At 35.3% G+C, this 144,179-nt stretch overlaps 3 protein-coding genes across 16 annotated transcripts in view; all 3 read right to left on the bottom strand.

The window, feature by feature from the left end:
- Nucleotides 1-12,191: 12,191 nt before the first annotated feature.
- Nucleotides 12,192-14,625, bottom strand: LOC110463588 (C1q-related factor-like). The gene is made up of 2 exons (XM_021518312.1): nucleotides 14,116-14,625; nucleotides 12,192-12,753 (listed from the first exon to the last, which is right to left on the bottom strand). Exons 1-2 carry the CDS (start codon nucleotides 14,414-14,416, stop codon nucleotides 12,311-12,313), a joined length of 744 nt encoding a protein of 247 aa, XP_021373987.1. The 5' UTR covers nucleotides 14,417-14,625; the 3' UTR covers nucleotides 12,192-12,310.
- Nucleotides 14,626-15,916: 1,291 nt separating this feature from the next.
- On the bottom strand, nucleotides 15,917-66,224 carry LOC110463587 (protein kinase C-binding protein NELL2-like). The gene is made up of 16 exons (XM_021518311.1): nucleotides 63,761-66,224; nucleotides 31,209-31,355; nucleotides 30,304-30,809; nucleotides 30,054-30,131; nucleotides 28,509-28,626; nucleotides 27,822-27,989; nucleotides 26,548-26,643; nucleotides 26,232-26,327; nucleotides 25,311-25,403; nucleotides 24,979-25,074; nucleotides 23,281-23,376; nucleotides 20,127-20,222; nucleotides 19,522-19,617; nucleotides 19,311-19,404; nucleotides 16,937-17,053; nucleotides 15,917-16,530 (listed from the first exon to the last, which is right to left on the bottom strand). The coding sequence occupies exons 1-16, from the start codon at nucleotides 64,233-64,235 to the stop codon at nucleotides 16,473-16,475; spliced, it is 2,430 nt and encodes an 809-aa protein (XP_021373986.1). The 5' UTR covers nucleotides 64,236-66,224; the 3' UTR covers nucleotides 15,917-16,472.
- A 29,159-nt stretch (nucleotides 66,225-95,383) lies between these two features.
- The window catches only part of LOC110463560 (CLIP-associating protein 1-like), a 143,213-nt gene continuing 94,417 nt past the window's right edge, over nucleotides 95,384-144,179 (bottom strand). For 3 of the 14 annotated variants that reach the window (XM_021518229.1, XM_021518225.1, XM_021518239.1), the window contains 27 exons: nucleotides 144,132-144,179; nucleotides 132,056-132,145; nucleotides 130,149-130,313; nucleotides 129,778-129,837; nucleotides 129,299-129,363; nucleotides 128,934-128,957; nucleotides 128,064-128,177; nucleotides 126,583-126,636; nucleotides 125,521-125,589; nucleotides 123,159-123,262; nucleotides 121,892-121,955; nucleotides 121,300-121,463; nucleotides 120,986-121,064; nucleotides 119,753-119,758; nucleotides 116,579-116,722; nucleotides 116,192-116,278; nucleotides 115,653-115,774; nucleotides 115,018-115,264; nucleotides 114,360-114,432; nucleotides 111,033-111,077; nucleotides 108,625-108,685; nucleotides 108,144-108,270; nucleotides 107,721-107,849; nucleotides 107,015-107,152; nucleotides 106,630-106,698; nucleotides 106,233-106,349; nucleotides 95,384-102,012 (listed from right to left, as the gene is read on the bottom strand). The exon at nucleotides 144,132-144,179 is cut by the window's right edge and continues 228 nt beyond it. In XM_021518229.1, coding sequence (XP_021373904.1) covers nucleotides 101,926-102,012; nucleotides 106,233-106,349; nucleotides 106,630-106,698; nucleotides 107,015-107,152; nucleotides 107,721-107,849; nucleotides 108,144-108,270; nucleotides 108,625-108,685; nucleotides 111,033-111,077; nucleotides 114,360-114,432; nucleotides 115,018-115,264; nucleotides 115,653-115,774; nucleotides 116,192-116,278; nucleotides 116,579-116,722; nucleotides 119,753-119,758; nucleotides 120,986-121,064; nucleotides 121,300-121,463; nucleotides 121,892-121,955; nucleotides 123,159-123,262; nucleotides 125,521-125,589; nucleotides 126,583-126,636; nucleotides 128,064-128,177; nucleotides 128,934-128,957; nucleotides 129,299-129,363; nucleotides 129,778-129,837; nucleotides 130,149-130,313; nucleotides 132,056-132,145; nucleotides 144,132-144,179 — 2,552 coding nt within the window. In that variant the 3' untranslated portion in view covers nucleotides 95,384-101,925. Of the gene's footprint in view, nucleotides 102,013-106,232; nucleotides 106,350-106,629; nucleotides 106,699-107,014; nucleotides 107,153-107,720; nucleotides 107,850-108,143; nucleotides 108,271-108,624; nucleotides 108,686-111,032; nucleotides 111,078-112,834; nucleotides 112,859-114,359; nucleotides 114,433-115,017; nucleotides 115,265-115,652; nucleotides 115,775-116,191; nucleotides 116,279-116,578; nucleotides 116,723-119,752; nucleotides 119,759-120,985; nucleotides 121,065-121,299; nucleotides 121,464-121,891; nucleotides 121,956-123,158; nucleotides 123,263-125,520; nucleotides 125,590-126,582; nucleotides 126,637-128,063; nucleotides 128,178-128,933; nucleotides 128,958-129,298; nucleotides 129,364-129,777; nucleotides 129,838-130,148; nucleotides 130,314-132,055; nucleotides 132,146-144,131 lie in introns of all 14 variants that reach the window. The other 11 variants (XM_021518237.1, XM_021518236.1, XM_021518227.1 and 8 more) reach the window with 10 other exon arrangements.

Raw genomic sequence — 144,179 nt, forward strand, 5'->3', positions numbered from 1 at the left:
AAATAATATATGTTGAATTGTGACAGTTTTTTGAAAAATAAACAGAAAAAATAATTTCATTCTCAATTAATTTTTGTCTTTGTTGATATAAGGAATCTTTTATTTATGCCGTACTTAATTTAGCTTTTCTCTCCGTCATTTCTAAATCCATAAAACTACTATACAGCTAATGTATATTTGAAATTTTCGCCCAGTCAAACTTTTGCCATTCACCAATTAAATCAATTTTCGCCCGGTGTTAATTTCGCCCCCCACATTAAATGAATATGTATATTATGCTTTCTAATGATATTTGCGGAATGATAAATTCGCAATCAGTACGATGGGCGAAAAAGGCGAAAGTTAAACTGCGGCGAAAATTTCCACGCATACAGTCTTCCATGTAACCTGTCACTTTCAGTAAAATGACCATGCTGTAGCTGATTGCTATATGGAGATATGCGATGAATGGATGACAATGTGTGAAAGCTGTTTGTAGCGCTTGCTGACTATTTCTAATCAGGGTTGTCTGCGTCTTGGTGGGATAAAACAAACGATTTCTGGACGATATCTTAAAATTCATGTTCTTTATTCTAAAGACACTTCAACTGCACTCTCTATCAATTCATAACTCACAGGGCCATCCATGTCTTTAAATAAATATACACGTCAATCTAATACACAACCCGTTTGAACCATGACCTCTATCACTCGCCAATTACACTCACTGTCAAGAACAGTGGCGACTTCCTGAAGTTATCTGTAACTACGCATTACTTTAGAGTATCAGATGATGTGGATATTCTCTCATCTATTATCTCGCACCCTGAATTCGAGGTTCTGTTAAAATCGTTGATAATAATACAAATAGTAGCATTTTAAGGTAGCGTACAAATAACAAGAATACGTTTTGAAAGAGCAGAAAAAATAGGGTACACCCAAGGTGTGCTCAAAATTATAAAATTTCGACAAATTTGTTTCGTAATTGTTTATTTTCGTGAGATGATGGCAGATAGCTCCTCCGTTGAGAAAAATGACACTTTAGCGAAGTCACTTTTGACACCAAAATGACGTCATGTTTCAGAATGTAAGCCAGTTTCTACTCATCATTTTTACCTGAACTATTTGCTTTTGGCCAATTACATAACCAGACTGAAGAAAAAATATAGTTCTAATACCATCTGGTCATGTGACCACTTTCGTGACGTCAATAGTTTGATTTTTACAATAAATATTACGGGGGCCTTTATTATGCATTTTCATTGCTGAAAACCAACACATATCAAACTTGTATCAATAGAAATGCATGGTAAACGACCTTAACGGTATTTGCTTAAACATTCAGATTTAAAATCAAGAAAGCATTATAAAGCATAAAAAATATTATCAAATAAAAACAATGTTATAACCGTATACACGCATTATGTTTTAAACAAAACGTCTTTCGCCCTCTGAAAATAAGCACTAAGAAAAGAAAATATTAATAATTCAACACAAATTGACATAATTAATAGCACAAATGTCAAACAGACACAGCCGAGAAAATCCGTTATGCAAATTTTCTATTGTGAACAGTTATTACAAAATATCTTGAGCTTTTTGGAAATGCTAGAAAATTTACGCCGTCGCCAACAAACTGAAAACAAGTCCAGATATGTGTAGTTCTGTTTTGAAATTATAAGTTATGTTGGTAGACATTCTACATCTTTGTTTCTTACAAATACTGCATATTATAACAATCTATAGCAAAGAGAAATCACAACAGACGTTTCTCCAAATTACAGGGAGTTTAGTAGGTGTAATTAAACCGAATATTACACATTGTCAATAATACAACAATTATCTGTGTCAAATGAAGAGAGTTGTCAGGAAAGGGGGTCCCGAGGTCTCAAATTGCATTAGTATCCATGGGGAAATTTGAAACATTTCCATAGCTCCATAGCGACTCATAGCATCTACTTTATAGAAGATTTTTTATCAACTAGTATCGTCAATTTGCCTCAGCTTTTGTTTTTTGGACGAAATTCTGTCCGTCAGGGATCGGTGATATGGTTCATCCCATGTTAGATGCCCTGGTTTCACTTCACGAATGGCCTGGTTTTGCTGTTTGGGTGCCCAGATTTTCACTTTACGAATGCCCTGGTTTCACTGTTTGGATAGCCTGGTTCCACTGTATGGATGCCGTAGTTTCACTGTATGAATGCCCATATTTCTCTTTACGAATGCCATGGTTTTACTGTATGGATGACGTGTTTTCACTTTTTGAATGCTATGGTTTCACTCTATCAATGCTCTGGTTTCACTATCTGTGTGTATTGACTTGTTGGCATATAACAGCATCTCGGTAAATTTGATCGGATATTAAGTTTACCTCCCCGTCGATACTAACGCCTTCTAGACGTGAAGTCACTGATATTTTCCTGTCGTCACAACGGTAGAGAGGAACACGATTTGATGAAAACGAAAACAACAGTTATAATGACATGTAGGCATTACATTTTGAAGAGATAATGAGTTTACATTGCAATGAAGCAGTCACACTCTTTTAGAAACTTCATTAAGCAGCAATATGGCAACCATGGCAGGAAAGATATAATTTTTTGGAGAGGAGGAATACGAATCGAGGATGCCGCCTGTGCCCGTGTTGATCATTAACCGTAGCTGACCGACCAACTGGTTTATTAAAGAGGGTGAAAACTGACCGGAAACACACAGACATATCACAGTGCATGTCAGAACAAACAACACATGATGACTGGAACACATTTCCTGTTGATGGTTACGATTCCGGGAATCAATGTTGTGGTAACAACGTGGATTACTGTTTTAAGTGAAATGCTAAAAAGACGTAAAGTCTTTTTCTGGAGAACGACGTTCTGAACACAAAATCAGATGGTAAATGCAATTATTTGTCCTAGCAATAAGCTATGTATTATACGATGTTATAGGAAACAAAGCATATCACTTGTAATTGTTTGTTCTAAGAAAAATGTTCATTATAGTTAACGATATATCAGTTCAAAGAGCCTGATCACTTCCAGCGAGTCCAAGTAGCAATGTGATGAAAACCGTTGGTACTGTGTCCTGTAAAATATCATTTTTAAGTGTTGAATGTAAAGAAACCTTACATTAACTTAATTCTTAGAAATGATATTTTAAATGCAATATTATTACATTAAAACTTCAATTTAATGCCCCTCATTTATATCACAGGACACCTCTGTATAATGCCCCTCGTTTATATCACAGGACACCTCTGTATAATGCCACTTGTTTCATGGTAAACTTGATCACGCGTTTATGTCATAGGAAAACTCTGCATAATGCCCTCGTATATATCAAAGGAAAACTCTGTATAATGCCCTCGTTTATATCAAAGGAAAACTGTGTATAGTGCCCTCGTTTATATCAAAGGAAACTATAATGCCACTTGTTTCTTGGTCATCATGATCACGACAACGTTTCCCTCTCTTTTCTAACGGTTACCTTTTTTATATTTCCATATAACAACATTAAATGAAATCATTCTTTCGGGTCAGCGTTGTGATATTACTGAGCAGTGGCTATCCAACCAGAATGCATTTTATACGTACATTATGTAGACATGATTGCTACCTCTCTGATTTTCTAAATTAGTTAATTGTAGACGAAATAATCAACATAAATTTACTGTAATAGTGCAGCCATCCCGAAGAAATGAAGAAGTTTTTTTAAAGAAAATAGTTCTCTTTATAGTACTTCTCGGCGTTACTTTTATCCAACTTTTTTTTTTGAGCGGCGTGCGCTTAATTTAACTGTATATTGAGTTTGGTTTTTTTAGTTTCATTTTTATTAGGGCTTTTTTGTGTAAGTGTAGGAAATAAAACGTTAAAACTTGTTATAAATTGGGAAATCAAATTAAATGTGTGTAAACTGTAGTAAAAAATAGAGATCGTTTTAAAAAAAAATGAAATTGTCATGACAAAATGTTCTTTATTTTGTTTTTAGAAATAACAGTTAGGATAACAAAATCCATGCTTTAGTGGGAACAGTTCCGCCAATTTTGGTGATGGCAGAGTAGAGTCCTATGCCAAATGAAAGGTAACTGATAATTCTGTTCTATATTTCATTGATGTCTATTTTTTTCAGTCAATTTTCATCAAGTCAATTGTAACGCTGATGAAAAATGGACACGTCAAAAATCTATACAAAGCGTATCTGTATTAAACTGTACTAAATCAATATCTGTTAAACTGTCTATAGATATATAAATTTTGAATCAATGGTTTGATCGAAATTGTTTTCCCATCATTTACACAACAAAAAAACCCTTGCAAGTAAAGCACAAGGATAAAAAATGTCTGTACAAAATTATCGGTCTTATCCGGAAACATATTCCAAGTAACATGGAGGCAATTATATTTTTAACTGAAATAATCACTAGAAATGCAAAGAAAGTAAGCATCTTTTTAAAACATTTATTTGGAAAAGTAGAAAAGCAAAATATGGCCATTTCGTCCGTTTAGATATCATCAGAGGCACTAAAAGTGAAAAGAATAAAAAAAGGTTTAGCGTGTTCCGAAACATATGTAGAAGGGTGCGTATATAAACCGTTACAAGGCTACATTTACAAATGTTGGTTTTACAGATTAATACTTAACTGAAAATTCACGTAAAAATGCAATAATAAAAATAAAATGTGAAACTTGGTAAGATTGCTGCTTTGTTGCTGGAAAGAATAGTTAAGATGATGGATTTGATACTCTAACGATTTAGACAGTTCATATTTAAGATAGTTTTGTAACGTGTTCCTTGTAAAACCATTCTATTACATCTACTAGACATTACTTGATTTTCGCCTTACATCGAATGGATACCCTTTTTACCGTTTTTGTGTCCCTGGATTTCAGCACCTTGTGTGTGTATAAAATCAGCAGAACATTTCTAGCTTTATATAACTAAGTGATTGATATTGTTTTAAATCGAAAATTGAATCATTGTCCGTGTATAAAACGACAAAATTGAGGACATGATACTTTCGTTTTGTTTTCTTATTGTTTCAATGGACATAATTGCAAGAAATTCATATACCTTTATTACTAATGTTAATATTCATTGTATAGAGTATTTTATATAATGTTACAATTTTGTGACTTTCTTCTAATAACAAAATGGAAATATTTAACTTTATAATTATTTGTAAGATAATTTAGCATATATATCTATCAACAAAATGCAAGTTTCGAAATATGTCACCTTGCAGAACTCTATCCTAGAACCAACATCTAAAACTGCCAAACGCTGTCTTCAAAAAGAAATCAAAAGTTGTGCTTTTTGACATGAGCAATTTGATTTTCAAGAAACATATTACTTCTGATAAATGTAAATTCTCTACCTAGAAATCTTATTAACAGTCTGAAATACGTACCTTTCCCGATTGTCTCTGTTTGCGGTTAATTATGCCGGTAAGGTGTCAACGGTATATTTTGGAAGCGTCCGAGACAGTGACAATACACGAAATGACTTTTTCACCATGAAGGTAAACGTCTTCGAAATAGGTTGTAGAAATCAATGATCTGTTACAACAAGGTAAGTATGATATATGGATGTCAGACACATCGGTGCCACACAAGGATATCAATGATATATGTCCTTGCCTTTAGGTTACTTGTATACGGGTATACATCTAATGGACCTTTGGTATGTATGGAGAGGTAGGAACGAAAACTGACTGATGAATTGTAGACAGAGAGAAACAAATAGAAATTTGTAATTTGATAAAATTGTAAGAACACTCACCTTTCACCAGTTTTCAATTTCCTGTTTGCACACGAAGAGAAATTGGGCCATCTGTCATAACATGATTCTTCGAGTTCTCAGTTTTCGGCCTTCTGCGCTAATATCTGGACCAACGAGAGTGTGATTAACATAACTTTCAACTTGTTTCATGGTTAAAATTTTATTCATTTATAAATTTAAAAACATGTACCACAACATCAACATAATATAATCACTCTAACTTGGTGGGAAAAGACAACCGAGGGAAGTATAGCATTGCCACACACTAAAAATTAGAGACACGAGATGTGGCATCTATTAGGATTCTTTTCGACATGTCCAGTAAAATAAGAAGGTCTCCAACAACCTAAGACAGAATGAAAAAAATCCTCAATAAAAAACTACAATGAAATTTCATAGGTTAGACTAGTATCATCATTTAGACCGCAAAAACATTTATCCAGAAAACCTGGATGCTAACAGGTTCTGGAGTTAGCAAATGAACTATGACAGATTTATATTCGTGAGAAACTAGCAAGTTTCCTCTGTGGAAAGGAAAACTAAAAGTAGTGATAAAAAGTCACGTTTCTGATAGAACCTTTTTAGTTGCGTGACCATGGGTAAACGTGAAGATGTAAAGCTGAATGATTTTCCTTAGTTTTAAAGGAATATCAGATTTACGTAATTCTTGATATATTAGTGTAATTCAAGAGGACGAATATCAATGTATCTATAATGGAAAACATTTATGGCCTAAAATATCGATAAACTGCTGAAAAATTCCTCCAATAAATTCAAGAGAATTACCGCCGACCAAATATTGATCTTGTGGAAAATACAATAATAACTAAAATTACAGAGAAAGAAGCAGCTTATCTATATAAGAGTATTTCAATGAAGAAAACCAAACGAAATTTCACTGCACAACATGTCCTTAGAGATAAATTAATGGTACTGATTATTATTAAAAGAGAGAATTTCTGTGTCTAATGTGTTCTGACACAAATAAAAAAGTAATGCAGTGAAAAGCAAAAGTGCACAACAGACCTTCATAACGTTACAAACAACAATTATTGGAGACAGTTGAAAATTTATTCTGAATGATTCAGTATTTCATGGAAAGTTTGCCTGAATAAATTCCAGCTACAAGGAAATGGCCAACCTCGGGTACTGAATGACAAAACCACATGGTGACGACAAGGTGGTTTATTACTATAAATATGAATGATACAATTTTATCATTTGGTTATTTGGATTGCCTGTAGTAAAATGTTAAAAAAAACAATAACTGTAGATAAAGTGTAAAATGTCAATATAAACTACTGTATTTTGCCCATTTTATTATTTAATGCAAATACATAGACGAGAAACATTTTACTGATTTGTATAGTGATAGAAACAGAATAACGTCCTTGATCATATTGTAACTTTAGTCTTGATTGCCACTAGGCAAACTATGTATACGTGCATCTTAACCCTGATCAGACTGTACGGAAACGTAAATACAAATGTATATATTTTGGTCTATTTATACACACATAAATTTATATTTTTATGTTTATGAGTATACATTACAATTAGCTATCAGGGAAATTAAATACATGAACTTTCAAAAAGGTATATTTGTACGTACAATGGGATCTTTGTCTAGTAATGGTACCGAAGCGCAAACTAGACAGAGTGTTTCTAGACAAAAGGTTTCATTGTCCTGATCGTATTAAAACAACAAACTCTATCGTATTTAAACTCAAAAACATATCTAACAATTAAATAACTACATACATATATACACTACTATAAGATATATCGAGTTCGTGTCTGAATTGAAATGGAAGTTCCTACTATAAATAGCTAAAAGCGTAGACATATAAATAAAATGATTTTTAAATAATGCATGACATATGCATGAAAAAAAATGAACATTTGAATTTGGTCAAAATTGCAGCGCCAGTAATGTTAGTGTCCCACAGATTCACTGATAAGGGCTAAAATAATCCCCCCTCGATTTAATCACCAATGCTAAGGTTGCGAGAACTGTTACAGGCACTAGGGGATTGGTTTGAGTCTCCTCTGTAGCGGAAGAGCTTGGCACGAATATCAGCCGCTGCAGATTTTTGACCAAATTGCTAATCAGTCCTGGTGGAAACTGACCGGAAACACACACGCACATCACAGCGCATGTCAACGCAAACAACAGAAGATGATGACAATGGACCATTTCGTATTGGTGGTGATATGTCTTGTAGATTTGTATGGTGTAAGAACAATGTAGAATGAAGGTTTCTTATTGAATAATTAGTGGGACAAATATACTAAAGCATCCGACTGCGTAATTCACACCGAGGTTTTGTACTCAGCAAAAAACGACGACTGTAAAAACCTATCACATTCGTATTAAACAATGGAAAGCGCATCCAAATGTAACACCTTTGCTAAAACAGCCACTGTCATACCGTTCATGTTCTTATCTGACAGTTCAAACGATAATATCTATAATAATGCCTGCCCCGAGCTCCGATACTGTGGAAAAGCGTCGCAATCTACTAAGGATTTGTGTGTAACGGTGTCAATGTTTCGCCTTGATTATTTCTGTGGTGTTCTTTGTCACACATGCAGTTTAATTTCTCCAAGTTATTGATGTCGACCTCATTTACTAGATCAGGTACAGCGTTAATTGTTATGGTCTCACATACACAGTTGTTTCCCTGTTACGTGCCGTATCATACATCCATCATTGGCATCTCGCAAGATAAGTTATCTTCAATGACTCCGCATAAAGATGTCATACTTTTTTTTGTTGCTGTCAGGATATGAATTCTGTAAGAAAAAATATTTCTGTATCATTGAAATTATCCTTTTCTCTTATTATCGTTTGCCAGGTATATTCGTTCAAAAATAGAATATTTATTTTGAGAATGACGGATTATTTTGAAAACTTCATGATGAAAAAAATAATAATCTTTGTCATCTTTTCAACACAAAGAATTATACCGAAATAAGAAAATAATTATTTCAAGATTAAATAAAGGAAAATCGTTCTTGGATTAGAAAAAAAACACACCGACATATCTTTATTGTGTCAAATGAAACCTACTTGGTTTTAAGGTGTTAAACAAAGACAACTAATAGCGTATTATGATGCAATAAATAAAATGTATCTGGTTTTAGTATGTTCAACAAAGTAAACTTACCAGAAACCTGTTAATATTATGCTTCCGGATCATTTCCCCGATTTGTTTCATTTTCTTTTTTTCAAAGAAATGTCACTTCAACAGTTTTTACGCTACCACCGACAACAGATTCAGTGATAATGTTTCTGTTTATTTTTTCTGATTCACCTTTCCATGAAAACGTTCTAAATTAAGTTTTTGTTTTTTGTTTTAATTATTATAGTCTGTGTACATGTAAGATATAAAACGAAGACTGGATTTTTACAATAATTAGGATTTCTCAGATGTATTCTACCACTAAGAGTAAGGATTTTTCTGTACATGATAAGCCAAATTTGTATCATATTGTTATAGTAATTGTTTGTTGCAACCTAAAACTGTGTGTCGTCTACGTATTGAGGCAGTACTTTCAAATTGTTTAAAAATATATATATTTTTATCTTTTCCTTTTTTTTAAAATTAATAATGGTGAACGTTTTCCAATTTAATGTTAAAACATATAGGAGGACTTGCGGGACGTACTTTGTAACATACAATATATTTACTAGCAGAAATAATACCTTTTGAGCTTTTAAATTATTTCATTGAAAATATCATCACCTTCGCAAAATTCTTATGAAACCGAATCCCCTATATAGATATCTTTTGAATAGAATAATTTGATTTCGTTGGGTTTTTATATGTTTTGAAACTTTTTTTCTCACCTTGTTTTCGTATTTAAAATCTTTTTTTTTCCATTTGGTTTCGATTTGATATAATGAATGCATGAATTATTTTTCAACTTACGCAACTTAAACAATCTGCAAAATGTATGTTCAAATCTAACATATTTCATCTATAAAATACTGAAATGGGCCTATTGTGATTTTGACTAAATAGTTTATAATGCCAAAATTTCTGTCTGAAAAATACGTACCTTTCCACTACAACGCCTCTCTCCAAATAATGCCACCTTATCTCACGGAACGCAAGTCCTATAAGAACCAAATATTTTTAAAGCAGTGAAACTCTTACGGAAAACTTGCCCGGATGAGTTACCTATGCCCTCATCCAGATAAACACCAGGTAAATTTTGACACTTCAATGTCAGACATGCTGGTACCTAATACACCTGTGTTTATATAACTAAAACACAGGTATACTCTAAATGAACTTTAGGTACGAATACTAATAAGTTTATGTATTAATAAAAGTTTACGACCTGTGCACTTTTGACCATGCGTGTGTCATGTTCGATACGGCGATCAATTGAAATGTAGACTCAATTGGCTATTTTGCTATAATAATTTTGTAGTTGGAGCGAATTAGTGACAACTTGTGAGATGTAGTAGGTAAACAAAAACGGAGGTGTAGGTTTTGTGAGGAACAGTTAGAGGATGGTTGATGGTAGTAAAAAGGGGACTTTACAAGACGTTGTGTTGTAGAATACCGTAGGGTGTACTAAGAAATGAACTGAAAAGAAAGAAAACGGAGAAAAATGTGTGAAAGATAGTGATGAACAGCGAGGACATTGAGGAGAGGGTAAGTGAGGAGGATACGGAGAAACAATAACCTGTGATAGTTGTGGAGGAGGTGAATTAAGGTGTATTTTAGAGGAGAAATGTTTTGGGAAGCGTGGGATTTCTTTTTTTAATGAGATGGATATGGAGGAGAGCTTAATCAAAAGGATGGAGAGGAGAGGTCAAATGTAAATTGTGAGGAAAAAAAAGGGTTTAGTGAGAAGGATGGAGAGGCGTGGTGAAGTGATAATTCGAGAGGGTTTAGTGATAGAATGGGGATGGAAAATTTGGTGATAAGGATGGACAAATGTGCTTTAGTGAGAAGAGTGGAGATACGTGGGTTTAGTAAGAAATATTTAGAGGTGATTGTTCGTGAGAAGGAATGATTTGTGAAAACAATGAGGCAAGAGAAAGCCTGTCATTTTTTTGTAATAAATATGTCTTATTACATTTTAATTTTTGCATAGATATAGATTTGATACAATTTTCAAGTTTCATTTAAAAAGTGAAAAATAATTCTATTAGACTAATGACGTCAATACACATTAAATACACCTAATCTTGTCTAAGTTAAACCAACAGCCATAACCCGAGGTAGTTGTTGACAGGGTTCATTCAAGTGTATCTCAATTAGCTGTAGCCTTCAAGGCGTTCAGAAAACGTCGATGCTTGGAGTAAATACACATATAGTTAGGTACCATCAAAGTCATATTGTAGGTGGGGTTTTAGGATACATTTTAAACATTTAATCTAAATATCTGTTTGCTGTTCATCAAACACCTTTATACTGAAAAAGTTTATGATATATATATATTCATAATAATTCACACGTCGAGACCGATATATGCAGAATATGTTCTAGTATGTCGAATGCAACACACAAGCAATCCCCATTTTCGAATAAGTAACTTATGGCCATAACTATTTCTGTAATCCGGTACGTTTGTTATCAATGAGTATTTGTATCACGACTTACCAAATTATCGGAGGTTCAAAGAGACAGTCCCTTAATAGATTATCATACTTTATCTCAAAGTTAACTATACACATCTTTATTGGCTTTGTGATGATATTCTCAGCTAAATCCTGGTGTCCAAGAACCACTTACCGATAAATATATCACCAATTAAATTATTGTACAAACTGAAAATAGTATAATTTTCACCATATTAAAATTATATTGAAAAAACCAAATCTTTTGCCCTTTTCCATCTTGAGAAAAAAAAATACATATCTTATAAATGTGAATCTGAGTATCATTGCACGAATAATATTTGAATTAATTGAACTTCAATAATGGTCACTTTTACATTACTCAACGTCCAAAAGCATATCAATTAATATATTATTTTTAATGCTATACTGGAAAGCCTGTTTGCCTTAAACTTTTCATTGTTGCACCGATATCACTCTGAAGTTGTACGTTTGAAAAACAAGTGGCCAACGTAACAATCTCCGATTCTTTGTTTCCATTTGCTGCAACTACGCGAGTCCTGATGGATCATGGCCTTTTTTGCACCCATAAAGGTTGTTCCAGACAAATAGCGTTGCATTATTGCTGTAGCCGACACTACGGTTCGAGATTCGATGTTACTGAGCAAAGTGTTCTTTACGTGGTAGCAACCATGTATCGATTCATGCGATAAATACAATTAAACAGTTTTTAGAAAAATATAAGGTAGAAGGTAGCTTACATCCTGAAATAGGATACATGTTTTTGGAACCTCAACGGACAGCGGTGAAGTAACTGAAGGGGAATCGAACAAACTAAAAACAATATTCTGGCTGAGTTATGTTTATTAACAGAACAGATATAACTAAATCCAAAGAAAAAAAATATGGTTCAAAAAGAAAACGGCTGATGCAGCAAATCGACCAGTCATTCGGAATTCCTTGATTTCAACATTAACCGCTGCCAAAGCTGATCCATTCACCAACTTCAATGAGGAATCCGGAGAAACTGGTGAACTGGTCGTCTATTGAAGCGCTCTGTTGATCGAAGTAACCATCAGATCTGACAAACACAGTATCCCCAATCGCCAGGTTCACGATAACCGAAGTTGACGCCGACGCTCGGGAGCGCATAGGTTCCGCCAAAACCCACGCTATTTCCTGTCCGTTTTTGACGATTTCCGCACCGAAGCTGTGTCCATCCTCTACCTGTATGGTGACGTGGAAGACGTAAGTACCCGGCACGTGACACGTGAAGACACCGGTCAGGGGATCGTAGCCGTTTCCGTCGTTTGTGAGGACGTTGTCCATGATAATTTTCTCGTCACGATTGAACTTCGACATACGGTTACTGAGGCTTGCGGAAAAGGCAAACTTGGCTTCAGAAGTCGATCTCACTGAAATGTAAAAGAAGAAGGCGTCTCCGATATTTCGTCTTTATCATAGTTACTATGATATTAGGGCCTGGACATAGCTACCGTCACCTTTGAAAAGCAACTAATCTTAAGTCTGATCCAAATTCCTTGACTCATGTTGAATCACTCAAGGATTGAGACAAGGCGACTTCCCAGCCATAACTCAAATAAAACGTTCCTATCTTACTCATTTATTCGTTAAGTGGATAAACATTACTCCCTTGTGGTTGATAAATTGAAGTGAAAACAGAATATTTTTGCGACCCCCTCAAAAAGAGGTCTCAATCAATCGCAACGAAATATGAAACAGTCTAATAACCCAATGAGACATTCGCATAGGTAACGTGTCTCTTGCCTGTATAAATGTAGGTGAAGCGACACAAAACAAGCTTTTCGTGTTTTTTTCTCACGTCTACGTTGAATTATAATGCCACATACATATGCAAACATCTTCGGAGTGTGGCTAAAAACAATTGTATCACAATGTCTATATGCGTTACGGTTTATTATGGTATACAATCTTAAAGAGGACGTTAGCCGATTTAATTATTTATACCAATGTATCAGGAGAGGAAAAAATGCACGGCCAGACCGGGGTTCGAATCCGGGACCCTCCGAACTCTAGAGGGACGCTCTGCCAATAAAATGCATTTGATGAAACAGGTGACCTCGGAATATTTCACATCCGATCAGAGAATCTAATATCGATCGAAAGGCGAGTACGATATCAAGGATTTTATCCGACCATCCAAGCAAATGTGTTTTGGTTATTTTACATTATTATAGCTTATTATATAACAAATTAAATACCTTTCCCTAAATCAAACAGAAATCCGAACTAAAGTATGGTCCATACTACATTGCAGAAGGATACATGTACATGTCTATTCCATTGATTATATAATGTACTAGCGGCTTTCAATACAAAATTGAACCTTTGTGTGCGATGCGACATCATCTATAATATTAATGCTTTCTCTAAAACTATTATCAGGTGGTTAAACTATTTTGTTCCATAGATTAAAATGTATACAGTAAAATTGTATTAAGCGTTAACCTCTAGGTAGCACCCATTTCATTATGCCCGAAAGCTGATATGAGTCGAGGGTTCATTGGGCGTGGGACATCGGAAGAAGAACATAGCAAAGTAATGACATTTTATAATATACTACACGCTGTCAATATATTTATTTAAGCAATGTACTGGAATCTTTAATAATAACATATAAAAAACATGCCATTTGACATTTTGTTAAGAATCTACATAAATGAAGTCCGATTTTGTCGTGACGCGAATACATTTAGTAATTTGTCTAATGCTTGCTTCGGATAGGGAAATCTGACCTGATTTAGAGGATGAGGTCTCCAGCTGACGAGCTAAGTCCTGGTACTTCTGTTGTAACGTAGATAATTCCGATTGGACGTTGGCCATTTCATTTTCAAGGTGAGACTTGTGTTGTCTTGCCGATGCCTCGACTTCCTGAAGACGGCGATCACTGTCATCACGGTCGCGTACCAAGCCTCCCACCACGTTCTCCAGGTGCATCAGCCTTTGGATGACGTCATCAGATGATTCGGTGCCATGCGATGAAATCGTGGATATCAAAGTAAATATCACAATACAAAGACATTTATGGTAAATCATCTTTAGGTTTGCCAAGAAAACAACAAACACGTCACTTTCTGTCCAATAAAATCACCTTGGGAACGTTATTGAAACTGACTATGACAACACTACTGTCTAAGTTTTGGCTGTTGTGGATATTGCAGTATAATAAGTGTCCAAATTGCACGACAGACAGTTGGCCTTGGTGTTCCGGACGTGATTAGAGGATAAGACACACGAGTCTTGCACTGTTGTTATCTCTTTCAGTGCATTGACGATCACGTGTCTATATAATGTTACAAGCCAGGTTAGATAACGGTAGACAATAACAGTTTTCTTCATGAATACATAATTAGAGTATTGTCTAATTAAAAAAACATTACCGGAAATGCACTATTTAATATTACTTATCTATAAGATTTTGATTTACGCAAAAGGAAGCATACAGTATTGTTGTGTATAAAGATAATTTAAAATAAGATTCTTATATAAATTAGGGAAGTGGAGATAACGTGATTGATAAAGCTGCCGGCTTTATCGCCTAGACGATTTAGTGACCTGTATCGTTAGTTCAAAGCAATGGCATGGCTCGAGTAAAACAGTGTCTTCCTTCGTAATTTATGTTTCTATTTTATCCGCCATTATTGAAGCAAAGGGTGTTTACCCATTTTGTTCCGAAAGTTAATTAAATGAATTACGTTCGTAACTTTACTGTGTGGAATACAGACAGAATATTTTTCTATACATATATGATATATCAGAAATGTTCAGCGTGATACAAACGGTAATATTGCTTCGAGAAGCACATTCAAAATATACACAGCCGTGTTGTCAAGCGTGACGTCATTAGAACCAGGCGTCAATATTACGTTACTTATTCCCGCACTTTTTTGATGCAGCGTTATTTTCGTCGTTAGACTTTAAAAATGGAATAGATAGAAATAGAAAAAAATGTTTTCACATTGAACAAAATATATATTGCACGAGTAGGGCAAAATTACTGATATGTTTTCACATGTGCGAAGCACGAGTACCAATATCGGTATATTCTGCCTCACGTGTGGCATTCGACGGTTAATATCCTCTGTATATTATATGTGTACACCTTTATCGATCTATGTTAAAGTAAGTAATTGATATCATTGGTAATTAATGATAACATTTTCTCGCTAAATGTAATAAATTGGTTAATTTATGAGATTTCAGCTATAAGTTTATGACTTTTATAATCTTGTCGATATTGTGTTTCTTGTTTTGTGTTGTAGTGTAATATGCTACTCTCAAATCGATCCCAGAACTATGTGTTTCTTTGATTTGTTTATGTATCACAGAAATCAAATAAATTGGAAAGATGGTTTATATTACCGATAACTTTCCGAACATCGGTACCTCTGTACGTTTTGATACAGCCACAAAAAAAAAGCAGAAAGAAGAAATTGAAATGGACAAACCGTTCTGTAATAGTTAAACCTCATATTTGCTTAAGTAAGTTCAAATAAACAAGTCAAGTCCGAAAAATAAACGCAACACAACTGTTTATAAATAAACATGTAATTTAATTATTAGTTCCAACATGATATGTGGATCGATAGATGAAAGACATGATGTATTATGTTAGTTGGCTGATCATCCAATCAGATACAGCGGTCTCCGCTAGTCATCCAATTAGATACAGCGGTCTCCGCTAGTCATCCAATCAGATACAGCGGTGTTGGTAAGTCATCAAAACAAGTACAGCGGTCTGCGTTTAAGTACAAAAAGACCAATAAGATACAATGGTCAGGACGCAAGGCGTATTCAGCCAATCCCATGCACTTTTTTTTACAAAGTTTAACATGATTGGCTAATCTTATACAGTGGCATGCGAAGATCGGCGTAGTAGACCAATAAGATGTTGAGGAACGACGTTTGATATCATCATTTCCCAATCAGATACGACAAAACTTCGGTCCACCTTTGGTATTATCGTCCAACCCAGTACAGTGGTACATCGTTTGGTGTGATCAGCCAATCAGATATGATGGCAGGTTGTTGTTTTGTTAACTCGGCCAATCAGATATGGCGATAGGTTGACAGTTTATATCATACTCAGCCATCATATACAACGGTATGACGTTCTGTATAATGTTTTGGACTGTGTCACGTATCTCAGCCTACACGTGAAAAAAGAAAGAAAAAATTAGATGACTTTGAAGACGCAACAATCCAAAAAATCTTTTAGTAAATGATTATGCGTTCAAAATATTTTTTAAATTAAGATAATTTATCTAAGACTGAAATAGCATTGATGTATTACCAGTATTAAAAAGACTTTCGTCTCCTTTAGTAAAGTTATGAAAGCCCAATAAATACTAACGATAATTTAACGGAAATATTTAATCTTAATTTTTTAATATGAAGTATAAAAGTAAAACTAGATGTGTAGAGATTAAACATTACTATCCCAAGGCAACAAATGCAAAAGCAATTATTAGTCCATCTTCAGATATTTCTCAAAAGTTTCATTTTGAAATTTGCTTGAATGACTGATAACGCTCTTTTATAGATAAAAAGACTTACCGAGTTTGAACACAGGTCTTCCAGCGCCAGGGACCGCACTGTGTGGCGTATTCCTCCCTCTGGAGTCTCCGATATGTCTTCTGATAGGGAACCACGTATTTCTCATATTTACAACCTCTGGAATTAAAAACAATTAGCATAAAAAAAAAAACTTTTGCTAGGCGAAGTGTGTTTTAGAAATCACAATTTGGTATGTAAATGGTCTGATATTAGGGTTTTTTAATATATTTTTTATCAGCAGAAGAAATATCTTGATATAAATATTTACCGACTCTGTAGTCATACAGCATAATTGTGTTTACAACATTTGACCACTTTACGGCATGTTTTGCCGTAAAGTGTCACCCGGGTTTTTGCCAATAGTGAAAATATGGTATAGTGTAAGGTATATTGTCATTATTGTGTATTATTGTATGATTGACTTATTGCAGAGGATAAGGCATTTGTTCTTGTTTTAAAAGTTATAGAAGTGTGGCGAAAGTTTTGTTATTTTATAACGAGGGTTGTATTTCTGTGATATCTTGTTGCCCTATCGTTCTATGCATCTGAGATATCGACAAAAGATCGAGAATTATTCTTAAAATAATTCTAGAATTTTTATTGATATTGCACGTGCTTTGTACGATAGTGCTTCATGGATATTACAAAAAGAACAAAAATAAAAAAAAAACATGAGATAACCACTTCATTCAAAACAAGATGATCTCTAACTGATTTAAACATAATGAGAATCATATGTGTTAAAATTTAATTTAATTTAATTAAAACCACAAAAATTCAAGTTCCCCGGGTAAGTCCCGATATAAAGGAAATTTATAGATTGTATGTATTATAAATGTGTTGATGTGGAGGTGTCAGAATAAACAGTATTTGTGATGTAATGACATTCAATATTTTCAATTCAAAGTTTTGAGAATGATGTAGACCAATATTTCTTACGAGTTATTCCCCTTGGACTATATCATAACCAATATAATAATACCGTCTACAGAATATTTAGCAAAATGGATATTCTTTCATGAACAAATGAGAACATCCAAAATAATTCATAGATTTCATTTTCGTATTTCCACAAGTGAATTTATGCGGAATTGTCTGTATGATGAATAATATTTTCGCTTGTTAAATATATAAACTATGATTGTTTATTTATAATACCTACAATCATCATCATCATCATCATTATTATCATCATCAGTTTACCCACACAGAGGAGTTTCGTAACGGATGCATCATAAACGGTAAACGGTATTTATTTGAGCACATGCACAAGAACATGTACATCTTAAGGTACTGAACACTTAAGATGCTTGAACACTTATGGTGCTTGAACACTTAAAGTGCTGAACACTTAAGGTGCTGAACACTTTCAATATACTATATGTCAATAATATGTCGGAATTGTACTTCGCGTCCGTTAAAATATCAGTAAAGTCCCCTATACCTGTCAGATATTTCTGATATTTAACAATAAAAAATAATGAATTATCTCTTTATACGAGACACGACACTATAGCGAGTCGGCCTAATGTTATCCGCCGTTATATTGTAAAGATATACACACCATATTCAAAATATGTTTAGTAGTACATTTCAATCTAAAATAGACTACGTAATAAGCGATTAATGTGTCCCATTATCTGTGTCAGTTTGATTAATGACCAATCATAAGTTTATCTCTGCTGTGCAGTGATCGATAGATCAATACATTTATCGATGTGCAATCATGCAGCTGTTGGTATTGTGATCTCCGGTGGTGACGTAGTATCGTGTATGGGGGGAGTGACCTCTAACCCTTGAACTCACGCATGTCTACGCGATATTTAGTCTACTTTAACAGATGTGCACTAATTATAATACAAATTGTGTATGCATTGTTCCGTTTAGCGTTCCGCTAATGCTTAACGAATACAAAGAATTATACCTTCATATTATTAACGAGATTTAAAAACTTACATATAGTTGACAGCGAGAATATTTGGTGAATAGAACTTTTACTGTTGCTAACTGCATAAATAGTGCATTATCAGAATGTATATGAACAGTGACCGATAAACACATTCAATTTAATTTCTGCCACTGGTGCAATGACACTGCGTACTGTGTCATTAGTGGGTGTTCACCTGGTAAATACTATGGTAATTGACTTTTACAAACACTCATTTACCGAGCAACTTATTCACTAAGATTTCATCATGAATTCGGGGAACAATGTCTTGCATTAATTTTATCGTTTGCTTAAATGTGTCGTCTCAAATTGTCGCGATACATTTTAATTCGGTATCGTTGAACCTCTTGAATTAATGATAATGCTGAACTCGTGAGTTTCATCATTTGACTCTTGAAATGTAAGTTATTAATAGTATTTACATACATTCTCTCACACGTCAGCCCTCCGTAACCTTTCGGACATCTACACTTGTTACGTCTGCACTTGCCGCCATTTTGACAGGGCTGGGCACATTTACCTGAAACAAATTAATATAAAAATATTTAAATGAAATTTGTTTTCATAGAGTTTTTTTTTTTTTAAATATAGAAGTCGAAATGGTCTTTACACTATGCGTATGACCAATCAACCTTACCCCGTTGGCACCATTTCCCTGAATATCCTGGCAGGCATTCACATTTATTGTGACCAATACATTTCCCGCCATTTTTACACGATCGTCTGCAGGTAACTGAAATAATGAAAACACATATTTGGTATGTATATTATGTGTGTTAACAGTTATATTTAAGTGAGATACACTTTAGTTATTTAGTTCAATTAAATATACAAAAGATAATGTTAACATTTTCATCACGATTTAGAGTTACAATAGAACCTTTGGCAGTCGTGATATCAATCGAGACCTCACGTTATGGTGTATCGAAGTCCATATACAGTATTTACATCATATTCACGTGTTTAGACCATGCAAATGCAGTTAGATCAAAGTGATGACACTAATAACTTCCAAACATAGCAACAAGATGTTCTAAAAATCAAAATGCAAAATAATCTATCCACTCGGAACACCTCGGTCACTTACATAATTTTCAGAATCATGCAGTCTGATCTCTCCAACAAATACATATAATCGCAAAACATACTGAAATGTCGCGCTAAATTCCGTATAGAATGCGTTATAAATACCGAGGGATTCCGAGTGTAGTAATGAATTGAATAAACATCTAAAAAACTTACATTCCTGACAATATGACCCGTAATATCCTGGCCTACACCTACATACATATGGATAGATACAAACACCGCTATTCTGGCATGGCGGGGTACACACAGCTGCAACAAAATCAAACAGCGCCATTAGGGTCTGAACATGCTCAATTGTATAAGGTATGCTTTTAAGTTGATTTAGTATAATAAAGAATTTTTGAAGTTTCGGCTTTCTCAGTCATTACATTTCTCATAACATAGCACAGCTGGGAGAAAGGAAACGAGTTTTAGTAGAAATCTTAGCTGTAGGAAGAAAATAAATATTTACAACAATCTAACTTAAACTGCCTTGTTTCGAATTCCTTTTGAAAAGTATGCAGCAAAACTGCGATACTCATTGCAAATCAATAGTATGCCCCTTATAAAGAATTTTCCTAAGAACTCTTAACTATATTAAATTTTTCCTATAATGAAATAATTTTGTTTATGTCTCCTGGAAAATACAGCAAACATACTGAATCGCTAACATGTCTATAACTTGCATACAGCAAAGCTCTGTCGACTGCTGCTCTTTCAAACGTAGAGAATCTGGCGATAATTCCATCGTGATTAAAAGCAGCAGATAACTAAGCACAAACCGGCGACCGATTCGAATTTTGAAGACGCCGATAACGGTCGAATAAGCAGACTTCAATCACACATGCAAAATTATTTATAACATATTTAATTTTGCGAATAGTTTTATTTTTGATAATCCTATGCCTTGTCGATATGATTGTTTTATATCACGTTTCAACCTATTCTGGAAATGAACAGTTAATTTGAAATGATAATAAGAAATAAACAGAACAGAAACGATGAAGTAAAGTAATGTTTAGAAATCAATATGATACGGATTCAATTAAAGACAATGACATAATAATAGCCATGGAAATGTGCTTGTTGGAAAGTGTGCTGAGCGGTGATATATATGATATACTGAACTTGGCTATACTTTTTATATAATCATCATGTGAAATTATATCAAAACACGAAAGCTCTAAATTGGCAATTCTTCTGCTCTAATTCCATTCCATTTACCATGCAACATGCTTCCATTACATCGCCAATCATGCATTACAACGCTTTAGTCGTGTAGCTATTCCCCCAGTCTTGTTATGCATTCTAAGATAAGACCACATCAATGTGACTTTTTTTTCAATTATTTTGCCTTTAATTCAAAACAGTTTTTATATGACACCAAATTATATCTTTATAAAACCGACTGAGACTTGTACAGTTGGGAGCAAACATAACTTAGTAGCCTTGTGCACTAGAGTAAACGAAAAAAGTGAGCTAGTGCACTAGAGCAAACGAGAAAAGTGAGCTGGTGCACTAGAGAAAACGAGAAAAGTGAGCAAGTGCACTAAAGTAAACGTGAAAAGTGAGCTTGTGCGCTAAAGTAAACGAGAAAAGGGAGCTTGTGCACGAGAGTAAACGAGAAAAATGAGATAGTGCACTAGAGTAAATGAGAAAAGTGAGCTAGGGCACTAGAGTAAACAAGAAAAGTGAGCCTGTGCACTAGAGTAAACTAGAAAAATGAGCTAGTGCTCTAGAGTAAACGAAAAAAGTGAGCGAGTGCACTAGAGCAAACGAGAAAAGTGAGCTAGCGCTCTAGAGTAAATGAGAAAAGCGAGCTAGTGCACTAGAGCAAACGAAAAAAGTGAGCTAGTGCATTTGAGTAAGCGAGAAATGTGAGCTTGTGCTCTAGAGAAAACAAGAAAAGTGAGCTTGTGCTTTAGAGAAAACAAGAAAAGTGAGCCTGTGCACTAGAGTAAACAAGGAGAGTGAGCTAGTGCACTACAGTAAATGAGGAAAGTGAGCTAGTGCACTTGAGTAAACGAGAAAAGTGAGTTTGTGCACTAGAGTAAACTAGAAAAATGAGCTAGTGCACTAGAATAAACGAGAAAAGTGAGCAAGTGCACTAAAGTAAACGTGAAAAGTGAGCTTGTGCGCTAAAGTAAACGAGAAAAGGGAGCTTGTGCACTAGAGGAAACGAGAAAAATGAGCTAGCGCACTAGAGCAAACGGAAAAAGTGAACTAGTGCACTAGAGCAAACGAAAAAAGTGAGCGCGTGCACTAGAGTAAACAAGGAGAGTGAGCTAGTGCACTACAGTAAACAAGAAAAGTGGGCTAGTACACAAGAGTAAACGAGAAAAATGAGATAGTGCACTAGAGTAAACAAGGAGAGTGAGCTAGTGCACTACAGTAAACAAGAAAAGTGAGCTTGTGATCTAGAGTAGACAAGATAAGTGAGCTAGTACACAAGAGTAAGCGAGAAAAGTGAGCTTGGGGACTAGAGGAAACGAGAAAAGTGAGCTGGTGCACTAAAGTAAACGTGAAAAGTGAGCTTGTGCGCTAAAGTAAACGAGAAAAGAGAGCTTGTGCACTAGAGCAAACGAGAAAAATGAGCTAGGGCACTAGAGTAAACAAGGAGAGTGAGCTAGTGCACTATAGTAAGCGAGAAAAGTGAGCTTGGGGACTAGAGGAAACGAGAAAAGTGAGCTGGTGCACTAAAGTAAACGTGAAAAGTGAGCTTGTGCTCTTGAGTAAACAAGAAAAGTGAGCTAGTGCACAAGAGTAAACGAGAAAAGTGCGCTTGTGCACTAGAGCAAACGAGAAAAATGAGCTAGTGCTCTAGAGCAAATGAGAAAAGTGAGCTTGTGATCTAGAGTAGACAAGATAAGTGAGCTAGTACACAAGAGTAAGCGAGAAAAGTGAGTTTGTGCACTAGAGTAAACAAGGAGAGTGAGCTAGTGCACTATAGTAAGCGAGAAAAGTGAGCTTGTGATCTAGAGTAGACAAGATAAGTGAGCTAGTACACAAGAGTAAGCGAGAAAAGTGAGCTAGAGCATTAGAGTAAACGAGAAAAGTGAGCTTGTGCACTAGAGTAAACACTATTGGAGTTCACATCCTTGTGCACTGAAGTTAGCTACTGTATCTGTATACCCCCGTGGTCAGTGAGCATCCGAGAGCCGAGTGTACCCTTTTATCATGTTGTTTTGATGTTTGTAAACAACTGAGAATAGCGGATAACCTTTCTAATTGTTATCTTATCGTTCGTAAACAAATGAGAACAAAGCCTCTTACTCTTTTGTAGTTGTTGTTGTTTTAATGTTGGTAAATAACGGAAAAAAGAACCTACCCTTTTGACATCTTCTACCCTTGTATCCTCGTGGACATGAACACTTATTTGGTGCTACGCATTTCCCTCCGTTGTAGCAACCTTTTCGACATATTGCTACAAATAAATCGCAAATATAGTTAGTCAATACATTCAAAATTCTACAAACATCTTCATCACAATTCTTGTTGTGACAATGTTGGACATATAGGATATATTAGAATATTTACTATCGTATGGCATTGCCACTATATAACCATAGAAACTTCAGTTGGCATTCATATAGGCTATGAATGCCATGTTCCAATTGTTGACGTTATCAATATTATGACGTCATAATGGTTACGTTGAACACCACACACCCTCCCTGGGCGATATCTATTCTATGAATTCAAGAAGAAGCATATATGATACATACAGTATTTGAACTAAATGCTAAATAATAACATGAAGCACTAGCGCGCTTCATTGGATTTGTCCAGTTGGCATTCATACTGCCTATGAATGCCAACTGAAAGCTAAAATTAAAGCTAAAATTGTTATGATATAGATGACATATGTATATATTGATACTCAGCATGTCGAACAACTGTTCGGGAAAATGCGAAGGTATGCAGTATCTTATAAATATAAAATTAATATAAATTGAGTTTACGTGTTAACCTTTTGTATGAAATGTGTCTTTGGGAATTGATTAGTTTTGATAGGAAGTACGAACGGATCAAAATGTTTGTGGATTGTATGTCGCAAAAAATGTGTTCATTTGAATACAATAAGGCATTGTATATCATTTAAAAATCGATTAATTAACCATTATAAATATTTTGAAAGTGCAAAGGTCATGTCTGTCTCTTGGCATTTCTCCATATTGTAAGTCAGATTGACATTAATTATGCTTTAAATACAATACATTAATCATGTCTGCAATATTTTGTATTCGTGAATGCATTGCTTCAGTTAAATGGATTTAAGAAGAGTTCAAGGTCTTCTAATATGTAAGAAGAGGTCAAGTGACCATTTTCTATCGTGTTTCCTAACTTATACTACGTCTTCCTTTCAAATCTTAAATCAACCATCAACCAACGAAAAAAAGATAAACACGATCATGAGTTTGGAACTTCTTTCCACCACATTGTTTACGATATTTTCGCATCGTCGACCAGTTAATTTGCGTAGGAATCTGTTTGTGGTGACAAATTTTCTAATTTAAATGAACATATATGTTTACAGTCCTATATGAAAGAAATTGTGCTTATAACACTTTGAATAATTGAATATTGTTCGATTGTAATTATATCCGAGCGTTCGTAAAGATAAATGATTGTTAAATTTAAGCAATCATTCATAATGGAGGAGCATGAAGTCAATGGGCGCCAATCTTCAAACCGGCACGTAGCCAATAACATTGACGGAATTTGTTAATCAACCGGACGAGTAACACTATTGCTTAACGAGTAACTTAACAGCTTGGGAGTTGACAATCGTAAGTAATTCTTGTATGAATAACACATCAGAACCTATCTGCTTCAAATTCAATTAACCGGAACACCACACGTGAAAATGATAATTAAGACATGAACATTTTTTGGGGGGAAATTTCAATATTAACAGATGACGGGATTCTGTAGCTTTTATTTTTCAAATCTGTCCTAGACAGACTGAGTAAATGTTGGTTCCCATGTTTATAACAAAGAGAATGTAGTATGGAATAGTACTCACGTTTAGAACAATCTTTGCCCGTGTACCCCTTCCGACATTTACACGTGTTGTGACGTACACAACGGCCGCCGTTGTGACACACTTTGGTACAAAATGCTAAAAGGAAATATAAAGCTCTTCAACATTGTTGTTATAGAGATAATTATCAAAGATTTCATGTGCAGTATTCTATTACAGAATCAAAAATGCACACGGACCATACAGGAATAAAATTCCCACAGATCAAGAGACATCTTATAAGTATATGTGTGTACAATGGCTCTTTGTAAAACGAGTTCCTGTATCTACATATAAAATCAAATCTATATTGGAGTAAATAAAGGGACACTCACGTTTACATACAGGTTGGACGTAGCCGAATGGACACGAGCACACGCCTGGTGAAACACAGCTTCCACCATTCCTACACTTCGGAGAACACACGGCTGGATATGACAAGAAAAGTTGTCTTAGCATATTTTAGCTCGATATTCTAGACAATCCATTAATACCACAGCCTATATGTAGTCTAACGCATGGATGAAGAGCGGGTTATGTCAAGGGGAAACGTTAGAGATGGATGAAGAATGGGTTGTGACAACGGGAACACCGGTATTGGAAGTAAAATTCCCCGCTTCTTATGTTTAACTGGTGAAACAGCCCTATTTTTTGTCTGTTAATCATTTATATCTTAAAAGCTTGCAAGCCTTATAAAATAAAACCAGGTTGCTTTGTTTTAACAGTATTCAACAAACGGTTCAGAGAATCGTAGTTCAAAAGTAAGCATGAAACACTTGGTGTAACAAACATCTATATGTAAAACTGTTTTTCAAGTTAAACTCCAACATGAAATTGTATACAAGGTTAAGTTATAGTCCCAACAATCTATCATCAATATATGTAACGAAGAATTCTAGTTCGTTTGTTATCTTTAAGGACTTGGATTCGTTTGCCCATATGATGTACGAAGGAGTTATATACGAAAGAAAAATATTTTCATAATTTCCTTTCTCCACTTTCGGGATTCGAGCACCAGACCTTTTGATAATAACAACCTATCTTTTTATACCAATAATAAAGATTTTATAATTGAAAAGTGACTGAAAAGTGACTCTCCGAGTTAATTTTACTATGGAAAAACGGTGGGGACCTCGAAGTATTTCACTTATTAAAGAGATTCTTTGCAATTATCATAACATATACACTTTGTGATATTTTCTTCTTAATACGAATGGTTTTCACAAAATCTGCCAAAAATGCTACTGAATATTTACCTTTTTCACACGTCCTACCAAAATACCCCTGTGGACATGAACACCGACCGGAAGTAGAACAGTTACCTCCATTTTGACAGGGACGTGGACACCGAGCTAGCAAAGCAAAACAAAAACAAAATATCAATACTTTTAAGCTGTCAATCAAAACCAATTTATCTTTAAGAATAGCTACTGTTTCTCTGATTATAAGTACAGAATAAGTATCTTATGCCATTAAGTTCATATATTAAATGTAATTAAATTCCGAACTTATTCGACTGACACCGAACTTATGCGGCTGACACCGAGATTGTCCGAATGACATTGAACGTACCCGATTGACACCGGTGCCCGTAGTAGCCTGATGGACAATGACATTGGCGGTCCTGACCACAGCTGCCACCATTCAGACACGACTCTTGGCAAAGTTCTGAAATAATGTTTACATGTTTGAAATTATTATTATAATGTGATATACATAAATTTGCAGCCATATGTATATATTATCATTATTGTTTTAATGGAGATGAGGAATTTTAAGTTTGATAACTTGTGTCTAATCACTTTTGTATCAATAAATTCATTAATTTGTTTTTGTAAACGTGATATAATGTGGACCTCTCTCTATACATACATGATATATTTATGGGGCAAAGAAGTAATTCCAACAGTGTGGACAAGTTTAGGTTGTCAAAAAGCCGTTGTCAGATTAATTTTGCAGATTTATACAGTATCTTAGCCATTTCATTTACTTATTCCTCCTGCACTCACTTATTTGATAATTACTTGCATAATTCCTGCAAACCAAAAGAGGCACATGCATTATTCCTGAAAACCAAAAGAGGCGACTAAGTGTGGACCCCCTGCTGTGACTGTTAGATCCATCGCAGTATTGAGAGACGACTAATGATACATTCCGTAGCATATTGGAGATTTTTCACATTTACCGGGCCAGATTTCCACATGCACATGTTCCACGTTTTTGATATCTCTCGTTGACTCACTTTATATGATAGTGCATCTTGCGCAAGAATAGGTCCTCTACATCAGCGTTCCTTGTCCGCGATGCTCTCAGCTTAATTGCTGCCTTCGGCTGTCTTTAGCCGAGGGGACTATTGGTTTTATATAATAGCTACATTTTCAATTATAGTATATCAATTCTATCTTCTTGTAATATGATGTATATGTAAATAAAAACTGTTCTGTTTCACTGTGTTTTGAAAAAGGAGCGGATCGCTCCGAAAATCTGACAACCTAAACTTTTCCACACTGTTGGAATTACTTCTTTGCCCCATATAATATTTTAAGTAATTCGTATCCTACGGACATACCTCCATTAGGATCCAGTGTTATATGGGATTTTACCGTCTATATTACTTCTTTGACCCATACATGATATATATATACATATATATACATAAAGCAGCATAATTATAGAAATATCTAGCTTTATAAATACAATTTTATAATAATATCTATTGCAATGAAAAACCTTCTGTTCATTTTTCATGTTCCATGCAGATATTTAGTTTTCTTCTTTATGGCGTAATGTTTCTGACATGCGAATGAGGAGAGTTGATGTAGAGGCTGTAGTCTACGTTTCCGTACCTTGACACTCCCTGATATAGCAGACACGTGACTGTGATGTCTCGGGCTGTCCACTCACACATTCCACCACGCTGATCTCGTTATTGAGGCAGTACAGTGACCGCGTCTGCATCCCAGAACCACATGTGGTGCTGCAAGACGACCAAGATGACCACTCCGTCGGCATGGCTGTGCAATAAAAACGAAATGAACGAACATGTTCAATGAGAACGAATATGTTCAATGTGAACGAACATGTTCAATGTGAACGAACATGTTCAATGTGAACGAATATGTTCAATGTGAACGAACATGTTCAATGTGAACGAATATGTTCAATGTGAACGAACATGTTCAATGAGAGCACACGAAATGGCTGAAATTAAATCGGTACACGATTCTGCTCATAGCATACTATATGTGTAAATTTCTTGACATTCAGTTGACGTGTTTTAAAGGAACCGAACACATTTGATAGCCTGGTGAATACAAATGTGTATTAACAGTCTATGGTAAAATAAAACAAATAAATCTCGAAGTTTGTTTGTACATTAGTAAACATAAAACTGTAGTTCAATATCCAGATTCTTCTGAGATGGTATCGCTTTAAAAATACAAGTTAAGTAGGCTTATTTGACAGACTTGCGAATTTCTATATTTTGAGCACACTTGTGGCTCCTAGTTCCAGGTAGCGATTATCTTACTCACTTTGTGCCGTGGCGAGTTCTTTAAGCTCGTCCTTGTCCGTGGTGGTAGTCTTCAGTACTGAAGGAGGTGTGGGTTTGGGTCTCACATCACCGTCATCTTTACTGGCCGGTTCCTGTATCTATAGAACGACAAAGTACAATTGCAGTTGACAGAACAGAACAAAAGTAATCAAATACACGATGCATTTTGTTTTATTCCGGTTCTATTTTAACACATTGAAGCGAATCTAGATATTGTTACCCAATAATCATTTGTATATTTAAGTCCCTTTGGAATCATTAGCGTAACAATTAAAGGAAAGTCAAATGAGCCATTTAAATTGATTTTAAATTATATAGTCAATTTAATTTGAATGAAGATTTCAGTTCCCCTCCTGATTGGAGTCATTGCTATATGTTCTGGAATGCTTCGTTCTGTTAACGAATGCAACGTTTACCTCCTTGCTTGCAGTAAGTTATCATCGTGGTAAATGAAGAGGTTAATAGTCTGAATAGAATTTTTGTCAAAACTATTTATTAAGTTATCTTTTTGGGTTAAAACACATACATTAACGATAGGAAGGTTTCGTAGATCTTCGATAGATAGTAAATGTTTTAGTCTAGTGTAGCTTTTACACGTCAGTAAGAAATGCCCCAGAATGATGAGAAGATTAATGATGGGATCATGGTGGCCTTGTTATTGTATACAAATATTATACTCTTTATTAATATCTAAATCATGTGTCACTTAGACTTATTTTATTTGACGGACCCTTTTTGTGTCCTGAAGTTTCATTCAAAAGTCATCATTTAAGATGTATTTTGAAAAATTTTGATAAAGAAACTACAAAAGCGATGATTTATAGAATTAATGCTTTAAGGTGCTTAAAAGTACATTAAATTCAGAATGGTTTGGACCCTATGGTGTAGGGTTAGTTAAAACTCAATTAGATCAGCTTACATTATCATACCTTTATACATCATTAAGGCCGTTGCTTGATTGATAAATGATCTAGAAATGGCCGTAAAATAATTATGCGAGGAAAGTTCAAGCTATTTATCGCCTATCTGAGTAGTTTAAGAAACCGTTTATTGAATCATAAACGACGCTAAGACATATTAAACATATGTACAGTTACTCTATTAGATCTGACCCCTTAATGTGTTTTAAATAGAAAGGCACTATTGAACTGTACTATACAAAAATACGAACTATCAGAAATAAAACGAAACGTTTCTTCCACTTGATATCCCAGCAATTTGTAAGATTGTCATTTAAATATATTAAGATGAAGCTATAAAGTACATTTTACCCCAATACAAGGGTCTGTAAGATATGCAGGAGTTCAAGGTTTCGACATGAATGACGTCAAAATTCTGTAGACTCAAATAATTCAGATCAATATCAGCATGTTATGTGACTTCTCACCATTCAATGACTAATTCTCTCAATACTGATTGTATGTTGATTTGTCACATTCCAAAAATTGACAATTAACGTTTAACTACGGCATTTATATATACTTAAACAACTAAATATGATATATTAATTCAAGTCTTGACTTACCACTTCCCCCGTTTGCAGGAAGCATTGGTGAGCGGCGGCGGTCGGGTCTGAGGATATTGTTAGCTGCTCCAGTTGACCCTGTGATCACATTACATAATTATTTTTTGCATATATGTCTAAAATAGTATCACATAATGATAATTATTTTTTTGTTTATAATCCATTTATCTTAATTTTTTGTTATTCTTTAGTAAGTATATATCTATTTTATATATGTCTTTTAATGATTAAAAATCATTGTTTTACTCACCTCAAATGGTCGTCCATATCTGGCAAAGTACGGACCTATGGAAGCCATAAGATTAACGCCAACGGAAGGGTGTTCCGAACGGCTCAAGGTTTTACTGAGGACATGGATGCAATCGATGTACATTTTGATGGAATGACCTTTGACACTAAATGCGAACTGATGCCACTCACCATTCGTTAGACTTACATCGAACGAAGGTGATTTAAATCCTGGTAAGTCATTTTGATCATAGTATTCAAGTTTCGTAACGTCTCCATATTTAATTGATAGTCTTTGTTTTCCCATTATATCACTAAGTGTGAATAAATATCCTTCACTATCTACAGGAAGTCTAGCAGTGACTATAATAGAAAAATCGATAGGAAATCCTGTTCGGAATAACGATGATAAAGGTGAGTATAAGTTGGCTCTTTGTGTGATGTTAAATGATGAAGGTCGAATGACGTCACGAGTTATGCCAACCGGAAGTGACTGAATGTTGAATATTTCCATGACGTTTCTTGTACCTGTTAACAGATAAAAAGATTACATTAAATCAAATTTTTGATTAACATATCGATTATTGAGCACAATTAAAATTGTGCACTTTTTTCATAATCCCGATGTTAAATTGTTTGATAAAGAACACAATTTTCACCTATTCCATATTCAAAAGAAATTTGCTCATATATATTTTGTTCACAAACAGAAACCAATGAGTTATTTTAATAGATTATTTTCGATAGTTGAGCAAAGTGAACATGAAATAGGAAATCAATGATTACATATATATTTTAATGCTTTCCTCCAGTGATCACACTCCTAAAATTCCTGATTTTGCAAGAACAATAGTCAATTTAAAACTTTTGTTAATATTTAATTAACCTTTTGCGATACATTTGAGCAGGAAGGGAATGTTGATATACCTTTACATGAGAATGTATTGCACTGTCGCTGATCAACCTCGTTCCCATCACACGTTCCCTCCTTTTTCTGGCACGCGCGGCGTCGCACCTGCACACCTACGTCACAGGAAGCAGTGCACGAGCTCCAGGATGACCAAAAGTCCCAACCTGCAATGCACAAACCAATTGTAGGTTTATTTTTAAAGTATCGATGAAAACTGTACGAAATAATCAGATGAATATGAAATTATGACAAGAACTGCTTTCTTTGTCAAAGGTACAAACAATCTTGTGAGAAATGCATACAAAAAATATAATTAGTAAAATAAGCTGTCTGTGATGTGTGAGTGTGCATGGTTCACAGGACCTAACAATAAACGACGGTTGCAAAATCCACCAAGTTCAATGAGTTAAAATATAGTTGAATGAGTACAGCGAAAGACTATATATTAACAACGTAGTCATACTGCTCTGTTCAGAGGTATCATTTTCACAGCCTTCACAATAGAAGCAAGATAAAATTGTGTAAAACTGAGTGGGTGAGTATGTAAGTTACCTGGATATTATATAGCTTAAGTGTTGTGTTTTTTCACCATTATCATTTTTTTCTGTTACTATTTAAGGATAAAAGTGCAATTGAAAGTTTTTAAACTCTAATACATCAGTCACAAGAACATTTACTTTCTTCAAAAATCGCCTGAGTAGCCGACATAAATACGAAACAAAAAACGAAATCGGATAAAAGTGAAACACATTAGGGCATAACAATCTACTCCAATGATAACCTTATATGGGAGAATGGTGTGCTTCTGTCTACATCAGGAGCGTTATTGAGGAAGTCAGATCTGAATCACAAAAACACTACTTCTCGATATCACAAAGGGCGTAATACTACCGAATGAAATGTGCCACCATTTACAAGTGATCTGTAAACACCCCAGTTCTAAACATCATTGTTGACGAGTGCTGTTTTGTTTCACTGCCTGTGTATCTCATTGTGCGTCAGGAGACCCTTTACATACGTTTGCAATTTAGGTTGAATGAATCGTATATGTCATGAAGTATGTAATAGAATATATCGACTATATCATCTGCCGTATCTGTAGACGGAGATATCTCAACTCCAGGGTGAGATTATGAGGTTCAGCACGACGCTTAGCTCACTGCTGAACCTACAATTAGTATACAGGGTGTTACGATTACTCTTTCTACATCACAGGGGGTGTTGATTATTTTTTCTACAGCCATTTCCAACCGTCAAAACTACATCAATTTGTACTGGTGAACCGAATGCAATACGCCATCATTAGACTGGCCACCAACCCCTAAGTTTTTATGAAGAATTTCTCGACTGCATTTTACTACTAGCTTTTCTCCCCCTAGTTGTTTAGAACTTAAGAATCAGACATCCAGGTGATCAAAATTATTAGAGTTATTTTTTTCTTAATTATTTAATATTCTAGAGACGGTGGCCAGTCTACGCCATCATCTATGTGTACCGAAATTGGTGACACGATTATATTGTACACAGAGTGATGACGTTTAATGACGCGATCCTTTTGTGATATAATTATGCTGCATAAAGTGCAAGACGTTTTAGAGTAAAAGCGAGTTTGTGAGCTGTCTTCCTCTAGGTAGATTATTACAAGCGAGTTTGTGAGCTGTCTTCCTCTAGGGAGATAATTACAAGCGAGTTTGTGAGCTGTCTTCCTCTAGGTAGATTATAACAAGCGAGTTTGTGAGCTGTCTTCCACTAGGTAGATAATTACAAGCGAGTTTGTGAGCTGTCTTCCTCTAGGTAGATAACTACAAGCGAGTTTGTGAGCTGTCTTCCTCTAGGTAGATAATTACAAACTATCTCTTCCCTAGTAAGTAGGGATTGCACGTGTAAAGTGTAGGAGATAATGTTATCGTGATCACTTATTCATCACTCTGACTTTCTGATAAATAAAGCAGTATTCCGGCGGTACATTTTGTCTACTTTACTGAACGGTTAACTTCTCCGTCTGTTTGTTCGTAAGGTATATCACTAAGACAAATTCATTTAATTTTTTTGATGTTTTTGCCAAAATTCAAAACTTCATATTTCAAAGAGCTTCATTTTAGTTTATGTGCCAAACAGCATATCACTTTTGGTTAGATAGTGGAATCAACTGATAACACCTTAAGGACGATTTATTTCTTCGGCATTAAAAAGATTTTTTTTCTGTCTGCTATCTTTATCCTTCACTTTTAGAAATGACTTTTTTATCAATTTTTCAAAACAAAAATAATCTCATACTCTCTAAGACGTATATATTTTGATATTTCTAAAATGTTGAAGATACTAAATCGCTTTACAAATACACTTAATTTATGTAATTAAGATATATACATAACTTTCCGTTCTTTTTTTCCTTCCTTAAATTAAAGAACATCTAAATTTACCTTAAATATATAACTAGTCTTGTTATCTTTGGAAATATTTTGATTTAAATGGTTTCCTAACTTGTAAAAAAGTGACATCTTCTTCATCAATTTGATATATTTTTCTAAATCATGTCATCGCCTTAATGTGTTATCTCATATCTACGATAAGGTATGTGTATCTCCCAGTAAGAAACATAGCGGTGGGTTTGATATGGATACTTCTGTCTTACTCAGCTTTACCCTAGACACATAGGAGCCAAATCCTACTACCTACCAAGATCCTTTACCCTGTCATAATTACTAAGAATGATTCACTCTGATATTAATTACAATATGTTGAGATGTTCTAAGCGGCAGTGCCTTCCGAAATTATGTTTGATATGTTGTAAGCGGTGGAACACGTGTCCGGCTCAAGACCTGTCATAGTTTTATGTGTAGTATTATGGCTATCATATGGAGTATCTACTTTATCAGATAGCAGTGTCAATGCTTATTATAGAGTATGTCATTTGTGTGTATCGTTTAAATATGAACCATGTGGCCGCTTGGTGCATACTGTGTTTGCAAACAAGACAAGTACGGAAAGAAAACAACTCAACTGAGGTCAACAACGTGTGAACTGCATGACAAACACGGATTCACACTTCTATCACGCATATATATTTATATAATGTATACATAACATTGGTATAGAGCCCTAACTAATTCTAAGGAAAATACTTTAGGCGGCGCTTAATATTCAGGGGATGACAGACATTTATTTATCAATATTTAGAGAGTCTAGGAGCAACCTTACTCAAGCAAATCATACGACGTGATACCCTGTCGTTTCGTGTCTCCATATGTGTGAGTTTGTGTGCATTTTGGAGATTGTACACGTTTCTTCTCGTTATTAGTCTTTATTTTTAACGGTTCATTTATCTAACTGTACATATTAAAACCGAAATTCCGAAACAGACTATTTCGTAATCTTTCTAAGCCGGGGGTGTTTCGCAATACGATTGAATTGTCTAGCTCATGGCCACAACCACATCCCGATGTTTGCTGGATCAGGAATTAGCATTGTGGTCAACAGATTTTCGCAAAACAAATTGTGCAATGCGACCTCCATAAAACAATGCCCTTTCATTAGATAAGATTAAAGATTTTCCGGTGAGAAATCATTTAACGTTTCCAGATATCAAAATACTGTTATCTTAAATATAAAATGTTACATTTTTGCCGCACTTCATTTGGTAAATATGTAGTTTAATAATTCCATCAGAAAACGAAATAATGCAGTTAAATAGTCATTGCCTTGACTGTATAAACATATCAATAACCAATAGCAATATGATATAAGCCTACATATTTAAGATACGTATGAAAAATATGAATATTAGAAAAGGTACAAATGTAATTTGTATATTACAAGGCCGGATACACACTGTATGATCATATCTAATATGATCAGTATGTGTGCCTGCAGAGCGATTGATTGTTACACTGACCACCATATCTGATGTGACGTACACCACAGCTATTTAAAGATTCCGACCATGTAGATAAATTAGTATGTCTATTAAATGCAACGTAATGTTATTGTAAATATAGTTTGAAAGATAAATGTTTAATTAAAGTTGAAGATCAGAAATATTAATAGTTTTGTCTCATACTGTACTATATAAATTTTGATTTATTCTCTCAATTTTTTTCTGTGAAATAGAATACTTGACAGGTGTTTGCTCGACACTATTATATCATCGATACGGTTGTTTTTTGTCTTGAACAAATCATGGCATTTTAGTGATTGGATAATGAAAATGTTGCCACTGATTTAATAAAATAAATACATAGCATGCAATCATAAACTGCAACGTTGATCGTAGCAGGTGCTGGATTGTGTAAAAAGGTATTAAAAAATGTTCTGCATATCTCGGCTATAATCGAACCTGTCCATGTCCACAATTAACATTTCGTGATGAAATCGGTCTACAGCTGGTCCACAATTGTTAAAACTGTCCGCAGATTATATAGGAAAAAAAATGCCCAAACTATAAACTGATATTTGACATGGTGCATTGTAATTGTTTTGGGGACCATTGCATTGACAGCCGACAGGAACACAATGGGATGAGCCGAAAACTAACACCGACAAAATGCATGCTAGAATTGATATTCATTATGGATTAATCTACCCAATTAATTTCCAATTCACAAGCAATGAACATCACATCGTCGGGTAAATCAGTACATAATCGCTGTGAGACTTTTAAAAGTGTGCATTTCATCACTCGGGTTAATAAGTACTACTTATGTACCGTCTGACCTCTGTTTTACGTAGATCAGACAAAGGTTAAACGAGATCAACTTTTTGCAATTTTTCGCTCTCTGGCTAAGACAAGAGAGTACCGAAATATAAATAAAGCCGTTATTTAATTTCAGGTCAGAATATGAACTAAAGAGAGACTTACAGAGTGACGCGTGAAAAAATAGGGAGATAATTAAGGGAGGAAACACAAGGAGAATATGACAAGTTATAGATGTGTCACGATGACGGCGATTATCAATACACATCTAACTGTGATAATAGGAAAAGGAGGACATGAACAATGAATATATAACAATGTTCCTTTGAAAGGAGGATACATTCAAGGGCAAAAAAACGCTGGTGACTTACTTCTATGTTCAAAAATGATTCTCTTCACTTATTTGTGAGTACACTTATTGTTGCAAACTAGTTAAAACAATATTGTGTGTGTTGGGTGCGTATCGCCATGCTACCTTACACCAACAGCAACAACGTGTCGATAAGTACCTATGGTGGTCAGCGCTAATTACAGCCAATACATTATTCGCTTACATGATTTTTGAGTTCATTTATGGTCACATTGCACATACGTTTTTTCATTTTATCCATTTATATCTAGGTGGTCCTAGAGCAGCAATAGCCATTGTCCACTTTATGCTTAATTGATGGCCGTGTAAACGAGTTTTGCTAATGTAGAACAAGTTTAGTAGTGGACCTAACACATCGTTCAAACAGAATGTATTATACGATGTAGGTGATGTGGAAACACATATTAAAAGGGTTATATTTTATAGATTAATAATCTGACCAATACCATTTATTCTATATCCAAACACATCTCCAAACGTATTAAATGTGTTTATAGTTTTACCTACATCGACGAGTATAGCGCTATACGAATAACTACAATTGTATATAAATCTGAGAGAAAATAACTTTGGGGGAAAAATAAATCTGAAATTTCATCAGGAGATAAAATGTCGTACATCAGAAAACTTTAAAGAGAAAATAGGATCCCCAAGTATTCTGAGGCCATTTAAAGGGTGAAGTATTGAAAATAATACCATAGAATAGTTTTTTACAGATTTTATTTTTATTTATTTATTTTCAAATTCTTAGCACAACAACTGTAATGTACATATTAAAAATAACGTAATCTTCAATTTGTATGCACAATACAATTTCGAAAGCGTCACGAATATCCTAACCATGTAACAGACGGTTGACTTGCATCTGACAGAAAGTGACTTAGTATCTGGTGTATGGTTTGTCTCCTATCTGGGGCGGCGTCCTCATATCAATACTGTGTTAGGTGAGTTGTTTATGTCACACCGACACTCATCACCGACTAACAAGGACTACTATTATAGCATCAGTATTTTGTTAGTTGTAAGGCCACAGTAGAGTAAAATTTGTGTTTCAACGATGGTTTCAGTGAGTGCCATTACTTTATTTACTTTACAGGCTAATAACTACCATTACTTTATTTACTTTACAGGCTAATAACAATTTAATATTCATTACATGCAAATAACTATCTACTATGATTTACATACTAATATCTGTTTAATATGAAAAATGCTTTATTTATTTTACAGGCTAATAACAATTTAATATTCATTACATGCAAATAACTATCTACTATGATTTACATCCTAATATCTATTTAATATGCTTTACATCCTAATATCTATTTAATATGCTTTACATCCTAATATCAATTTAATATACTTTACAGGCTGATAACTATTATTTTTTGCTTTACAATTTCAAATATTCTGTGTTCTGTAACACACGGTGCTTCCAATCCGAACGTCGTCAACTTATTGAGTTGTATAAACTTTAATGATGTTATTTCTGGCCAATCAAGGTAAATATCACCTATGGATCAGATGTAATTGAGTACATACCAAGATTATTTACAAAATAACTTGTAATCACATTCGTATCAAAATATTAACACGTGACTGCCAAGATTGAACTGATTGACGGCAACTTTCCCATAAGAATTCGGCAGAACTCTTCAGAGTGCAATACTCGTTGGTGATGGAAAGACAAAAGTGGTATTATTGTGGCTAATGTACATGGGTGGAGTTTTGGGAACCGCTAGAGCTATCGGATACGTAATCAAAAGAATCGTAACTTTTTGCATTGTAATATCTGTGGGAAATCTAAAAGTTACGAGTTAAAACCTACCAGCGCCTGCTTTCTGTAAAACTAACGAGACAAATACACTCGAATGATTTTGTCCTACCTTTAGACTAACCGCTGGTTTTAAATACATTATTTCTGGTATATCAAAATACTCATACTTATCAAGAGTCAGTGACAACATGAACGTAATACACATACATGTAATTTCACCTATAAAATTGATACAGCATGCCAAAGATGAATAACACTGCGTCATACATCTAGGACTTATCAGTTATGCTAAGGGCCAAAACGACGGAAATCTAATTTGCTCTAAACTACTTTAGAAACAGAAAGGGAAGGTGCGTAAAACCCCTATATTATATGAATTTCACAAACATTAGAGCAGAACTGATGGATTCAAATTAATAACGAGTAAAATGTGTATATTGTGTACCATGCTACCACTCAAACAGGTAACTGTGGTTATCAAGATTACGGCAGATATTTGGGACTAAGAAATCCACCAGCAGAGTCAACCACCTTGTATCCTGAAAAAAACAACCGCAATACACACACTTCTGATTTCACCTATAAAATGTGGTAATAGATACAATTAAACACTAATAAAAAATACAAATGATTTGTTGAGACATTTAAGGTAACGCTAACAGTTATTTTCTTGGTATCATTGTAAATATCGTATCGTTTTATGATTAGTGGCAAAATCATCAAGGTCATCTCCCCTAATTGGACTGTGTTGATACTATTTTAATTAAAATATTCGAGATAGCTAAACGCTTATAAAATGAGGCTGGGATATATATGATGCATGTACAACTGTTATAAATTATAATTAGTAATAAGTTATTCACAGGAAACTATAAAATATGTTATCGGTGAATATCTCTTTAAACTATCGTCGAGGGAAGACAGCAGGCAATATCGATCAGTCGTATAAACTGTCGAAAATTCGTCACGAAAACACTTCAAAATTAGCAAGCTGCTCAGTTGCATGCTAAGAACTAGTAAATAAAACATAGAATATGTATGTATGTGTAATTATTTTGTTTATAATTTTATGTACTCGGCCTAGCTTAAATGAAATTTATCGAAGTTGATATACAAGTACAACACAGTATCACCAGCTACTATACTTGTTTATGTATGACTACCAATAAACTGCTAAGCCAGAGATGTCACAATCTCCGCTGCAGAAACTTTATCGCCATGATGACGCAATTTTCCCACAAATATGTTCTTTGTCTTAAATCGTTGATAGCCTATACCGGTATATTTATAATTGTGGTGCCGGAAGCGTTCTTTCTTTCTAACATTTTGTTTTTGTCTCTTGTAGTTAATAGGGCTTCGTGTTTATAAGGTCCTTTTATAAACCGGATGAGTTAGCATATAATATCTGATAATTTGATATGCCCTGACATGTCTCAGTTTCAGTTTCAGTGTGATGGATATCGATGGATATTTCAAAACTTATTAACAGATGAAGCAAGATATTCAGAATCTCGAAAACGATCGCTATTTTGCACGAAATACTACACAAAATAACATACAAAGTAACAATATGTTTATCTTTATGCAGATGGTAAGAATACACTGGGACGGTCCCTACCAGTGAAAGCCCTCCACCGTCACACGCCAACAGAAGGTGTGAAGGGCTACCTAGTACCGGCTGAGAAAATATCATCCAGCCAATTTAGATAACATTCATATCATACCCAAATAACATTTCTTTTATATCTTTTTAAAATGGTGATAAAATACAGTTCATGGCACACTTAAACTCCACAAAAAAGGGAATCTTCAGAGAATGCTGATGATATCTGAGCATATTTAAACCTTTATAAACCTGTAAATGGGAGGGAAATTGAATAAGGAACATTAAAAAGAAACTTGATAATTTATCAAAAGTATGTTCTGATATTCAATTTCATCGTAGGTGAGGCACATCTTTGACCATCCTTCACACTTGTTGACATCCATCAAATTACTGGAGTTTAGTTTGTCAGTCTTGATAGAAGCTACATTATTCTTGTAAAACGTCAAGTTTAAAACCAACATATATCAAATGTTCATTTAAACGTTTATTATGTTGCTGCTCTTCAACGTGTTTTTCTGTTCTTTTTGCATAATAAAATATCAAAATAAGTTAGGTTGACTAGTTATCAAATATTTAAAATTTGTTTTATATGGAAGGACGTTTTTGAAATCATGTATGACTGCATCTATTTTTTGAAGTATATGTATGCTTTAGAATTCTTTGATTGATTTATGATTATTCATTTTTTAGCAATTCCTTTCCTTTGCTAAAATTTATGTAATAATTTGGGTAAAAATATATTCAGGTGTATTATAATATATTATAAGGCATGGACTCCGATTTGTTGTTAGATGTTTCCAAAGTTATTAAGCAGGAATTCGCTTCTGATACTGACAAGGTTACTGAAAGTTGAGTGGAATACCTGTATAGATAATTAAAAAGTATTTATGAATGCACTAGATTGATGAAAGGCATGAAATTCAGAGGAATATTTAAAGAGTTAACCCTGTGTCGATTTTAAATGTCTTGGGAAGTAAAATATAGAAACAAAGCAAAATACCATGTCAAAAGCTTTGTTTCAACTACTCCTATATGAAATGTATCATAAAGTATGTTGATGGGGACTGCTATTTATTCATGTTATTCAGTTGTTGTTTTTTCTTTTTCTTTTTTTCTTTTTTGTTGTTGTTGTTGTTGTTGTTGTTGTTGTATTAATTAATAGGAAACATCAATATGTTTAAGGAATATTTCCAGTAATGATAGCGCTAGTACTCATATGTCATACCAATCCATTAGGTCGTAAATTAATAACGGTTAGATACATGACACGAGGAACATATGTAATAGAAGAATACCATGTTTTGCATTCTTTATTACATTAAAGCAAGTAATTCTATGCCTTAGAGTTGATATCATGAAACTTTCATTTCATTGAATACCGTGATAAAACAACTTACTGAAACGAAGAAAACAGCAAATAACGTGTACGCAAACTCTGTATCAATATTGTGAAACTGTTTTAGTGTAATGTTACGTCATAAACATTCACAAACCTGGTGAAGCGATGAAAACTCTAATAACCTGTTCGCACACGAGATCCCTGTGGACGACAGTGTGATTTACGATATCCTCACTTGATTTACGACCGTCCCGACTCCTATCGATTGTTTTAGTCCGAGGCTCCATATGGAAAACATGGCAACTCGGTGTCATCTTGTTGTCATGCTTTCACCCCGATAATTTTGTAATTTCATTAAACTCATATAAAATGTCATCAATTAGTTAAAATTTGTATACAAAATTAACGCAGAAAAGATTACGTCATAAGGCAGTGATGACGTCAGTATACATGATCATGGAAAGAAAATATGCATTTTCCTAAAATAAGAACCAATGAAAAGAGAGTATCTGGTAAAGAAACCAGACCTTTTTTTTTATGAAACTCAAAAACATGCAGAACTATATATTGGGGTTGATGAAACGGTTGTTAATGTGTCAAGCGCGACCCAAAAACTGAACTTGTTGCTTAAGATAAGTGTTCAGTTTTTAGCACGAGACACATATAATATATTAAGACATGCCATACGTGTTCGTGTGTGAAGACCAGATTCTTGCTGTATTTCGTGTAGTGACACCACCATCTTGTCATAAGACTGAACTAATAAACAGATTGTATCCAACACAAGATTGTGTCATACTTCACATACGTTCAAAAAGGAATGCATATTTGTCGGATATGTGTTTTCTTCCTCGAAAAGTCTTCAAACAATAAAGCTATAAAAAAACCTCTTCCTCCGCGTCTCTTCAGGAGCATCGCCAGTGGGACGCCATGTCGAGAGGGGGGATCACTCTATCTGTTAGATCACTACAGTTAACAAATTACGCTTTCATGTCAGTTATCTAAGTTTATGCTCTCTGTGCTACGTGTGGCGGTGTTATCTCTATGGAGTGTAAATTCACATGAAGGGCACCTGTCACTTTGCATGGTAATTGGTAATAATCGACTGGGAACTCATTGCTTTCAACTGGCACGGATTGTATTGGCTAGCTACTCAATACACTGATAAGTATTAGTCGAACTTTTAAAATATGTCCTTATAAAACACATTTGTATACATGACAAGATACTTCTTGTGATTCAACATTTATCCTGATCTTGCTCCCTTATTGTCATATTACGAAAGCAGTTTTTGTGATTATAATTTCTGTTTTTTATTCCTGCAACTGTGTTATAAAACACCATTGATAAAAATTGTCTGTGATATTAGTGTTTACTGTAACTTAAACAGGTGACATCGCCGGTCAGATTTACACAGGTACAATAACACGACACCTTACACTGTAGCGCCATTTATGTCCACAACAATTTGTCAAACAAAAAAGAGAATTAGCAGTGAAAGTTGTCTCCATTTCACAGTGAGTTTATTTCTCTGCCTTGTCGATAAAATTACATTTAAATGTGTTAAAGGCGGTATTAAATCAGGTATCACCAAGCACATAGCATTCATACGACTCAGCTGGACACTGTCATTTAAAGTCAGTTAATTATACCCCGACAACACCTCCAGTCTCCCTCGCTGAAGTCGTTGAGGAGGGCTGTTATACCAACTGACAGGTCAATGTATTTAGTGGCCATTACAATCGACCTCCTTCTAGAAAACCAGCGTGATATAACAGAATAAATTCCTACCAAATAACATCTAAATCATCCTGATTATTCCAAAATTCCATTCAAAGTGACATATTGAATGACAGACTGTCTTTATAGTTGGCCACCATTATGATCAGCCCTGCTGTGATATGTTTCGATCAGGTTTAGAAATAAGTGTTGATAAAAAAAAACTTTCACTTTCTGTCATTGGTTCTATAAAAAAAGAAGTGCAAAATACTCATTCATTATCTATATTCAACAAGTTTCTTTTAAATTATTTGTATTCTTTTCTTTATTGTTCAGACTCCATTTCAAGTCATACATCCAAGCAATACCTCTCTGACAGTGAATCCTTACACAGCTATTTACCACATTTTTAATAGGAAGAGTCAAACATGAACGTTTTCTTAAATATCAGCCACAATTTTTTTCACATTAGGATTTGAGTTGTACTGAAACTTTAAACCGCTTTTTTCACATTCGTTAAAGCAATTCTTCACTCAGAAAGGAAACTTAATATATTTATTTTTTTATAGAAATTACTATCTTTTGTGTTCTGTAAACCCAAACCCACGTGCCAGTGCGTAACTGCTAAATGAAGTAAAAAAAAATTACAGTATTAAATATCATTAACATTCTCAGACTGCAGTCTGTATTCCAATTCATGATTTTTGTCAGAGTGAGTTCGTTAAACAGACGTTAAATGACAAAGCTTCACATGTCCTGTATCCACTTGACGGGGTACCAAGCGGTCCTCTACCACTGCGAGTAGTCCCCGTGACCCTTTATTTATTGCCATTTATAAGGGATTTTTTTTATCAAAAGTATGGTCATCCTTCAAACGTGAGCTGCATGGTTAAATTTGACTCCAAATAAACCATCAAATCATATTTGAATCGAAGTTAATTTCAAATGACAGGATTCTTTTTCTATGTTTATATATTGTATGTATCAATATTGGGAGTAGGTATAGAAAAAATATACGAATTGTTTATAAAAAGAAATCTTGTGTAAAGCATACTGCTTGTGGTTAATCTATTTTTAAGAACTATAATAAGAAATACATCCTCATGAGAAATTGACGATAGTGGTCACTTACCGGAAACCGAGTAAACCAAATCAACGTATAATATGTAATTACGACCAGAAACCAAGACAGATTATATGTCGTATTATTAAACCGACATTAAATCTACGACAATGTCTTCTAACGCCTGTTACCTCCGCGCGTAATACGCCCAGAACGTGCGCCTCTATATGGGACGCCCAATCTCTCGTCAATGTTACACTGTGTCGAGGGGATACATTGTATAAACAAGGCGGGTATCAGACGAGCAACATTTGTCCCCCAACCACTTCAATATCAAATTGCGTCATATTGCTATGAAGACTTTTTGGACTTCCTTTGTATCGCCTTTTAAACTGTCAGTGTTTGATTGTGTTAGCCAGTTCTGGATTGTAAAGTAACGCTGTAGCGTTGATGTATTGCCCTCAGGATTTTTTTTATGTAAATGTTCAAACTGTTTTTGGTATTAATGACATCCGAACCCGCCTATGCTTAAAATGCCCCTTTTAAATGCTACATATCCAACAAACAAACAAAAATCCATGCAAAACTATAAGAAACTGAACGCTATCCAATCAGACCTAGCATTTCCATGATATACTATCATGAAAAAAACTCACGAAATGATACCTCATCATGTCATTTTTTGTATCTATCATTATTAATACAAATTCATGTAAATTTTTCATACTCAAACATAATCATACCATACTCTACCGATTTGTAATGTATATATATCATGTGTAACCAAACTTGTTTAGCTTTGGAAAATGTCTGTGATATCGTCTCGATGACTTTTTAACATTTTTATTTTCGTTGCGGTTACAATGTTTTTCCTTGTCCCAAATACCATCTTGTTAAGGTTTTTTTATATATATATTTTTTCGTCTGTCCAAAAAATCGTCATTTTGCTTGTGTGTGTCATTTATGTTCTAATATGCCCATAACATCGTCTTGTACCTTGTTTCATAGCATTGCATCTTTCTCTACTCACTATAATATCCGTATGAAATTAAGCAGATATCCACTCCTTTTGGATGACGTATACGTACTTAGAATCTATTTACTTCTATTCAGAGGATTAGAATACATTTTTTTCACCCGAACAGTAAACTCTAAAATGATTCAAGGAATACTTTTTGTGAGTATTTCATTTGAGAGAAATTCATTTAGGATCTGTATTGATATTTTCAACCGTTAACACATACACGAGAATGGGTATTATAAATCTATCGTCCTCCTATAACCGAGCAGTCGAGTGAAAGACATTATTGCAGTGAGGGGAAGGAATTACATAAAGGGCGGTCTGTCTTTACGATAGGTAAATACGAATTTGTCAGCGCCGACTTAATATGGAGAGTTGCTTGAGGTTCTTAAGAAAATATCGTTTGTAAAGAATTGCTTCTTTTATGGCTGTATGTAACGCCTAAAATGATTGGTGCACTTATGTGTGACTTCTTTTTACCTTCGATAAAGAAGAGTGCTTATGGATCCTGTCTGCTTCATTTAACCATCATTAAAATACAAACGGTGGGCGAAATAAATATGCACTGACAAAAATTTTGTACACAATAATGTAAGTTCATTAATGTTATTAGTTTCCACAAAGAAGAATATTATATAAAGCATAACTAAGTAATGACAAAATGCTTTTTTGTAAAAAAAATATAAATATAATTAATTCAGTTTTTCGCCGTTTGAAATTTCTCGATTATTTAAATTTGTAATTATTTCAAATCTGTTTATAATAACTTGATTACTATATTCAAATTAATCAGGATTATTCTTCCTTCGGAATAAGCTTTTTTATCGTATAGAGAAAATGTTCGGGAATTATTTTATTAATTCTATCATTTCACTATTCCTGAAAATATCTACTGCCTTAAAAACAGAACCACTGGACAAATGTTAGGTATGGTATTAAGTAATGCATCATGAAAAGCGACATAGAGCGAAAGATGACCTGTACTTTCCCACGACTTTAAAAGCATCAAAGAAACTATTTCACAACAATACCACATTCACTGAAGGAAGTGTGCGCACCTACGATCATGTTTCAGTTTTTTGTATTTCTACTTCGCCATAAACATTTTGCAATGCATATAGCTCTTATATTAAATTCAAATTTTATCATAACAATTATGATTTATAAAGAAATTATTAACATTATGGGATTGCATTCATCGTTCATGAATTCAATCAAGGAGTGTAATTTTTATGTTGCCCTGGCAGAGAGGTTATAAACACGAACCTATTAATCAACATTAAGCGTCTGATTCTCTGCCCAGTTCCATTCTTTTTTCATCAGGTAAGGGACCATAAATTTAAATTTCTATTCAAAGTATCTGATGCAGAAAGATATTAAGTATTTAGAAATCATTTCTGTTATAAGATAAAATGGAGTTTAGGATAAACATGATTGTTTGAATATGATTTTAAATTCCAAACACAGTTTGCATTTTTACCTGTTTAAATTCTTAAAGGGTCTATTTACTCATCCGTACATACGCGCAGTGGTTTCCTGTTGTCCAACTGTGAGTGTATGAATACATCAAAGCTTGGTTGAGTGATGAGTGCGTCGAGAGGTAATGTGATCCACCGCTACTGACGCATCTCAATGAATTAAACTAGTTAAAAAATACGAAGGATAATTAAATTTCTCTTATCATAAATTCATCGATAAAAGTACAAGTCCAGTTTGGTAATATTTTACCCAAATGCGTTAAGCCTCTGCCAAAGAACGTTATAGAGGGTCGAAGTATGTAAAAATGTGTGAACGCCTTTTCCGACTGAATATTCATTTATTGATACTGCATTCAGATTATTGGTTGACGTAAATTTTAGAAGGCGTGTATTCACAGAAATGATAATACCCATACTTGGATTATCAGTATATTCACATACGATGTGATTTTTTTGTTTAATATAGCGATAGTAAATGATTTAAGCATGATTGGTCGACATTGTATTCAAATATAATAATCTAGATAAAAAGCCCTATCATTGTTTCTGCTTTTTGTACCATTTAGAGAAAATTCAAAATAGCAAAAATTCATTAATAGATAGGTTTTCCAGTAGTGAATACTAAAAGAAGAAAAATTGCTTCGAAAATATGCAGAACTCAGAATCAAATTATTTATAATTCGATTGAAATTATATGCATGAGATAAAAAAAAAAAAATGAATTCATTTCAACCACATACAAATGTTTATTCGATGCCTACTAGTTTAAAGCAGATGGATTTAGGGACAACGAGAAAAGCAGAAGAGTAAACAAGGGAGACAATCTGAAATAGTCCCCCTTTTGACAAATGACCCGTTCTTATAATCAATCTCTCTGTAAGTAATCGTCGTGTCCGGTAGCAACAAGATATCTAGCATTTGGAATAATTCTGGATTTAAGAAATATGGGTTCACCAAAACAAGCTGTCATCGCCTCTTGGTGTTCGATTACCGGTCATATTTGAGAGAATGTTTGATGGCTTTTGACTTTTAAAAACATGACACCGATTACCACCAGTATACCACCCATCGTCTTATCTGATCCTCTCTAAACCAAACTCTACTTTGGTGATAGATAACAAGTTCTTGTTAAACTCTGATAGAAAGACAAATCTGTGGGACTTACTGGGCGATTTACCTCCCCTGATAAACGGAGCGAATGGAAGAAGTTTGATCAGCCCTGCATGGTAATATCTTTGCAATTATAATGTTATTTTTCGTTTGAAAACGTCTGTTTTGATATCAAACAAACACATAAATGTGTAGAGTGTTTGCCGCCCGATTAGCATTTATTCATCAACTATTAATAAATTGGGAATAGCATGCATATTTCCCAACAGCATGCTAACCTAGCCCTCGCCTAACCAGCCTAACTAGTGACGCGGACTTACGGGCAGATTTACCGCCATCGAAGTAATGTTATAATAATATCCTGTCCCTAACCGGAATCCGAGATATCCGAAAATAACTCTTATCTCAATAACTATATTAATTTCTTCAATATTTGTTGGATCTTGGTCTTATATTGTCTTTGTCAAAGTAAAGTGACAGATTCAATATGCGAATCGTGTTTGATATTTCTATAATCTTGTTAGCATTCTTGAAATGTCTGTCCATGGTATGATATCCAACAGATTTCCTCTTTAGCAAAGTGAATGATAAATTTGGCTTAAGAATGTCTTTATGAATTGTTTTGTGATTTTGATACCTGTTTTCGTTTCTGTTGCATAATGTAAAGCTTCGTTCGTCTTGAACTATCAGTATTTTATAAATATATCAAAATAATACTGTAAATAATACTTTACGAGTAAATGGTTAATGCATTTCATTCTTTTACAACCCAATCATCTGTTATCATAGTTCCTTAAAGTATATGTACTCGAAGGTAATAGAAATACATTTTTTTCAAGATTTACTTGATCCTTTGTTATATTTTATAATTGTCTGCACTGTAACTAAATTTAACGAAGCAATAACAAAGTATTAAATAAATATCATATCGTAAGACCAAGATAAAATATCGATATCCTTTTAATACATATATATATATATGATACGTTTATTATTAACTGACCGAATAAAGTTGAAGACATACATTCTTTATCAGACACCAATTTCCAAGGCCAATATGTTGAGGTGTGAAACTGATAAATATATGTCTGTCCAAATAACGAGATGTTGATATCTTTAAATATCTAAGCATAAAATTAGTTTCTCTTTTCTCGTACAGACGCCTCTTGTTCGGCTATACTTTTGAATAAATCTTTCTTGAAAATATAAAATCAGAGGAGGATACATAAACGACATGAAACATGATCCAGTAACAAAACTACGCTAGTGTATATTTAAATTGTCAAACTCGGCGAAGATTCTATTCATCTATCTGCGTTGAGAAACGTACTATAAACCTTCAGACGTCCCACACTGTAGATGTCTAAGACTCTGGTTGCATCACAACCGACTTTGTATATTTTTGCAATAGATCATTGTGGGCATTGTTGATAAAGACATCGCATTCTTGCACGATGGTATGATTAATTCTATTCGAGCCAAACGTCAGAGGACCATTGTGTAAGCCCAGTAGGGGATACCATCAGTGTATATTCAAGAGTAAAGAAAAAATGAAACCATACACGGGAAATTCTACAGTTATGTATTTTTCGTTTGTTAACCGTGATACATTAGTTCTGTGACTTAAACCTATATTATATTTCGTAAAATGACGATAACCTATAAAAATGCCTGTTTGTTCTTATCGTGTCTTGTCCTGACAGATTTAGAAATACTCTTATAAACATGATAAAAACAGGATTGACAGAGGTTGTATGAAACACACAGTAGTGATAGTATTTGTTATTTGTTAACGATATAAGAAATAACATAATAAAATAAATATCAAAAGAATGGTTATGACATTTAATTATTCTGATTTACACATGTACATAACCTGACCATGCAGATGTTTGTATAAAAGTGTTGTGAATTAAAATTTATCTTGTCAAGTGAAATATAAAAAGAACTTTCATAAACTTGAAGAAAGAGATTGACAATGACACACGATATTTGACAAAAGTGTACACATTGCTAGCAATCTCACGTCTGTATTTATTCTATGCTATAGGTTCCGTTTTCTATATAACAAAACAACTAGTGCTACACGATTACTTAGATTAAATAACACTTACTTGTACATAATTAAAAACTATCGTGTCTGTAGTTTTGTTAACATCAGGATATGTTTATTGAAAGTTTTGAAAATAATGTAGTTAGTATATGAAACACATTTATCTAAAATATCCATATACACTTTCAAAGATGTATGTCTGAAATATTTGTTGGAGAATAGTTTAGGATAAGAACTTGGAGTTATGATAAAGAAGTGTTTAAGCTGCTCTTCTATTCACCTAAATGAACATGAAGGCAGGCTATTAGTGGCACTCTAGGCGATAACCCCGTCAACTACTTAGCCTTTATTTATTAAAGAGGCTCCATAAAGACTAGTTTATATAAATACGTTCTTTCTAATACATTGACGAGCATGCTTCATACTTAATTCTTAATTTACTTGACTCATAATCGCCTGTCTGCATTGTATAAACGGAATCATGATCTGTTGGTTTTGTCAATATTGGGATAATTCTTCAAACGTGTGCGAACCCCCAGCCTTTCAGGTGCGAAGTGTCTTGTTGAAATAGGAAAACAAATATGTGCAAATATTTGATAATGGTTATTTGAATTTGTAATGAAAACACAGACAGGTTTAGTCCGTATATCTGAATCTCAGTCGGACTTTTCAGAATGCCATAAAAGGGATAAAACAACATGCTCTCGACCTATCCTTCTTTTGAAATACCCATTTAAATATAACAAAATGTTTATACTGCATTTCATTCTTATACCTTCAAAACTTGCACTGCAATTTTCTTACAAATGTTTCAATTGATCTTGAAGTTTTTGTTTTATTCAATCCTTTTATAAAAACATCGTTGTTGAAAATATATGGAAGTTTGATGTACGTTGCTTAATTCTTTACAGAATAACTTTGGTTGTGATTTCTACCTAAGGTATACTTTAAACCTTCGAATTTTCAATTATGAATCAAATTCGACTTTTGGACCATGAAAAACGGAGATATGAAATCTGATTGGTTCTTTTCTAAGCTAACATGGAGAAGCACAACAAGAGTTAAGGACCATGACACCTGACACAAGTTGGAATTCGTGCTTTCTAAACTTCTTCAAAAAACGAGACTTGACCCAGTTAGTGCTGAATATACTTTGGTGTCTATTTTATGTTTTCCTATTTACGTGGTTGGCCTTTTCAAATTCATATTTATTTTACAAGGTGTTTTTTGCAGGTAATTTAACGCTAGTGTTTGCTTTTATCTATTGTAGTCCTTGGAAAACTCCAATCCTTATAAATGAAAAGATTGTCTTGCAGAGAGAAAGGTCTTGTAAATACTCGTTATTCAAACCGAATTGGGTTGCTGTATATCTTTTGAAATATCGCACACCAAGTTTTGTTCATTTGCATTTTTTTTTCTATTTTGATTTTTTGAATCTGATGTTTGCGGTAGTCTGAATGTATAAACTTGTGTTTACTTTACAGAGTAAGCCCGTGTAAAAACTCGCTACTTGAAGTCATGTAGGTCGCCTTCATTAACTGTTATTTGTCACTAATTATCGGTTTTGGCACAAGACAGCACCTCCCCTCTCAATTACGCGGTTGCATGTGTGGACAGTATGTTGAATTCCGTCTTCTAGGGGCGGTACAGAACCTTAATTCGAAAACATAGAATTTTTTATCGTCAAGTTTGAACTTTTATTCACAGGAGTAGAAACCAGATAGACATTCCTGCAATCTGTGTTAAATCGCTCAACCCCCCATTAATGACAGTCCCGCACAAAAGATACCGATAATGATAGCTCCGCACTGAAGAAGAAATTACAGACCTAGCCCCCGGCGGCAATGGGTTGCCCCATAGACCGGACTATACCTGTCAATTTGGGACCGTTTTACAGGCTAGAAGGTAGTGATTTTGTTTTATATAGATTTATTTGAGTGGTTTGCATTCAATCTGCTACGATATAAGGACCGAACGTGATCTACGTCAACTTATCTTAATAATATAGATCACTCATACTATGACAGAAGGCCAACAAAGTATACACCCCTTGAGCTTTACGGCAGTCTGTGCTAATATTTTACATTTTCTAACGTTAACATTGCATTCTGTATACAATTTCGAGCAAAGAAAATGTTCATAGAAACATAAAATTAATATTTGCTATTATTATTGAAAAGCAATATTTTTAGTGAGTCAATGAAATTGGTTTCATTTAAATTTTCATAAAAGTGTTATTTGATGATAGTAAGATGTCGCAATTATTTGTTAAAAAGGTTTACAATTACTCCACGTTAGGTCTTTATCAACGATGGTGACGGCTATACCCGATAACACTGGAGAAGATCGGCAGCGATTAGCGTATGATTTATTGCTTATCTGCTCCTGGGAATTCCATCGAGCTGGTTCGCCAGAGAAATGTTACGATACATTTATCGGTATTCCCATGTCAGAGTTTTACTACTGTCTGTGAATAAATTGATATAGCGTTTTCCTTCAATTGATTTACAGGGTTTGTATGGAAACCAAGCGTTGCCTTCCACTCACCACCTTCTAAATTTCGTGTCCATATACTGATTTATATAGCATGCGTTAATTTCCTTATAACAATTAAAAAACCCAAAAAACTCTGTAATATGATTGTGTAGTATAAACGAGTTACAGTTTTTTTTGTAGTATAGTATTGTTACGTCACAAGGAACGTTAGGATTATGTAACACATTCACAACAACAAAACTGGATGTTTCCTTTGATTTTTCTAGTCTTAATATTAACACAATGTGCAACTGTACATGTTTTGGTTTTCTATTTCTCAAACTAGAGTTCGTTCTCATGGCATCTCAATTTTTATTAAATCAAATTATGGGAGGATTCTGTATGTATAAAATGATAACGTAGTTATGTACACGATCATAGCATTTGATCTTGCCCTTGCTATTATTAGAAAACGCCACACGAGAACAATTTGTTACCCTTGAGATTACGTGTACCACTATCACAGATAGCACATCATAACAATTTAAAACCAATTTCGAAAGTGTTTTTACACTTAAAATTCTTTTATGTAACAATTTAACTGTATGGCTGTATTTTTTACGTAAAATAGCTTTCCAATAACACTTGCAAAATAGTGTACCACAAAACTGTACTATTGCGAGCCTTAAAGTGCAGACCACTACAACTCACATTAGTTGTAACTGTAACAATAATCTGGTTTGGAGAATATTTCTGCAGTATGCTATCCAATAATGTGGGCATCATGTATTTAAAAACAATTTTAATTGTTATTTCTGTGTTTCAATTGTGAAAGTAGGTCAATATTTTTGTCAGGAATAAAAATAGTGTAAAAACCTATCCATACCACACTTTTTTTGCAAGATCTCGTATAAATCGTTTTACACTAATTTCGTAGTATGTCCTGCTATTTTTGGCAGTTCATTTTTCTTCTGTTGTCGTTTGTTAGTTAAATATATAATTATTCCTTTTCGTGAATTGTTTATTTTGGATAAATAATCATTACACAATAGTATTGTAATGTGCTTCTGTAACACTGTATATAGGAACCTTTTATCCTTGAAAGATATTCATCATTCACCGAAAAAAAGGAGATTTAGGTTTCTTGTGTTCTGACATTAGCCATCAGGATGGTTTCGTTCTCCTCTTTACAAAGGGTAAAAAAAGAAATCTTGATTTCCCATAGCGTCTTGTGTGCAGACAGCCTACTGCTGCTGTGAATGTGTTGCTGGATGTTCTGTAGAGGTCTGCCCTACCACAGCCTCACCATAACTCTCCGCGTAAATTGGTTCCGTAAATCACGATTTATAGAAAGACTATCTCTGTTCTATCTGAATGCACTCGTCAGTGTAGAATAATAACAAAGTGGTTTGTCCAATCATCGATAATTCTGCGATTTCGTGTCAAATGATGGTAGAGGACAAAGAATAATTTGTCTTTGATTTCCATGATCTGATACTACTGCATATAGAATAAAACCAAGTTGGTTATAAGAAAGAATTTCATAGAAATAGTCAATATTGCAAAAAAAAAAATATCATTTCTTGAAAAAAACCTTTCAGATATAAGTTGATGCTTTAAGACTTCATGAAATCACATTACATGGATGTATACAATATATAACATTTTTCCTAAATATTCCTAGGGTATATATGATAAACATTTTGGGGTATAGTTATGAATATTAAGTTCCCTAGATGACAGAGATATTCATATATTTCCATAATTGATTTACATGAATCAACATATGAATGAAACTAGGATAAAAGATGCTCCACTACAAGTCACTCAGTTCATCAGATAAATAGATGATTTAAATATACACACATATCGTAGATTCTCCATTAAATGGTCATACATTACATTACGGGTTCAGTTTGTCTGGCTCTGTCAGGATGCTGCAGAACGTATTTACATGTCAGTCTGACGCTCAGATACTGTCTCTGTCTCACTCTCTGTTTCTTACTCTGTCTGTGTCTTTCTGTCTCTTACTGTGTGTCTCTGTTTCTTTCTGTCTCTCTGTCTCTCTTTTTCTTTCTGTCCCTCTGTCTCTCCGTTTATCTTTGTGACTGTTTCACTCTCTCTCTCCTTTTCTCTCTCTCTCACTCCCTGTCTTTTACTATTTCTTTCGGGCTCTCCCTGTCTCCTGTTGTGTGTCTGTTTCATTTTGTTTCTCCATGCCTCTTACTCTATCTGTCGGTTTCATTCTGTCTCTTTCTATCTCTTACTCTGTCTTTATGTTTCTTTCTGTCTTTCTCTGTCTCTTTCTCTGTCTGTCTGTTTCTCTCACGTGAGGGAATGACACGCGCTTTATACCAGGATCAGAATAATTATATATATAAATACATATAAATATATTCGGTAACATGTTAATCACATATAAGAAATTACATCTTTATTTTGTTACGTAAAACTATTAAAATATATACTTTTCAACACAACATCGATTTTTTTAAGTACAGCATTTTCACCCACATTTGTTTAAATATGATAATACGCTTTAAAGGCGCATTCCATCGATGTTACATTCGGTCCCCTCCTCTGCGAGGCTAATAAATGATATCTTTGTGCACTTTGTGTCGTGTACGTCTCTTTATTTACGATCTGTCGAGACATTAAGTGTTTACTCTGGAGATTTTATTATTTAAACCTTTTTAAAATCACCTGGAAAGCAGTGTGTAATTTATGTCCTCCGCAATGTTAGTACCATTTAAAAGTGTCATTTATTGATATGATAAAGAACGGTTATGTCATTAGGGTACACATAAGGACTGAGTGAAGACAGCGGTTGTTTGAACTAGTATGTTTTCATGAATATTTCTACGTAAGAAATCACAGTTATCAAACTTTATTGACTGTGCTAAGATAACAATATCACTACACTATAACTTGATAACAGCGAAACAGAAGAGAAATACACTATATATTCATAACCAATAAGACATGTAAAAAGCTTTACGTTTGTTTCAAGTCCTTCTGATATTCATATATTGTTTGTACGTTGTGACTGTTATGGCGTATTGAATAAAATAAGTTTGAATTGAATTTAAAGCATAGATTTAAAAGAACAGCTAGGGCAAGGTAATGCTCGTCACAACACAAAAACACCCCATCAAACATGAAAGTCGTCAAACGCTAACGTCGCACGTCACCCATCACAAACGTCATCCATACCCAACGTCACTCATCACCAACAGTACCCAACAAGCGTCATCCATATCCAACGTCACTCATCACCAACACTACCCAACACACGTCATCCATATCCAACGTCACTAATCACCAACACTACCCATCATCACCAATCGCCAACAACACCTTTTATCAATGTCACTCATCACCAATACTACCCATCGCAATCATCACCAATCGCCAACAACGCCTATCATCAAAGTCACTCCTCACCAACGTCACCTACCACTAAAGTCACCAATCACCAACGTCAATCTTCTCATCCTTTATCATCACCAACGTCACCAATAGTTATCATAAAGGTATCAAACAAACACAAACGGTAAAAAAGTAATTCTCGTTTTAATAAAGTTGACTAATATCTTCCTCTTTTTACCCCCTCCCCAAAGTTAGTATTTGGGAACATCGTCTAAACTAATCACATTGCCTCTCCCTGTAATAATATTCGATATAATCAGTCCACTTCTGCCTTCATTTATTAATTTAACAAAGTATGACTAACAGGGATATATAGAAAAATGCGTTGTCATGCCTAATACTACATGCCTTTTATATCTACATATTCATAATTTGCATTCCTACATTTTCATAATTTAATTTGCATGTTTTAATAATTCCATTTTTTTATAATAATTATGTGTAAATTTAAAAAAAAAATGAAACCTGTATATGACCATATCAAGATCATATTCACGAATATTACCTTGAACTAGATTACTTTGTGCTATAGTCTACACATTTTACATTCATTAACGAAGTGTCCATTGCAGCATGTTTGACTGGCCAAATAATTTGTATCATAGCATAGATATGAAATAGGAGTAAGGTTTAACTGTTATAGATAGTGAAGTCCTACACTTATAAATTCAAGACAAATTGTGAATGACATTTTTCTGAATTCTCCATTATTAACATACCATGTGCAAAAACTGTCCCACCAAGATGCTACGAAGTAAACTTGTGTTTTAGTAAAGCTGGTTTCACAAATAAGTTTCATATCATTTGTGTGAATATCAGATATATAAAAGCTGCGATAATGTCACTTTGTATTTTCAAAAACAAATTAATTTATTGAAATATTCTCTATTGTCACTATTATCTTCACATGTTTCATGAAAAATCTCACAATTGAACATTGAAAACATGTAAAGAGTAAAACAGACACAAAAATGACGCTTATAAGACAATACTTTATGACGATATGTGTATGCAACGTGAGACGAGCTATGAAAGATGTTCTATATTGAAATCATCATAATTGAAGTAAAGTTCTCTCATAGTCGAACAGTTAAAAGTGTCATTCTTTATTTTCTCATACTCCAACCCTTAAAAGTACAATTATAGACTTTCATACTTAAACCTTCCAACGTGATTTAGTATCTTATTAAAGACTTTCTCACAATCAGACATTTATAATAGTTTTACGTGTCTCACATTTAAACTGTTAATCGTATAATACAAGACATTCTAATTCAAATATTACAATTTTCGAACAAGCTAATTGCTCAGGGCCTGGCTGACCTTAGTAACATAGGGAGTTGTAGCTATTTGAGAACCATGCTATGTCTGTTGTAACCCGTTAACTAAGTTATGATTTTTGATGTCTTTTAACTGTTACGATATTTAAAATGCAACCACCAATCAGTGATTTTCATTGTATCAATATACCCGCCTACCGAACTCAAGTTTGACACACTTAAACTCTTCTATTGTGTAACAAAATAAAAATGGTGAAACTCTCTGCATGGTTCCCCATTAACTAGGAATTCTTTTATTTCGTTTAGGGTTTATGTCATTTACAACATAATTTTGATGCAGCCAATTACAATTTGTTTAAATGAGAAAAGTGCCGAAAGCTATCCTTGAATAATGTTTTTTGTGTTAATTTATAATAGACTATAACAGCAACAGTTGTTGAAGTAGAATTGCAGTTTGGTTAATAATGTCTCGATCTAACGTGGTAATCTGGTTTTGTTGAGTTAATACAAATGAACAGTTCAATTCAGAAAGGGATTTATAATTATGAATTTCCTTTTAATTTTGTTCTGCACCAAGTATGGTAGGTTGAGACTTTCGTCTTTGGGGGTAAACTATTTGAACTATTAGTAAGAAAGAGGAGTGATAAAAAAAAATCATTTTTACCAATGCGTTTTAGGACAACAATGTTTACTGAGTGACAAATGACATTACTTTTTAATCTCAAGGAAAAATTGCTAATTACTTAAACTTCTTGAACAAAGGCAAAAGAATTCCCCCAAAAATTCCTACAACTTGAGAATAATCGCTATCGAAGTGATATTTGTACTCAGACGGGAACATGTTTTGACACACACACTTACATGAAGTGCCTCTCAAAATAGTATCTAGGTCAATCTGGTAAACAAAAAAATATATAACAATGCTTTTTACCCGAAAGAATCAATCATGTCAAAACTAATCACTATATATATATATATAAAACCAGATATACCCACTACTAAGACTGTATAAGCAACTGACGATCAAATATGGAATTGCTAGACTATTTCTTCTATCACGTTATCACACAATACCTGTTTTTTAATCAAAACTCATACGCGTTAGATGAATTATCAGATCGGATAATATCATAAACGATTCCCATTTAAAAAAACACTATACCATGGAGTCATCTTTTTATCTGAAACCGTTTACCTATTTATGCCAAGTAAATCTGAAATATATTAGTACATTAATTTTATTCATTTCCCTTTTGACATAAAAAGGGAAAATGACACTGTAATGATTATGATATGATGGATATAAAACACAGTCAAAAAATTATCAAATTCTCAATTTTCGCTATTTGAGAACGAGCAAGAATTTAGATAGGCCATAAGCTACGCCTAAGGACCAAAACACAAAGGCGTTGTAATCTAACAAGGTCACTGACCTTTGAACTATTGGGATTCTTCTCGTTTGCGCTTTGTATTAAAGGATATTCCTTTCCTTTCTGTGTGTTACGAACAAGGTTTGCTTTAAGTGATTTTCCGTGATTAGCATCAATCACGACATGGCGTTTACACGGCGTGCTAACTTCGGCCTTGCTTAATTAGACACAAGTCATAAGAAACCTATTAGAAACGCCATTTAGTCATACATTTTACCCTCTGCACGAACATGGTTGGAAGCAGTTGTGTAGCGTCATCTCCATTTTATATGTATTCTGAATTTTGAAATGTTATCAGAACTCCGGAGCATCTCACTTTAGCTACGATTCTGTAGAGGTTCATGATATCAGTCAGCTTGTTGTGATGCCTCCTCATTACCTGTTGTTGTTGTTGTTGTTGTTGTTGTTGTTGTTGTTGTTGTTGGTGTTGTTGTTGTTGGTGTTGTTGTTGTTGGTGTTGTTGTTGTTGGTGTTGTTGTTGTTGGTGTTGTTGTTGTTGTGGTTGTTGTTGTTGTTGGTGTTGTTGTTGTTGTGGTTGTTGTTGTTGTTGTTGTTGTTGTTGTTGTTGTTGTTGTTTTAATACAAATCTAGCAAATTGATGAAATATTTGCCTTTATTTATTTATTCTTCATTTATTTATTTATTCTTTATTTATTTATTCTTTACTTATTTATCTATTTATTTGTTTATCTATTTATTTATTATTCTCATTTTATACTTATTACGAAAGAATATAAAAAAAAATACAAATTGTAAGAACATGTTGATGAGTTATTTAATGTAGACGTGCTAGAACAACGTCTCCGAGGGCGGGCAGTGTAAGTCAATATCGAGTCATGTTTGTCAATATGACAGTTGAGTCACACAAAAAATACCACACACAGTTTAAATATTGAATATTACAGATCATATTTCAGAGCTCAATTTCTGGACAAACTGTACCAACTAAAGCACTGAATTAGAAATCAACTACGTTATTGCATCTATCCGTGTGAATATATCACCAAATGAGAAAATAAAATTGTATACATGAATATTCGTGGAGCGTAGACTATATGGTTATATATTAACCTCGAAATGATAGTAGTTTAAGACAACGTTTCATAAAGAATTGTCAGCTTTACATCATAGCACGGTTATACTTGTATCATTGATATTTTCTCAAAACCTGATAATACACGTTTTCGGATTAAAAACCACAGACAGGAAAATACGATGCAATCTATTTTTGTCTTTTTTGGTTGAAAAATTCAATTGCAAAATGTATAATTATTTTGCGATTGAGCTGACGAAACTTTTAAAAAATGTACGAAGCTCGTGTTAGGAATTAGAGTACTTCTAATACACTCATTACAGACAGCAAACAATAGCGGACATGTATAAGTACAATGTGTAATATAATATTATCTTTAACATGTGTGGAGTACCTATTCGGAGATTGATTTATATACTCTGCAACGAATAAGAATAATATTGATTTCAATTAACTGTATGATATATACACAGAGTGGTCTTTTTCTTAACCTATAACGATCGAGTAGCTTTTCTGAGATTGATTTATCCCAAGTTAATTGATTGTATAATTTATATTCTAAATTTTATCTATCTTATATCTACCACCAGCTATGTGAGGAATTCCTGGGAGATATTGTCACACGGCGGATAAGTAGAACAGTTTAAATGTGCCATTTCAGCTATTTTGGAGATAGAAACCTTATGCTGCCTATATTAAAAATAAATCAAAACTTTATGATGAAACTCTCAATCCATCTCAAGTAAATTCTTAATATTGTAGCATTATACTTATGCATCTGTTAGTGCTGAATGTGTAACAGATTTATAAAAATAAATTATTTTAAAACATATCACTCCAACTATGTCATATGTTGGTAATACTAACAATTGTTATAAAAAGGCCCGTGCAAATGTTAGTTGCAGATGTCATGTGGTTGATGTGTTGGACTGGTTAGAACATGGAGGTTTGGATGCATTGCCACCTCGCTAAAGTACACATACGGCAGACCATCGCAGAGTCGTAATGAGGCTAAGCGGGATCACCCGCAACGGACTAATTACCAGCAGGAATACCACAGACAAAAATAGAGAGCGCTGGCAAAGTTAATATACTAAATTGATTTATATTTCATTTGACCTAATTATACGTTAAAAAATTAGACAAATTTGACAAGATATTTGAGCAAAGTATACTAATGAATAAATTGATCATATAAAGGCTGTACATTACATGATAGAGTCAATGTCCATTCATAATTTTGTAAAACTCGGAACTGTACGAGTCACTACATATGTCAATCATCTCGACTAGGTACGCTACACGAACTATTGTCAGTGTTATATAAGCGAGGGGGACATGACTGTGGCGACCTAACCTAGTCTTACCTTATCGTATGTCAATGGTGATTTAATTCTCTTAAGGGGTGGAGTGGCTATTCACAGAGTGTTTATCGTGTCACTGAAGTAAGGGTAGTACACACGTGAAATAGTCGATAGGCCATAATTGCCAGTCACACCATTTAAAACTAGTGTATTTGTATATTCATGTATATAGACATTACTTGTTTCTCAGATATCGCTTATTATAGATACATTTTAATTTGCAGAGGCGTATTTGAGGTATACAACTATAAAAATGCTACTTGAGAACAAGGTGTGATTTTTAATAAAAACAAAAAATAAGCATGTTTTATTTAATTGAGTTGTTTTGTTTTGTTCATCAGTTTGTTTTCAGGTGATATTAACTCACATCAAGGTGGCCAGCACCAGATATCTAATATCTCAAAATTCGAGAGTTTCTGTCATATTTCATTTAGTAAGATTAAATAGTTTTGTTCTCAAAATATGTGTATGTTCGAAATACAAAAGCAAAAGTGGAAATTAACAAGTCTTATAGTCATATCATTTCAGTTGCACAACTTTACCTGGTAATGCGATTAAAGACATGAAAGTACAATGAGATAACCATGCATTGATTTGTTTCCATAATTACAGTGTATATCGTCAAGAATTTCCATTATCTGGGCCGCATAATGCACTTAATTTTGTCATTAAAAATCACATGTCTATTTTATCACTAAAATATTTCACAGTGAAATATTGTAGTGTAACAATATTATATTCGACTTTTGTGATCTATCTATGTAAATTTTATTGGTAGGGTTTATATTTGTAAGTGTTATTTTGAAGGTGATTCAACTTTGTATTATTTGTAGGGTTCATCAATGTAAGTGTTACTTGTAGGGTTTATCTTTGTTAGTGTTATTTGTAGGTGATTTATAGTGCTTTCTGAGAGACAGATATTTGTTAGTGTTATTTGTTGTTGATTTATAGTGCTTTCTCAGAGACTGATATTTGCTCGTGTTATTTGTAGGTGATTTATAGTGCTTTCTCATAGACTGATATTTGCTAGTGTTATTTGTAGGTGATTTATAGTGCTTTCTCAGAGACTGATATTTGTTAGTGTTATTTGTAGGTGATTTATAGTGCTTTCTCAGAGACTGAAATTTGTTAGTGTTATTTGTAGGTGGTTTATAGTGCTTTCTCAGAGACTGATATTTGTTAGTGTTAAGTTAAAGGACTCTATGTCTGTCAGTGCTACTATGTTTTATCTTTGTTTGTATTAGTATTAACGATTAATCTTGATTAGTGGTATTTAAAGGGGATGTATCTTTGCTAGTGATATTTGTAGATTTTGTCTATCTTTATTAGTGAGTTTTGAGCTAGAATATGAATGTACTAGTATTTGTATGGGACACATTAGAGGGTGTGGTCCTTTTTTACATATATAAATGATGATTTGAATGCTCTCGTTAACATAAGTAAATATTTCTTATGGGACTCATTCACACACTTCATATAACACTATAACGATGTTAATCACTCGAAGAATTTTTCACATTACGCTTGTTGGAATGTGACTTGTAGGCAGAGGGTAAAATGATATCCTTGTAACATTTTTTTACTCTAAGATCAGGGCAACGCGAAATTCATGCCAAGTCTAAATAGTTCATAATTAATATGCATTTTATAACTAAACGGATGAGTAAATCCCAGTAATGCCACACAAAAATGTGGCCATAATCCAGAAAACACTTTTATTGACGTCTGAAACAGGTTAATGTTCCACCGGTGTTCGCAATAACACTTGGATTCCGTTATTTGTTGACTTTTGGTATGCATATACGGATAACTTTTGAGAAAGATATTTTGAAATACACTAAACCATAATGGATTAGCAGCTGAATCAAAACGATTTCAAGGGAACTTCTGAGCATTATACGAAATCCAGAAATTGATTGTAATCTAAAGTAATGCTTATGTGATCAAATTAGGTAAAAATGTTATTATCTGCATATTATAAGTTGCATATTTTCATCTGATATTCATAAAACAAGAAATGTTTCTGATGCTGTTGTCGGAGGATAATTAGCATTATATGAACAATGTCGTTTTCGTTATCAATTACTTAAGTGAAATGGAGTGTATTTGTTTTTCAAACAATTATGCCAGATGTCATGCAATATATATCGCATGTGCAACAACCCTATACACATACCATGCTGTGATAGCAGTATGTTTAAGTTCAGCACGTGCTCTTCAATAGGAGATAACCATTACTTACAATATAAGTAATAACCTACAAGTCTCCTTTGTTTGATATCAATCTCAATATCGTTTACATTATTTACATTACATTACAAGTAAAAAAATAATACGACTATGAATATTTTCTTTCGACTGAATCCTTCAGACATAAAACATGTTGATGTCATAGAGATACATGCTCTTGATATTTCCTGATATCTTATTTTCATGTCTAGTTATACGAATCTACGTAGGCTTGGGATATTATAAAATAATTAGATCGACATACGCATGTAGTAATTCTATGTTTATTTAATTAATTAAGTAATTAGGAGGAATCAAAATTAAGGCTTTTGCTATTTAAACTATTACATAGTAAAACAGCCCACATACCAGGTAACTTAATTATACAAATGGCGTTTCCCGGGCAAACAGATATCGCACAGATAGAAAATGTAAAAAGAGCCGATTTTATCTCTGCACCGAAAATCAGATAGCGCTTGAGTCACATCGTTTTACAAACACAAATATTTAGGGCGAATATACTTGAAAACTGAAACCGAAGAACTTAAAAACAAAAAAAGGAAATCTTCTCCGGGTCGTTACTTTTGGTTCCTGTAATGTTATGTTTCTATGTGCCATGTCCTATGAGGTCATAGATTTAACTTAGACCAGTTATTTAAAATCTGGATAATATCAATTGGTAGTAAACTCAATTTAAATTCGGGTTGAGTTTTGTAAATCTGGTTATTTGAAACTATTTACTCGATGTTTATTAGTGTCTATCTATTTTTAGATAATTTATTTGCAATGCATTTTTGAGATTAAACAGTGTTTATAAAAAATGCAGAATAGGTCACATTCCAAAGAATGTTTCCGGAAAATTTTAAGATTTTAAGCAAAACAGTATTTAACCTCATCGGATTACAAACCGTAAACAAACTTTAATCTAACATTCTCGTACATTGCACAGATAAACATATGTTTGGTATCAAAACTTTCATACGTGATTTATGAATAGACCTTGCCATATCTGTGAGATTATATATGAATAATGACATCCTGCTTTAAACTAACACTATTAACAACACGTGGGCCAATGATAATGATGAAATTTAACTTACCTAACTGTTGTATTACTTCATCCTCGTTTTCCTCCGTGAAATCCACAGCAGCACCGAAAATGTCATCATACTGGGCAGACAGACGCCCTCTATATACAGTTAAAAAGAAGATATAACTTTCGTTTTCATCTATATCAGCATAACACATTTTCTTATCACCAAAATTACTGATATTATATATATTCCCCAAGCTTCCGTTCGCAGCCACTTCTCGTATCTTTTCAACACCTTTATAAATCTGTAATATTTTCACTTCAGCACTGTACGTATGTGCGTCTGTCCTGACGTCTTTGAATGTTCTCATTACAAATCCGGACGCAACAGCATCGGCCAGTCCTGTCCTCTCATACACAGATAAAGGAGTCCATCCATTTAGTAAAAGTATACACGAGTCTGCACACGGTAGAACTATCATAGACCAGATCAGGTAGTTTACAACGTAAGAAAACACCCTATATTGTGTTACAAACTTCATATCAGATCTGGGACGAATCCACGGACTTTTCAGTCCCCTCGGGTTCTTTATTAACAAAATTAATTCTATCTTAACTTTAATGTCATATTTTTTTCTCAAATAAAAATGAGAAAATTTTGTTTGTAGTCTTCCAGAATGACCGCTTTTGTCATCTGTTTTTCTCAGATCGTTTGAAAAGAGGGATTCGCTGTCCTAGCATTCTTTATTGGTCTGTAATTCCAGAGTCTTAATTCTTATATCACCTTCCTCCGATAAGATCGTGACACTAAGATTGTTGTCTGCAAGCGAGGTGTTATCCTTCCGTTGCCTTTATTATGGGAATTGTGCACAACATTCAGTGAGTTATGTACCTGTATTGTCCAGTGAGAAAATCGTCAAAGAATTGTTCTTTTATTCTCTTTTCGTATGAGGAAATGTTCCAATTCTTCTCGTACAACGTCATTTAAAATTGTGTTCTCTTCCATAGGAATGCTGTGAGATAATAAAATAAATAAATATATACACATTTTGTTTTCCAACTCCATGAACATCGAACAAAACAAACACTGTGAGCGGTTGAGGTTAAAGTCTTAATACTAGACGCATACTAAAAGTCACATCTTTACATCATAAAAAATATCCAATACATATTTATCACCGTATACAGTTGAAAATGAGGTAGAAAATCAAGAAAACGTTGTAGTGCAGGAGGATGCAGATGGCAACGTTTTGTAAGAATTCAGTCCATTACGATTGCATCTAAAGTGTTGCTTCGAGTCCAATTCCCGTCACGTATAGGTTCTTCTATGACATATAACATCCTTTGGAAATGAGATAAATTCTTCCGAGAAAACAATGTTGATAGGACGTTTAGAAGGATACCACGCACGAAAACTTCACAACACTATATAACCTACAGCACTGTATCAGCGGATCTGTTGTAATGACCATACAATAGTGTTATTGATTTTGGTGTATTATGATGTATGAGTACATTCCCTGACATCCAGATAGAGTTTAAGCCAACAAAACATCAAACGTACTTAAAACATGAATCCTCAAAGAGTGTAATTCGTTTTCCTCCCAGGGGGCTTTTTCTCGCGATTGACACTTGTTTCGTTCCATATGCAGGTGTTTATTTGGTCTTGCAGATACACATGAGAGTCGAGAGTGAACATCATCAAAGAGTAATATTGTTATATTCCTTTCTTAAAATCATGTTGAAAATGGCAGTGATGGTTTGATGTGATTTTCAAATAAATCAATTATCTGAATTTCAAAATATAATTCATGCATCAAGGTACTATTTTTGCTTCATTCCAATACAAATAGTACTGATGTCGTAGCTCCGGAATTAATAACAGGTGATTTTGTATTATATTAACTAATTGTTCTTTAAAGTACATCAATAGTTAGCTATAGTCCATAGTGTATGTCTGTAGTGTTAACACAGCTACACTGTGTTCCATATCCTTGCTAAGTACATCACTACAGTGTTCATGTCTGTGACCGCGGGTGAAACACGTGCATTCATGACCACTGTTGATCCGTCAACGTTCCCATTGGAACTCCAGTCACTCTCGTCTGCTATCCGGGTGTATGTCAGTCTTCCCATGCTGTCAAATAGTTGCCGTTCTCAACACTTTACACACGCCCTCTTTTATGACGGATACACCCGAGCGGATACACAGGCTTTTGGCTGTTACTGAACTGGCCCATACTCCCTTGTGTAAGGCGTTTCTGTCGGTAAAACTTACAAAGAGCAAATTATTATTGACACAAGAATGCACATGGCTATACAGCGACAATGGAATCGTTTAGATATTCATAAGTACGACCTTTTATTACCTCCACCACCCTTCTGTATGAGATACCTCTAGAATATGATTTATATAAACACACGATGCTATAGTCTAAGCCGAAGTCAATATAGCGCTGACTTGAGTCCCCCTACGTACGAATATGCATATGTTTTGTAAACAACACTGAGTGAAACGTGTGGATTTTAAATAAAGAATTAAAACAAACATAGAACCAGTTTATTTAGATGGTACGGAATACAGGAAAAACAAAATGTCATCATATTACTGTACCTACCAGTAGGAAACGACGGGTTATAATGGAATTTAATATAGAGGTGAGGGGACATGTTAGACATCTGATGACACATATAGCAGGGATTTAAATGCCTTGTGTCAATAGGAGTGTTTAACCTGTGGATTTAAAAATTCCAGATTTAGGGAAATATTAAATATCATCATATCAACAAAACATGAGTAATAATGCACTTCTATCCCAACAACATCCTGAAAAAAAACTCTGCTATCGGTTAGTCTGGTTTTTATATGTATCACTGTAAATTCCCTTCAATGACTGGAGTCACCCTGACGGATACCACATGTGGTTCAGGAATGGCGAATACTTCCGGAGCACCTCCGGTTTGTGGCATTTCTTATAGCTTTCTCCTTTTTGTGTCAAAATGGTTCCTGTCTTGGCGCAATGCCAAAAGATGGCATGTCGCGTTAATTAGTCAACGACATCGGATGCTTCACGTCACGTAAATTCCTTATTTAACATTGAAAATAAACTCTTATATTTAAAAGTCCAAATTTCTGGAGAGAAAAAAATCATAAACATCGATGATTTTTTTGGTCTCCTCAAGAGTAGAAACGGCTATAGATGATATACTCATTAGCGTTGGGGACACCAGATGTGTCGAAAATATTAGGTATATCATGGAGCTTGTGGGGCTATGCTTACAGAGCTGTCATCCTTAGTATATGTTTCAATAGCTATGTATGTCATCATATGTCCCTGTAACAAAATGTTCATCGAAGAGAAATACCAAACAAGTGTTAGTGTCCATAAGTAAATGGTGAATATAATAGAACAAGAATTATTTCGATGACAATTTTAAGTAAATTTTCATCATAGCTATTGTTTTTTATTTCTATGTTAAGCTGACAAGGCGTTAAGTGTTATACCCAGACGTCCTGTTCTTGACTCTGAATTGATTTTTGAACGGATGGTTACGTTATTGACATACCAGCTTTTTGTGATATATGTAGAATGTAGGCCATATTTCATGTCAAAATACAAGCAGGGGAAAAAAATGGAAAAATGCAGATATGTCATTTCAACAATCATGTAATGCTTTATTAATCAACTGGTCCACAATAACGACATGGGAATCCTTCTCTACGTTTCCTTGTTATGTTTGTTTCTTATCATTACATCGACGACCTAAAATTATCAGATTGAACTACCGGTTCTAATTTTAAAACAGGTCTTTAATTTGATCAAATCAGTTTACCCTCATATCACGTTAAAAGTCACCCTATGACTTCAAATGAAATGCGGCCAATTTTTTTTTTCATTTTTTCTATGTATGTGCCTTAATATACAGTGTGTTAGTTATTGTGCACCTGCGATATTGCTCAGCAAAATTTTCAATGATACATCAATGTGTAATATTTTCACAATTGATTGAATTACTTCAATAATTGCACATGCGAATATTTGGCTCGAGCGTGCTCTCCTGGTTAAGAGTTGAGTTTGTGATAAAGATTTCCACACTTCCGGCCAGTGGTGATGAGGCACTTTGTACGTACCGACATATGTTTCGGCAATCAATCAATTAGTCTGTTAATTATGTCAACTATTCAATGAGCTCCATTGTTCCCAATCTTGTAGGATCATTGTTTATTGCATTGGCATATATACAATATTTAGTTCACTCGCATACCTAGAATTTAAAATGTAAATAATTATGATATATATCCTAATTATCATTTAAGTAATAAAATATCATTTGTGGATGTTTGCAAGGAATCCAATGACAGACGAAATGCATGGTTTTTCGCAAATGCATGACATACTATTTCATCCATGTTTTATATGGTTTCTATATATATATATCGAAATATATCAAATGTTAAATAGTTTTACCAGCAAAGAGCAATTCATATTACTCATAGACTAGGGCTGAAGGTATGAAATAAAATTGAACCAATTAATAAAAGCTTTCAAATTGAATCTTTTTCTGCTTAAGTATTAATATAATATTTTACAAAGTTTTGGAAACAAAATAACCCTTGTCCAATAAGTCATTATGAAGGAGGTGTATTTTTATGGTTAGTTTATGTTCCCGTCTGAAAAATCAATTATCATATCATAAATTGAGACAATTCTAATAATATATATGGGAAAGACATTTTCAAAACACTAGATAGGAGTTTTCAATATTATTTTGACATGTCAATTCAATATACCAATATAGGATGCAGTGTTGTGATCATTTTGGACATTGATAATTATCAGCCCCAAGTTGATAATTCATTATATGTAACAAGTACCTAGAGATTGCATAAAACAAAATATTTATTTAGATATACTAATCATCCAGTGCACACGCATAGTTATGTATGTTTGTGTCACCCTTTCCCTAAATGTCCGCTGTTAACCTGACACCAAACATAATATGGTCTATATTTACATGGTGTGCTTATCACACATAACTTATGTCTGGATTAGCTACACAATGCGATTTGGATATTTTAACCACGAAAATTCTTGGTTATAACACATATTTAGTCTAAATTCACACTTCAAAGTATAACTTTCTACTCCTGCAGTCATTTTCGCCCACAGCCAGCTCAAGAGTCGAAGCTCACAATACGAGTTAATCCGAATCGTGGACTGCCTGTCTGCTATCTGCTCTGTGTGTATTGTGAATCGGTTATAGTATAACGGCTACTTAAGAGGACACTTAGTTACTGCGATAAGCTTTCTATCGTATTATTATCCTAAACGAGTAGGAAACAGCATGTGATTGTGGCGGCCAGTTTGGCGACGCATTGTGAACTTAAAAAAATGAAAACACATGTTCTTTTCATTTTGTTGCAATTCTAGAAAAAAATGATTCCTTTTTCTAATTCCGATTGGGCTGTTTTGTTTATGCACAAAACATTTTCTATTTTGAATGATATATATTTTAGATAACGCAACACGTTAAGCGTAAGCTGTCCCGATAGCAATCCCTTCAGTCAATGTTGTGGTTAGTCCCTTTAACAGCTTTATGTTAATGAGAGGGTACCTTACCATGGTATGGTGGAGTGCACTGGTTTGTATATACCTCGCGACACATTCAAGAGTCTCGTTTATACAGAATCATAGAGATTTGTATCAAGCATATTCATCAGAGTGATTTATTATGGAGATATTCAAAAATATAGCAAGAGGAATATCTAATTACAAAGGCATATATCTGACAAGTTATACAATGTATGTCATATACAATTATGCTGATATCCAATGATATAATTTTGTTATTTATCATCATACATAAAAAATACGTTACGTAAACATAATATTACATAAACTTTGGTATAAAAACAAATATTTTTATATTTATTTAGAATATTACATTAATATGGGTATCAATCAAGCTAGTTGCAATAACATATTGTATAAAGATTAATTGGTAGTTAACTAGTATTAAAGATTCATTACTTTCACATTTTTAATTGAAACAGTCAGCCTCGGTTCAATCATTGTTAATTATGGCGATTTAACCTAGTCAGGTCTGACTAATCAGGTTCGTATACTGAGAGCGATCTGACTAATCAGGTCCGTATACTGAGAGCGATCTGACTAATCAGGTCCGTATACTGAGAGCGAACTGACTAATCAGCTCCGTATACTGAGAGCGATCCGACTAATCAGCTTCGTATACTGAGAGCGATCTGACTAATCATGTCTGTATACTGAGAGCGATCTGACTAATCAGGTCCGTATACTGAGAGCGATCTGACTAATCAGGTCCGTATACTGAGAGCGATCTGACTAATCAGGTCGGTATACTGAGAGCGAACTGACTAATCAAAAAGTTGCTTTAACAAATATTAAAATGTCTTCACAATTCACTTTGTTGAAGCTATAACGATAGAACACTTAACAACCTTGCATTGCTTTGTAACCTAACAAACCAGTAGCACGGCTACAATGCAGTGAGCAGCATTGGGCATTATCTTCCGACACTAAATGTCACCATGTGTCATCTTGCATAATATGAATGATTTTATGACATCATTTATTTACTCTAGTGCCTTTTCAAGACATTTTAATGTTTGATAAAAGCAGTTTAATTTACCCGAAAACACCTTTTGAAGAGTCTTATTTTCTTGATTCATCGTATTTGAAATATTTGGTTTGTCATTTGAATGCATCAAAAGGGTTTGCTCCTATAATTGTTATGGATTGAGTATATTCATGACATATATTCAATGAATGATTTTTCTTTTTATGAAAAATATTCATAACTTTATTACGTGTGTGTCCATGGAAGATATTAATTTTTATAAAAAATTCATTAATTTATTGACGTAACATTTTATATCAAAAATATGTATGTTAAACCTGCCCACTTTACATGTTGGGCATAGCATTAAGAACTATATGTTCAATGCAACAAGATAAAAAAAAAATCATAAAATAGAGTGCTTTTCAACAGCTAAAATAACAAAACAGCAAAGACTACTATGAATTTGTATGTGAAACCAGACACTCCATGAACTTACACGGAATGCGTCAACTTTTGTTTTAAAGCAAACACTTATAATATCAGTGAGCGATTCTTTTTTGCTTTAATACAATGTCTTTATATATTGATACTTCTATTTTCATAAATAATCACAGCCCTACGTATTCATTTTATTTATAACAAGATAAAAAGCGTTCGAAATCAATTTGGAAATAAATTTTTTTATCGTTTTCAGTACATAGCATGTCAGAATCTATAAAAGTTGTAATATGTTTGTGACATATCATCCTTCGATGACCTACACACGTAAATACAAATTACTGAATACAGATACTCACAATCTTTTATTTAGACCAAAGTATTTGATCTACTCCGATGATACAAAGGGATTAAATAAATGTAATAATTTTATTTGTGCTAATGTCAAAACTGATTTTGATACCTGAACCCGCAGCATGTCCATAGCCCCACAGGTGTGAATTGCAATTAAGGTGTTTCAACATAAACGTCAATCAGTTGCCTTATAATTGATTCATTAATTGAAATATGTTTAACTCGTTTCATTAGGCAAGCTGTAGGGACATAAAAGGTGTGTCGCTATGTTAATCCGTAAGGGATGTGTCGAGGCGTAGAATATCAACTCTATCTAACGGGCTCATTAAAACCGTCGGTTTGAGTGACAGGTATATCGGGAAATGCTCTAACCAGTAGGTAACTCTATCCGATGCACGTGCAGAATCTCTCTTAGGTAATTACTGTAGCATGCCTTGATACCTGTCAGGTAGTTCCTTCATGTGATGGACGCATAATAGACATTACCTCACAGTAGAGTAGATAGTTTAGTATCTATTTATCTGCTAGAAAGACGTACGCTACTTAAACGCTAAGATTTATCAATGAACGCCACATTGCATGATTTATTTTTGTTTTATTTTTTTCATTTCAAAACCTGAAATAAATGCAAATATGGGGCATTTCTTGATACGTTTTACTACTCGGCCTAAACGATAACATTTTATAGAAACTGAAGAAACAAAATATCATGATGAAATTTAATATAAAAAGTTTGATATCCCGATCTGGTTATTTAGATATGTCACCATTAAGTGAGATTTAGTGATGTGTAGTAAAAAAGAAACATAGAATTTTTGCTAGTTTTAACTATTTGTTCAGTGCATCTATTCATTGATAAAATTGCAAGCAAACTTGAGGCAATTGCAAGCAAAATTTGAGGCAAAACAACTTTTCAATTGTCTGCGAGTCCAAAATATTTTATACAACTTTGATTGAGTTTGGTATTTCTTTCCTTAGTGTTTCGCTTTGTACTTTTTTGTTGGATTTTTTTTCAGATTTGCTAATTTAGCATAAAACCCTAGCAATCTTTGTCCTACGTCTACATTTTCTTTTCTATTTTAGAATTTGTAAATATTTTTTACATTACTCAATATAGTTACCAACCTCATTATTTTTGAACTAACAACAATTAATAACTTCTAATTAATGATTATGGTTTGGATTTTTTAAATCATAATTGTTTCAACAAATTTGTATTTTATTTATATATTTTTAATTAATAAGTTCATTTATTTATTTCAATAAAATGTGCACATTCTAAATCAGAAGGTTGATTCTTCTTTTCTTTCCTCTAATTGTCAACTGCCTTTGTATATTTAATACTATAAGCACATATCAGTATAAGTTTGTCTCCCTATGGACACAAGATAAAAAACAAAATCTCATAAAAAATAGAACAAAATAAACTACAATGTCAACACACTACAAAGCTGGAATTGATAGTTACAAAGCAACTGAGGTAACATCATAATAAAAGAAAACACATCATTCATCGCAAAAAAGAGCAAACCAGGAAATACTGGAGGAGAGCATTCCTGCACCAAACCTCCTTTCAGCACAATGGCTGCTTTCACGTCAAATAAAACATTTACAAAATATTTTTTCTACATTAATGACTATAGAAAGGAGAAATGTTATGTATAAATTTGAAAAATGTACATTCTAATCGGATTTTTCCAAACACATAAATTGATTCTGTCTATGACAAACAAAAGGGAAAATGTTAAATGCTATAATAGCTTTTTCAAAGATAACCAATACAGAATAAATTAAACAGTATAGAAATAGCAAGGAAAAGAAAGGATATTATTTTATAAACATTGCTATTTTATCATTATAAAAATAAATTTATTATTATATCTTATATTTATTTTTATTTTTTTGCGACTTTCATTATGTTTAATTACTCTGTTATCGATATTTTGCACTATTCAGTTTATCTAATTTTGCCCGATATTTCTTTTTGAATTAAAGACAACCTTTTCATCAATAACATACCAAATTATGAGGGATAGGTGGTCTATATAATAATCGGTCAAGTAATCTACGTACGAACAGGTGTGTATTTGTAATCACTGTCGCACCTGTAGGATCACAGGTAACAAATGCCGAGCCCGACCTTGCAAAGATCGAACGCATGATGGTCTAAGTCCTAAATAATCTAATAAGTTAAGCATATCTATCTATTGGCTCGGTTTAATACAAAGTACACAAATAGCTGGTTTGTATCTATATTGCATAATATTACACAAAGTAAGGGCAGGAAACCAAATATATTTATACACAAATTATGACAAGCTTATATAATCCCTTTATTAAACAATATCCTAAGATATTTTGTTACAAGTATGAACACTTTGAAATTTGCATTGCTCTTTGATGTTTTTCATTTCTAATTCTGTTATTTTGTGATATATGCAAGTCCTCCAATGTTAAAAGTTGTATCATTATCTCATCATACCATCAACTATGGTGACGTAAAATAAAAAACAAATATATTACAAAGATAACGAAGTAAGGTATCAATGGAGTACTCAAAAAGCCGAGGATAACGTCTAATTTAGTAGATCAATTCCACATTGTTTTATTATAGATCTACGTAATGCTGATAAACAAACAATAAATTTTGTACTTTAAATACCCAATAAATCATTGATAAAAGTGTACATCATGCTTCTGTCACTAATGCTTTTATCACAATTCCTTAACTCAATCACATGGTACGATAACTGTTGATTTATTAATATTTTCATAATCATTAATATTTTCATAATCATTAAAATTTAAATAAATTATACTAGAATTTAAAATGACCCCCACTTGCTAAAAACATGAATAATTATAGCTCAAAAAATATTTTTGAAAAAAATATATGATTTCACTATTATTAAATTCAAAATAAAATCCATCCTCTGGTATTTGAAAGTTATCAGCTTAAAGGGAAAAAATCATGAAATAATCATGTTTTGCAATCGGATTTGATATATAAAACTTAAAATATTGAATTTGTGTTTATATTTCATTAAACACATAAAGCGTTACTTAACTGGATCTCGTACTACTAATTAATGTTGTGATGATTATTGATGATGGTTAAAATTAATAATATATTTTATTCGGTGTAAAATCTTGAGGCAATACAATGGTGAGTCAAATAAAAATTCTTTGATATATTTGCAAATACATATAGTTTGAATATTTGTCGATGAAAATAATTGCAAGATACCCAAAAACAAAACAACAAGAAAAATGGTTTTCCAATATGCACAAGGCTCTGTGCTGCCTGCTTATTGTAATTACGGCTATTGTTCAGGCTAACACGGACAATCAAAATGTCTTCCTTTAAGATGTAGCTCACATCATTATATAATATAACTTGTTTCCTTCCTTTTACAAACCGTAAGATAGTTTGTAATGACTACTTGACATATTTTTAAATCAACATACCTTCTTTTCATTGTTCTTTAACTTTTTCTCTGTCATCAGCTTTTATAATTTTGTCGAAGACATTTTACATGTATATTAGCAACAAAATGTAATTGCCTTTTAATAATAAATAAATCAGAAACAAATAAAAAAAAAACAACAAGCAAAACAAACACACCACAAAAAATCCAAAAGATCGATTTTCTCTGTGCATGTTTAGATCAACAGTGTTACATCATATCTTTTTATTAGATTATTAGTCAAGATTATGGTCTTAAAACTGAAGATATTTTTGTTGTTTCATGTCTGTACTTAGATCTTTACGCTGTCGTCTCTACTAGTTGACAACAATGCGTTGTTAAACTATTCACACACACAAAAAACGCCAGCAAGCAAAGACGGAAACAAAAACAATAGCAAATATAAACGTCTGAAAATTCCGTTTAAAAAAAATATCATCAAATATTTGAAAAGAGAGTTCAAAAATAAAATATTTGCAAAAAGCTTCATAAGCAAATAATCGAAGGACACAGATCATGGACAGGGATGATCTAGTCAGGGAGCAAACGACACCACAGACGTCTAGAGAACACGATTATAAATACTGTCTTGAGCTGTAGTTCAAATCGAAAAAATAAAATTTATAGCTGCAGCAAAAATTTATTTTGTCAAAAAATAACAATTCTGACTGCTTGTGTGTGTCAGTACAAAAGCAGTGTCGGGGGAATGTGTGTGTAAGTGTTATTTAACGATTTAAATGTTTGTAGCGGAGGGACAGATCTGGTTTACGACCAATAAAACACATATTCCAGTTGTCCGACAAGGCGATAGCCTGTCTACAAGGCTGTTCAAATCTATATGAAATGGACATTTTTCTATGTCCCTCCCATTTCTATAGTAACGAGCACTGGGTGATGTAATTCTAAACAGATTTTTACTGTTTTACAATGCGTGAAATATATCTTACACGACCTGTTCATTGCTAATAAGCCGGTTTTGAAACGATATTTATAAAGGAGGAACATTATGTGCTGTACTTTTGTCAAAGGTCACGATACCAAACAGGAAATACGTTCTTTCAAAATCTGAAAGCAACCTACACCTTATACAAAAAAATACTCCGTTAGTTTCAACCATTCATAATCCAAAGTTTTAATTGAAATATGAGAAACACTAAAAGATGAAAACGTTCTTGTAACCTGTTTTTTGTTTAGTAATGTATTAATGACCTTATGTTTTATGCGCTCGTCCATGAATTCGCGATTTAGAGGGTGTTACTTAGATATTGGTAGTAATTATCCACAGAAATGATATTTCCGGAATATTTAAATTCGCTCATGATTCTTCTTGCGCATTGATACGAAAATGAATATAGCAGGAAAATTAATCTTTCGTTAAATAGAATAATTATCATTACATCAAAGCATATGTCTACCTTTAATACCATAACCCCAGAGCATGCTCTATATATGTTGTTATTCAAATAGCAAAAACATGATTAAGCAAACCATTGTTTAATTTCGTATTTATACCATATTTTGGCTAAAAATGAACACAAAAGTACCTCTTCAATATTTCGTATTTGAAACGATATGAAATAACTCATAGACAACGTGAAAAATAGACTTCAGATCTCGCAAATAATTTCCAGATACGAGAATAATATTCTTGAACTTGAATACGGCCGCGAAAATGAGCAACAATCCAGTGATGATGTCGGTTTCACATTCTCACGACGTGAGTATTGGCTGTCGAACACATTGCTATGGCGACAGACTAGTGCTCTGTGCCGCCTATCAATGTACCACATAGACAAATACATGTAAATATGTGTGTCGTTCAATAGACATTACGGAGACGACGAACCATAAATAACGGGCCGAGAATGCCTGCCACGTGTAGTGTACGGCAGGGTCTGTCAAATCCCCCTCATAGACTGTCGTGCGATGTCAGCGATTCAGTTCCTGGCTTGTTGACACCTCCCCCTATGTCTTCTCGCTTCGTCTAGGATCCCTCCCCGGTTCTTGTTCTTTAGGAACGCGCTTGTGATGGATTCGAGTGGACACCTCGGCAGGGAGCGGTGTGGGGCCTCCGAGTTGCGAAGGATACTGCACTCATACAACGTTCGGGGTCGAAAACGTTGTCAAGATGTTCCTTAAAATCGAAGCGTTTATTGCCATGCATGTCCACTCACCAAGATGCTATCTCCGTGACGGGCAATGTCTACACAGGTGCCCGTAAATAAACCACGCACAACACTAACGCTTGCGCTTAACAGAAATGTGAAGAGCGCATATTTATTATATCAATGAGCTTACACATAGCGACTGCACGTTGAGCATGTCATTTGCTTGTGGGTTGTCGGCATTTTTGTATCCACTTCAAAATTCTTTGATCGTAAACCGTACACAAGGAAGTAGATATAAGCTACATAGCAACGGAATTACGAAATTCTGAGTAAATACCATGATGTTTAGTTCGGCTATTGTTTGCGGTACTGGAAGATCACAAGTAATGTGTTTGTGACACTACTTCACTCGCCATATTATTTGGATTCCATATCGCAGTAAATCATATCCATGTTACGAGATGTTTGTTTTCGCGATTTTTTTCGCGAAGAAAGGTAATCTCTTTGAAACGTACTAGCAAATTCCGGATCAGGTCGTTTATTTGTTTGTTTGTTATTTAAATTGTTTACTGAGAGATTGCGTATATATTTGTTTGATTATTAATTTGCTTATTTTTATTATCCGTCAGTTTGTTTATTTATTTAGCTTGGTTTTTATCATGAACTAATTTGTTTAATTATTATCACGGATTTTGCTTATTTCTTTATTTGATTTAATCAGGCCAGTTTGCTATTTGCTTTTTTGCATATTTGATTATTTTCTATTTGTTTGTTTTGTTTTTGTGATTTGCATTTCCTTTTCCTACATTTTATTCTTTGCTTGTGTATTTGTTTACAATATTAATTTTTTGTGTGTATACAATTGATGTTTACGTTTTTTCTGCACAGTTCCTTTGGAGACAGTGATGGGATGTCATATAATGAAGTTACTTAGAAAGTGTAAAGTACACAATATATTTCAGTGTCGTGTGTTGCGATCTTTATGCATAAAAGCACCATCACAAGCATAACACTATTAAACCATATCAAATTATAACCCGTAAAACATGTTTGTGACCGCTAGTACGACAACGGAATGCCAAGCGATGAAGAAACATTGCAATTATCAACGCAATTTCATTGTTCAATCTAACCAGTTACATTTGTGCAAATTTGTGCAAATACATTTGTGTCATCGTATATTCTATTATCTCAAACTCCTCTGTTTGTCAGCGAATCAATTTCTCGTTGACATTATGTGTGTTTATATAGCAGTTCCTTCTTTGAGGGTAAGAGAGCGAGATGTATATGCTCTCATAAGAGACGTTTAAACAAGATGCTTGCCGTCATTGGTAGTAAGTCGCTAATACTTACCTCTCAAACGAATATCAAGGAATTCTCCTATGAATTGTATCGCTGAATTATCAACGTTCTCAAAGCTGTGTTTTCGGAATTCCTTTCGAGTCGGCCCATTGTACTTCCAAATTGTTTCGCGTATCATCCATTTAAAAAAAAGCACTTTTGCTGGATTCAGTGAACAGAAGGGAAACTTGTATCGCCGTCAAGTTGTTTTATGTACGAAATATCCACTATTTCGTTATCATAAAAATTAAGTCTGCTACTGTATCTAACCAAATCTACTGCGTCATTTAGGACCAAGCAGCTAGGCCGAGTGTAAACTGCGCTGAACCGCCATATTCCACGGTGAGGGGCAAATAGGACACGGAGACAAGAAGTGTAAGGTTGTGAAATAAAATGCGCTTCAATCTTGCAATTATCTTCTTTGCGATGTCTATCTCGTCGTATGTCGCCTTTGAAGAATTTGTCATTCCAGTGACAAAATTCACTATCTCCGAGATAATCTGCGCGACATCAGATAACTGATATTGATGACGTCAGAACAGTGTGTGCACACAGTTGATGTACTACCATCACCGCCATCACACACAGTTTTGATATTTTATCGTGTATTATTTTATTAACAATATTTTCTTTTTGATATTATTTTATAGTGTCTTCCATCTGTTGATCGCGTAACAGAACAAGATTTATTTATTTCACAGCCTGAGCCATTGCCAGCTCCATGCGAGAGGTGCAGTGATCTGTTTAGACGGGGACACCTTATCGCAAATCTATATGAAATATGAATAAGAAAACTCAATTGAAATCTAGTTATTATAATTCAGGGATTGGAAGGTGGAGATGCAAGTCCATAGTCCAAGTAGAATTTAACTTTTCAATGGCATTTACTTTTGATTACAACAAACGAAGGTGAAACTGAGTAAACACGTGATATTGAAATCCCTGTTTAAAAACATCTGTTTCTAAAACAGTCTGTTATTGATACGTCAGTAAACAAACTGTAATATTCCGCAAACTTACTTGTTTCTGGACAGGAATACACGGACAAGAGATGTCGAAGAGTAACTACAGCACTTGTCTCGGGGTAGTCAGTCCAACATAGTAGAAAGCAGAAGGAAGGAAGAGAAAATGATGTGGCCCTGAATGAAGGAAGGAAAATGGAAGAGAGTAAAAAGAGGAACGAAGAATGGAGAACAGTAATGAAGGAAAGGATAAGAACACGGAAGTAAGGAGAGCAGAAGAGATTGAAGTAATGAAAGAGAACAGAGGGAGAAAGTAAAGAAAAGCAAGACACATTGACGAACGAACCTCTCTTAGTGTAAAGTGACCTAGAACTGACTCATAAATAACCGAAAATTGCAAAGTGCAAACAATAACACACATCTGCTTGTATTCGGGGTGAAAAACATCTCTACTATAATATCAATTCGAGATTCTTATATAAAAAACCTAGTTGGTAAGCTTCTCAAACGGTTCACAAATTATTATCAGTGGTTGTAGGGCCTTTGCAACCAGCCAATATCGTTCTCAACTCCCTGGGGAGCATACAGCCGGTGATGCCATTTCGGCGCTCACAGCTAGCATTCAACAATTCTAGCACTGCCCAACTACGTACTCATTTACAGCTGAGTAGATTGGAACAAGCGGAGTAAAGTATCTTGTTCAAGGATACAACACAGTGCCGTGACATGACTCGAACCCTCAACCCTTCGGTCACGAGCCCGGCGTCCTACAACTAGACTACCGTGCCTCCAAGTTCCAACACGGAAGATTCTGGTGGTGGCATAAAAAAAAGATGCGTCAGATACCAGCAGACATATCAGAGGAAATGAAAAATACCTGGCAAGACAATGACACAAACTTGACGAAAGGCTTTTCGTGGTCGAAGTTATTTACAAGAAAGAACTTCAAGCCCATTTTTTGGGAAACTGTTTCACGCGATTCGTGCGGACAGCAGAACTAAGAGGCCAGCAACATTGAGGCCTGATGATACAATAGAAAAAAGGCGCCGAGCTAGCGGAGAAGTAGTGAGCATGCTGAGCATGGACAATGGAGGGCGCAGAAGGCTAAGAGTAAAATGACCAGCAACCAAAGGGTAGAAACATCTTATAAAAGTTGGGAGTCTTCCTGGCAACGCCAGATGTAGCTTTCTTATTCAAAATAACCAGCAACCAGACAGTGTGCGGCTCATGCAACAGCAGCGGAATTAATTCTGCTACTGTTCATGTCAAATAAGTTTGATACCAAACAGCCAAAAAACGTTTCTCCCCTTTCCTCCTATTTTCATTCTACCAAACAGGAAATGTGGAGACATGATTGAGCTATATAAGTCATACATTTTTACAGAAATGTATATCCCAATCTTTATCGTACATGCACGGTGTTCTTACACCATCCGACTCCCAAACCGACATTTTTATTGCCAGTCAGCGCTGTGAAAGTGGATCCGTCATTAGTGCGATAGATAAGTGATGAGAGATTATAAAAACATGGAATGTTTATTTTCGAATTCGATTCGTTTAACGTGTATAATATAACAGACAGCATTTAAAGGTGTTCACATGTGATACACGCGCACATGAAGAATATGTTTCGTAGATATGACGTCAGGAGCGGATGACGTCATGTTTTTGTCTTGCATTCGAACCCAATAATTTCGCACTGTACTTCGGGAGTATTAAAATGTATTAATGATCTGTTGAAAATAGGTTAAACAAGAGGGGAGTCGGTCACGCGAATAAGTATCCAGAAACAGTTGAATAATGGTTACGTATCCGTTTTAATACTTTTCCTTGTTCAGATCCTTGTTTTAAGTACAACTGCTACAAAAGGTTAATGTAAAATATTTTTTGCAATATATTTTGATTTGATCTTAAAAAATTAAGTTTAGTTTACATTAAATTCAGCTTCCGTCGACCGTCACGTACGTTTTCCTGTGGAGGTAGATTAATCGGAAAAAACACATTGGTCTTTCCGTCGCTTAAAACCAAGAATATGTGTGTGTGAATTGGTAAAAAATAAATCTCAGAACATTTTATCGGCTGATTTGAATTATCTTATCTGTACACAAAAATGTGGATGGTTCTTCTTTCTGAAGCCGCCTGTAAATCACTTCTGAAATAAAAATAAAAGCAGATATAGCTATCACTGAGAGAGCTGATCAGCGATTTGTCATCTGCCTAGCACCAGTAGCTACAACATCTTACTTATAGTTTCCTTATTGCACAAACTTCTCCATAAGAAAAGCAATGAAGTTTGGGGGAAACTTAACTTGCGATTTAACGCAAATATACGTTATCTTGAAAATCTCGTTTTTTAGTAACCCACCTTGTCACCGCCAGCTTTTCATGTACCTAAAGTTAAAAATGCATTCTTTATTTTCATATTTTATTGTTGTCGTTATCTTCGTTTTCATCAATATAGAAATATAATTTATATTGTTATAAATGTCAGCCAGACATTGGAGAACACCGTGCGAAAGTCTGATGTGTGTGTTACTCAGTGTATGAGAACATGTTTATGAAGACTTAATTCTGTGTTCATTAGAGTATGAAAAAATGTACGCCTGAAATCGGTGATATTTTATCAGAAAATGAACATAAACACAAACAGAACTGGTTTAAAATTCAACAAAACAAATTAAAAATGTTTTTAATTGTTTTTTATTACAGTTAGGCAACATTTCGTTTCGTTCTATAATATCAATATTGCTTATTGAATATATTTCACAAGATTGTCATAGGTATATTGTGTTTTTTCCCAGAACCCGGTTTGATTTTGACAACATGAGTAAATGTTATCGTTATTGGTGATACATAAATTTCGAACACCACTGCTACTGTGAAACCAATTAATAATGACAAAAATATTTGTTCTGGAGCAAAATCAAATAGCTAAATTAAAAAAAAAAAAAAAGGAACAGAAATAAAATTGCGCCCTGTCACTTACTTAATGTAATACATCCGCACATCTCTTTTACCAAACTGGGTGTTTAAATATAAGTCTTCCGGGGCTTTTTGCTGTTGATGTCACAGACGAGTATGGGTGGTACCAATGCCGACCTGTTTCACATTCACAGTTCTTGAGACGCGAATACAGGATTAATGCCAACAGATTCTGCCACCAGGCAAATCCCGGCACACACAAAACAACGCTAATTGATATTTTGCTACCAGGGTTAGTTCGGCACACAGTCGACAACGCTAACGGATATTGCTACCAGGGTACCACAGAAAGGAGGAAAACAACACAAAAGAATGTCAATTTTAATGCAAGTTTCGCCATTTTAGAGGAAAAGCCGCGTCAGTTTTGATCCCAGAGATGTTTCGATGTTCATGAATGGAGATATATGTATTATGGTTTCTCTAGATCTGATAAATGGGTCAATATTGAGATGTAATTAACACTAGGAAATATGGATAATATTATTGTCCACTGCTATTGTCTCCTTTTACCAACTTGAATGCCATCCACTAAATGGCAGAGGTATCGGTAAACAGAAGACTTTGAAACACGGCGGTTTGAATATTGGCGCCGTTAAACTTTGTTCTCCTCTATAACGGACGTTCACCCAGCAGTTACCGAATATTTAGCGGTATTGTAAAGAAAATGTCGATAAAGAGCTGTAAAATTCCTCAAACTTATCATCTTGAGCAACTTACCATGTACAATGTCGATCGCTCGACAATGCCATAACAGAAAATTGTGGTTAAAAGAAGCTCGAAACTTCAAGACCAATTGTTTACTCGCATTTATTAGCACATGTTCAGTTCTAAGAAGAAAAAGTCGCTGAACCAAGTTTTCGTTTTAAACCTGGTAAAAAAATTAACGGTGTGTTATAAACATGATAAACAAGATTTGCTCCTTGTGGAATTTCTGTTTTATGTATGAAATGTGCATGTTTTACTTTTGGCCACAAAATGGCAATAAATAAAACAAAAATGATAATAAAAATAATAATAATAATAATAATATTTAAAACATGGTTCATTTGTAAATACGATTTGGTTTGAAATGTATTTGGATCACAAGCAATAGCAAGCAGTGTGGCCGGTACCGAGATCAATTCCTTCTCAAATATTAGGTAAATACCGCGCTGTTTTAAGTCATAAAGTTTACATAAACCACATGAAGAATGCATACACAGAAACAAAACTGTAGCCCACCTGAATGAAATTGTACAACACCTGAATGAGTTGTACATATTTATATTAAACGTTGATGTGCATTCCTGTAGAATTTTCTCACCCACATTGGAACTTCACAACTAAATATAAGTTTGATAATGGAGCTATTAATTTACAGGAACAAAACCCACGTGAAATATTTACCCGTGTAGGGACCCTATCTGCTCAGCATCGCCACACTGGCACGCATGCCTGGCCGATTTGTTTGGAGTTCCGCCAGACATGTGACGTCGACAACAAACTTGCTATTCTTCACGCCGAACAACAACTCTAGATCTGATTTCACCCAGTAATGCCACTTAACACGAAGTTATAAAAGTGTTCTTTTTCATTTTGAGTCAGCAGCTTTATTTCCGCATTTGTGATCTATGATCATTCGTTCTTATTGATATGAACTCACGTCTATCCATGTGCCACGGGAGGGTAAATGAAATGTCATGTCTGAGAAATCATATCGGAAACGTCACTTCCGGATAGACTGCTGAGGTAGTTAAGGTATATGCAATCAAAACATCCGGAATGGAAGAGTATGGTTTGTCGGCCTTTCATCACAGGGGTTTGACGTTGCATCAACACATATGTAAGCCTTATTTTCTCGGTATATTGTAAATATTACATAAACATATAAAGGCTACAATTTTTATTGATAAAACGTCAAATTCCTGTGCTTTCATCAAGGCAACCGAGTTTTGATTTTTTTCTCCATAATTTTGCATACAACCTGTTGTATAACCTATTGTGACGTCATATGATGATTCAAATGGCAACATACGTACAGATCATATCATGACGTCACCATGGAGAAAGAGATTAATGACGGACTTTTGTAGAACTCAAAAATGACCAGAAAAGCACACGTGTTTCGCAATGTTCGCAACAACAATATTAACTATGTGTTGAAACGGAACTGTCATTCCTTCTTATTTCGTGTGAGATTTATGAAACAAACTCGACACGATCTTTTCCTGATTATTTAATGTTTATGGCATACAATGTTATTTTATTACAAAATATATATCTGTGAGATTGCCAGATCACGATAAAAAGTGAAGTCCCTTGATTACTGCGACAGGAAGTTCGTTTAGCAAGAATTCAGTATGTGTATGACAGAATGTGTCCGGGTATGCCAGTCGTGGTCTACCGCAGTCTGGCCGGATACTCGATGTATTGGAGCACACAACACCAGTCAACTCCCGGGTAGTTTGGTGTGCCTCACTGTACCCGCTAACCGCAGATAGAGCTCTGTGTTCAGTGTATGACTTGACCAGTGTCTCTTCTCCGCTTCCCAGACCATTATTCTGTACAGCAATGAAAATGTGACTCTGGGCAAAAAGGCTGAAATTTAGATTGACAATCCCTTCTAGGAAAAACATAAAGTTTGTATAAAACAAAAAATCTGAAAATGGCTGAAATTAGATTCCACGGTGGCAGTAAAGATTTTCACGACAGGAGTATTTGCTTCTTTTTCTGTACGATGAAATATAATTATATTTGTATAAAGTAACACTATATACCCAAAATTCTCTCTAAACCACAATTTCAAGCACAGGGACATGGATCGCTTTATTTGCAATATTAAAAAATAGGGGTCTCTATACATGGATCGCATGCCCCTGTGATTTCAAGACCGCAAACTAGTGAGTGGAGGATTTTGGAAAATTTACGTAGACCGTACTCATTCCTTTCAGACTGGAAACTATATATAGTGAACACATCTGTAAAATTTAGAGCAAAAAAAATGACATCCTAGAAGGCGGTACATGTATTTGTGCCAGTGAACTTTTTATTTCAGGTAATATTTACACTTGTATTACCTGAAACGTTTTCTGTGTTCTATTTTCTTTTTTCCACAGCAAGTAATGATTGGTGACCTCTACTTAAGACTTGTGAGTCAATTCACAATTCAGATATAGGGGTTGTCACAGTGTCGAGCACAAATGACCACGGAGACGATCCGTTTGATCGGCGCATTAAACACGGAGTTTCATACGAAAATTTTGTTTAAAGAATGTTACGTAAAACATAAAAATACCATAGTTTGAGTACAAAATACCTATTTTTAAATTCTGATGGTACACTTGTCATCGATTTACCATTATCCTTACCAGAAGTTTGAATGACTATAATAATAAAATGATACTACATGGCGTTTCAATACTTTTATAACGTTTTCAGTGTATGAGTGCACCGAATCCCAGAGGGAGGGAGCTATACCACATTGATCACTAATCGTTTTCTATCTCCGCCTCATCCAATTTTTAACGGCCATTTTTAAAGGAGACAGTCGGGTTGTTTTTCGGACTGATGAAAATATCGATATAACAAAACGCTAGTGTTACGGGCATGCCGAGTAGACCTGCCACTTTGATATTATTTGTCATTTTTAATTTTTTCCTAATTCTGATCAAAGAACAGTTTGATTTTATTTCAGAAGTCAAGGAGTGGCACTAAGACGCCGTAAAAGCCGGGACAATATGGTCGCGTCAAGCGTGTAATATTAATGAATGCTGGAGAATTTGGTGAAATTTAAGCCCGTCTATAACGCGAGGTAAATAGGGTGTTATTATAAGACAGTGTAAGGCGTTATTGGGCTCCAACACCGGATAACAGCCTTCCGTGTGGGCTAGGCACCCGTCTCGTGAGTGACACCTGTTTGGTAACGACCCCTGACCTCTATGCCAATCAAGATTGATTTCATTCAGTGATGTGCAACCTATTTGATTTTGACCTTTGACTTGATAGAATTATTTCATGCCCCGTTAAAATAGATCGATTAAAGCGATAAAAGACCCGGGGTGTCATCATAGGCTAGGGTTCTGGTCTCGTGAAAACCCCCTCTACTCGCCAAGCGGCCAAAACTGGGGCCTCCGAGAACCTCTGTCAACTAGATCAAGGCGGCTCCTTACAAATGTTGACGGGCACACGGTAGGATATTTGGCCTCGGTGATCCCACCTTGAACACTTTGAAACAGGGAACCTACAGTCCCAAGGTTCAGTGATTATCTTGAATTTCCCCCGCGCGTCGGTGACTTTATAAATTAAACACCAAACGACTTTATTTGGTGTAATAAGATAGGCTACTGACTCATCCGAGAGCTATCGTGCCAGCTCCGCTCGGAGCCTTTAAACATTTCATCCCGATGCAGTCTTCTTAACGTATATATTAGATAACAAAATAATAATATGCCAAAAACAAGCTGAAGTTCACGAACAAGGGATTGTCTTGTGTCAAGTTCCGTGTCATAATTTGATAATTTTGTCAAGACAAATGAAGCTGGTCGTAACCTTTTAAGTATTTGACGACGTCCCGAAATTTAATAATCAATTATAACGATACCAGATCAAATAAAATGTTTACGTGTGAGTAACAAATTTGTTGTTTTATGTATTCCAAATATGTACAGGACAACAAATACCGCAGCTGGACTCGAACCCTAAAGAACCCAAGGTTCGACTTCAAACGAATTTGTCAGCTTTATCTTTTAATTGACAATGCACATTCCATAGATTACAAACACATTTTGGTGTTTGAAGGTGTCGCTATCAGATCCCGTGTTTTACCTCCTACTACTTCAAGCTACCAATGGATTTCAATATCCCAGAAGACAACGTCTTTGTTTTAGGTGACAGATGGTCGCGGAACGAGCATGGGAAAAACAATGATATTAACATTCTTTGGACAGTGATTTCAATTAAGAAAGGTTATCATTGGCGATCGAGACTAACAGATTTTTTCGATTGTTAACGCCAAACAGAATACTGGATCATGGTCCGACTTGCAGAAAGCAGAATGGCTAAGACTGCTATCCCCAAAAGCTGGTCGTATTGCAAAATACAGTTGTGCACTATGCGGGGATCCTTTTGGAGAGAAAGTTGGTGACGGGGCATGGCCCATCAGTCTTTAATATTTAGTCTCAAAATGTCCGATCCTTTTTTCTTACCCAATACGATCCCTATGAAAGTGAAGATATTTTTTTCTTCAAAATTCAGTTGTGTGCCAATTCGGTGAAAGTAAAAGATAAGTGTCCAATAGGGTAAAAGTCATAATTAACTATTATACTATCTATTAATTATATGTATGTATATGTATAACTTACACGTATTTGTAATTTTGTAATATATTGATCACAATGATATCATGTAATAATGACCTCTTGTTACACACTTAACGTGTGTCGGAGTGTATAAATAACTTGGAAATTATTTAAGGTTGATACAAACAGAAAACTGATTGCTAGTGTCAACAAAGAGCGACTGTTGAAAGACAATCACAGTGAACTATCAGACTTGTCGGTATCACCAGACAATATGTCAAGTTGAAATGCGAACCATGAGAGCAATTGATACAGGAAATTGAGAAGCGTCAGATTTTTTGTCAAGGTCAATTACGAAATAAATTCTGTAGTTCATGAGGTCAACTGGTGTTAACGAGATTAACTATAGTTCATATCAATTGTGGTTCATGAGACAACTGTTAAGGTAATTAGTTGATGAGGTAAACTGTGATTCATTGGTTATAGTTCATAAGGTTTACTGCAGTTTGAGGCTCACTGTACATGTACACATGAAGTAACTGGTTCATAAGGTGAACCCTTGTCCATGTTACCTGTTCATGAAGTTCACTGTATTTTAAGACCAACTGTAGATCAGAAGTCTACTGTTGCTTATGAGGCCAAATGTACTTAGTGACAGAAACTAAAATTCAACAGATTACATGTCAACTGTACACAATGCGGTCTCTTGTAGGCAATGTCCCATGCAGACAATGAGGTCTATTGTAGGCAATGTCAACTGTAGACAATGAGGTCTATTGTAGGCAAAGTGCACTGTAGACAATGAGGACTCTCGTAGGCAATGTCCACTGTAGGCAATGAGGTGTTACCTGTTCATGAAGTTCACTGTATTTTAAGACCAACTGTAGTTCAGAAGTCTACTGTTGCTTATGAGGCCAAATGTACTTAGTGACAGAAACTAAAATTCAACAGATCACATGTCAACTGTACACAATGCGGTCTCTTGTAGGCAATGTGCCATGCAGACAATGAGGTATATTGTATGCAATGTCCACTGTAGACAATAACTCTTTTGTAGGCAATGTTCACTGTAGACAATGAGGCCTATTGTAGGCAATGTCGACGGTAGATAATGAGGTTTTTTGTGGGCAATGTCCACTGTAGACAATGAGGTCTATTGTAGGCAATGTCAACGGTAGATAATGAGGTTTTTTGTAGGCAATGTCCACTGTAGACAATGAGGTCTATTGTAGGCAATGTCTACTGTAGACAATGAGATCTATTGTAGGCAATGCCAACTGTAGACAATGGGCTTATTGTAGGCAATGTCCACTGTGGACAATGAGGTCTATTGCAGGCAATGTCAACTGTAGATAATGAGGTTTCTTGTAGGCAATGTCCACGGTAGATAATGAGGTATTTTGTAGGCAATGTCCACGGTAGATAATGAGGTATTTTGTAGGCAATGTCAGACAATGAGGTCTATAGTATGAAATGTCCACTGTAGACAATGAGGTCTATTGTAGGCAATGTCCACATTAGACAATGAGGTCTATAGTAGGAAATGTCCATTGTAGACAATGAGGTCTATTGTAGGCAATGTCCACTGTAGACAATGAGGTCTATTGTAGGCAATGGCAACTGTAGACAATGAGGTCTATTGTAGGCAATGTCAACTGTAGACAATGAGGTATATTGTAGGCAATGTCCACTGTAGACAATGAGGTCTATCGTGGGCAATGTCCACTGTAGACAATGGGGATATTGTAGGCAATGTCAACTGTAGATAATGAGGTCTATAGTAGGCAATGTCCACTGTAGACAATGAGGCCTATTGTAGGCAATGTCAACTGTAGACAATGAGGTATATTGTAGGCAATGTCCACTGTAGACAATGAGGTCTATTGTAGGTATTGTCAACTATAGACAATGAGTTCTATTGTAGGCAATGTCCACTGTAGACAATGAGGTCTATTGTAGGCAATGTCCACTGTAGACAATGAGGTCTATTGTAGACAATGTCCACTGTAGACAAAGAGGTCTATCGTAGGCAATGTCCACTGTAGACAATGAGGTATATTGTAGGCAATGTCCACTGTAGACAATGAGGTCTATTGTAGGCAAAGTCCACTGTAGACAATGAGGTCTATTGTAGGCAATGTCAACTGTAGAGAATGAGGTGTATTGTAGGCAATGTCCACTGTAGACAATGAGGTATATTGTAGGCAATATCCACTGTAGACAATGAGGTCTATCGTAGGCAATGTCCACTGTAGACAATGAGGTATATTGTAGGCAATGTCAACTGTAGATAATGAGGTCTATAGTAGGAAATGTCCACTGTAGACAATGAGGTCTATTGTAGACAATGTCCAATGTAGACAAAGAGGTCTATCGTAGGCAATGTCCACGGTAGACAATGAGGTATATTGTAGGCAATGTCAACTGTAGACAATGAGGTATATTGTAGGCAATGTCCGCTGTAGACAATGAGGTCTATTGTAGGCAATGTCCGCTGTAGACAATGAGGTCTATTGTAGGCAATGTCAACTGTAGAGAATGAGGTGTATTGTAGGCAATGTCCACTGTAGACAATGAGGTCTTTTGTAGGCAATGTCCACATTAGACAATGAGGTCTATAGTAGGAAATGTCCACTGTAGACAATGAGGTCTATTGTAGGCAATGTCAACTGTAGACAATGAGATCTATTGTAGGCAATGTCAACTGTAGACAATGAGATCTATTGTAGGCAATGTCAACTGTAGACAATGAGGTATTTTGTAGGCAATGTCAACTGTAGACAATGAGGTATTTTGTAGGCAATGTCAACTGTAGACAATGAGGTATTTTGTAGGCAATGTCAACTGTAGACAATGAGGTATTTTGTAGGCAATGTCAACTGTCGACACTGAGGTATATTGTAGGCAATGTCCACTGTAGACAATGAGGTCTATTGTAGGCAATGTCAACGGTAGATAATGAGGTATTTTGTAGGCAATGTCCACTGTAGACAATGAGGTCTACTGTAGGCAATGTTAACTGTAGACAATGAGGTCTATTGCAGGCAATGTCCACTGTAGAAAATCAGGTCTATTGTAGGCAATGTCAACTGTATACAATGAGGTCTATTGTAGGCAATGTCCACTGTAGACAATAAGGCTATTGTAGGCAATGTCCACTGTAGACAATGAGGTGTATCGTAGGCAATGTCCACTGTAGACAATGAGGTGTATCGTAGGCAATGTCCACTGTAGACAATGAGGTATACTGTAGGCAATGTCCACTGTAGACAATGAGGTCTATTGAAGGCAATGTCAACTGTAGACAATGAGGTCTACTGTAGGCCATGTCAACTGTAGACAATGAGGTCTATTGCAGGGTAGACAATGAGGTCTATTGTAGGCAAAGTCCACTGTAGACAATGAGGTCTATTGTAGGCAATGTCAACTGTAGACAATGAGATCTATTGTAGGCAATGTCAACTGTAGACAATGAGGTATTTTGTAGGCAATGTCAACTGTAGACAATGAGGTCTATTGCAGGGTAGACAATGAGGTCTATTGTAGGCAAAGTCCACTGTAGACAATGAGGTATATTGTAGGCAATGTCAACTGTAGACAATGAGGTCTATTGTAGGTATTGTCAACTGTAGACAATGGGTTCTATTGTAGTTAATGTCCACTGTAGACAATGAGGTCTATTGTAGGCAATGTCCAATGTAGACAATGAGGTATATTGTAGGCAATGTCAACTGTAGACAATGAGGTATTTTGTAGGCAATGTCAACTGTAGACAATGAGGTCTATCGTAGGCAATGTCCACTGTAGACAATGAGGTCTATTGAAGGCAATGTCAACTGAAGACAATGAGGTCTACTGTAGGCAATGTCAACTGTAGACAATGAGGTCTATCGTAGGCAATGTCCACTGTAGACAATGAGGTGTATCGTAGGCAATGTCCACTGTAGACAATGAGGTGTGTCTATTGTAGGCAAAGTCAACTGTAGCAATGAGGTATATTGTAGGCAATGTCAACTGTAGATAATGTGGTCTATAGTAGGAAATGTCCACTGTAGACAATGAGGTCTATTGTATATTGTAGGCAATATCCACTGTAGACAATGAGGTCTATCGTAGGCAATGTCCACTGTAGACAATGAGGTGTATTGTAGGCAATGTCCACTGTAGACAATGAGGTATATTGTAGGCAATATCCACTGTAGACAATGAGGTCTATCGTAGGCAATGTCCACTGTAGACAATGAGGTGTGTCTATTGTAGGCAAAGTCAACTGTAGCAATGAGGTATATTGTAGGCAATGTCAACTGTAGAGTCCACTGTAGACAATGAGGTCTATTGTAGGCAATGTCTACTGTAGACAATGAGGTATATTGTCGGCAAAGTCCACTGTAGACAATGAGGTCTACTGTAGGCAATGTCCACTGTAGACAATGAGGTCTATTGAAGGCAATGTCAACTGTAGACAATGAGGTCTACTGTAGGCCATGTCAACTGTAGACAATGAGGTCTATTGCAGGGTAGACAATGAGGTCTATTGTAGGCAAAGTCCACTGTAGACAATGAGGTCTATTGTAGGCAAAGTCCACTATAGACAATGAGGTCTATTCTAGGCAATGTCCACTGTAGACAATGAGGTCTATTGTAGGCAAAGTCAACTGTAGCAATGAGGTATATTGTAGGCAATGTCAACTGTAGATAATGAGGTCTATAGTAGGAAATGTCCACTGTAGACAATGAGGTCTATTGTAGGCAAAGTCCACTGTAGACAATGAGGTCTATTGTAGGCAAAGTCCACTGTAGACAATGAGGTCTATTGTAGGCAAAGTCCACTGTAGACAATGAGGTCTATTGTAGGCAAAGTCCACTGTAGACAATGAGGTCTATTGTAGGCAAAGTCCACTGTAGACAATGAGGTCTATTGTAGGCAAAGTCCACTGTAGACAATGAGGTCTATTGTAGGCAAAGTCCACTGTAGACAATGAGGTCTATTGTAGGCAATGTCCACTGTAGACTATGAGGTCTATTGTAGGCAATGTCAACAATAGACAATGAGGTCTATTGTAGGTAATGTCAACTGTAGACAGTAAGGTCTATTGTAGGTAATTGAGGTCTATTGTAGGTATTGTCAACTGTAGACAATGGGTTCTATTGTAGGCAATGTACACTGTAGACAATGAGGTGTATTGTAGGCAATCTATCGTAGGCAATGTCAACTGTAGCTAATGAGGTATTTTGTAGGCAATGTCAACAGTAGACAATGAGGTCTACAGTTGACATTGACTACAATAGACCTCATTATCTACAGTGGACATTGCCCAATAGACCTCATTGTCTAGTTGACATTGCCTACAATAGTCCTCATAGGCTACAGTGGACATTGCCCACGATAGACCTCATTGTCCTCAGGGGACATTGCCTACAATATTCCTCATTGTCTACATTGGACATTGCCTACAATCCACCTCATTGTCTACAGTTGACCTTGCCTACAATAGACCTTATTGTCTACAGTTGACATTACCTACATTAGACCTGATTTTCTACAGTGGACATTGTCTACAATATACCTCATTGTTTACAGTGGTCATTGCCTACAATATGCCTCATTGTTTACAGTGGACATTGCCTGCAATAGACCTCATTGTCCACAGTGGACATTGCCTACGATAGACCTTACTGTCTACGGTTGACATTCCCTACAATATCCCTCATTGTTTACAGTGCACATTGCCTACGATAGACCTCGTTGTCTACAGTTGACATGGCCTACAAAATACCTCAGTGTCTACAGTTGACATTCCCTACAATATCCCTCATTGTTTACAGTGGTCATTGCCTACAATATGCCTCATTGTTTACAGTGCACATTGCCTACGATAGACCTCGTTGTCTACAGTTGACATTCCCTACAATATACCTCATAGTCTACAGTGGACATTGTCTACAATATACCTCATTGTTTACAGTGGACATTGCCTTCGATAGACCTCATTGTCCACTGTAGACTATGAGCTCTATTGTAGGCAATGTCAACAATAGACAATGAGGCCTATTGTAGGTAATGTACACTGTAAACAATGAGGTATATTGTAGGGAATGTCAACTGTAGACACTGAGGTATTTTGTAGGCCATGTCAACTGTAGACAATGGGTTCTATTGTAGGCAATGTACACTGTAGACAATGAGGGGTCTATTGTAGGTAATGTCGACTGTAGACAATGAGGTGTATTGTAGGCAATCTATCGTAGGCAATGTCAACTGTAGATAATAAGGTATTTTGTAGGCAATGTCAACGGTAGATAATGAGGTCTATTGTAGTCAATGTCCACTGTAGACTATGAGGGCTATTGTAGGCAATGTCGACTGTAGAACATGAGGTCTACTGTAGGCAATGTCAACTAGACAATGAGGTCTATTGTATGCAATGTCAACAATAGACAATGAGGCCTATTGTAGGTAATGTCGACTGTAGACAATGAGGTGTATTGTAGGCAATGTCAACGGTAGATAATGAGGTCTATAGTAGGCAATGTCCACTGTATACTATGAGGTCTATTGTAGGCAAAGGTCTATTGTAGGCAAAGTCCACTGTAGACAATGATGTCTCTTGTAGGCAATGTCAACCGTTGACAAAGAGGTCTATTGTAGGCAAAGTCCACTGTAGACAATGAGGTCTATTGTAGGCAATGTCCACTGTAGGCAATGAGGTCTATTGTAGGCAATGTCCACTGTAAACAATGAGGTATATTGTAGGGAATGTCAACTGTAGACAGTAAGGTCTATTGTAGGCAATGTCCACTGTAGACAATGAGGTATATTGTAGGCAATGTCCACTGTAGGCAATGAGGTCTATTGTAGGCAATGTCAACTATAGACAATGAGGTATATTGTAGGCAATGTCCACTGTAGGCAATGAGGTCTATTGTAGGCAATGTCCGCTGTAGACAATGAGGTATATTGTAGGCAATGTCAACTGTAGACAATGAGGTCTATTGTAGGTAATGTCAACTATAGACAATGAGGTATATTGTAGGCAATGTCCACTGTAGACAATGAGGTCTATCGTGGGCAATGTCCACTGTAGACAATGGGTATATTGTAGGCAATGTCAACTGTAGATAATGAGGTATTTTGTAGGCAATTTCCACTGTAGACAATGAGGTCTATTGTAGGCAATGTCCACTGTAAACAATGAGGTCTATCGTAGGCAATGTCCACTGTAGACAATGATGTCTCTTGTAGGCAATGTCAACTGTCAAATGTAGACAATGAGGTCTATTGTAGGCAATGTCAACTGTAGACAATAAGGTGTATTGTAGGCAATATCAACTGTATATAATGAAGTCTATTGTAGGCAATGTCAACTGTAGACAATGAGGTATATTGTAGGCGATGTCCACTTTAGACAATGAGGTCTATCGTGGGCAATGTCCACTGTAGGCAATGAGGTATATTGTAGGCAATGTCCACTGTAGACAATGAGGTATCTTGTAGGCAATGTCCACTGTAGACAATGATGTCTCTTGTAGGCAATGTCAACTGTCAAATGTAGACAATGAGGTCTATTGTAGGCAATGTCCACTGTAGACAATGATGTCTCTTGTAGGCAATGTCAACTGTCAAATGTAGACAATTAGGTCTATTGTAGGCAATGTCCTCTGTAGACAATGAGGTATATTGTAGGCAATGTCAACTGTAGACAATGAGATATATTGTAGGCAATGTCAACTAGACAATGAGATCTATTGTAGACAATGTCCACTGTAGAAAATGAGGTCTTTAGTAGGAAATGTCAACTGTAGAAAATGAGGTCTATAGTAGGAAATGTCAACTGTAGAAAATGAGGTATATTGTAGGCAATGTCCACCGTTGACAATGAGGTCTATTGTAGGCAATGTCAACTGCATTTTTTGTGTGTTCAGATCTTGTTGTTTATGCTTGTTCATGACGTCAGCTTTAGCACACGATGTCCAATTTAGTAGTAGATGTCAGCGGTAGTTCATGAAGTTCACTGTAGCTCATTAGGTCCACTGTAATTCATGACAATGCCGATAGCTGGTAATCTTTCTTGTTATTGACTTCTTGTGAATCTCAGTAAGGCTAACTTACAGGTAACCAACTATTAGCACAAATAAACACACAAAACAGGACCCCAATATTTGTTGTTTATAATCTTATTTATTGGTATGACTTATACCATGATTTTTACATGTGTAATAGCGTGTATAATACAAAAGTACATACAATAATAACATGATACACTGTTACACACATACACTATAGTTCCGTACGGAGGTGTGCACCACTGACACTTAAAGCGTGTTACACACTAGTCAAGGGAAATCTCACATTCTACACTTCATTCTCTCTCCCCTGAACATTCAAATCTTGTTCATCTCGCTCTCGTGATTCCATACCGCAGTCACTCTCCACGACTGACAGAGATTTAAAACAGCAGTGTTTCAGCATGCAACTTCTCTGTGTGTTTGGGGACACAGAGATGTTTTACAAACTGAGAGAAGTATAATCATTGATTACACTAATGATACCACTGAGTGTAAGTGTTACCACTGTCTAAAGTGTAGTGTTTACACTGACAGAACAGCCTCTAACACAGAACAACATCTAATTACACAGCATCTCACTTAAGGCTGTATGCTACATTTACAGTAACGTTTACCTCCTTTCCATAAAAGTTGCACACCAAGAAAACCCTGGGAATATTGACTCACTTCATTAACTTAATGACACAATATATTGAAAGGTCACACAAGAATGCATGGAAAACACTCAGGAGTTTATGCAATTGTTTAAAGGGAAAAAAACTCTTAAACAAAATGAGGTATAATTCGAAAGGTAGCATACAGCCTTAAATACCTGCCATGTCAACATTCTTACATGAAAAATGTCAACATAGCGTATAAACTTTGTTGACGATGTTAACATAACATGTGAACACAACAAACTTAAATGTCAACAGTAAATAAAATGTTAACAAAAAGGTGATTTTTGCTACATCTTCACTCTGTTTGATGACATTTTCAGTCAATATTTGTTGACACATACAGGTGTGGTGAGAAACACTTAAGACAGAAAACACTTCGTCAGAAGAAAAAAATGTTTTTTCTTAATTCTTATTTTTTCAACCTCATTTATCCTAACCATTAAGTAAGGCAGCCGTATGAAATTGAATTCATTAACAATGTGTAAAAGAAAGTAATAAATTATCTACAGAAGAAACAAACTCCACGCACCTCCTGACATTTGCATTTCATTTCATATATGAGTACTACTACCTGCTTACACTATGTCTCGTGTGTAGAATATAAGGTCACATGCTATCTATGATATAGTCTAACATTACGTCCTACCCCTACCTACAGTGGTCAAGTGTGGTTCATAACTGTCACACAATTCCTTTAAAACTTGCTGTTCCTCCTATCTTCAGTGGAATAATGAATATTTAATTTATGCCGGAAAACTATGCATACATCTGCGGCCATCTCCAAATATCGAGTACCAGAGTAGAACAGCTTCCCTAGTGTATTTCTGGTTTCAGTTTCACAAACTGTCCTTAGCTTAAGTTAACACTTTCACCACTGTAGACCATAATGAACTCATCAAGATCAATGCATGATAGAGTCTATTAAAGTTACATAGGGGTGAAAGGGTAAAGTTATGATTTATTTCCTTTTCTCCACAGGTTTTCATTGCACTTTAAGTTTTAGTTGATAACTAAAACAACTCCCTGAATCATGTAAGAGGAAAAGCAAGTCATTTTAAATCGTCTAGCTTAAATATTATTTGGTTGATGCTGAAGAAACTACTGTTACACATCAATATCACTTTAAAATAGTTTAAGGCTTACAGTTAATGATAATGTAAGGATAAAAAGTGGAAATACGTTAAAAACTTAGAAGAATATCACCTCTTCCACAAGAGTTTCGTTTATACTTGGTTAAAAAGAAAACAATGGCAGTATCATTTCTTATAAAAGGGGAATAACTCTACACTTAAAACGGGAAAATACTGGGACAACCAGAAGAAACTGTCCATACAACACAGTGAACATGAAGTTATAGATCTTATCTTACTTAGTAACATTTTAATATATGATGCACATAAAAGTGATAGAGAATCCACTAATTTTTCACCAAGACTCCATGCATGCACAAATATTGATTCAAACCATATGTACGTTCACTTTTTTCAGTATAGCACACATGGTTACATATATATATATAATAGTCCTGAACCAGTTTTACTGGCTCAAACTTGAATTCAGTTTAGCTCGATGACATTTATTTAAAAACAAAATTTATTCAATATTTTTGCTTTCTTTTTGGCATACACATTGTTTGAATCAATACTTGTGCCACGGTTGGGAGGTTCGACGAATGTAGTATATATATATAGTTTTTATCCACCAACTGAATTAAGGTATATTTCCCGGTTATACACATTTACAAGTTACAGGTACATCAGGGCTAGCTATACAGTAAAAATTACCCTGGTCTTTTTTAAAAACAAGTCATGAATTTCACCAAGAAAAGAGAAAAAAAAACACATTTCTACAGTACAGTATATCATATATAGTTAATATATTTTACCAGGAGACAACTTTACTCTCTATACCACTTAAGGAAGCTCGAGACCATTTTTTTTATAAACACTATATCTGTTTTTCAAAAAGAGAAGAGTTCAATAACATTAAATTTCTTTAAAAAATTAAATTGATATATATATATATCTTTCCCCCCATGTCACATTATAGATCCATCTAAATCTATGGAAGGTACAGTCCATTCTGTAATCTAGGGAAGGAAAGGAACACTACTATAATGGATAATTTGGAACTCTTCTTTCTGTGAAAACAGTTTTGCTTTGATCTTTGCCCAAACCTGGACTGAGACATGGATGTATAAAATTGTACATGAATACCACTCCAGTTGACCTTCAATACAACTGTCCAGCAACAAAACCCAGGATCAATATGTTTTGTATACCATACATATCCTTACAGTGATAAGTGTTGAGCGAGTAAGATTTCATCAAATACATCTTTTATTTCATATATAATGTCTATGATGATCATGTTAATAGACACGAATATTAAATATGAGTCATCTCAAACATTTAATCTAAGTATTTAATGTAGATATATAACACACAACCTTCCACATCCAATTTCTGTCATCCACATCACTATGCCGTCTCAGAGATCACATTTCATCGTTTCCACATGCGTCTGACAATATGTGTAAATTTTATTAAATCTTATCATCCGGCTGGCTACCCAATATGAGAATGCATGGCAGTTTTCTTATTCCTTTTTGAAATCGATCAGATCCATCTACAACAAGATGAAATCTAAATAAGAGAGTGAAAGACGTCCCAGTACATTGCGACCATATCCAAACATGAGGACTATCTAGAAACGGGTTGTCAGGCTCAATCAAACTCTTGTTGCCTTTCACAACTCAGCTTACAAATCTTCCAAACTTCCAAAAGTGTGGGTGAAGGAGGAACACACAATGCATATGACACAGATTAATAAATAGAGCAGATCTAGACTTTGACACAACAGAACGGCCCACACTCTCATTTCATCTGAACGAACCATTCAACCACCCTCTGCAGCACAACACAGGACACACATGAAGCCGTCAAGGACAACAGTATTGAATCTTTAATATTGCATTTGAACCAACTTTTAATTTGTGTCGTAATATCATTTTAAATCATTAAAATGTATGAACCGTACATATTGTACTATGTCAGACAGCAATCAACAGCAGACAATCTCATTGAAACTAACTGCCATGGAAAAAGTTCATTTGGTTTGGCATTTCAATTAACTCTTGATTCCTCCTGAAATCAGTTGTCATATCAGAAAAGGAAGTTTAATATTTCATTTTTGGCCATTCTGGGGGATGTTTAAATGATTAACGACCTTTTACCGAACATGACATTTAATTTTGGCTCTTTTTTCATCACTACGGTTTAAAATGACTGTCACATAGCTTTGTCAGTAAGATTGTCTAAGGACATCTACCATTAGTCGGCCAGTGTAGGCTTTGTAATACTGCTAGGTGATAACTTTTCTGGCGATATGGTTTCTTTCTTACTTGTCGCAGCCTACTAGAATCTATAAATTGCATAATCAGAAAGCATAATAGGACAAAATTTGTTAAGGTTTAATTTCAATATTAAAACTGTTAAAAATTGTCTTCCAAAACGTTCCATTTCGACAGCATATTGTGACGAAATGAGAAGCAAAAAGATGTGAAATTAAATTACTATGTACCCCGTTACCATGAATTTTTATAAATGTGAATATCTCTGCTGAAGTATTGGTATTAAATGATACAAAACCTGTACCATTAAGGAGTGTCCTTGTCATGGAGCAAAGTGATGACATTTACAAGCTAGTAGACTCCCATGAGAATTTTCATGAATACCCAAAGCCAATCAAATCTCTGATATACACAAAACCACAGCCGACTCTTCACAAATATACATCACCACAGACGGCTCTCACATCTAAACAAAGCCACAGTCGACTCCCGCGCATTTAACTCGCACATAAACACCAATGCCACAGTCAACTCACATTTACACATAGCTGGAGCGAATTCTTATATATACCTACACTCACCAGCCATCCAAAACAACTACACTTTCACCTTACCGCCGTTACATCCGAGAACTTTTTGAAAATTTTTAAATTAACAGATACCTTAGCACTCTTTCAGTTTCAGGCACATTTGTATGGTACTCAATGCATTGTCGTGTGTTCGAAATCGAGTTCAAACATACAACAAAGGGGTCAGATATTGCTATTACATAACAACCAAAAATACAATTATGTCAATAACAAATATAATCCTCGTAAATGGGCATAATTCTTCAAGTCACTTCATGAAGCACAGCTTGGGCACCACCTAGAGACTGGTAAACGACAGATATTGAGGAGGAGCTTCAATACTGCCCTAAACTCTGAGAATTGAAAATTGGCAGTAAATGTCAGAGAGTCACCCGTTATATAGAACACTGGAGCCAGCCAGGCAATGATTTTCATCTTTGGAGCAGATGGATTGTTCCAGGAACAGACTGGGATTCCGCAGAGAACCTCGCACTGAAACAGGCCTAAAGGACCCATGTCGCTCACTCGAAAAACATGATTTACTTTTTTTTTTTTTTTTTACAAATACTTTAGATTCAAAATGTGACAATGTTTCCTTGTATTCACATGCTATATGGTTGAGTACACACCTAAATAACTCATAGATGACAATTTGAAGTAGAATGTCTTGAACATAAAACATATGATGTTGAGGCTAATGTAGGGATTCTGAAGCAAAGGAATCTCAACACATTATGATGGAATGGTGGAATACATGCCTATACTTTACTGGATGTCGGTTAAAAACCCTTGTTACACACAACTAGTTAAACTGTCCCAACTCGCCGAGTCTCAAAACATTGACCATATCACACATAAATACATGGTAGCGCACATAAGATTTTAGAATTTTCATCGGTTGAGTGTCAAAATATTGACAACACACCCATGGCCTGAACAGTAGTGACTCATTAATGCGAAGTCTTTTACAGTAAATCAAAAATACACAATGTATCCCTTTCACACCCTGATAAATTAACGGCATGTACAGCAAGCTTGGCATTCTACTCAACATTTACACAACAATTATTGTACAATTAAAACACTCTCCGTTGACATTGAACACAGCCCAGCAACTCAAAACCGTAATAATATCATGCGTGTAGCCATATTTTGATCGTAGATGTCAACAAATTAAAACATGAAAATGTATGGAACTACACCTGGACTAGTATCAGATAAATATATATATATAGAGATGTAAACGACCCTGGACATGTCCCCTACCTGTCATCCCCGTGGACTGCACTGGACAGCCCCATCCACAATGGAGGGTCTGGTCCACATTGCCTCCATAGGGGTCACAAGGTCTAATACATGTGAGGCAGATAAAATAAGGGAATTACATAATTGGCAGGTCACTAAATGCTTTAAAATAATCACTTGGTACAGTAATTCTGATTGGCTTGTTACAGTTGATACATACATTCTGATTGGATCGTTAGGTGTCACCTTTTTGACCACACTAGTTCGACGTGATAATTTACCCGAACATTTACTATGATTGATAAGATACGAAAAAAAACGGCTGGTGTCCTCGTCGGCACGTTCTGAAGCCCCTGATGACTGAACCGATGATCATTCATCGACAATAAAGTCACATGACACTGAATATCCCATGGAAGCAATGAACCACATCACATGTCACATAAGCGCTCCTAACTGAAGCTTGAGTTCCGCAGTGTACAGCTCATAAAACATCCAGTGAATGTTGGTACGAGTCATCGACCTGGCGCACAGATCATTTGGTACATCAAACGTCTCTGGTCACCAGCTTGGCATACCATCAGGTCAACATCCTAAATGAAACCTTATTTCAACTGTATGATGTCTGAAATCATATGAGGATGCACCCCCAACTTTCGCCATCCGTACATCCAATGAAAAGTTTAGATATCAATCACATGACATGGAATATCCAATGAGAATGCAGGATTTAGGTAGATCCACTACATGTGTGGTCCCCTGTGGGGATGACTGTTGTACTCAAGGCTGGGTTCCTGAGATATCACACCTCACGATTCTGTACCATTAGGGGAGAGAACCTTCTTCTCCGAATCTTTCTGCTGGGCCCGCTTGATGTATAGGTTTAACAGTTTAAGCTGCAGAAGAAAAGACACAAATTAGTATCTGGTATAAAGCATGACTGTGATAAATAATAATTTGAGGTTCTTATATACCCCTTTATCATAACCTAGTTTCATAGGTCGTCTCAAAGCGGTTCACAAATTTGTATTATCCGTGGTTATAATATGACCATGGCCATAACTTATCTGCAATAAAACCTGATATATATTATACATGTACCAGAATGCAGAATACCAGCCAAACACTTGTATGCCTTCATCACTACTGCAGTAAACAATCATAATTATAATTACAAAGAATATATTTATTTCTATTCTTATTTACGTATACTATATTTCAACTAGAGTAAAGAACAAGGTTAGTTACAAAATATCTTTATTTTACAATCTTCTTCGTAGAGCCACACCACTTAGGCATTCGACTAAGTTCACTTCCAGTTTTGAGGGCTGAAAAACGTCAGAAAATATGTATTCTGTTTATGTCATGTTTCTGTTAATATCATGTTTTACTCTGACAAATGGGAAGTGATATTAAGCGAAATCTACTGTACCAGTATTACTAGTCCATCAGAAGCATGGCATTACAAAGGGGTCCAGTAATAAATGTGTATCAAATAAGACTTATACTTTGGGAACCCACACATGAAAGGTGTGAAAGATGTGTCTTGTACTTCTTGAGAAATAGCAGTAACTAGTTGTTTAAGAACAAATGCCTGACCACAGATGACAGACAATTTGGACGGCCCACAATCTTAATGATGGTGGACTGAAAAACTCTTCAGCAAATATGGTCCTTGAACAATGGCGAGACTAATCAAAAGTTCCACATGAAATGATTGGCATTATGGCATTATATGGAGGGATGATGAAAGGAGGGACGCTTTAGAGGGGATCATCTAGAGGGACACTGTAAGGGGAATTTTAAGGTTTTGGGACTTAACCTAATGCCAGGTTCAACAAATATGTCAAAGGTTGTTGGGAAAATGTACAGATTTTTGAAATAAAAAGAGAATTTGAACAATTACTGGTTGTTACAGGACTGTTAAAGAATCTTCGAACTACATACACCCCTTCAAATACAAATTACGAATTGAATGCACCTAGAAGAACATGACTTATGGGCACAGATTATACGTCAACCCAGATTGAATATTTTGTGATGAAATTAACATAAACGGTCCAATCTTGTAATTTTTAGTATTATTTACGAATGATGAATTTTTTAAAGATTATAGATCAAAGATATTATCATATGCAAATTCATCCCAATCTACCTACAGATCAACGGGCAAAGTTTCGTAAGAGGTTAGCCGAGGACAAGACGTACACCTTATATTAAGGTATTCTAATATTTGCACCAAGTTCCACCTTTGATGGTTGTTAGAAAGTACACACACATCACCGACAAAAGCCGGCTCCAAAAGACACCTTACGAACCTACTGTGACGATACATCAGCCGTGTTTCTGTCAGACGAGTAAAATTTACGACAACCAGCTCTGGTTCATGATAGAGTGACCATATTTGTAAAATAAATCTCTATTTTCCTGTGATGACTAAAATGAAATGTCCAACTGAGACCAAACAAAACTGCTTTCTTTCCAAATCTGTCAATATGGGATGGAATTGATGATTTATGATCCCGTCTATACAGCTCTGTGGGGAGACGTACAAAAGGCGAGAGTTTATATCGTATACACATGGGTAGACTCCCTCCCCAGGTAAACCCCACGCTCCATTAACTTTGAAAGGGAAATTAAATTCCATGAAAAAAATTACCAACAATAATGTTTATTTCTGCCCTCCCCAGGACAGCATCTGGCAAAGTGGCTCGTAAAACACAGCACGGTTAGAAAGGAATGAAAAAGCTACATATATCTAAATTGATATACTTAAAAATATGTTGTATGTAGATGTTTTTGAATTATTCCATATAGAGGTCTATAAAAAGCATCGATGCTGAACCCAATTTTTCAAATTTATCAATTTATCAAAACAGGAATAATGGTGAAGTGGGGTCATTGGGATGACGTTAGTTGTAATGGTTACAGTATAATGTTTTGGATTGCCTCTGTCGGCCGGTTAAGGTTGTATAAATGACCATTACTTTTTATGTATCTGGACTTTTATTACCATTTATAGTTTAATATGACTTGTGTACTCGATTGCCTCATTTCTGCACTTTGACATATAACCTTGATGTAATGACCCCTTTTTTCTCAATGTCAGGCTTTTAACTTAAGTGTTGAGTGTTCTGCGAGGTGAGTGAGGTTATTAGTTCTTCTGTCCCTGATCAAGACAAACCAGNCCCCCCCCTTCCCTCCCCTCCCATGTTTTACACAATAAGAGATAGGTTGTTGTGAGTTTCAATCTCACAGAAAGACACTGTGCCAGTGCACCTTGAAGAACTTTCCAGTCTATTCAGCTGTACACTTGGGTACCAGCATATATGGTAAGTAATCCTTAAAATGGGACTCCTGTACTTTCAGCTACATTATATAATCTACAGAATGAGCAGCAACTTGGCTCTTGAGAGTGTTAACTTTAAACAAATAACTTACAACATTTGTAATGGGGACTACATGTCTTAAAGAGGGAAAAAGTTTTAAGACTTAACTTTGGAGTCAAGGAACATGTACCTTCACTGAACAAGAGAACATACAAATCTGAACATACAGGGTACCCACAAGACATCTCTATGTGTCCTAGACTAATGAGGTATCATTAATCATTCTTGTATATGACTCAAGAATCTGAGCTTAGTCTACAATGGGATCCTTTCACGGCCAGTATCTGTACAAGTCATCTAATCTTAGCATTAAACTGGTCCTGTCTGGTCCATGTGGCCAGGCTATACAGCCTGTCAGTCACTGCTAGGGTAGTGCAGGAGTATAGGGTACTTAGTTGTCTACAAACACCTTTGGTGATGTAGAGGATAGCCATAAATACAGACTGTGGTATGTAGTGGTAGATACTGGTGTGAGGGTGAAGGTTGGGATTGGGGCACTGACCATGTCTTGATTGAGTTTGTGTAGGAGTGGGTGTATGGATTGGGGCTGGGCTGGAGTTATGGGATAGACGACCAGGTCTGTGGTTGAGTCTGTTGATATAGGGATGAGTTCAGGTTTGTGTTAGAGGCCAGATGACAGGATACTGACCTTGCTATAGTTGAGTTTGATGATGTCCAGGTGGCTTTCGGGATGGCGTTAAAAGGGGGTGGGGTGGGGTTATGGGTTTGGGGTAGGGGCTGAATTGGTACATGTACTGCCCTTGCTATAGTTGAGCTTGGTGATATAGGGCTAGGGAAAAAATGTCAGGTTACCGACCTTGCTATAGTTTAGTTGGTGATGTTGGGGTGGCTTTGGGGATGGGGTTAGAAGGAGAGGTTAGGGGTCAGGGTTAAATAGCAGGGTACCGACCTTGCTATAGTTTAGTTGGTGATGTTGGGGTGGCTTTGGAGATGGGGTTATGAGGAGAGGTTAGGGGTCAGGGTTAAATAGCAGGGTACCGACCCTGCTATAGTTTAGTTGGTGATGTTGGGGTGGCTTTGGAGATGGGGTTATGAGGAGAGGTTAGGGGTCAGGGCTAAATAGCAGGGTACTGACCTTGCAATAATTGAGTTTGGTGATACATGTATAGGGTTAGGGGTTTGGTGCAGGGGCTAACTGACAGGGTACTGACCTTGCTATAGTTGAGTTTGGTTATGATGGGGTGGGTTAGGGTTAGACTGAGGGGTAGGGGCTATAAGCCAGGGTACTGACCTTGCTATAGTTGAGTTTGGTTATGATGGGGTGGGTTAGGATTAGACGGAGGGGTAGGGGCTATAAGCCAGGGTACTGACCTTGCTGTAGTTTAGTTTGGTGATATAGGGTTAGGGGTTTGGGGTCGGGCTATAAGCCAGGGTACTGACCTTGCTATAGTTGAGTTTGGTTATGATGGGGGGGGTTAGGATTAGACGGAGGGGGAGGGGCTATAAGCCAGGGTACTGACCTTGCTATAGTTGAGTTTGGTGATATAGGGTTAGGAGGAGAGGTTAGGGGTTTGGGGTAGGGGCCAGGACTAACTAACAGAGTAATACCTTACTATAGTTGAGTTTGGTGATATAGAGTTAGGGGTTTGAGGTCGGGCTATAAGCCAGGGTACTGACCTTGCTATAGTTGAGTTTGGTGATACAGGGTTTGGAGGAGAGGTTAGGGGTTTGGGGTAGGGGTCAGGACTAACTAACAGAGTACATACCTTGCTATAGTTGAGTTTGGTGAGGTGGTTCCAGATGACTTCCCCTACAGTGAGATATATTGACACCAGACAGAACACGGCAGCCTTCCTCACTGTACTTTGTTGATCATCGTAGCCCTACAAAACAGTCACAATAACAATACATTTCTGTCTGCATGCTTATTTGTGCTACCAAAATATTAATGCTTTCAAAGATTTACACCATAATCCTTGTTAGAGATGGCCACGACTATTATTTTGTTTAAAATGACCCCTATACACTAACCTTGTCTGACATGACCCATACAATCCCAGAGTAGATTGTTACTTTTTCCAGACATAGATACTGTGAATGCAGATTCTAGTTTAACTTTGTTGGTTGTTTTTACTAGAAGATCAGACTAGTTGCTGTACTTACCCTCAGCAGGCCCGGGATCATCTCTCCCATCATCGTCTCCACCGCCTCCTTGGGTAACAGTTCTATCACCTGTAACACATCACACCCAATTACATACGGAACACAAGTGGTATTTTCACACTCAGATAAACAACATATCTATACAATTATTCATCAGATTTTAACATACATCTACAGGCTGACTACAGATCACTTAGACAAAATGCTGCAGACCACTTGGGCAACGGTAGGCTGTGTATCAGTTCATGAACCATTTTACGGTAACTCAATACATTTCTCTTGAATCACATTTTTGACAGAATCAGAATGAATGAAATAAATTTCTCAATTTCTATTTTCAGGTAATACTGAGCTTGTTTGATCTATTTAACGAAGGATGTCTGACCTTGTTCTGCATTTTGATTGCAGCGAGGTTGATGGGGAATTGTGCCGTCTGTATGATGGGGTTGAGAATGCGCACACTCTGTTCTGGAGCGATGTAGTTGGCTAGTGTGTCCGCACACTCCTCTGCTGACCGTACCACCTGGGCAAAACAGAGGGAAACACATATAAGTAATAATTTGTAAAATCTCTGTATATCTGTCAACAACAACAAAAAACCCAACCACCTCATCTCAAGTGTAATGCTAACAAGGTGATCAGAGTTATCTCCCTTCATCACAATATATAGTATCAGTGTTCTTAATAATAATGGTATAAATAATTAAATAATTTGAGGTTCTGATTTACTGTTATATCACAACCTAGGTTGTCTCAAAGCTGTTCACAAATTATTATCCATGGCTATAGGACCTTTACAAGCAGCCAATATCTTTCTCAACTCCCTGGTGTCTTATCACTAGACTACCATGCCTCCGATTTCTTCTTAAAATTTGTTTTAATAAAGTTATTTTTTTTTTTATTTCAATTAGTCAGTAGAGAGCTAAATATCCTACCTCTAGACAACCATGTCTCCGATTTCTTCATAAATTGTTTTTAATAAAGTTAAGAAAACTTATTTTAATTAGTCAGTAGAGAGCTAATGTGCCATGTTACTTTGTGACTGAAAACTGACAACACACCCAGTAATTATATTTGGTCTGAACCCTTACCTCTCTCACTGAATCCTTGTGTGCCTCTAGTATCCGGAGAGTCGTCAACTCTGCATAATCTCTAAATCGCTGCGGCTGATTCCGTAAGATTTCTCGTAATACCCGTAGTGCTAAGGCTCTCACTTGACCCTGTAAGTATAACACAGTCAACTGATACAGTCTACGCTTATAACAGTAGTTTTCTTGTTCTCTTCAAATTGTTATTCGTTATAACAATACATGAATATTTCTTATCTTATGACGTCATATTTCCTTCCAGTATTTTTATTCTGAAAATCCTTCATGACCAATAGTTGTAACAAAATGTACTTTTTGAATATAAAACACTGTTTACCAATGACTCTTGTATATGTATATAAAATTATGATTCAGAATCTGTAAGTACGGTTGTATACTACTGGAAATGTAAGATTGGATACTAACATCATTGTCTCCTAACGTCTCCAGCAGAATCAGTAAGATCGTTTTGAAGTGTTCGTCCCACAGACCAAAGGTGCCTTCCCTGGTGAGTTTGATCAGAGACAGCATGGCATTCTTACGCTGGTCATTTCTAAAACGTAAACAATGGCTTCGTTAATCAGCAGCTGAAACATACACCAACAGCGGACACGTACCAGGTACACCAACAGCGGACACGTACCAGGTACACCAAACTAACCATCGGCTGATACGTACACTTAACTAGTGAAATGATTCCTAGTTAAAATTGTACATGAAGATTTAGCTATTATAAAGATATTTCAGATATTTCCTTCTAAAACCAAACTAGAAGGAGAATTGCCAAATAATTTTATGACAATTTAACAAGAAATAATGGAATGGAATTGGAAATTCTTCTGCACACTAAAAAGCTCCCTATCATTTTCTTTTTTACGTTTTTATACAAGGTTCTCTGTTTACTTACCTTTCATTATGATTAGATAACTCAGTGAGGATGTCTGATATAATATCGTTTTCTGAGCATTCTGGAATTAAAAAAGACAAGAACTGTTTAAAGCCCCTTGATGTATTTGAAAAGACCGCCAGTCAGGTACCAGTTTGGGCCGACGGTGTCGACGATCAATGAGAGGCAGTAACTCATTCTGGTTACAGCCTAGCCACACATGTATTAATCACAAATTACAGTTAACAGAAAATATTTGATTAAAGTAAGCAGCAAACACATACAAAACTGAAGCTTTAGCAGCAAAGTAACTCTATATCTTAAATAAATATCTTTCTAAAAACTGCTTGTAATAAATTTGCAAATTAACTGATAAAAAAATAAATCTAAATTGATCCTACTTTTTCAAATAAACGAAATATTGATTAAAAGCCTGCAAATTTTTTTGTGCTCCGTCTTTTTTAGCAAATTATAAAACAACTGTTTCAATATCAACATCAGAAGAAAAATGACATCGGACGACACAGATCTACGCAACAAGTACCTGTGTTTCATGCCTTAAATAATATACCACTGCCGTGCTGTTGTATACAACTGGTAGGTATTACTTTTATTTATGTGTGCACAAGTTCCTCTCATAAGTCCTTTCATTCACCTCTGAAAGTTCATAATGAACTATTCCAACCTTTGAATTGGAAGAGTTCAAATATGTCTTAAGGGGGGGGAATGAGTTTAAGATGTGTAACTACAAGACATCACCTTTGGTATGAATTACCATCAACACAGATTAAGCTAAAAGAAATGTCACATTTTGGAAAAGTGACACACAGGAGTAGAATTTTGTTTGTCCCACTAATTTTTATTTTTTTTGTACTGTAACATAATATGTCAAAACAGATATGGGAGGAAAATGTTCATATAAGTATGTAAATGAGTGCGAAAAATCATCCTAGGAGTACAAATCAAAATGATATATCCTCCGCTTCACCTGTGATTTGTATCCCCATGGGATGGAAATTCACTATTCTCAAGACCTTACAAACTAAAATGTCATGCAAGATACAATATACGTACATCTGTTTGATTACTTTACAGTTGAGTTATATGTGAGATGACGGCACATTGAACAGGTTGTGAGTCGATATTTGATGAATCGATGGTACACGTATATGATATTTGATGCCGATGCGCTGACAATACAGTTAGCTTACAGACATAACCATGCTGTTACCTGTCTATACCAGTCACACCTGACAAATGTCACCACCCAAACAGCATGCTACAAACCACTTATATCAAGTCCTCCCTGTACAGCACAATAACTGATCTTACGATCAATACTCCACTGAATAAAGACATGGTCTAGGACGGACAGATTCTGTTCACTATGCCTCCTATCTAAACGAAACACTTTTTTTGTGGGACTTTATATTATTGAATAGAGCACTTTGGTGATTGGACTAGATACCTTATTGGCTTACTGTAACTTTACTCCTTCATTGGTTGGATGATAGGGTTAAACAACATTTCCCCCCACTCTTTTACCTTTACCATTGGAACTAAGGCACATTAAGAAATTGTACATGCAGTTTTAATTTGAACAGTGACACCCAAGATTTCCCGCAGTCCAATGGTGAAATGGTGCAGGAAGGTTAAGTGGAAATTCCTTCTGGTTAAATCACTAACTCCTAAGTGAGGTCACTACATTCTCCTATTCATATCTAGATGTCAAATTATAAAGAAATTTCATTCAGCATTCATACATGCAGAACTAGAACCATGCAATGAAACACATACTGTTTCTGAGAAATATACAGCTAGTATTTCTATCTACACTGTTCCAATGAACCAAATTTGCTCTAATACTACTTAAATCTTGTTTTCACTGCTGTCTTGTGTTCATATACATTTGGTAAATAAACCGTATTTGTATAATTCAGATTTACAATACTCAATCATACCTGGTCAATAAATCTCAAATAGCTCACTTGTATACATGTTATCCCTTTCACCCCTATGTAACTTTAGTTGACTCTACCATGCATTGATATGGAGGGGTCCATTATGGTCTACAGTGGTGAAAGGGTTAATAGCTAAATTAACTATTCGATACCAAGGGATGGAGGAGAAGATGTGTACATAGCCGAAAAAAAGTGTACGGTGTCGAGAAAAGTTTACCAACAGATAAGGGGAAGTAACTCTTTATAATCCACATCCAGAGAAACATTCCAATAGTTTAGGACATTCCAAGGCAAGGAGGGTTACAAAACCAGGATTGTTACAATACAGAGGATGGGGAAGACATTCACTGGGTTAAAATCAATATACAAACAGTGAAAACAAAAAGTGACAAAGAAGAAAAACGATAATAATAGAAAAAAAAATGAAAAAAAAATGAGAGAAAATAACTGAAAAGTGTCATGACATACCATCGGTGCTGGTACTTGATATACCGAGCAATGCTTTCCAGGGATCTAGTTAAAAGATACATCAAACCTAACAGTCAACGACGTAGCAACAAGCTGGGGTCATAGAGTGCACAACCAGAGGTCATTGTGTGTAAGGTCAGAGGTAGTGACCTTACATTTAATAGGCACTTTTTCGTCGGTACCGCGACAATGCAGCAACAGAGAAGAAGCAACTATTGGCGGGATTATTAACGATATTAGAAGGACATCACAATACAAACACCAGATAACAGACTGTAAACCATAACATTTTTCACCACCAATTTTTGCCCTTTGACTTTTTAAGGCAGTGTTTTGCCCTCAGTCATTGAAGAATGCGTAGAATTTGCCCATGTATACTAATATACATCCAATGGTGCTACTATTGATGTAATTCTTTTTGCACCATACTTTATTCGTCAACGGGCAAATATATTGGGGCTGAAAACTTGCTGGTTTACACTTAACAAACACAGGATAACATAAACATAAATCATAATGAAATCATAGTAGAGACATAAAATGATCTAGCTAAATGCTGACTGGGATGGTACAAGTATGGAACATAAATTGTAATAGAGACTACAAATGGTCAATCTACCCACTGTTTGGGAGCATACAGGTAAGATACATAGAGAGTGATGCTACATAAACTTCTGTAGGACCTTCAGCTCCTCAATCAGTGTCAGGTCTTGTGACCTTCCAGACTGGTTATGCTGTATTTAACATAGATCTAATGAGACCGAGATCCATCAGGTGACTCGAGGTGAAACTTGCCGTAAACATTACCTGCATTTACTCAATGAAGCACGTTTATGCGTAGGAATGTAATATATGGCATGCAATAGTATACTAAATATGAAGATTATAATATATGATCCTTGATTATATGTTGTAGAAACTCTAGGGCTCAAGAGATGCCTTCCTCACGCCAAAACTGTCAAACTCAAGACTTCTATTGTTTTGATAATTTTTATTACTATAGCCACAATTTATTGTGGAATTTTTGTTTTATATTTTCATTCTTGAGGCTTTGAGAAGTGAAGAAATATTCATGATGTCAAAGCTGCTGAAATATTTTTTCATAGATTATGAAATGTCACACATGCAGGTGTACACAAATTTCCAAAGAACTGGGATTTGTTAGTCTATGAATCGAGATTATACAGGCGATCGGAAGACATCTCCAAATTGTTACAATGATGCTGAAAATGAAGTTTTAGAAATGAAGGCAAAAAATCAGAACAAAATATCAAATTTGCAAACTCAAAATTCCTTTCTCCTTGTACTTCCACAAAACTTCTGTGTTCAAAAATTATTTCCAAACCAGAATTTTACACTTTCCTACAAATACAGTGATCTAGAATTTATTTTAAATACCTTCACTTTGACAAGCTGCTGAAAGTTTTGAGACTTCAGATGAAAAGCTTGCAAAATGTTTAAATCAAACTTCAAACAAAAAAACTTTTCTGAAGGAAAAGAAACTGAATTCTGAAAAGAATTTCATTTTTTGTTGTTGTTACATTGTGTTTTTCAGAAAATCATTTCTCCTGCTATTCAGTAATGCTAACAGCTTGTCTCATTCAACAGAAGAAGGAACTACAACAAAAGCTCAATGACAATGAACTTGATGAAATCGTGATGCAAAATTCCTAACCAAACAATGATTGATGACTGATACAACCACCACCTATAGCATTGTGCCATGCGTGTACACGGTGTACAAGTTGCATGGAATACAGTTGGATACAGTAATCAGGTATAAAGTTTCCTATCACACAAACCTCCAAACGTCACAGCACTGACGGCTGAAAAAATGGAATTCTTATGTGAAAATCTTGCTGCGAAAAATGAAAGATCCATCGTTTACACTTCACTCTAGTGCTGGTTATGAGTAGTCTCCCTTTACAAAGCACAAGTACCTGTTAAATGAACCTTTAACCCTTTCACCACTGTAGACCATAATGGACTCATCCAGTTCAGTGCGTGGTAGAGTCTATTAAAGTTACATAGGGGTGAAAGGGTTAATAACCATCTATTATCTCTACTACAGCGGTCAGGGTCTGGGATATGTTCTATTTTATACTTTGATTACTACGTACTAGCTTGCAAGATAATTCTAAAAAATCCTACTAGCCAAACCTATATTTTCAGAGCAAATGTTGAAAACTTTCCCTAGCCTTCACATACAATCTACTACATTTAAACTTGAGGCTTTTTATGACATATGAAAAAAATCACCTAAAAGGTCCTTAAATCTGTCTCTATCAATGCATGTTTATAAATAGTAAATATACGGCCACCACCACAGCCTCGCTCTGACACCCCTAACAAGGCCTACAGTGACGTACCATTACTTTGATCACTTGCAATCAGTTTACAATAGATTCCATGTATTTTGAAGAATGTTTCTTCAGTGACTGTTCGTTTCATTTCCTATTCAATACATCAAAAATATCCTATACATGTACTGTTAGAAACTAGTCTATTGCTCATTTTGATGACAAACTCATAATGTTTTATTTCACAGTCACTGAGTAGTCTTAAATTACCTATCTTTGTGTTATGTAAAGGAGCCATTTTCATAATACCTTTGTATTTTAAATAACAAAAGAAAATTAACTTCAAGAACAATGACTTATTGTTTTTTTCTGAAAGTGGAAAACACAAACGATTGCAAACATTTTCAAAATTAAATGTTTGATAGTCATTAGTGTATCAAATTTATGTAGAATGATTGAAAAAGGAGATCAAAATAATTTAATGATTTTTTTTTTAAAATACACAGAAATTGTGAAAAATTAATTTGGCATGTCACTGTACGTCTGTATACCGTTAGTACATCCCCCATCTACATCTACCCGGCACTGTCAACAGGTAGGTCACATAGATGTTTACATTATAGTATTAAGTAAATAAATACCTTTCAATGCATGTATGTGTTCATCTCATACCACAAATGCATATAAACTTGAGACAGGAAGACTCACACAGTTGGAGACAAAACAACAGAACGAGCAAGATCAAAGGAGTGAGAGATAGTGGAAGGAGAATTTGGTAATGTTTCGGTCACATCTTTTACGAAAATATCAGACAGAAAAGGTAATGATCTTAAAACATAACGAAAATAGACTCAAAGTTTTTTGTAGACACGATTTATACGAATCTGGCTGAAACTAGAAATGATGACAGCGAAGTGTTCATAAAACAAAAAGGGAGAAGGGAAAATTGTAACTCGGGGACAAATAGGTAGGCGACATTTTCTGAGAGATATTAGTTTGGAGAAATGTTATATATATTATATCTTACCTTCGTTAAACATTTCACTATCCTCAAATTCTGTATCTGCTAATCTTGACTTGTTATAACCATTTAATGTACCCTGGAACAGGAGATATTTAGTAATCAAGATTTCTTTCCATAATACATATACATACATATCAAAAATCGCAAGTAAATGTATGTTACGTAGATGTGTCATATCCCTAGTAATTATGCATTAGAATAATAAAATATCTTAATATTATGTATGTGATTTTATGTAATAATATTTAAGGAATTCTAATCACATAAATCCAAATCTGAAGTTAACAAAATGAACACATGGAATGGTACAATCCATGTTCTTGTCAGGGTATTTGCGAGCATGCAGTATAGGATGATTTAAAAAGAACCTATATGCTGAAAAGCCAAATAGCCCTTCTACCAACAAAATGTTTTTTACACAAAGTGTCTTCTAACAGGTTCAGTTTGTTTGATATGGTGTCTTCTAATAGGTTCAGTTTGTTTGATATGGTGTTTTCTAATAGGTTCAGTTTGTTTGATATGGTGTTTTCTAATAGATTCAGTTTGTTTGATATAGTGTTTCCTAACAGGTTCAGTTTGTTTGGATATGGTGTTTTCTAACAGGTTCAGTTTGTTTGGATATGGTGTTTTCTAAGACAAGTTCTACTATAGTGTCACTCACTTCATCCTGGTAGTGTGAGGGGTTGTACTGGCCCTTTCTCGTGTCTGCGGCATCCGGACTGTCATTGCGTAAATCCTGAATACCACTATCCTGAGACGTGAATTCTCGTTTCTTCCTTACATCCTCATAATTTTCTAATTTACTATTAAAACTAAGATTCTGAATGTCAGCGGAAGTCTTTTTAATGGAATCATAAATATCCTCAGGGTTCATGTTCTCGGTCTCCATCTCGTCCCGGTGTCCACCCCTGCACAGCAAAGTAATTTTAACAATTAGTTTAAAATAATTTGCATAAAATAGTGCATTTATATCATATTCTACATTTTACAGTCAATTTTGAAAATTATTGAAATTAATACATATATAGTGCAATTTTTTTAAAATCACAAATGAACCATTATATTGAAAACTTCCTTTCTGATGTTGTATGAAGATTAAGAAAGCACATTTTTTAGGGGCACAGAAAAATACACACAATGCGTACAATTTATGAACCATTTACGCTATAAGAGTTTCTAGTATAAAAGAAAATTTGTCAAACCAAACACAAAGCTGAAGAACAGTATCATTGGTAAGCTGATGATTAACACAGTGTAAGAACATATGCTGGTAACCATGGTGACTGCTGGTCTGACCTTGAGGGAGGGCGACTCCTGTTTTTGGGAGGACTGGTAACGTTTCTCGGTGACAGGACGTCACTTTCATGTCCATGACTCGCCGTACGGATGTGGTTATGTAAAATCTTAGTGGCACTATCCTGTAGCAGACAAATCACACAGGGCATTAGGTGTCGGCTTATGAATGCAAAATTAACTGAAATTCATATCATAAAATCAATGGCATACAAAAATATTACTATGATCAACCTTGTTCATCATTTGATATCTAACTTTTGAAATTTTGAAGAGACTTAAGCAGTTGAAACAAATAATAAGTGTAATGACAAACTAACAAATTTTAAAAGGGGCTTGAAGAAATCGCTTGATTGATTTAATTAAAACTGTTACAGAAGTAAGTACATTATAGGCGTTTCATGACGGCATTTTGTGACACCGACCATTTTTTTACCAGGTGCCCACTTTACAAACATATTTAGACCCTACCACCCAAATATTTGTTGATGGACTAGTTAGTTAGCCCCTGGTGTTATGTAGACAGCCGCACCATCACTTACCTGGAATGCTTTAGGTAGCAGGGACAACATAACAGAGAATTCTGGAGGGTTTAAGTTAAACAATGCTATGAGAACAGCTTGCGCCCCCTACAAAACAGAAACACAATATTTATAAAAAACATTTGCAGAAAATGTATCAATTTAAATTCGGACCAATCAAGAGGGCAACTAACTTCACTGGATTTACATGTTACTCATTTTTTCTTGCTGTGAATCAAGATAAGATTTAATCTCCATCAGATGTCAGTACTAAAACAATATTTTGAGATTATGAAGTCTTACTTGGCTAGAAAAATGTAGATTCACCTTTATATTGCAACACTTTGCAAAATATATATATATACATATATATGTTTTTTTTAAATTCATAAACTAACGCAGTTGTACCTTTCGGACGTCAGCACTCTTTGGTTCCGTGGTGAAGTTGATTATCCTAGATAAGGCGAGTCGTGTGTCTGTGGAATTCATGAAGTCTGATGGGTCCATGTCGGCCACCAGGCCATGCATGTAATGGAGGATGCTGGTCTTAACCTGTGTACACAAACAACACGTTATTAGTGGTACGTCACTAAAAAACGGGACAGATTTCGTAAACAACGAGGTACTACTGGTACGTCACGGAAACGTGGACAGATTTCATAATCTTGTATCTCGCACATAATCCAAAATACTCCTGGCAAGTCATTATCAACGACACAAAGACATCACATCAGCTTAGCCAGGCTCTGTGATCAATGATACAAGACTTCTCAGTTTTGTTTTATTTTACCCACAATTCTTTCAGACTCGCCTAGGATTTAGACACCATCTCGACCTTCATTATTTCTACACAGAATGCCACAGAAAGCGTCAAACGGTAACATAAAAACCTTTAAGGGCCCTTGAAAAAGATCAAATATGGATTAAAATTTTGAGGCTTCAAAATTTCAAAATGCTGGAAGGCTTACAGGATGAAAAACCCTGCAATAATAAACATGCTACATGATACTAGTTCAATCTATATCCGTCACCCAAAGAAAGATATCCTTAGAACTACGAAAACTAAAGTCAGTATCTCATATGGCTGAACTGTTTAAACAGAAGTGATACATATTAACATGGATTCTGGCTCAATAAGTATTTATATATTTTTTTCCTTCGAAAATATGAGAATGATATACATGGAGTAATATCCAGCATGCACACACGACTGTATATCAACACACATCGTCGACACACAGAAAACTACAATGATTATCAATGTCACGAGTTTGTGTGTCCGGATTAGTATGAACCTTTTATCATTTAACATTAGGCCTGACCAAAGGGGAAAAAATCCACACAATGTCATAATACAGGATCAACCACAACAGCCGATGGATATATAGGATATAACATTCTTGGGTTGAATATCACTCCATCCAGAGGGCAACAACACACACCTAGAGGTAGTAACAGACTAAAATCAGGAGAATATAACATATCTTTGGGGCATAAGTTAAGATTTCAAACAGGACACACAAATCGGAAAAGTACGTATAAAGAAACACATACATGAGATACCCCATGACATGTACAAGTTTTGGAAGTGTGTAATTATTGTAACGATGTGACAATCACACGAACAGGAAAAAATGTACATTTTATCACATTTTCATCACTAAACATTGTTACAACAGTCATCAGCTACATCAAGATGCTTCTCTTCATGCCCACCAACACCGGTCACACTCGATTGGTTCTACCGAATCAACCATACAACTTCTACGACACATACGTCCCCCCTACCACATACCCCGCCCTCTTACCACATCCTCCGCACCCTTACCACACACCCCCGACCCTTATCACATACCCCTTACCAAGCACACACCTAGCTAACACCTGTACCACACACACACAAACTTTCGTTCCACACATACCCTCACACCCATACCATACATTCCCTCACCACCACACCACATATTCCCTTAATCCAACACGATGCATACCAGCTAACACTTATCAATTTTACTACAGATTTCATTGGTGACGAAACAAATTTACATATGACGACAAAAACACTACAACCTTCATCTTTGATGATGTTTTACAACAATTCATAAAATTGACTTTGAAGACTTTTTTTCTATAAGTAATTCTGAACTAAAATTCAAATATGGTGTATATGTAATAAATTATGTTTTTCTCTGAATATGGATATGTACAGTAACTGCCATATAAGCATGCATAAGTTATTTGGTGAAGACTTTACGGACTTAATGAAATCTGATTTTATCCGACATATCTCTCTACATGTTAATAATGAACATTTTATCAGTGGTTTCGCTTATAAACTTAGAATTGAAATTTTAGCGAAAAATGAGAATGTTTGGCAGGAAAGCAGTACATATTCTATATTCACTTTAATGCTCCCAGTCTTACAATAGACAACAAGGTTATCTCTTTACTTCGACAGAAGAGATGTCTTTTAATTGGTGGTTTTACTAAAATCTCTAAATGAGAATTAAAATAACAGTAAAAAGACAGAATATTAACGTTAATGAGCAGTCTTACAGAAGAAGACATACATGCTATCTCATTATCTCTCAAGAAGAAATATCTAGATGGTATCTATTTATTTATGGTCTATATTAAACTAAACAAAAATTCAAATTATAAAAAGAGAGAGAGAAAAAAAAAAAAGAATAATTGGCAAAAAAGCAGTATATTAACTTTATCGCGCTCAGTCTTAAAATTGACCAGATTTTAGCAGGCATTGAAAATATTTTCCAACAGCAGAAATTCTATTAAGATTACTGCAAGCTGGGACTAAAAATATTCTGGTTGTAAACTTCGACGAAGATTGTAAGGTACAAAGACCTTAATTCGTTACATTTAAGCTGTGCAAGCTCTCAGTGATTTTAGCCTCTTGTTTCTCGGTCAATGCTTCAAGGACTAGCTTCTACATCTGTTGAGAGGCACCTGAAGCATGAGGCAGTTACTTGAAGCATGAAGCCAATTTCTGTTGACTTGTGAAGGGAGATGAGGTATTTGTGTGTTCTGTGTCAAGGTCGAAGTCTGCTGGGTTTGTGATCTGATGTGGAAGCTGACACAGACATGACTCTTTACAAATTTACACATCCTCACAGAATATTAACTGTGTCTGCTAACTAGTATCTAAATCTGCTGCTAGGATTGTGGATTGTACGGAAGAACTGTCAAGTCTCGTCAACCAACTAATCTCAAGATTTTTTTCTTTTTAACAATTTGTTTCATATTTTTCAAAAAATTTCACCCTCAAAGTTTCTCTAGATGTTTTCCATGAAAGTGCCATTTTGAAAAATTTCATAAAATCTGATTTGTAAGAACAAATTGTGAATGAAACTGAATCATACAACAATTGGACCGACCTATTATTAGCGCAGCACTCTCCAAGACTGGAGGTTAACAATTTTTCAGCTGTACCTCGTCAGAGGTCAGTAACTGTAAGAACCGGGGTTGACAAGACCTGACGTGGACACGTGTACAGCAGCAACACACACACCAAGTAGATAAAGACAATATACAGGGATGCATGATGTAGTAGGAAAACAACATTACCTTTGGCTAAAAGAAGCAGACAGAAGAGAAAATACCGACACATCGTCAATAGCATGTAAAATCAAACCTGACACTGCGTCACCCGATCATAAAAGCCACGTACGTGTCTGTACAAATTATTCAATTTGATCATTAGCAGGCGCTCGTACGACAAGACTTTTGAAAACAATCCAGGTTTTTATGATCAGGTTCAGCAATTTTAGAAAATGAGGAAAATTGATGTAAGCTTAAACGATCCCACTAAAACTATTTATATCTAATTGTAGATTACTCAAAGGGTATTCGAATATAAGGCAGATTCGGGATGCTAAATTCTAAATGTAATTTTCTCCTTTCTTTTCATTTTACATTACTGACACCGAAATTGCAATTTGGAAAACAAATTTTAAAAGGAAACAGCAAAGGTTTGCTACATTACAGGACAAGAAAAGACACTGAAATATCTTTGCAAGAATCAATTTAGACTGATGGATATAGAAAAAATATGTCATTTCGTCAAGAAACAAAGGTTGACATTTCACGATGAACTTATGATGAATCTGACAAACTTTCCGCCCATAACCATCTTTGTGCAAGGTCCAGACTCCAGAGAGCTTGGGGATGAACAGGCCCTGTATCATATTTCTACAAAGCTCATCAAAAGTAGCTATAACAAACATATAACTGTACAACATGAAGATATCCTGATGCAGTAAATGTAAATAACAATTATTTAATGCTGGTACTTGAATACACTGAAATTGTATGCACTGTTCAGCTACTTGGCCATTATATACACATTCCATGTAACAGCAGAGATACCAACCTTTATGAATTTGTAAGTGGAGTCATGCAAAGACATTGGCAAATTCCCTTTCTTACAAAGGTTTGTAAAGGACCTCCAGGAGGATGTTTAGGATTTTTGAAACTTTTAAGATATATTCTGATGAATGTCTTTATATAATTTGTAATTTTTTTTTCAATTATTCCAGGAAAATATACAGATTCATAACTATAGTATTCAGGTAAATAAACAGATTTATAACTATAGTATGTATCTAAAAAAGAAATGAAACAGTGTATATTTATAGTGATAAAACTGAATTCACTCCACAAGTATAATGAGTTGGTTGGCACCTCTGCAATGGGCCACTTTTGGCTACCTGTAAACATTCCAAATATATGTACAAACAAGTGTAACAGAAATTGACATTGTTCCTTTGTATGATGACCGTTCTGTGGTAGTGGACTCACCTTGAGGTTAGGAGACTGAGTTTGATCGATAAGTAGCTTCGTTAAAATGCTGAACTGTTGATCACATGGAAAGTTTTCCCTGAAAGTAAAATATTTTTTAAACTGAACACCATGTAATTTCAGAAAAGCAACAAAATTTCTTACTTTTGAGAAAAAAAAATCTCTAGACATTATGAATTTGAAAGCAGTTCTTAATTCCTGTGTCTAACATAATTCTGTTTAGACCGACCCCTGAATGACCAGTCTGAACCAGAGTCCAGTACAGGCGATCGTTGTTGACTGGTCATGTGATCAGTGAGTAGAAGAAGATGTACCTGACTCCCTCGAGTGCCCGGACAACTTTGGCCTGGACGGAGCCGAGCATGTCTGCGCCGGTCTTCATGAGGAGGCGTGTCATTATCATGTACAGCTGGTCCGTCAGGTCACGAGAATGTACATTCATCAGATCTACTAGAGTGTCTAAAAATAGACTCAGCACCTACAAGATAGAATAAGGGTAGCGTACATATTAGTTCCAGTAATCATATAGCTTAAAAAAATCACTGTATGGATATAGATGAGTGTGACCACAGGGTTTTGTCAACAATTCTTGGAAAAAATATGTTTGAATACATTGTGTACGTTAGAAGGGCTACGATTTGTTTGTTAATGTGTAATATCAACAAGGCCCGGGGGGGGGGGGGTATTTCGATGACAATGGGAGATGCTTCCTGTGACTTCCTGCAATAAGGAGATCAATACAAAAGGAATGATTTTAGCCACCATCTTGCTCCTATTATTTCGACCAAGTAGGTGTCAAATGTAGTAATAACAAGTCCTGTTGTTGACATAAGCAAGTCTTTCAAATGAGCTGGTCTACATTACATCAGGTGAGATAAGGCAGACGGTCATGTGATTCCTACTTACTTTGCTGTGAGGATCATGGAACATCCGGGCAAACACTTCTGTCACTTTTCTTAGCTCCACACGACTACAAAAGAAGGATTAAAAGATTAATTTTGTCTTGAATTACCGTAATTAACTTCATATTCATAAGCTTTTTTTTCTTTCTTGGACTGATCTTGCATATTGTATTTTCTACAGCTACAGGTAATCACAACTTACGGTACCATTCCTATTTCAATAAGTAACTAACTATCTTTAAAATGTGTCTGTACATATACTTCTGAATGAATGTACGTGCTTTGTGACCCGAGAGATGTCAAGACCGACTGAGATGACAAAAACTATATAACCTATGAGAAGGTATAGGTTGAAGCCACCATGGCCTACTTTAGATATTGGTACACCTTCAGGAGGTGCTTCAGAGGTATGAAATAAATCTGAGGGTAGCCAGAGAGACCTGAATTAGATTCCTGTTTCTTGTGACGAAGTCATGATTGACTGAAGACATTGGTACAGCCTCCGTAGGTCTTGTAGAGCTATTAGATAAATGTGACAGTAGTTGTGACCTACATTAGATAAATGTGACAGTAGTTGTGACCTACATTAGATAAATGTGACAGCAGTTGTGACCTACATTAGATAAATGTGACAGCAGTTGTGACCTACATTAGATAAATGTGACAGCAGTTGTGACCTACATTAGATAAATGTGACAGCAGTTGTGACCTACATTAGATAAATGTGACAGCAGTTGTGACCTACATTAGATAAATGTGACAGCAGTTGTGACCTACATTAGATAAATGTGACAGCAGTTGTGACCTACATTAGATAAATGTGACAGCAGTTGTGACCTACATTAGATAAATGTGACAGCAGTTGTGACCTACATTAGATAAATGTGACAGCAGTTGTGACCTACATTAGATAAATGTGACAGCAGTCGTGACCTACATTAGATAAATGTGACAGCAGTCGTGACCTACATTAGATAAATGTGACAGTAGTCGTGACCTACATTAGATAAATGTGACAGTAGTCATGACCTACATTAGATAAATGTGACAGTAGTCATGACCTACTTAAGATATCGGTGTGCCCTCAGGAGATGCTGTAGAGCTATGAGATAAATGTGACAGTAGTCGTGACCTACATTAGATTCCTGTGACAGTAGTCATGACCTACTTTAGATATCGGTGTGCCCTAAGGAGATGCTGTAGAGCTATGAGATAAATGTGACAGTAGTTGTGACCTACATTAGATTCCTGTGACAGTAGTCATGACCTACTTTAGATATCGGTGTGCCCTCAGGAGATGCTGTAGAGCTATGAGACCTTCCTTCCTGTCAGTGTAGGAACCACTTCCTATGAGGGTAATGATTTCAGCTGTGTCCTGAAAAACATAAAATTCACACATTAAAATAACATTTAAAACTCACACATTAAAATAACATTTAAAACCTCATGTCTTTCAATCACAATTATTTCCATTCAGTTCTACCAATCTCAGATGTGAAATTTCATCAAATTTGACTGATTTTCCTGATTTACTTGCTCTTACATCAATTGATATGTAAATTATTTTTTATTTCCATCAATTCAAACAGATTTGTATCCATTACACAGACCATTACCATATTTCATTCATTAAAGCATCCCAGACAAGCTGGCCGTAAAAATTATTTTTCTTGATATAGGGGAGACAACTCTGTATGTAAACATATTTGCTGTAATCAATTGTAACCAACATGCATAATGGAGAAAAAATACTTATAGACTTTTACATGCAGTACTCAACACAGTATACATATACTAAATACCATAATAGTCATGTAAATGACAGCATGATCAACAGGAACACGTGTGGGATATTGATAATATCACAATTATACACAGAATTTCTCATTTGCTGATTATACTCGAAGTAGAACATGATAAAGTTCTGGTTTGCTAAACCAACTACATAGATCATGGTTGACCATACACTGAGGGGAAAATCTAATGACAGTAAGCCATGAATTATAACAACACAACCATGTTTTGATCAGAACGAATCTCAATGATACAAAATTTCAATGACATTGTATGGTTCACTACTGACAAAAAGACAATGTATAGCAGCAGGAAATGGTCATGAAAGTAATTATTTGCTTTTATTTGACAATCGTAATGTTGGTCAATTCACCATCATGAATATTTTTATACCATATATACAATGCACACTAGTACACTGGGCAAAATGGGACTTCACCAGATTTGGGTGAATATTTCACCACGGGCAAGAATTTCCCTGTACACATTAAGTACATGTACTATCTTTTTACCTTTTATTTTCTAATGGGCAATAATATAGTACAAATGGCCAATGATAATGACCCAAGAATGAGAACGAAAAAAATCAAAAAATTCTGTCATTCAACACAGAGTTTTGACTAAAACCCATAACTTTATCAAGTATGATCAAAATATCTCAGGTTTTAAATCATAACTTGGAACATGCACCACGAAATGGTATTGATGGCTTTGTGATAACAGACATTACTTACATTTAAGCTCGATGTTTGCAAACTTAATTAGAAACTAAACAAGACACAACATAACAATAACATGTCTTGACAGGAGATGATTATAAAGAAATAAAATTAATTTGTCACAAACGATTTCTTTAAAATAACTACATGATTTATGATAAAATATTCATAGATGATTGATACAACTAATAAACAAGGTAACAACATACGCATGACAACAGAGTTGATAGATGACATCATTATCAATCATACGAAATGATACATGAAACATACATTTTGCAAGAAGTTTAAAAAATAACTTATAACGATGATGGATGAATGATGTCGAACTATGTCGGTATTGAAGTCTGACATGGATCAGAAGGCCACTACTGTAGTAAGGAAGTCTGCACAACCTTATATCTATATGATATAAAATAATACCATGATTAAGTAGGATTCCAGTATATTGATCAAAGTATGAAAATTAAATCACAGGGGTCATTGTTGGCTTGAAATTTTAAGACCAGAATCTAGTTATACCAAGCATCGTTAGGCTATTGATATATCAATTAAAAAAATAAATAAATTGTGAAATAAAAGTATTTTTGTGTAACATTATAACACTTGTGATATTAATCATAATGAATTCAAGGATTTACGTATTTTAACAATTAATTCACATTTTACCTCCATGTATTTCAAAGCTGATATAATAGAGTTCTGAGGTCTTAAACGAAAACTCTTAAAACATCAAATCATGTCCTATTTTTAACACAAATTTATTATTTATACTTCAAACTCAACTTTGGAAATAATTCAAATTGATAAAAACTTTTTATGAAATTCTTTTTCCCATACTACACTGTAACATAACCATTCTCTGCGTGTTACTCTTCATGACAAAGATGAAAATGATTGAAGAAACAAATACTTGAATAAGGTAATAAAAATAACAAAGGGAAATACCTGAGCAAAATAATGTCGGAATGTTTAAACCAACAAACGTGTATTACTGTAAGCACAACAACTTACCCAGCCATATGAAAAAATAAACTGGTGCAAAATAAGCTCACATCAGCATGGAATCACCAATAAAAGCAACTGACAAGGTCAAACACGTTAATGAGAGAATGGTTACCTGTATGTCCAGTAGGTTGGGAGGGGGAGTGGAGGAGGAACTACAAGTACCCTGATCCTTATTGGTCGACTAGATCGACCAATCAACACGGAGCAGAGACAGAACAGAAAGAAACACTAAATATGACTTTTCATACTCTACAGTTTCTATCTTAAATATTGATTCTAGTGTTTCATCACCAAACTTAATAAATTGTACAGATGTATCCCGTATACTGGGATATTTCAGCTTCTTACTGATCTCAATAGTAATAACTGTCATTATTTTAGCTGAACTGACAGCATCAATATCCCAGTATAAACAAACACAATGCAACTCAACATATACTGTTTACACGCTTAAAATTAAATTATTTATTTTCCTAACTATATTTCCCTACACTAGTTTTGATTTCTAAGCAGAAACACAGACACTGACAATCATTCACTGTAATGAGTTTTTGGCAGAGCAAATAAATGGTAGCAACTGAAAAAGAAAAAAAATGCCAATCCCACAATGCATCAGAACATTCCCAAGATGCACTGCAGCAACAAAACGTATAAAAAAACAACACACACTTTCAAAAAATAAACATATTGGCACAGAGCCCTCCCCTGCTAGAACACTACGAAAACTTATACACAAAATCATAAAAACTGCAGAATATACCCAGAATACAATAGTCAGTAGCATACGGCGGACCAGTCAGATCTAGGCTCCTTGACCCAAAAATCCAACGGATAATAAATCATAGCAGAAGCTGCTTTTTGTTGTGATGACTGTCTTGTAAAATTATTCTCAACAATGTTGCATCCCTAGTCAACTAAAATAAAAACCATTTTTTTCTCTCAGATTTTCAGCAAAACTTTCATGCATAAATACGACTTACGGTTATCTCGTAAGTAAATATGACTGATATAATTAGTATTTTCACTATCTTACAAGTCTTTTTAGAGTCTGAAATGGGCAGATAATGCTATTCACAGGGGGAGCTGGCTGACTGGTTCATCACATGGTCTGTCTAGACACGGACTAAGGGGAGGTAATACAGAGTACAACATGAGTCCAGGCACGGCCCTATACCTGTGTGGGTGTCGGCAGTCGATAGTACCACTTGTCAAACTCAGTGGATGACGCCTTCATGGTAATAAGCAGCACAAAATAAAAAGCATGTAAGCAACACATCAACAATCATGGTTCCAAGGGAAATCACTCTCCTGCTTCCTCAGCTACAAAGGGCACATAACTCGTGTAGTCTTAAACAGGAGACAGCTGTAGTGCTGTGGTACAATATTCCTTAAGTACTGAAAATTTGTAATCAAAATTATTCCTACAAAAAACACGCTAATGTGTAATATAATCTCTTCTCTCTAAGGAAATTGCAGAAAAAAAAGAAACATAAAAAATCTTTTATCTTGCCTGTTTTTCCCCCTTATTACTGAAAAACTGAGTTGTCTAGTCTATAATTCAGTCACAATATTTTTTTCAAATTATGGAAACAACTTTTCATTGAAGATTAATAGATGCTATAAAGCTAGTAGATAACTCAATAGTGAGTTAAAAATGACTAAAAGGAATGAGAATGCTACTGGAAATCTGAAGTTTCACCCTAAACCTTCTGTTCCCTTTTTCACTTTGCAGTTGCCGTGACGTTGGGGTTCAGAGATATCATGACAAGGAATACAGGGCATCATGCATGAGAATTTGAAGAGCAAAGAAGAATATTTATATATCACAACTAAGAATGTTGACCACAGAAAGTCTGGTATAAAGAAGAAATAAATTTAGACGCAAAAGTTTGATCCTCAGACACAATTTTCTTGGTAAGAAAGAACTACTCACTAGACAGGTAACGGAATATATCAGACAATAGAACAGGCAGAGAAAAGAGATTGTTTGATATAACTGAAAGTTCTTTCGAATCGACCATGCAAGAAATGTTTCACAAACCAATGAATAGAAAATTTGCTAAAATTAATCTTTTTTTCTCTTCCAATAACAAATATTCAATAAAAACATTTTGTATTAAAACTGATAAAATGGGAAAATGATTTCCACATAATTATCATATAGAAACATAATATAGTTCAATATTGTTTTTTTTACAATGATATATATGAAGTTTGGACTAGCAATGAAAATGATCTTAATATATATAAACTTGTGTTTTTAATATTAAATGTCAAAGACCTTATTTTACCGACATCTACAGCAGGTTGTATACACATTCTAGTAATACTGAAAAATTTGGACTGAAAATGTTTTTCTCCTGAAAAATGCATATTTCATAAATAATGCAACTATCAATACTTTGCACGATACCCGTTTATGATTAACATTCCGAAGAAATTGAAAACTCGAAATTTTCTGATGCAAGTGATCTATATCAGTCTTTAGGACCAGATCTAGTGTCAATTATGTAACACAGTCCTGAACCTACAGGATTTGGGCGTTGTTAACAGTAATTTCCTGGGAGTTTTACAGGACAGTGAATTCCATACGGGGCCTTCTACCGCTCTTGTAAGGGCCACATCGGAACAACATTGTGAAACTGTGATTCTTACCTCGGAAGTCCGTCCCAGCGAGCTATAGGATCGCTCTGAGCAAACACTGGATGTTTCACTGGCCGCGTCGTCGGAGTCGTACGTGTCATAACGCCTCCGCATGGGACCTATGTGCTGTGGAAACAAACGGCAGAATGTCAGTTTAGACTTATAGAAATGAGGAGTAGATGGACCCACACACAAAATGCATTGCACTGCAAAAAAATCATTATAAAATCTTTCACTTTTACCAATTACAAAGTCTAAACATTCTTATTATTATTCCTCTGCAAGTCTAAAATGAAATGGTCATTGTAAACCTCAGGGTATAAGTGAAGAATATGCCACCCGACTTACTCATATTTCCTTTCTTTTAAGAGTTCAATTTTAACTTGTAACCCCCATCTATGCAGAATTCATTGATTAAAATACCCATGTCAGAATGACAATGATTAAAATTTGTAAGTAAAATAATTTGCATCTTTAATGAAAGCAAAATCATGGAAATAAAAATTGGTGATTTATAATGAACAAAGAATTTAAAAAAAAAGAAGGTATAACCATCAATAAAAGAATATAAAACATAACAAAAACTTGCAAAAATTATCAAAAGGTGATCGCTCTTTATCAGCAGTATATGACAACAAGCAACGGAATTATATGACCACATAAAAATCAACATTACAACATCCAATTATATTTTTTCTATGATGAATTTTCCAATGAACATTTGTGAATCTTATAATTTAAAAAAAATATTTTAATGCACCATTTGTTTTAACTTCATGGTCAAGCTGATGAAAGCAAAATTGATTTCTGAACAAGTAAAGACATGAAATGAACCAATTGGACAACATAATGCATGCAACCCTGGTATAACACAAATCTCACCTTTGGGTGCTCTCCCCTTGGCGACTTAGAAAACAAGACAACAGTTTCGTCCAATCAAAATTTTCTCCGTCATATCAATTTTTTTTGGAATTCAGAATGTTACTTTTAAAAATACGATTTCATCCCTATATTGTAAGAGCATGACTTCATTTAAATATCTGTGGAGATCGTTTTATTTAAAAAATAGTTATAAACAATGGTGTAAACTTAATTACATCACTTCCAGATCTCACACGTGCACTTCTATGGTTTAAAAACATTCTGAGTTGACTTGTGATGTGTGCCAAAGACAACAGAACTTGTGTGTCTGTGTTTGTGTTCACACACTCCTCCGTGTGTTTGTGCGTGTGTTATGGAAATCTTACCAGGGCGTCGGCCATGGCGTCCTCCAGCTCTGCTCCTGGGCGAAGCAACCTCTGGGCCATCACATCTGTTACATCAAATCAAATCGTGAAATGTCTTCTTCATGTCATGTTTATGATTTTGAGATTTTATTGTTTTAACCCTTTCACCCCTATGTAACTTTAGTAGACTCTACCATGCATTGATCTGGATGAGTCCATTTTGGTCTACAGTGGTGAAAGAGTTAATGCATTACCTCAAGATTTATTCCTTATTTGTTGATGCTATGTTGTATTCATTTTCCTTCTATTTCACTTTGACTATTCGATTCAATTAAAAAATAAATTCCTATCCATGTAATTACCAGATATTTAAAAAAAAAATCTTTTTTAGGAAATCATTTTCATAACTTAAGTATCTATTTTTTTACATCTATATTCTTAACATATCATCTGATAAGATGACCAAATATGGACATAACGTAATTTTAGTCTGTACTTACTGCCTCCTTTGCCAGCTTTAGTTGTAGACAACTTACTGCCGCTAAGCCTCCTCTCACGACCTGTAATACATGAACAGTCTTTATTACTTCTTCAATGGACATCACCCACAGGGTGAAATAATTAAGTTAAGTACACAAATTTGAATAATGAAACAGTCAGTATTGGTCTTGGCCAGCTCCATCCAGCTGCATAATCTTCAAGACGGCAGAATAAACTTGTGTAACTGACCAAACTGTTCTCTTTTAAAATAGCCCTTTCATGTTTTAACATTGGACATCTAAAATATTTTCTGGAACACATAACACCTGAAAAACTACCTACCCAGGGCCAATCATTAATGAACAGCTGGACTTCACAATATTAATATTACCTGGCTGTAAGTTCATGCGGGTGGGGCTTCCCTCTCGACTTGCCCCTTGACTCCGGACCATCGCGGACCTTCGTGGACGCCCAGGGGTCATGGTGGACTCTGCCCGGCCCGTTGTATGTGTGAGGTAACTCAGACGGGACGAGGGGGATCCAGAACGACTGTTGGCTGAAACACAAAACGGATGTCAGTATAGATAGTGGTACACAAGTATACAACTAGGTAGACTGTACTAGCTCCTGATATTGTGACATTAGGTACCTTGAACAAAAATTATTACATGTTTAATAATTACGTAGCTAGTATGCATTAAGATAATAATAAATGTATTGGCTGAATGGTCTGTGAAATTTAATATGAATGAGTATGTTCTGATGTCTCAACTATGAAAACTAATCTTTACCTTTGGTCATAGCATATATGAAATTCTCACCAAAAGGTAGAGGAAAATAGGAAAGTTCAACTCTTTGTCCAATATACTGATAGCAGAAAAGATTTTCTCATCAACAAATCAAACATATTCTCTTTTTTTTTAATACCTGTGTAAGTACATTTCATTACTTCACACAATGATCATGACTGTGGCTTGCTTGCATAACAACACACCACTTATCACAATGGAATTTGTACAACTTTCAAGGCGATTTACATGGCACATGTCAGCTGACACTGCTTTCTGTGACTTTAATCACTCAAATATCACGGATAGAAATGCAAAGGCTTTAGTACCGACCTAGAACACTTCCATTCAAGTTAACTCTATTCAGTATTCTTCACTCATAAAGTATCTGTTTTAACACAAACTTAATTTCTTCCTGATTTAATACAACATTATTACAATTACTTGATTTGGAGGCATTATTTTGACTTCTTCTTCAATGAAAAGATATATAAAATGGAATTTAAACAAGACAGCAGTAAATTTGCATCAGGGGTTGATTCTTCAGGTTATCATTCACTGTAAAATAAACATTTATGAATGTGAAATCAGAAGACATTAATGTCTAAATCTAGCTATAGTTCTACATTGGCTAGTTCAGTAGGGAACATCAAGTCTTCACAACAGGTATTGGTAGCATGCAGTAACTAGCAACTAATACAGGTTCCACATAGTTGATAGCAACACACAACAGAGTTGTTCCTACTTTCACTTTACACACATAAGACATTACACATATTCTACTTTCACTTTAGGTATACATCACATAGGAATTAAAAAGTGTTTTAGAGAAATTATACCACAGGAGGTGTAACAGATATCATGCACATTGTTTCAAAGTGAACAACAGACATGCTAGGAACAATAATTTGGAAATAGAAATCAAGTACGGTAGTACAAGGTTTGATCACTGGGAGGGGTATGGAGGGAAATCACATTCTAGAGGTGCGTAGTGGGTGTGAGTGGACATCAGGCATGCTGTGATGTAAACATCCACTGTGATTGTAGTGCTGGTTTACAGAAGTGGAGTGCCTCACTGTGTGTGAGGTTCATTGTGACGGTGGTAGTGGTTTTTTACACAGGAGTGAAAATAGTGAAACAGTTACAAGTATTAGATATCAACCATTCGGGCATCAAATTTTCTTCTACTCATCACTCTGGTTACTCATTCAATAGGCGAAAAGCCTTCCGTAATATCTACTATTCATATTCACTGTAAGTACAACTTTTCTTCTTTATTAATTAAATCTATGACATTGTTCCACATAGAACCCGGTTTATGTAGACACATGTCACACCATGCATCATAAAAAGTTGAGATATTCAACACACTTCAAATACAACATCAAATAGGTCTGCATTCATTGGCATGCGGAAAGAGTGTTTCAGATTCTAAACACCAAAAGTCTTGTCAAGCTTCTGGGGCAAGGTCCCCGCCCCCAGGGGACAGAGTCCTGGGGGGGATACTTACGTTGAGATTGCGAGGAGGTTGTAGTTCGTCCGCGGGTTCTGCTTCGTTCGGGAGGAGATAACACACTCGAAGCGGAGCTTTTCTGTCGTGCTGTAATAAGATCAAGCATTGCCAGAAATGACGTAACAGATAAGGGCAGTGATGCTACGGACTACGGCAAGCACGGCTCTCTGTCGGGGGGACGGAGCTACTACAGTAGGTTACACAAGGAAGGCATGATCATGACATGATTTACAAAGTCAAATGAAACTGTTCTGTCATCATTATATAAATTTCCGTAAAATTACTTCAAATTTTTTAAAGTATATTTGAAGTAATCAAATAATTTAGATCAAACCACACCAAATATTACTTTTTTTTTTACAAATCAACAAAAAAAGCAAGTTTCAATCTTAGTAATATAATGGTAAACAATGGTACCTAACTTTCACTTTCAACCCCAATACTTTATAATATTTGTTATCTGTTCTACCATTCATTAAATCTGTCCTTCCAGCAATCTACAAGACTGCTACATTCGTAATTTGACATATTTAGTTTTTTACAAATGCTTTTTTCACTCTCTTGAAAACCGTCAGAAATTGACTTGAATAACAAAATATTGATTAATACCCCTTCTCCTCCATACAGTTGTTAAAGTCAGACTTCTATTTCCAGAATATCATTACCAGACTCAAAACCTATGCTAGTGAAAACCAGAAATACCAAATTCAGTGAACCAGGCATGAACATCATGTTAAGCTTATTGTTGTTGGCCTCCAGCTGATATTTCATATTTACACCATCAACCTAGTGTTAAACCATTACTTCAATAAATAACTATACAACTGTTAATTATCAGTATACCCTGTACATTCAATGTGCAGATTATTCATTATACAATGTATTAATATACATTACTGTCTATAGATTATGTATTAAATTAGGGCCGAATACCATCATGTTAAAATTAACTATAACCATGGCCACTTTTTATGTAGTACTTGTTTCAGTCATCATTTTCCCATATGCACTCCTTAATTAACACATCTTGTGTATCTGGAAACAAAATACAAAGCTATAAACTTAAGAAAATTCCAGGAGGTCGAATATGGAACCAATCCACTGTGGTTCCCTCACTTTACTAATGTTGATGAATACCTTGCCAAGGGAAGTAATTCTGTGTCAAAAAACTTTTTATAGTGTGTTCTATATACAACGGATAATTATCGAAGCTCTTCTATGAAGAAGAAGACTTGTCCACAATTATAACCTTTGAATCAGTACCCTTTACCTATACATACCACCATCCTGTAGTGACTGCCCTATCTAGAGATATCAAATCATTAACTACCCCAGCAATCACTACTTCCTATTACCATACTTGGTACAAATGCCATAGACTAATTACCATAATCGTAATTGTTATTTTCCTCTAAATTCATTATTTCCTCCTCCGTATCCCAGCCTTCGTCTTCCTCGTGATCGCTATAATTGTCATTCTCATCGCCCCTCCCAGGAATTTCCATCACGTATGGAAATATCGCAAAGTGAACGTGGCGATCCTTGTTTACCATCGTGTGGTTATCAAAGAACTTTTTGCCTGAACGCAACAGACCATTCATGGTCATCCTGAAATCTATCGGTGGAATCCGCCACCAAACCTTCCAGTATATACACAAAGTATGGAGGCTTTAACACGCCAACCATAACACGTGTGTCCAGCCCAGTTCTCAAATCAGTACGCTGCTACATCTTCACAATCCAATTTTCTGATACGATATTGTATCAAGCATGGATTCCCATATGCAGGCATGTCTGTTTGTTTTTAAAATAATCCAAGAAAACAGAGGTCCGGTATGACAGAAAATTATCAGTGTACCAGAGTTCAACAGAATACTACCGGGTATAAACAATCACATGTGTTGTAATATCAGACCATTTGATTGGATTATTTGGCTAAGCAGCATGGCATCAGTAATACTGGTATAACTGATAATTGGTATATCCCATGTTGTCAACAGTATGTATGCAGTGCTATATTCCACTGAAACCTGGAGACTGCTTCACAGGTACCACTGACAATAAATCCCAACAGCAGATATAAGTAGAGTGTATAGGGCCCCACTCCAACATTCCTAGTGATCAGTACTCAGCTCCTGAACACACCACACATTCAGGCAGTGTTGGGTGGCCTCCCTTTATAGCTGTGTATTCCTTACAAATCATTCATGTCTGTAGTATAACCACCAGTTGGACATAACACTGACCACACTTAATCCTTGGTCCTGGCTCTATGGACTGTTTTGACACATGAACTGTCTATAATGAATCAGTAAACCACAATTGGTCTCCTAGCTGTCTCAACACTACCCCTACAATCCTTGCTACTTCTTAGCCATTACAGTCTATAATAAGTGCATAATCCCTGCATGTGTGAGCTGCGTTAGACTCAGATAATCCGGGAGCACCGTAGAGTTATAATCTGTGAACCTTTGTTGTGATGGGGTGAACAACCAACATCGGACAGATTACCGGACGACCTAAGCCATCCCGGTCACAGCTTGTTCAGTTGAAGCTTTTCTCAATGGGACACAACACCGGTTACACTAACTTTGTCTGTTGATTTTCGAGCACATAAGGTCTTCGGTAATTACCCAGCGTGAGAAACGGCTTGAATGGTCTGCCAATATTGTGACAATTTCTTAATACTACTCAAACTTCTCAAATATGGGTACTTTATTGTTCGTTCTCTACTCGGCACTAATCGGTGTCAATAGCTGCTAAATCAATTTTTTCATTGATATACTCAAACTTCAAGTACATGTACTGAAACCAAGTAGATTGAATTTTGTATACACAGCATTACCAGTTATAAGACTTCGTTAAAAGTCTTTCTCCAAGTCCTATGTGGCCGTTCGACAAGGTCATTCACCAACCTGAATATTTTTTAATATATATATAAAAAAAAAGGAACTTTGTGAAACCATTGAAAGACATTGAACAATCATCACAGAATGAGAGAGTTTCCTTTTTGAAATATATCTCAAAATGACATATCTTTTGCAGGTAGTTCACAAATGATTATGAACTACATGATGAAGAATTCCTTCAATATCCCATCACTGTGTACATGTATGTTAGTCCATCACGGTCAAATTGCCCAAGAAAGGTCATTAAAGTCACAGAAAATCCGAAGATATTGGAGAAAACTTCCAGGTAGGATTTCCACATGTAGAGATTTACATAGGCCACTGGACCTTGAGGTTGTTTATATCCTCCAGTGATGTCTGAGGGTTGTCCAGTCCTCGGGAACAATAGGAGGCTAGGGAACTACACACACTTCCTGGTGTTATAACAAACATGTACAGCACAGGTAGCACATGGTCAGATGGTCAAGTCTATCCTCAGTTGACCGCCCTGTCAGAACAATATACAGGTGATGACTCAAGCTGACCAGCAGCGACGATAAATCTGTCAGGTTTACGAGCACTCCGACACCAGAAAAGGCGACATTCTATCTACCTGCATCAGGTATATATTAATTACACCTAGTCTAGGTGTTTGTTCTAATGCACTAGTCGGTATGTATTCAACCTGCTATAAACTACCGGCCAGTCAACTCTCACTGCAGGTACATCTTACTCCATCCACACACTGGCTAGGACCACTGGAAACACCTGGACTCGCCTTCACTCCTCCAGTCGGCTACTTTAGTAGTGGTCAGTTAGTCAGGCCACTTCAGTGGTCAGTTAGCCTAAGTCCCATTGCAGAGTACTGTATACAATGTCTGGAGTCAATGCGTGACTAACACTTGATCAGTATCTTTAGTTGTTCACAGGATAATCATTCCGGTCAATTGACCAATGGTCAAGACATGTTACAATTTAAATGGATCACAGTGGAGACCTGTCAGCGGTTCGTTATGCTGGTTAATCGCGACACAGGTGTGACAAACACTGGATTCCTCTATTAGAGTAAATTTTTTGGGTTCCTTTTAGACTAATTGTGTTAATATGCTACCATTGTAACATTGTTAGCTCAGAGAGTACAGACACAGTATTTCAGTGTGTGTAGGTGTAGCAGGCGAGGTCCATCGGAGATCAGCGCTAGTCCCCGTTACGGGACTACAGTAGTAAAAGTCTAGTGATGTGTATGTACACTGTGTAATTCTCGTGTAAATACTTCGTGGATATTTACATTGAACAACACTATCAAAGACCTGGAGGTTAGAAGTGTCCATCCCGTTACTACCACATGTTATCGTCGATAAAACTCTCAGTTATCACAAAGTTATCAAAAAGGATTCCCACGCATTGTCCATTCACAATACCTGTGGTCATATCGCGGGTCAGTCTGTCCCGAGTGATGTCACGGTTATCATATTACACAACCAGATACGATCACATGGTCGATCACATGGTCGGTGTAATTGTGGATTGAGATTTTAGCAGTAACACACACACACACATCAGAACAGAAAAAGATCCCCAGCAATCTCGGTTCAGGTTCCTCAGACCCCCTCGAGTCATCTGTTTACAAACAGAATTGATCACTCTGCCAAATATGGTAGTCAGAAGTTCATTTTCATCAACATCCTCCTCTAATTAAAACACTGCGAGTCCAGTGATTGGGAAAATTGTAGTTCAAATATTAGTATCAGTTACGTGGACTGGCTCATAGGTCAAAGGTCAACCTGTCTTACTACATCAAACATTGGAGAAGCCGGTGAAATCCTCCTGGAATCCTTACACAAACAGACTCCACAAATTCTTCCTGCTCTGTTTACAATGCATAACAGACAAGTGACATCAGAGGTCAAGGGTCATCTCCAGGTAGTCCTCGAGTGTAACAGTGTACCTACCCGACTGACTGTATGCCTCTACGGGAGTTTGACAGAAGAAAACTGTTTCTCTCGGGTACACTGTATATAATATCCATATACAAAGCGGTCCAATCATTTTCACCTCTGCACCAAGCCGATCAAATGTTGCCCTATATATTGTCAATAATAAGTCCCGAAAACTTTTACAGGCACATATAATTACACCCTCAATTGGTCACACCCGATCTCCGACCATCAGTCACGGTCCAGTCAGAAAACCATATCCTTGAAATCCTCTTAGCGCTGATACGGCAAGTTATGGTCAAAGCATTACCAAGGATGTCAATAAAATTACTGTTATACTTCCAACAAAATACCTTTATCAGTGATTTTAGACACGCAACTACGGTCAATATCCTTGTGCTTTTGAAGTTTTCCATTAGGCAACCAGTTTTAATTTTACCGTGAAATTGATCAATACACCATACATGGTTTTTTTTCAAAGCATTGTCATCTAGTGCCAGAGTTTATGGATTTTGCACATTCCTAAAATTATATCGTTGACAAGAACTTTTTGAATTTTTTTTTTTGTTCAAAATGAACGGAAGAACATCTACCGTAAATCCATTTGCTGAGATCGGCCAGTGTACAATATGATTCGGGATTACTACAGCAAGTATATAAGTTGTGAATATTCAATAAATAACATGTGGACGACCCTTGTTCCGTCCTCGGGTATTAGACGAAAATATTTTGTTAACAATATAAGTAAATCCGCCCGGATTTCTAGTACAAGTCAGATTTCATAATGTGTTCCATTCATCGGCTCTAGCTAAACTGCCTGGCCTTGCAGGTGCCTGTTGCATTGTCCCAGCTTTATTAAACCACCTGGACATATCCACTTAAGTTTCTCTATCATTAGGATAAGCAATCCGTAAAACCGATCACCTACGTCTTTGACTTTAATGGTTATTCAAAAGTACACAATGTATGGTTTGGACAAAGCTGACCACGACAATAGGAAATCATATCACTGCCAATGGCTCTTAGGAATAACATAACAGGTCAATGTGAAAAGAAGGTTGTTCTAACAATGATTTTTAAAGGACTCTTCCTCGCAAGTACGAACTACCGAGATGAACCTCCCTCCCAACTCTACGCCATTTCTTATCGTCCCCCGTTGTAAGCTACCATTCACTCTAAAGCATTATATATGTGATTTACATGATTCAGCTAATTTAGGCGTCGTTAAGTAACTTTAGCGGGCTGTATCATGGTCCAGCTATCTCTCTAATGACCGTCATTTACACCTGATTTTCACCTGTACCTCTCGAAAGCTTTCATTAAGGTGTAGCCTGTCTGTAGGGAGGCTCAGAGGTCAGGACCCAGACGGGTAGGTACCTAACCTATCGTAACACTTGTTGTTGGACGAGTGGTTTAACGGTTATCCAGTAGATGACAATCGTAACACTTACAAATACGAGGTTTTAATACCTGTAGAGTGTTGTGGCGGGGCTTTATACAAACTACCCGTGGGTAGACATACAGATTCTGTCTACTCACAAATACCAAGACGTCTGATATAATGTCATTTTCCACCTCGTTTACCACCAACTCATTTCAAGGTTCCATTTCACTTTCCCTCTATATATCGACAAACTTCTTTACAATGCCAGCATTTTGATAAGACAAATAGTGGCCGTATAAAAGAAATTTGTAATATTTGAATAACCTGACTTAAACACTTTTAACTACGGTGATGGTTTCGGAATATCTTCTAAGGGCAATCACAGAGGAACATCTACGTACTGATTTACCGACAGACTTTACATAATAAACAACTCTAATGAACTATTTAGCAGAGTATTGCAGCAATGGTCTAAACTTACTGACAAAATTCAGTAATATTCTAGTTGTTTTGGTGACTAGCTAGACTGCATATCACAAACCAAAAACTATTTCATGACAAAATACAAAGATTCACACTGTCATCCAGCCTGTAACCACCTGTAACCAACTTAAACCAACATTTTTAACTGTCTTTTGTTATTTTTTTTAAATATTTAACTCCAGCAATTACGTATTTGCACAAGCAAATTGCGTAAAAATATTCAAATACTGCAATCTTGTGCACACTATATTAGCTATCAAAGTTTACTCTTTGTTATTTCAGTAATATGTATTTTGAACTTGTTAAATGCAATAATTGATCTTTGAGAAACAGGTGCATTGGCTGAGTAAGTTATTACATCGAATGTAATGACAAAGCTAGCACACGTCAGGACGTATTTGCCTTTAACGCTCAATAATAAATGTCATAGTTAAGGAAACAGGCTGACTCATATGTACTTCAACGCCCTAACATGTAACAGTTGCAAACAAGATCCAAATCTCACAGAGTACTAACAACTTCAAATCAACATTTTCTGATACGTTCGTTCTTTAATCTTACATCTGCTTCTAATCTATTAACAGCAAAACAAACAACAAAACTTTTAATTTCGTCAGCCCTAAAATTCAATAAAAAAAAATATTGATTACGTTTTTTTATATATAAAATGAATGAGCTGAGTTGTAAGTAAACATTCTAATGGGGAAAAGGTATGGGATAGTGTTACAATGCATTTCATTGTTTCAGTAACCCACGTCCCCTAAACAAATCACTGGTTAAGGCACCGAAAGAAATTCAGTAGCTTGGCTGGCTAACATCTACCTGGGCTTTTAAGCCATATGACTAGGTAAATGTAGATTTTGAATTAAAATCTGAGATAAACATCTTGCTGGATTTTATTATCAGTGTTTTACTTAGAGAAGTAACTGTTTATCCAACATTAATCTCTTGTTCTTTTTACCAATTTGTAAACATAAATCTACGCTCCTTTTAACCACGGTGTATTACGGAGAAATTCTGCCTAATCCTAACTTTATATCCCCTTCTCTGTTGTGGGGGGTCTGTGTACAGGACATTCGACCACTGGCCTTCAGCCAATATTATTTCCAATGAAAAGAAAATCTACTAATAAATACTTTGAACCATTTAAATCAATCGCCTGTCCATATCTATATGATCCGAGTGATTAAAGAGGGCTTTCCTCCCCAATAAACTTATCTCCGTTCCCGTCCCGTCCCATTGACATCACTCGCTGTATAGGACAGAAGTAAACCCCTTTAAACCAAATATTGCTTTTAATTTTTTGAGCGATTTTCAACATAACTGATGCCTAAGTGATCCAACCCGTGAATGTCGAGTGTTGAAATACCTTGATCAGAAGGCAGTTGACCGTCAAGGATGACCAGGTGATAGTTACCTGTCAGGGTATTTTCCACACTGACCAATCAATTACAACTTTACAGTTGGACCTTACATAAACCACATTTCAAGTTCCCATACACTCAAGTGTTTTATAATATGAATGGAACTTTGATAATGTTAAATTCTTTGTAATCCGCACATCTACCTGAAACCACACTGTAAACAGAATCTGTGTCATCTGAAAATACTTTCATTTACAACAATTACTTGTAAATTTTACAATTCACTAACAAAACTTTCACAAGTGAAATAAACAATTATTGATACCCGTCCACCCGTTAATGAACTGATTACAATTAGAGTGTAAATATTTGATACGCACTTGACAGACAGGCCGTATACAAATGTTAAATATTGACCCAGTAAAAAGCTACTAATCCGCTGAACCTGTGACAGGGTTCAGTTATTGATATTAAACATACGTACATCTGGTAGGTATTATGTGGCTTTAATGTAACATCTACCTCCTACAATAGAGTTGCCAATCAATTTTAAACCAACACCATTTAAAGGACCAGGTAAACTGCTGGCTAGGTTCGGTACCTTTATAACTAGACAGCAGTTTTCCAGGTCCTGAACCTGTCCTAATAAACGCCCCCATACCCCGTCATTGCCCGAGGGAAATGACCTTTCTAGGACTACACATGTTTTTGAATACAGAAGCTGTCTTTAGAGCGCTGACGAGATGGGTTGATTATGGCCCTGACAAGAACAGAAGCTTAGTGTTGAGTTTTGCTTGAGATATTACTGTTGACACTACCTACATATAGATACATATCATTAATTCAAGGCAAACACTTTTTTCCTTTCTTAATCTTCTGTTGTGCTTACTTCATCTAACAAAATTTGAATTGGAACATGTGGTTTTACGAGGAATCTGAGTTGATAAACAAGAAAACTTCAGACCACTCCTTATAAGAGATGTATCAATCTTATCAACAACATTTCCCTTCAGTAGCTTCTCCAATGTAATACTACGCTCGGTAAAAACTACAATTACTATAAATCCCAGGACAACCTTTATTTATACACTGTATCATGTTTAAATACAATGAAATCAACAGGTCTTTGGCTGTTTACGACTTGTTTTCCCCCTATATAAAAACTACAGTTATAATTGAGAAGGAGGCTAACACTGGACAGTGATAGGTGATAGGACGGTTTGTGGGGATGAAGAACCGTTTAAGTCATCTCTAGATCTCCACCACACTGGTCCATTGTATACGACCATTAATTACACCAGTTACATATATTAATGGTTCCTGTGTTACAAGCCTCCCTGTGACCCCAGTAACACTGACAAAACAAACCCATCCTAACCCCTTAAGGGTACAGTAGTCAGAAATTAAGCATTACATCTTCACAGAGGTAACGTACATGTACATGTTCGTTTGCCGTATTTCCTAGAGTTGAGTTGACAAGGATGCATGAATCATAGAGTGTCTATATTAAACATTACCATATATATACTCACTACAATGATTAATATTTAAGTAATTAGCATTATATGAATACATCTACATCAGATATAGCATGGATAATTCTGAATGGAAACATGTTATATATTGTATATAATGACACTGTATGATGGTTAATATATGTATGGAGATTTAAGAGCATCAGCTTTATTAGCATAAAACCATATCTACTGATTCATCGTGAGAGCACAGCATAGTATGTAGTACATCTAGTTGTACATTAGACATGCCAGGTGAAACACCCCCTACCACCTTACAACAGCACCTTAAAATTCTACAAACAAGCTCCTACACAGTTCTAAACTTTTACCCCAAAAATTCACACGGTATTTCACATTTAACCAATGACCAATCTACTTCCATACATTTCGTCAACCAGTACCAAGTGCACTTTGAAATTTACCTCCAGCCTAACAACCTCGTTGACAAGGCTGTACTATTCTACAGTTACTTTCCAGTGACTACAGAACTCCCAGGTTAGTAACATTTACAGTCGCTGTGTTAGATATCATAGCGTAAGTTATATTCTTTGTGTTTATCTTCATCATATTCCTGTATCAGTTCTTAAAACAGCATTCCTTGTATTTTCTTCATCATTCTATTGTTACATGACCTTCATCATTCTATCATTACCTTACCTTCATCATTCTATCATTACCTTACCTTCATCATTCTAACATTACCTTACCTTCATCATTCTATTGTAACATTACCTTCATCATTCTATCGTTACATTACCCTCATTCTATTGTTACCTTACCCTCATCATTCTATTGTTTAATTACCTTCATCATTCTATCATTACCTTACCCTCATCATTCTATCGTTAAATCACCTTCATCATTCTATTGTTAAATGACCTTAATCGTTCTATCCTTACATTACCCTCATCATTCTATCGTTAAATTACCTTCATCATTCTATCATTACCTTACCCTCATCATTCCATAGTAACATTACCCTCATCATTCCATCGTTAATTTACCTTCATCATTCTATTGTTACATTACCTTCATCATTCTATCATTACCTTACCCTCATCATTCAATCGTTAATTTACCTTCATCATTCTATTGTTAAATTACCTTCATCATTCTATCATTATCTTACCCTCATCATTCTATTGTTAAATTACCTTCATCATTCTATCATTACCTTACCCTCATCATTCTATCGTTAAATTACCTTCATCATTCTATCATTACATTACCTTCATCATTCCATTGTTACATGACCTTCATCATTCAATTGTTAAATAACCTTCATCATTCTATGGTTAAATTACCTTCATCATTCTATCATTATCTTACCCTCATCATTATATTGTTAAATTACCTTCATCATTCTATCGCTAAATTACCTTCATCATTCTATCATTACATTACCTTCATCATTCTATTGTTACATGACCTTCATCATTCAATTGTTAAATAACCTTCATCATTCTATGGTTAAATTACCTTCATCATTCTATCGTTAAATTACCTTCATCATTCTATCATTACATTACCTTCATCATTCTATAGTTACATTACCTTCATCATTCTATTGTTAAATAACCTTCATCATTCTATTGTTAAATTACCTTCATCATTCTATAGTTACATTACCTTCATCATTCTATCATTACATTACCTTCATCATTCTATAGTTACATTACCTTCATCATTCTATTGTTACCTTACCCTCATCATTCTATTGTTGAATTACCTTCATCATTCTATTGTTAAATTACCTTCATCATTCTATCGTTAAATTACCTTTATCATTATAATGTTACCTTACCCTCATCATTCTATTGTTAAATTACCCTCATCATTCTATTGTTAAATTACCCCCATCATTCTATTGTTAAATTATCTTCATCATTCTATTGTTAAATTACCTTTATCATTCTATTGTTAAATTACCTTTATCATTCTATTGTTACCTTACCCTCATCATTCTATTGTTACATTACCTTTATCATTCTATTGTTAAATTACCTTTATCATTCTATTGTTACCTTACCCTCATCATTCTATTTTTACATTACCTTCATCATTCTATTGTTACCTTACCCTCATCATTCTATTGTTACATTACCTTCATCATTCTATTGTTAAATTACCTTCATCATTCTATTGTTACATTACCCCCATCATTCTATTGTTACATTACCCCCATCATTTTATTGTTACATTACCCTCATTATTCTATTGTTACCTTACCTTCATCTTTTAAATGTTTTGTTTCCAGTTATACAACATTCCTAGTCTGATCAGATGTCCTGCTACATATGAAATTAATTCTAACTATGACCCAAGACTACATCCAGTCAACCTCTCTATCCACTACACCAATCTACAAATAAACCATCAACCAGACCTACCTTTACCGTACTGTGCACCTTACCACAGAATATAACAACCTTACCATAAGAGTGCACTGGACACTAGGTTTCAAGCATTCTACGTGTGTACAGGTTAAAACGTGGCTTACGAAGTGAACTTGTGGCACCGGCTGTCATCCGCGACAGAGCCGCAACCT

This window comes from Mizuhopecten yessoensis, unplaced genomic scaffold (assembly GCF_002113885.1).
Source record: "Mizuhopecten yessoensis strain PY_sf001 unplaced genomic scaffold, ASM211388v2 scaffold10917, whole genome shotgun sequence".
In the NCBI taxonomy this organism is placed as follows: domain Eukaryota; kingdom Metazoa; phylum Mollusca; class Bivalvia; order Pectinida; family Pectinidae; genus Mizuhopecten; species Mizuhopecten yessoensis.

What these genes read in the sequence shown, in the direction of transcription:
- LOC110463587 (XM_021518311.1), bottom strand. Translation starts at nt 64,235, where the DNA reads ATGAAGTTTGTAACACAATATAGGGTGTTTTCTTACGTTGTAAACTAC. An exon ending in CTATATCAGGGAGTGTCAAG is followed by an intron (nt 26,644 to 27,821) that starts GTACGGAAACGT and finishes ACATTATTTCAG; the next exon opens with AACTTTGCCAAGAGTCGTGT. An exon ending in CGGGTCATATTGTCAGGAAT is followed by an intron (nt 19,618 to 20,126) that starts GTAAGTTTTTTA and finishes TCATTATTTCAG; the next exon opens with TTACCTGCAGACGATCGTGT.
- LOC110463588 (XM_021518312.1), bottom strand. Translation starts at nt 14,416, where the DNA reads ATGATTTACCATAAATGTCTTTGTATTGTGATATTTACTTTGATATCC. An exon ending in GACCTCATCCTCTAAATCAG is followed by an intron (nt 12,754 to 14,115) that starts GTCAGATTTCCC and finishes TTTACATTTCAG; the next exon opens with TGAGATCGACTTCTGAAGCC.